The sequence below is a fragment of the Anomaloglossus baeobatrachus genome, chromosome 5 (genome assembly GCF_048569485.1).
Source record: "Anomaloglossus baeobatrachus isolate aAnoBae1 chromosome 5, aAnoBae1.hap1, whole genome shotgun sequence".
NCBI classification, from domain to species: domain Eukaryota; kingdom Metazoa; phylum Chordata; class Amphibia; order Anura; family Aromobatidae; genus Anomaloglossus; species Anomaloglossus baeobatrachus.
The window spans coordinates 133816475-133960653 of NC_134357.1; the positions used below are offsets into that span (position 1 = coordinate 133816475).

At 47.7% G+C, this 144179-nt stretch overlaps 1 protein-coding gene across 1 annotated transcript; it reads right to left on the bottom strand.

The window, feature by feature from the left end:
- Positions 1 to 7643: 7643 nt before the first annotated feature.
- Positions 7644 to 91925, bottom strand: HIF1AN (hypoxia inducible factor 1 subunit alpha inhibitor). Its single transcript, XM_075348916.1, has 8 exons — positions 91677 to 91925; positions 68298 to 68548; positions 60201 to 60349; positions 41376 to 41521; positions 30918 to 31024; positions 29282 to 29345; positions 25408 to 25518; positions 7644 to 10495 (listed from the first exon to the last, which is right to left on the bottom strand). Exons 1-8 carry the CDS (start codon positions 91860 to 91862, stop codon positions 10451 to 10453), a joined length of 1059 nt encoding a protein of 352 aa, XP_075205031.1. The 5' UTR covers positions 91863 to 91925; the 3' UTR covers positions 7644 to 10450.
- Between the last annotated feature and the right edge of the window lie 52254 nt (positions 91926 to 144179).

Consider the following 144179-nt stretch of genomic DNA (forward strand, 5'->3'; position numbering starts at 1 on the left):
TTCCAGGGTTGAACGCATATTCCCGGAAGTCATTGCGGCGTGCGCTGGTGACGTCACTTCCTGTGCTCCATCGCCAACACATGCTAGCAAGGAGGTGGTACCGGGAGCTCAAGGAAGCCCCCGGTGTGTCGGCCATGCTCCGCTTTACCTCATGTGAGGCGCAGTGAGAGCAGGTAGGTCCCGAATTCAGGGGAGACTGGAGAAGCGATGGAGGAGGGAAGCGGAAAGCTCCGACCTCAGCTGCCCGGTGGTAAGATCAATTGTTTTCCTTTCCTGCATTAGTCTAGTCACCAGCCACAGAGCACCACAGGTCCTCTCCGTGCCCCAGTACGGACCGGAAATAACACTGGAGATGGGAGGTGGGGGGGGGGGGTTTAACCTCTGTTTCCTGTCCCAATTAGGGTGTGGATTTAACTCCTGTGGTGCGGTCGTGGAGGGTGCCTAGAGAAAAAGACCTTTTATTATACTGACCCACAGGGCGGTCCATTCTGATGGGCGTCGCTGATCTTGATTTGATGCCTCCTCTCTGCTTGCAATCACCGTCCTCTTTACCTGCTTTGTGTGGATGAAGCATCATACATCATCCAGTGCCTCCATTGTGCTCCTGCACATGTGCACTTTTCTCTGCCTTGCAAAGAGAAATGCGCAGGTGCGGGGCAACGTCAAAGAGGGCCAGCGCATGCACATTACAATACTTTGCTCTGTAGGGGAGAAAAGTGCAAATGTGCATGAGCACAATGGAGAACTGTGTGTGCAACACGTAGAATGCATCATCCACACAAAGCAGGGAAGGAGGACAGTGATCGAAATCAGAGAGAAGGCCCCAGATCAAGATGAGCGATCCATAGGTCAGTATAATAAAAGGGTTACTGTGTGTTATACAGATTGGCTTAGGGAATTCCAGTTGAAACTAGACATTTACATACTTTATCTAAGAAATCTTTTTTCACTATCTGACATGAAATCAGAATAAACCTTTCCCATTTTAAGTCAATTAGGATTACCAAATTTATTTATATTTGCCAAATGCCAGAATGAGAGAGAGAAAGAGAATGTTTTAAGGCATTTTATTACTTTCTGCAAAATCAAAAGTTTACATACACTAAGTTCTATGCCTTTAAACAATATGGGACAGCCCATATGATGTCATGTCTTTGGAAGCTTCTGATAGGTTTATTGGCAACATCTGAGTTAGAGACACATCTGTGGATGTATTTTAATGCACACCTGAAACACATGGCTTCTTTGTGTGGCATCATGGGAAAGTCAAAAGAAATCAGCCAAGATCTCAGGAAAAGAATTGTGGACTTCCACAAGCCTGGTTCATCCTTGGGTGCAATTTCCAGATACCTGAAGGTGTCTCGCTCATGTGTACAAACCATTATATGCAAGTGCAAACAAGATGGTAATCCTAATTGACCTAAAATGGGAAAGGTTTATTCTGATTTCATGTCAGATAGTGAGAAAAAAAGTCAAAGTAAACTTCTGGTTTCAACTGTATATACAGTATTCTAGAAATAAAATATAAAAGGGCTTAAGGCCGCTTTACACTCTGCGATCTTGCTAGCGAGATCACTAGCGTGCGTACCCGTCCCCATCGGTTGTGCGTCACGGACATATCCCTGCCCGTGGCGCACAACATCACTCGGACCCGTCACACTACTTACCTGCCTAGAGACGTCGCTGTGACCGGCAAACAGCCTCCTTTCTAAGGGGGCGGTTCGTTCGGCGTCACAGCGACGTCACTAAGCGGCCACCCAATAGAAGCGGAGGGGCGGAGATGAGCGGGACGCAACATCCTGCTCACCTCCTTCCTTCCTCATTGCCAGCGGCTGCAGGTAAGGTGAGGTTCCTCATTCCTGTGGTGTCACACATAGCGATGTGTGCTGCCGCACGAACATCGTACCTGTAGCAGCAACGATATTTGGGAACTGGACAGCGTGTCAACGAGCAACGATAAGGTGAGTTTTTTTGCTAGTTAGCGGTCGCTCGTACGTGTCACACGCAACGACGTTGCTAACGACGCCGGATGTGCGTCACGAACTCCATTACCCCAACGACATCACGTTAGCGATGTCGTTACGTGTAAAGCGGCCTTTAGTGGTGATGGCTGCAGATTACATAGGAAAAACCTGGTGACAGGTTTCCTTTATCTAGCATGACCATATTATTGATCTGGTTGTTCTTGACACGGGAATACCAAATACGTATATTTATATAAAAACAAAAATACACATTTATTGATATATTTTTCCATATGTTTGTTCTATATTTTCAGATTTTTTTTATATATACTTTTACAGTGTTTTCCCTTTTTTTACTTAATCCTTATATGGGACATTACCGTTTATTACCCTGATCGCTGCAATACATTATACCTGTCAGTATTACACTCACAAATTGCATGTTAGACCACACTGTTGCCATGGTCTAAGAGGCCACCGTAGCTAGGTAACCCGGAGGTCGTCCTTTGAGCTCAGGCTACATTGGAAACAACTGGGGTTCCCTCTCCCTACATGCTATGATCACTATTAATCGCAGCATATAGGGGGCTAGATAGCCAGGGGCGGTGCAGGCATTGGCCCTAGTTGTGACAGCCAGGTCTCGGCTGTCATGTAAGCCAACCTCCCAGCAATGATCGTGCGGGCACAGCTTCTGTGCCTGCACAATCGCCAGGATGTACCAGTACTTACATTTGCAGGAATGCATCGCAAAATAGGATGTACCAGTTCGGCCTATAGGGTTAAAGAGGGCCTCATTTTATTTCTGCTGTTGCCCAGATTATTCCAAACTTTTCTTTGTAAATACAGTTCAAGATACGGGCCTTTTTATTTGAGAAATTTTTAATGTCGTTGCAATGGGGAGTGGCTCACATTAAAAATGAAGAGCAGCCTAGAGAGATGCCCCAGAGGATCCAGTGAGCCAAGACCCCTCAAAGTAAAGTCGCTGCCAGAGAAGGAGCCATGTGTTACTATATACAGTGGATTAAGGGTAGCTAGCTGTCAGATATCTAATGTATATACAGGGGTCTTAACTTCTAAACTGTGATATCCTTGTGCCCCTCTGTATCTCTAACTCTTGCTTACTCTATCCCCACCAATCCCATTCCTGTCTCCACAGTTTTCTCCTTAAAGGTATTACATCATACCCCTTCAAAGTTCTTCACTGTATTTACAAGACTTCAAAACAGTTGACCTTGTATACAAAGTCAAAGATCTCCTTTATCCCCAAATTTCAGTCATATTCATATATCAGCTACAGCACTATATTTTATCTTTACTTCCTATTCTTCCCACCTTTAGAGATACAGTGGAACCTTGGTTAACGAGAACAATCCGCTCTGGGACTGTGCTTGTTAACCAAGTTACTCATTCAGCAAAGCAAGAATTCCCATAGGAAATCATTGCAATGCAGACAATTCGTTCCACAACTTGTTAAATGTCCCATCCTGGTCCCCTATTGTGTCATTAGACACACAAACACGCACACAATCACGCACATATTATGCTCACCTTGCCTTCAATTCCATCGCTGGTCTCCTAGGACTTTCTGTTCGCTAGTACGGGCTGGGTATTGGGTTACCATCACGACGAGGGAGGAACTTCCGCACCCAGAGCGCTGATGTAAAAGGCAGGAGCCGCTTGCCTCTGATTGGTCAGCGCGTTGCCTTTGAATAGCGGTGACAGGAAGTTCCTGCTTCGTCGCGATGCCTGCCGATACACAGCCTATACCAGCGAACTACAGGACCCAGGAGGCCGGCGATGGAACCGAAGGTACACATATGCTCACCTTACCTTCCGTTCCATCACTGGCCTCCTGGATCTTTTAGTTCACCGCGAGGATTCCTCCCTCGTCGCGATATACCGGCGAACTACAAGAATGAGGCCGGCGATGGAACGGAAGGTAAGGTGAGCATAATACTGTATGTGTGGGCGTGTTTGTGTGTGTTTTGTGCGTGCTTGTGTGTGTTTGTGTGGACTGCAAGAGTGGGTTAGAGCGCAGTGGATGTATGGAACCGGAAGTGTGTGCGGTGAGTATTTTGCTCGTACAGCAAAGCTTTCTTGTAAACAGAGTTACAAATTTACAGAAAGCTTTGCTTGTTAAGCAAAATTCTCGTTAACTGGGTTACTCGTTAAGCGAGGTTCCACTGTATGTTATCTCTTGAAACTACTTAAAAGGGAGCCTGACAGTTGGGTCATGTTTCCCGAACTACAGGCAACATAAATCATACACTGGTTATATCTTATTGCAGCCGTGTATGTATTTAAAAAAAAAAACAAACAAATTTTGAAAAGTGTTTTGGGGGCCATACATCTCAAATGACTAGTCTGTGGCAGGTCCACAAAACACTGCATTGTTCCAGAGTGAAATATACCTGGCTGCAATAATAGCCTGTGTCTGATTTATGCCGCTAGCCTTTGCAGCAGGATCAATCTACTGTCAAGTCAGGGGTATTAACTTTCAATTTTAATTTTTTTTTTTTTTTTTTACCAATCTGTGATACTAGTGCTAAAAATAATAAAATTATTTGGTACTCACCCTCCCTGGGTCCAGTGTTGCAACTAATCTCCATGGCTCATGCTATGTACCACTGAGGCAAGCGATTGGCTGCAGCCTGTAAGTAATCACAGGAGCAGCATCGCAGACACGGCATTAGACCCAAGGAGGGTGAGTATCAACAAATATTTTTATCACAAACACAAATTAACACATTGGGGGTTTTTTTGTATAAAAAAAACAAAAAAAAAAAGTATTGAGAATAACGAAATCTTACATAGCAAACATTTTATTATAGGAGGTAGAAATGCAATCCAAACACATGTAGATATAAAAGGCAACAAAATGTTTCCCTCCAGTTACAAAGAGTCAGGGTGATCAGATAATTACTTAAAAATTAAAAATACATTAAAAAGATTCCAACATTGAGGGCTGAAAATTTAATTCTACAAAACATACATTAGATAAATGTGGACATTAAGCCAATGTGATTGGGAGCCCAATGTCACACGACAGAGCGACCGTGATTAGGGCAGCATAATATAGAGTAATTGTAAACAGTACATGATAACATTGACTGCAGCTTGTACTTATATAACATGATATCTGAAAAATAATGTCAAGGTCATATACCATAAGTATCGGGAAAAACAGATACCTGACTGCTGCCAGGAATCCGTGAAGCAGCAAGAGTAATTATAAAAATTGAGCTACTACCTCTCTTTTTAGGCCTGGGAAGTGGTGTAGCCCATTGCAAATAGATGATGTGACTTGTGTATTCCTTAGAAGACAATACTGCTCCATAACTGCCCAATTTCATTGTCTTGGCATCAATTGAGCTGAAGTCACATATTTTGAGTCACACAAATAGGCTTACAAGTCTCAGAGGCAGGTTCCTCTATGATTGGCCCGTACTGCAAGTCAAATTAAAAGCATTTTAAGGGGTTGGCCCATTGAAATGACTATATATCCCATTAAATTTCCACTATAAAGCCTACCATACACATTAAACGACTGTCAGCAAAGAGATGGTTTGGCCAGCAGCCATCTCAGCTGGCTCTGCCATACACAGGTGCCCTCGCTCAGCCGACCACTCGCTCTCCACAAGAAAGCATGTCTGAAGGCAGCTCATCTATGGGAGAACAAAGTGATTGTCAGTCCAAAATTGGACATGCCTGACTGTCATCTTCCTTGACATTGTCTGATTTAACCAACACAGTGGTCCATACATTGTCATCGTGATCGGCTGACTGTTTAATATGTATGGGGGCTTAAGGGCCAATGCAGAGCATCTCGCCTTTAAAACCTCTCCCCATCTGCTGTAATACATCTTCCCCTATAAAATGTTTGTTCTTTTCTAGAGAGAGAAAAAAAAAAAACAAAAAAAAAACAAAAACAGCCACTTGCCTAAAGATTCTTACACACAGACCTGCATTAGATAGATGATGATCAACGAAAGCCTTATAATAAGGCTAGGGCTACAAAGCCACACAGGTTGCGCGGTCAAAAGTAGTCAATGTCACAGCAATATTGCAGCATAACGCAAGTGAATAAGGTCACAGTTAACATCAGGGCACCGCTAAAAGCTGCAAAAACTACAAAATGGTTATGACTTTTTGAGACTTGCCGCTCACAGAGTCTTGTGGGGCATCCCCATTCACTTGCACTATTCCTGCAATGTACAGTGGGGGAAAAAAAAGTATTTAGTCAACCCCCAATTGTGTAAGTTCTCCCACTTAAAAAGATGGGAGAGGCCTGTAATTGACATCATAGGTAGCCCATAACTATGAGAGACGAAATGAGAAAACAAATCCAGAAAATCACCTTGTCTGATTTGGCAAGTTTTTTTTAAATTATGGTAGAAAGTATTTAGTCACCTAAAAACATGCAAGATTTCTGGCTCTCACAGACCTTTAACTTCTTCTTTAAGAGGCTCCTCTGTCCTCCACTCATTACCTGTAGCACCTGTTTGAACGTATCAGTATAAAAGACACCTGTACACAACCTCAAACAGTCACACTCCAAACTCCACTATGGTGAAGACCAAAGAGCGGTCGAAAGACACCAGAAACAAAATTGTAGCACTGCACCAGGTTGGGAAGACTGAATCTGCAAGAGGCAAGCAGCTTGGTGTGATGAAATCAACTGAGCAAGCAATAATAAGAAAATGGAAGACATGCAAGACCACTGATAATCTCCCTTGATCTGGGGCTCCACGCAAGATCTCACCCCGTGGAGTCAAAATGATCACAAGAATGGTGAGCACAAAATTGCAGAACCATATGGGGGGGACCTATTGAATGACCTGCATAGAGCTGGGATCACCGTAGCAAAGGCTAGCATCAGTAACACTCTACGCCGCCAAGGTCTCAGATCCTGCAGTGCCAGACATGTACTGGCTTAAGCAGGGGAACATGGGGAACAGGCTCGTCTGAAGTTTGCTAGAGAGCATTTGGATTACCCAGAAGAGTATTGGGAGAATGTCATATGGTCTGATGAAACCAAAGTAGAACTGTTTGGTAGAAACACAACTCATGTTTGGAAAAGACAGAATGCTGAGTTGCATCCAAAGAACATCATAACTACTGTGAAGCATGGGGGTGGAAACATCAAGCTTTGGGGCTGTTTCTCTGTAAAGGGACCAGGACGACTGATCCGTGTACATGAAAGAATGAATGGAGCTATGTATGGTGAGCTTTTGAGTGCAAACCTCCTTTCATCAGCAAGGGCAATGAAGATGAAATGTGGCTAGGTCTTTCAGCAGGATAATGAACCCAAGCACACCACCAGGGCAATGAAGGAGTGGCTTCGTAAGAAGTATATGAAGGTCCTGGAGTGGCTTAGCCAGTCTCCAGATCTCAACCCCATAGAAAACCTTTGGAGGGAGTTGAAAACAAACAAAACTGCTCTACAGGAGATCTGCATGGAGGAAAGGGCCAACATACCACCAACAGTGTGTGCCAACCTTATGAAGGCCTATAGAAAACATTTGACCTCCGTCATTGCCAACAAAGGATATAGAACAGAATATTGAGATGAACTTTTGTTATTGACTAAATACTTATTTTCCACCATAATTTTAAAAAAAAAAATCTTGCCAAATCAGACAAGGTGATTTTCTGGATTTGTTTTCTCATTTTGTCTCTCATAGTTATGGTCTACCTATGATGTCAATTACGGGCCTCTAATCTTTTTAAGTCGGAGAACTTGCACAATTGGTGGCTAGACTAAATACTTTTTTTTTTAGCACTGTAGCAGTGGCAAAGATTGATCCTTAACTGTAATACTTGTTTTGCCTATTCTTAAATTAAAGGGGTATTCTCAAGTGGTCTCTTCAGATACTCACAGCTCTGCAGACTCCTTACTTTATGGCTGCTTGAGGGGTGGACTACACTCCTTGAGTGACCATTCTAATCAGTTTCTGTTACCATCATTGTTCTGAAGTGTACATGGCATTTGAAAAGGCACACAGCTCAAAAACAAGAGAGCAGTGATTATTTGAACTGCTCTGAAAAGTGCTGATGCTCGGGGATTAGGATTATGCCGCACTGTTAAGTATAGCTCCGTCAAGAGCTGACTGGTATCTTAAGAGTTAACTCCCCACCTGGAATGTATCTACTGAGCACACAGGGCTAGGCTATGGTGGTCAGTTTCCTTGGAATCAAGCAGTACACTATGTAAAAGAAATGAATGACAGCAGATAGAAAAAGCAAGTTAATTACAAACTTGCTTATTTTCATGCTAACTAATGCAATTTAATAACATGAGAATACCCCTTGAACAGTCTCATATTTCACTTTTATGACTTTCTATAGACATGGTACATGACAAGAGCAGAGGACTGAGAAGTTTAGAGTGAAAGTTTTCTTTAACAGGATTCCCATCGATTTAATATAGTTATCACAAATAACTACTTGCACTACGGATTAAAAACTACTGACATATACATTGGCTGGGCTGCATGATTTGCAATGATAGCAGTTCTCACGGTAATAATTCTGGAGAGGATAATGAAGCTTTACTTATTAATGTCATTTTTGACTTTAGCATTGTCAACTAGATCATTAATTTAGGTTCCAATATCACCTCTGTATCTTTATGTGGCAGGAAACTTCAATTACAAAAAATATACATAGTGATGAACCAATGATTCATTAAGTAAGTCATTCACAACATAATTGATCAATCGCTATCAAATGGAGCAATCTACTTCTGCATCGGTGGCGGCTTTTCACACAATAGAGAATCACGCACGATCCTAACACGGTTGTAGCCAAAGTCCGTCAACATTAGACAAAAAGGAAATAAATTTGCACAGCAAACTAAAACCCCTGTTATTTCACAGTAAATGACTTAATACCATTCAATAATATGCACTGTACCCATAGAATGAAAACCTGTGATTTGCAGAGTACATAACATTAATGTATAGGAAGATAAGCACAAGGTGTGGCTTAGGGATTTAATAAGTACAAATTGGGTTTCTATAACTCCCCCACCCCATACTATCGTCATCAGCATCACAAAAGAATTATTTAGCTTTATCTAAATTTTCAGTAAAATCAGATTACTCCGAGGCTGCATTGGCATAATATGGCTGCTGCAAGGCTGTTTTTTCCCATTGAACAGTCCAGTTTTTAGGAGAACGCTGCCCAACAACTAAATGGACTTGTGAGACAGCAGAACCCCAGTATCCAATCTACCAGGTCTTCAACATATGGCTGAATTGGTCCTCAACTGAGGGCGCAGAAGAGGCAAGGGCGAGTTGGCAGGATACAATTACCTTTACTGGCAAATTAAACGGTTATATAAAATGAGATGGTGTGTTTCTTGACGAGGAACTGAAAACCAACCATTTTGTGGGTTGCATCAATAGTTATGGAAAAAAAATATTCCACCCACTCATCACCAGTGACATTGCAGAGGCACTTTACAACTAACGTCTACAGGCCTGGACAATCAATGAGATCAAAAGTTCCTAATTGAGGTTCCTACGAATATTTGCTCCCCCGATATGTCTTCCCTCGGGAATATGCAAAAGCCTGCAATGTTCTCATGCACATTGCCATCCCAATAGATGACTATTGCTTTGCCTAAAAAAAAAAAAAACACCACCTGCCCTCGAAGGTGTGATATTGAGCATACTTAACAGCAGCGTGTCTCATTAGCCGTTATAGGCACTGGGAAGGTCCTTAATTTATTTCCCTTCAATCATATTCTAACAAACACCCCAAAAGCAGCAATGAGGTCAGATTCTGTAAGCATTTACCAAGTGATTTGCAAGCAGATGAAAAGAATTCCAAAACTGATTCCAGTAAAGACTCAAAATAAAAGGTCCTAGGACTCAGTAGAGCAGCCGCTGCCATGAAACTTTATAGGTGTGCTCGCCAATGATGAAGGTATGAAGTTGTGTTGTAGTGAATAACAATTGCCTGAGTATTCGTCTTGCCTTCTTTATAATCGTTTACTTATTGTAATGTCCGTATGGCAGATTTCACTGTAAAAGCAGAGGCATGTTCATGATTTAAACTGGGAAGAGCACAGACAAAAAAAAAAGAAAAAAAAAGTCCACGGAGAATGCCTTGGTTAAATTAAAAACTCGATCTTTGGATACCGTACGTGACGCAGTGAACGGATGATGTAAACACTTCTTGCATGCAAACAGAGCGGGCGACGTGCCACGGCCCGGATATCCACTGTCTGTACAGAGTGCAAAGAACAACTGTAAGGGTTGCATTGTTTCCTTGATTATTTTCTTTCTCTTTGCAAAACAAAAAATATAAAAAATATATATATAAAACACAGTAGTGAGTGGTGTAAACCAATGTACAGGAGAACAGTTGGCCTATTAAGTGCTTCCATTCTGCAGTATTTCTTGTCAGTCGTCTCAGAAATGAATCAAGAAAGCGGCAGCAGTCTCATATACACAACGTCATAGCTCAGTAAGCCTGGGTTAGTTGTAGCGACCCTTTATCATTGTGTTTAACAAAGGACCAACCTAAAAAAAAAAAAAAAGTAGAAAAAACATGTTAAAAAAAAAAGGCTTAACAGACGCTCTCTTAATAGCTTTGCATTGGACTGCTCCTCTGTTACTCACTCTTAAAATGCATTAAATAAATTGACAAATGGGTGTTGACACACGCCAAAGAGGCGTATCCAGACACAGGCACCACTGATTGACAATGTGCCTGTAGGGACACACCCTCATCTGGTAACACCTACTTGGTTTGCCTTTTTAATTTCTAGGAGAAACAGATGAAACGCACAATCCAGAATTGGTATATTATGGGTAATACAAACATTATTAAACAGATAACTGTTAGGGAAAATGACAGACTGTACAGACAGTATTTGGGTAGGATCACATGCGTGTCTTTGGTCAGAGTGCCGTTCATAAAGAAACGGACTTCATACAGACAGCACTAGACTATTGTCCAAAAGGACTTTTCTAATCCGCTTTTTTCACAGTCTGAATCGCTAAGATTAACATACACTGACAAGCAAAAGGGTTACACTGTTTTGAACTTTTGATTTTAGGCTCCATATCTCACCATCCACTACAGCTTTAAGAGTGAGTCTACCTTCATTTTATAGACAATCATCTTGGCCATCTCATACATAAATTTGACTTGCAACTATTTAACATATGGTTAGTTATGCAGATTCCGGTCAGGTCACTGAATTGTCATTGTTTTTTTTAATTTTTTATAAAATTATTTTTTGGCTTTCATCATTGCCTGAACCATTTTGGTCAGGCTCTTGGTCTGATTAAACCATGTCTCGACCGAAATCTGATCCTGGGTCTTTTTTATACGTTCCCAATGTTGGTGCATACTGGTCACCTCACTTGGTTTACCCACAAGTGTTTGATTGGGTTGAGGTCTGGGGACCAATCCAGGACCTCTACTTCATGGTCATTGAACTATTTCTTTGCCAATCTTGACATATGCTTCGGGTCGTTGTCCTGCTGGAACACCATGTAATCCTTTTCATACCCATAGTACTCAAGTGTACAACTTTACGACATCTTGCAGATTACTCACATATACAGTTAGGTCCAGAAATATTTGGACAGTGACACAAGTTTTGTTATTTTAGCTGTTTACAAAAACATGTTCAGAAATACAATTATATATATAATATGGGCTGAAAGTGCACACTCCCAGCTGCAATATGAGAGTTTTCACATCCAAATCGGAGAAAGGGTTTAGGAATCATAGCTCTGTAATGCATAGCCTCCTCTATTTCAAGGGACCAAAAGTAATTGGACAAGGGACTCTAAGGGCTGCAATTAACTCTGAAGGCGTCTCCCTCGTTAACCTGTAATCAATGTAGTTAAAAGGTCTGGGGTTGATTACAGGTGTGTGGTTTTGCATTTGGAAGCTGTTGCTGTGACCAGACAACATGCGGTCTAAGGAACTCTCAATTGAGGTGAAGCAGAACATCCTGAGGCTGAAAAAAAAGAAAAAATCCATCAGAGAGATAGCAGACATGCTTGGAGTAGCAAAATCAACAGTCGGGTACATTCTGAGGAAAAAGGAATTGACTGGTGAGCTTGGGAACTCAAAAGGCCTGGGCGTCCACGGATGACAACAGTGGTGGATGATCGCCGCATACTTTCTTTGGTGAAGAAGAACCCGTTCACAACATCAACTGAAGTCCAGAACACTCTCAGTGAAGTAGGTGTATCTGTCTCTAAGTCAACAGTAAAGAGAAGACTCCATGAAAGTAAATACAAAGGGTTCACATCTAGATGCAAACCATTCATCAATTACAAAAATAGACAGGCCAGAGTTACATTTGCTGAAAAGAAGGGAATTTTGTTTACTTACCGTAAATTCCTTTTCTTCTAGCTCCTATTGGGAGACCCAGACAATTGGGGTGTATAGCTACTGCCTCCGGAGGCCACACAAAGTATTACACTTTAAAAAGTGTAACCCCTCCCCTCTGCCTATACACCCTCCCGTGCATCACGGGCCCATCAGTTTTGGTGCCAAAGCAGGAAGGAGGAACTTATAAATTGGTCTAAGGTAAATTCAATCCGAAGGATGTTCGGAGAACTGAAACCATGAACCAAAAGAACCCTTCAACATGATGTACACAAAAGAACAACAGCCCGAAGGGAACAGGGGCGGGTGCTGGGTCTCCCAATAGGAGCTAGAAGAAAAGGAATTTACGGTAAGTAAACAAAATTCCCTTCTTCTTTGTCGCTCCATTGGGAGACCCAGACAATTGGGATGTCCAAAAGCAGTCCCTGGGTGGGTAAAAGAATACCTCGATAAAAAGAGCCGAAAAAACGGCCCTCTCTTACAGGTGAGCCACCGCCTCCTGAAGGACTCGCCTACCTAGGCTGGCATCTGCCACAGCATAGGCATGAACCTGATAGTGTTTCGTGGAAGTGTGCAGACTCGACCAGGTAGTGCTGACACACCTGCTGAGCCGTAGCCTGGTGACGCAATGCCCAGGATGCCCCTGCGGCTCTGGTAGAATGGGCTTTCAGCTCTAAAGGAATCGGAAGCCCAGAAGAACAGTAGGCTTCAAGGATCAGTTCCTTGATTCACCAAGCCAAGGTTGACTTGGAAGCCTGCAACCCCTTACGCTGGCCAGTGACAAGGACAAAGAGCGCATCAGAACGGCGCGGGGGCACAGTGTGCGAGAAGAAGAGCCGGAGTGCTCTCCCGAGATCTAACAAGTGCAATCCTTTTCACAATTGTGAACTGGATGAGCCAAAAGAAGGTAAGGAGATATCCTGATTGAGAAGAAACGGGGGATACCACCTTAAGTAGACCTTCCGGGACCGGACGCAGAACCACCTCATCCTGGCGAAACACCAGGAAGGGGGCTTTGCATGACAGCGCTGCTAGCTCAGACACTCTCCGAAGTGATGTGCCTGCCACTAGGAAGACCACCTTCTGCGAAAGGCGTGATAGAGATATCTCTGAGAACGCTAAGAGCCAGGACTCAATGGCCACCCAGTCAGGTTGAAGACCGCAGAATTCAGATGGAAAATGGCCCTTGGGACAGCAAGTCTGGTCGGTCCGGGAGTGCCCACGGTCGACCCACCGTGAGGTACCCCAGATCCAGGTATCACGACCTTCTCGGGCAGTCTCGAGGATGGCGCGGCGGCAGTCGGAACCAATCTTGAGTAACACTCTGGGCAGCAGCACCAGAGGAGGAAATACATAAGGCAGTCGAAATTGCGACCAGTCCTGAACTGATGCGTCCGCCGCCAGCGCTCTGTGATGGTGGTTGATGTACGCGACCGCCGTGGCGTCGTCCGACTGTATCCGGATCCGCCTGCCGTCCCGCCACCGCTGGAACGACTTTAGGGCTAGCTACACTGCCCTTATGTCCAGAACATTGATCTGAAGGGAGGACTCTGTCAGAGTCCAGGTTCCCTGAGCCCTGTGGTGGAGGAAGACCGCTGTCCACCCTGACAGACTCTCGTCCGTCGTGACCATAGCCCAGGATGGGAGCAGGAAGGATTTTTCTTTTTACCAAGAAGTGGGAAGAAGCCACTCCTGAAGAGAGGCTTTGTCTGCCAGTGAAAGAGAGACGTTCCTGTCTAGGGACGTCGACCTCCTGTCCCATTTGCGGAGAATGTGCCCTTGGAGTGGACGCAGATGAAACTGCGCAAAGGGAACTGCCTCCATTGCTGCCACCATCTTCCCTAGGAAGCGCGTGAGGCGCCTCAAGGGGTGAGACTGGGCCCCAAGGAGAAAGTGCACCCCTGTCTGCAGCGAACGCTGTTTGCCCAGCGGTAGCTTCACTATCTCTGAGGGGGGAATGCAACTCCATCCCGAGGTAAGTCAGTGATTGGGTCGGTGTCAATTTTTACTTTGGGAAATTGATGATCCACCCGAACCTCTGGAGAGTCTCCAGAGCAATGTTCAGGCTGTGTTGACATGCCACCCGGGAGGGTGCCTTGACTTAGGAGATCGTCTAAGTAAGGGATCACCGAGTGTCCCTGAGAGTGTAGGCCCATCGCCACTGATGCCATGACCTTGGTGAAGACCCGTGGGACTGTCGCCAGGCCGAAAGGCAGAGTCACAAGCTGAAAGTGTTCGACCCGGAGGCGAAGCACCGGAAGCGTTGATGCTCTGGAGTAATCGGCACATGGAGATAAGCATCCCTGATGCCGATTGATGCTAGGCAGACTCCCTGGGACATCGAAGCGATGACTGAGCGGAGAGATTCCATCCGAGACCGTCTGGTTCTCACGTGTCTGTTGAGTAGAATGAGGCCCGGAACGGACCGGAATGATCCGTCCTTTTTTGGTACCCCGAACAAGTTGGAGTAAAGACCGCGACCACGTTCTTGAAGCGGAACGGGGATCACAACTCCATCTGCAGAAACGAGTCGGAGGACGAGAGCTGAGCTCTATCCTGTAACCGTGAGACGGAATGTCTCTCACCCATTGGTTTTTCATCCAATTGCTCGCCAAACAGACGGTCGCCAGAAAATGGCAAACCCGTTAAGAACTTTTTGGAAGCAGAGTCTGCCTTCCATTAGCGTAGCCACATGGTCCTGCGGACTGCCACCGATTTGGCGGATGCTACCGCTGTACGGCTCGCAGAGTCCAGGACGACGTTCATGGCGTAGGACGAAAAAGCCGACGCCTGAGAAGTCAAAGACACAACCTGCGGATCTAGCCGCCAGTCTGGAGACTGGAGGATCCACCTTGGGACACTGAGCCCAACCCTTAACTACGTCAGGGGGGAAAGGGTAACGTGTGTCATTAAGGCGCTTAGTAAAGCGCTTGTCCGGAAATGCTCTGTGCTTCTGGACAGCATCTCTGAAGTTAGAGTGATCGAAAAACGCACTCCGGGTACGTTTGGGAAACCTAAACTGGTGTTTCTCCTACTGTGAAGCCGACTCCTCTATAGGTGGAGTTGGGGGAAAAGGACTAGCACCTGGTAGATGGACGTTATAAGGTCATTTACTATGGCGTCCCCTTCAGGTGTATCCAGATTGAGAGCAACGTCGGGATCAGAGCCCTGAGCTGCGACCTCCGCTTCATCCTCCAGAGAGTCCTCATGCTGAGATCCCGAACCGCGTGATGAAGTCGGGGAAGGTTCCCAGCAAGCCCGCTTAGCCTGTCTGAGGCTGCGGTCCGTGTCGGAGTTCTCACCGTGGGATCTGGGTGCCACCCCAGGAGCCCTTTGCTGTACCGACCGAGAGGGGCCTGGGGGCGATGAACTCACAGTGCCCTGGCCCTGTGTTACCGGTCTGGACTGCTAAGCTTCTAGTATCTTAGCAGACCATCTGTCCATAGACTGAGCCATGGAATGTGAAAGTGACTCAGAGAGTTTCTCAGTCAAAATTGTAAACTCTGTCCCTTCCATCTGTGCAGTGGAAACCGGCGGTACCACCTGAGCCGAGGGTCCCACCAGTGCCGGAGGCTCCGGCTGAGTGAGTGCCACAGGGGCCGAGCATTGTCACAATGCGGGTAGGTGGAACCTGCAGGTAACATAGCCGCACAAGAGGTGCAGGTTGCAAAACAAGCCTGTGCCTTGGCCCCCTTGCTTTCTGCGGACGACATGCTGTTGTCGCCTCTTAGAGATATAGCCAAAAGCAAATAATGCTGCCGAATAAAGAAAATATATACAATATATATATATATATATATATATATATATATATATATATATATATATATATATATATATATATATATATATATATATATATATATATATATATATATATATATATATAACCTTCGGCACCCAAGGGGGGCCAGCACCTGACAACTGGTGTGGCTTACCAACCGCCCCAAGCGGTGGTGCGTCCACCAGATTCCCTGCCTGGGACTCCCAGAGCTGCAGAGCTCATTCTGAAATCCTCCGCCGGCAGAAGAGATTATAACAATGGCTGCCAGCGTTCTGAGGGGAGGGAGGAAGCCGTGGAAGCGCCTAATAAAGTGCGGGCACCTGGTGCCCCACAGTGCTCAGTGAGGGGGGAGGAGGATACCAAGTATGCTCCAGCCCTCACTGCCGACGTCCAGTCGGCCGTCCCGCCCTCACCCCTGACTGGCAGGCCCGGGGGCGGGAGTACATGGTCCTAGGCCGCAAAAGCCGGGAACTAAAGTTAAAAACGCGGCCGGCCAACAGGCGCGGTCGGCGCGGTAGTCCCGGTTCACCAACCACACAGCAGCCACTGCGGCGTCTGTAACACAGGCGCTGCATGCACCGTCCCTACGGGGACACAGAGTACCTTATGGATGCAGGGCCCTGTCCCTGATGATATCCAGGCTCCTGTCCGTCAGATTCCCCCAGGTGCTGCGGAGGGAGCCCGGTCCCAGTGAACGGCGACCGGTTAGGATCCCACTTCTCCCAGAACTGCGGAGCTCGTTCTGAAATCCCCCACCGGCAGAAGTGATTATAACCATGGCTGCCAGCGTTCTGAGGGGAGGAGGGAGCCGTGGAAGTGCCTAATAAAATGCGGGCACCTGGTGCCCCACAGTGCTCAGTGAGGGGGGAGGAGGATACCAAAGTATGCTCCAGCCCTCACTGCCGACGTCCAGTCGGCCGTCCCGCCCTCACCCCTGACTGGCAGGCCCGGGGGCGGGAGTACATGGTACTGGGCCGCAAAAGCCGGGGACTAAAGTTAAAAGCGCGGCCGGCCAACAGGCGCGGTCGGCGCGGTAGTCCCGGCTCACAAACCACACAGCAGCCGCTGCGGCGTCTGTGACACAGGCGCTGCATGCACCGTCCCTAAGGGGACACAGAGTACCTTATGGATGCAGGGCCCTGTCCCTGATGATATCCAGGCTCCTGTCCGTCAGATTCCCCCAGGGGCTGCGGATGGAGCTCGGTCCCAGTGAATGGTGACCGGTTAGGATCCCACTTCTCCCAGAGCCTCTAAGGGATGGGGAAGGAAAACGGCATGTGGGCTCCAGCCTCTGTACCCGCAATGGGTACCTCAACCTTAAAAACACCGCCGACTTAGTGGGGTGAGAAGGGAGCATGCCGGGAGCCCTGTTAGGGACCCTCTTTTCTTCCATCCGATATAATCAGCAGCTGCTGCTGACTAAAATGTGGAGCTTGTGTGCATGTGTGCCTCCTTCAACACAAAGCTAAAAACTGATGGGCCCGTGATGCACGGGAGGGTGTATAGGCAGAGGGGAGGGGTTACACTTTTTAAAGTGTAATACTTTGTGTGGCCTCCGGAGGCAGTAGCTATACATCCCAATTGTCTGGGTCTCCCAATGGAGCGACAAAGAAACACCTCATGAAGCCAGCTCAGTTCTGGAAAAGTATTCTATGGACAGATGAGACCAAGATCAACCTGTACCAGAATGATGGGAAGAAAAAAAAGTTTGGAGAAGAAAGGGAACGGCACATGATCCAAGGCACACCACATCCTCTGTAAAACATGGTGGAGGCAACGTGATGGCATGGGCATGCATGGCTTTCAATGGCACTGGGTCACTTGTGTTTATTGATGACATAACAGCAGACAAGAGTAGCCGGATGAATTCTGAAGTGTACCGGGATATATTTTTAGCCCAGATTCAGCCAAATGCCGCAAAGTTGATCGGACGGCGCTTCATAGTACAGATGGACAATGACCCCAAGCATACAGCCAAAGCTACCCAGGAGTTCATGAGTGCAAAAAAGTGGAACATTCTGCAATGGCCAAGTCAATCACCAGATCTTAACCCAATTGAGCATGCATTTCACTTGCTCAAATCCAGACTTAAGACGGAAAGACCCACAAACAAGCAAGATTTGAAGGAGGCGGGTGTAAAGGCCTGGCAAAGCATTAAGAAGGAGGAAACCCAGCGTTTGGTGATGTCCATGGGTTCCAGACTTAAGGCAGTGATTGCCTCCAAAGGATTCGCAACAAAATATTGAAAATAAAAATATTTTGTTTGGGTTTGGTTTATTTGGCCAATTACTTTTGACCTCCTAAAATGTTGAGTGTTTGTAAAGAAATGTGTACAATTCCTACAATTTCTATCAGATATTTTTGTTCAAACCTTCAAATTAAATGTTACAATCTGCACTTGAATTCTGTTGTAGAGGTTTCATTTCAAATCCAATGTGGTGGCATGCAGAGCCCAACTCGCGAAAATTGTGTCACTGTCCAAATATTTCTGGACCTAACTGTAGTTCAGCACTGAGACCACCATGAAACCTGGTCAAGTATCAAACACCTTTGGCTGTGAAACAATCCCATATCATCAGGCTTCCTCCACAAAACTTGACAGCTCCTTCAATTTATCAATCCGTTAGCCTTTTTCACTTGTTTCTACCAGAACCATTTGCACCCATCAAACTCTAGTCTAGTGACTCAACTCATTGCTCAAAATCCCCAAAATCACCCATTTCCAATCTTCTATTGTCCACTCTTTGTACTGTTTTGCAAACTCGAGCCAATGCTTCTAATGATGACATAGAAAAGGACATTTTTTGTGTACTCACCGTAAAATGTCTTTCTTGGAGCCTTTCATTGGGGGACACAGACAGTGGGTTATATGGTGTCTCCAGGGGAGGCGTGACACTAGGTTTGAAAAAAGTGTTAGCTCCTCCTCCCACAGCATATACCCTAGCTAGGAAGGAAACTAGCTCAGTTTGGTGTAAAAGCAGTAGGAAAAGGACAACCAAAACCACAAGGGTGGGACCTGTGTCCCCCAATGAAAGGCTCCAAGAAAGACATTTTACGGTGAGTACACAAAAATGTCCTTTCCTTTCTCGCCTTTTCATTGGGGGACACAGACAGTGGGACATCCCAAAGCAGTCCCTGGGTGGGAACTGAACTATTAACAGTGTAGAACATCAGCCTAAGAGCTGACTAACAACTGCAGTGAACACATAACAAACACTGTCAAAAAACCGAGCAGTGGCCACTTATAAATGGGCCACTGCCGCCTGAAGGACTTGTCTTCCAAGAGCAGCATCCGCGGAAGCATGCGTATGCACTCTGTAGAATTTTGTAAACGTGTGCACACTGGAGCAGGTAGCGGCCTTGCAAAGTTGGGCCGCCAAAGCCTGATGGCGGATAGCCCAGGAGGCACCCACTGCTCATGTAGAGTGGGACTGCACAGATTGAGGAGGAACAACACCTCGTGTTTTGTAAGTTTCACACATGGCAGTCTTGATCCATCGAGAAATCGTGGATTTGGAAACCCGGTCGCCCTTTTTGTGTCCTTCTGAGAGGACGAAAAAGGAATCGGACTTGCGCAACGGCGCTGTTCTGGAGATGTAGATCCGCAGAGCCCTGACAAGATCAAGAGTGTGAAGGGGTTTCTCAAAGGAGTGGACCGGGGCCGGGCAGAATGACGGCAACACAATGTCGTCGTTCAGGTGGAAAGAGGATACGACCTTCGGAAGGAAGGCGGGGGAAGGCCGAAGGACCACCTTATGATGGAATATCAGGTAAGGTGAGCGACAGGACAGAACTGCCAGTTCGGACACTCGCCTGATAGAGGTAATAGCGACTAAAAAGGCAACTTTCCAAGACAGCCGTTGAAGAGAGATTTCTCTCAAGGGTTTGAAAGGAGGAAGCTGAAGTGCTCCGAGAACCAAATTCAGATCCCAGGGATCTAAGGGGTGACGATAAGGGGGGACCAAATGCGCCACCCCTTGAAGAAAGGTACGGACCAGAGAGCGAGAAGCCAGCTGCTTCTGGAAAAAAATTGACAAGGCAGAAACTTGTCCTTTAAGGGTATTGAGAGCAAGACCCGAGTCCATACCGTCTTGCAAAAAGGCAAGAACATTAGGGATTGAAAGGTCAGGGGCGACCGATTATGACGGTCACACCAGTACAGATAGGTCTTCCAGGTCCTGTGATAAATGCTGGCGGAGGAAGGCTTGCGAGCATTAAGCATGGTATGAACTACCCTGGAAGAAGATGAGACTTGGCTAGAATCAAGGATTCAAGCGCCACGCCTTCAAATGCAGCTGTGCTGTATTCTGGTGGAATATTGGACCTTGCGACAGAAGATCCGGGCGGTCGGGAAGACGCCAGGGAGTGTCGCCGAGAAGGTGGAGGAGCTCTGGAAACCAGGCTCTTCTGTTCCAGTCCGGGGCCACGAGGATCACTGGGATTCCCTCCGCTTTGATTTTCTTGATTACTCTCGGAATGAGAGGGAACGGAAGAAAAACGTATGGCAGGCGAAACTGCGACCACGGGAGGACTAGAGCGTCGGAGCCGAGCGCTAGCGGGTCTCTCGACCGGGATACGAAGGGATGTACTTTGGCGTTTAGCCGAGACGCCATGAGGTCCACATCTGGGAGCCCCCAACGAAGAGTGATCTTATGGAACACCTCGTCGTGGAGGGACCATTCACCTGCCGCTAGACCTTGCCTGCTGAGAAAGTCTGCGGCCCAGTTGTCTGTCCCCGGAATATGGACAGCTGAAATAATGGGAATGTGCATCTCTACCCAAAGAAGAATCCTGGAGACTTCTTTCATCGCTGCCCTGCTTCCATGACTGCTACCATCTTGCCTAACACTCTCATCCCACTCCGGAGGAATGGGTAACGGCGGGAGCGGAGGGATTGGGCGGCCCGGATCAGGAAAGACCTCTTGTCTTCTGGAAGAAAAACCCCAGGCCTGAACCGTGTCTATCAGCATACCTAAAAAGGTGATGCGCTGATGAGGAATGGGGGATGACTTGTTGAAGTTGAGAAGCCACCCTAGCCTTGAGAGCGTGTCTGGGCAAATGTGCACGCTTTCTGAGCAAACTTGAGGAGAGCTCCCCTTGACAAGTAGGTCGTCCAAATAGGGAACGACCAGAACGCCTCTGGGGTGCAAAATGGACATGACAGCCGCCATGACCTTTGTGAAGACCCGAGACGCAGTAGCCAGTCCAAAGGGAAGGGCCCTGAATTGGAAATGACGGTATCCTACGGCAAAACGAAGGAACCGTTGATGCGATACACATATGGAAATGTGTAAATAAGCATCTTGAATGTCTATGGAAGCTAGGAATTCTCCCGGTTCCATAGCAGCTAGTACGGCTCGCAATGATTCCATTCGGAAGGTCCGAATCCGTACGGACCTGTTTAGCCTTTTGAGGTCCAGGATAGGACGGACAGAGCCACCTTTTTTTTTTTTTGGGGACAACAAAGAGGTTTGAATAGAAACCTTTGCCGCGCTGTTCCAGGGGCACTGGAATGATAACGTTTGCTTTCTGTAAAGAGGCTATGGCATGAAATAAGGCCTGGCTTTGCGTTGTGGACTTTGGAAGCCGAGAACGCAGAAACCTGTTGGCCAGTAGGGAATGGAAATCGATCTTGTAACCTGAGGTGACGATTTCTCGAACCCAAGCATCGTGAGTATGGTCTAGCCAGATATCTCGAAAAAGCAGAAGCTGCCCTCCAACAGGAGTCGGCTCTGAGGGGTACCCGGCGTCATGCTGAAGGGGCCTTCGCGGGGCGAGGTCCCTTGGGTTTAGATTGCCTGGAGTGGGAACACCAGGAAGAGTCCCTTAAGGGACCGGATCCCCGATCTGAGCGTTGTGACGACCCCTGTGATGGTTTTTGGGGGGGTGGGCCGAAAGGACTGCCTGTGCCAAGAAGACTTTAAAATTTTTGGATACAGACCGCTTTTGTGGTAGAATGGTACTTTTACCACCCGTCGTCTCAGATATAAGCTTGTCCAGGGATTCTCCAAACAGACGAAGACCCTGGAAGGGGAGTGTGGACAGGGACTTCTTGGAGGCACTGTCCGCGTTCCATATCTTTAGCCACAGGACTCTGCGGGCAAAAACAGCGTTGGCTGCCGTTAGGGCTGACAAAACTAGCTGCATCTAAGGAGCCGTGAAGCAAGTAATTAGAGGCTAGAGAGAACAAATCAAGGATCTCAAGAGCCTCTGAAGGAATATTGCAAGAGCGAAGCAACTTGCGCAAGTTCCTACTCCACACACTCATAGCTCTCGCCACCCATGTCAAGGCAAACAGGGGGCGCAGAGAGGAGCTGGAAGCCTGGAAAATAGATTTGACCGCAGCATCAATTGCGCGGTCAGACGAGTCCTTGAGAGACGCGGTGTCTGAGACAGACATAACCGTGTGTTTAGCCAGCCTGGATACTGGCGGATCCACAACGGGGGGTACTGACCAGACCTTAACCAGTTCCGATGGAAAGGGATAAGCGAATGAAGAGGACGATTTTTTATTAAACCTATCAGTGTGATCCCAACGTTTTAGATATGATTTGATGAAAAATCGGATCCTGGGCAAAGGACTTAGGAGGCTTCTTGGCCCGCTTGATTGCCGACTGAGAAGTCGGGTCCGAAGGCTGATCAGAAATCGACAGAGTGATTGACAGCCGAAATGAATGTGTCTTCCATATGTCTAGACTCAGAAGGGACATCTGAGACAGAGTCTTGGGAATCGTGACTACTAAAGGTCACGGAGCCCGAGTCAGACTGATCATCGTCCGAGTCGGACGAGACGTAACGGTCGCAATGGCGCCTTTTGGAGACAGCCTTTTTACGTACTGGGAACGAGACACCAGACGAAGGCGGGCTCCCCTGGGGGAGCTGAGCCGGGGGGAGGCTGTGAGATCCTGTGGAAGGCTGGGATATCTGAGCGGCCAGGTCATCTAACCTCTTAGACATTAGAAGAGCCCAGGCAGGAATAACGTCATCAGACTGGGGTACTGCCTGGATAGTGGCCGCAGCCAAATCCACAGACTGCACGACCTCCTGGTCCGGCAGCGGAGGCTGTTGTGACATGGTAGTAGGGGCATCGCAGCCCCGGCATAGTGGATAGCGTCGGCCATTACAAAAACGAGCGTCCACAGGTGGTACAAGCATAGTACAGGTCCATAGAGGATGCCTGGGAAGCTTCATCACCCTTGCGGTTACGCATGTCAGCAACAGTTCCACAATAAGTACAGTGAGCCTCTAGCAGTATTATAAAGGGACTGCTGTGGGTGAAGAGCTGCTAGCAGTATTATAAATGACTGCTATGCAGAGCCGGTATATACCGAGTAAAGTAGCACACCCTGTCAAACAGTCGGTATATACCTACAGGCACAGTTAGTATATACTGCTAAAAGCTGATATACACCGCCAGCCAGCAGACACACACCGCTAGAAAGACAGCGATATACCACTGAGCAGAGCGGTATATAGTGCTGCAGAATTGCAGAGCCAAGGAGGTGATCTCACTCGTGTCTGCTCCCCACATGTAATGGCGTCCAGTGTTCTCTGGCAGCATGGAGGGGAGAGACGGCCCACTAGAGGGAGCGGCTTCTGGAGCAGTGGAGGGGGCGTTGCTAGAATGCAGGCCGACGCCGGGAGCTAAATTTATGATGCTTCCCCGGGATCACGGCCTGCATCGCCCCACCAGCGCCTTTCCAGGCGGCGGTTTGGATGCAGGGGACGGGTACACGTCGTCTCCCTACATGCTCCTGGCTCCGTCGGAAGACGCGTCGGTCCTGGGATGCGGGGATCTCGGGGACGCATCTTCGGCTCAAGGCTAGCAGGTGCTCGGCTCTGCTTAGCCCTCTGGAGCTACCTCTGCGAGGTGCTTCCAGGGAGCCTGGAGGGGTACACAGACCCAACCACTTGGGCGCGAGGGAAGACTGACGGCTTGTGCACGCCAGGTTTCCTCTGCCCGTACACGGGGGGGAACGGGGGTGGCAAGGCACCCTGGTATTGCCCCTATCAAAAATAGAATGAATAAGAAAAGAAAAACAAAATAAAAAGTAAAAATAAGCTGGCCTGAGGCACCTCTGGTGGAGCTCAGTCCAGACATGTCAGCCTCCCTGCTGACCCTAGGAAAAAACTGAGCTAGTTTCCTGCCTAGCTAGGGTATATGCTGTGGGAGGAGGAGCTAACACTTTTTTCAAACCTAGTGTCACGCCTTCCCTGGAGACACCATATAACCCACTGTCTGTGTCCCCCAATGAAAAGGCGAGAAAGGAATTAACACTTCTTCACCTTTTCTCAGACCACCATTCCAGACTTCTGTAATGTGCCTTGTACAGGGATTGCATGGATATCTGATCTCACTATTACAAATACAAAACATATGATCCAACTCCACTGCAGTGTATGTCACCCCAAAACTGAGACTTTGTGATGAGCCAATCTGTTGACTCTGATATTTTGCCTGGATGTCCACCTCTTTGCTTCTGAATGGATGGACGGACTTCATTTTGTATTTTTCCAACTGTCATGACCTCACATGATGCAGTTTGGCAATTTCTTTTAGCCAAAAAAACTGAGATGAATGATGCAGTTTCGCTTTTCTTGGGAAATCGTCATGGCTGCTCCTTGATTCGACCCAGTGACCTTTCACTTGCAAATTAACCTAATAACACACTGAGCTATTAGGGAATGTGAGAACAGGTTGTAATTTGTAGTATGCAGAAAGAAAAAGATTTTGCACAATTGTAACAATGCAATTACATAACAAGAATCTAAAAAACTAATCATATGCTAAATAGTTGCAAGTCAAATTTATGTATGAGACAGCCCAGATGATAGCCAAGATGAGATACCCAAGCTGTAGTGGATTGAGAGATATAAAGCCTGAAGATAAAAAGTTGAAAACATTGTTACCCTTTTGTTCATCAGTGCAAATCGCAGCATGGACTTTAGTATGTTGGGGAGAGACTCGCCCATTATAGTCTATGGGTGCCCAGGATAAAACAGATCCCATCAACCGCTCACTCATAAAATATTTTTTTACAGATATATTGCAATTCTTAGAGGAAATTGGATTGGTCTTGTAATGTTAACTTGTCATAAAAAGTGATGGCATTCTGATTGCATCCACCATAAAAAATATTCAGATTTTTCTGAATGAAGCTTGGACAATATTTTATTTTGTGTGAACCTGGCCTTACTGTAATGCAACTTCTTTTAAAGTCAATGATGTATGAAAAGAGAACAGCAGGATTTTAGTTAACTAAAATGCCACAAAAATCCTTTTAGTAAGTCACTTGCCTCCTGTGGGCTTCCAAGAGCTTCTCCCAGCATCTTCTCAATGTTTCTCATTATCGCTACCTTTTGGTGAGCTTTGAGTGGGTATTCTATCCTTCTTGGAGTCGGTGCACCCTATTTAAATTGTAACCACAGTGAAAAAGGTTAAAAAAAGAAAACAAAAGACCAACAATTAAAAACATAAAAGAAAGGCCATATAATTGGACATTAACACTTTTTAGAATATTAAAGTAGCTATATAATGACAAGAAGCCAAATGGTCTTCTGCGCATTTGGTGATGTTGCACTTATCACACATTGATGAAGTATCTATTATATGACAATGTTCAGCGAGGAAACACTACTTTATCAGAGTTATCCGCCAAAGCAAATCAGCCAATAACAATGGTTCAGCTTCAGCCCCCTGGCAAAGCTAAGGGTAGGGTACGAGACAGATATCCATGTGCCCGCTACAGTCAATCACTGGCCTCAGTGTTAATGCTAGCATCTACAGTGTGAGACAGTTGAGGCCAATACCTGGCTGCAGCAGTCACATGTATGTATGAAATGTAATCACTCCAGGCAAAAATCAACAAGGCTAGCAGTGAAGTCCATAAATATAAAACTTCTGTTTTGTCCTAAAGAAGAGGTTTTAATGCTTCAAAATGCATAGACCTGGAAAGTCAAACTTAAACACACAGCGGGCTACAGTTTAAAACTTGGACAAAGTCATGGGCCAACCTAGTCGCAGACCCCACATACAGTCCTCCATACAGACTTATGGGTCCCACATAGTCCTCCATACAGAATAATGGCATCACAGGCCGAATAAAAAAAAAATAAATTATCAGCCTGTGGGCCAGAGTTTGATATACAAGCGCATCTCAATAAATTAGAATATCATCAAAAAGTTAATTTATTTCAGTAATTCAATACAAAAAGGGAAACATTATGTTATATAGAGTCATTACATACAGAGGGATCTATTTCAAGTGTTTATTTATGTTAATGTTGATGATTATGGCTTACAGCCAATGAAAATCCAGAAGTCGTTATCTCAGAAAATTAGATTATTAGATAAGACCAACTGAAAAGATTATTTTAAACTCAGAAATATTGGGCTACTGAAAAGTCTGTACAGTAAATGTACTCAATACTTGGTTGTGGCTCCTTTTGCATGAATTACTGTACTAATGCGGAGTGGCATGGAGGCGATCAGCCTGTGGCACTGCTGAGGTGTTATGGAAGTCCAGGTTGCTTTGATAGCAGCCATCAGCTCATCTGTATTGTTGGGTCTGGTATCTCTCATCTTCCTCTTGACAATAATCCATAGATTCTCTATGGGGTTTAGGTCAGGTGAGTTTGCTGGCCAATCAAGCACAGTGATACTGTGGTTATTAAACCAGGTATTGGTACTTTTGGCAGTGTGCACAGGTGCAAAGTCCAGCTGGAAAATGAAATTTTCATCTCCAAAAAGCTTGTTGGCAGAGGGAAGCATGAAGTGCTCTAACGTATCCTGGTAGACTGCTGCGCTGACTTTGGTCTTGATAAAACACAGTAGACCTACACCAGCAGATGACATGGCTCCGCAAACCATCACTAATTGTGGAAACTTCACACTAGACGTCAAGCAGCTTGGATTGTGGCCTCTCCACTCTTCCTCCAAACTCTGGGAGCTTGATTTGCAAATTAAATGCAAAATTTACTTTCATCTGAAAACAACACCTTGGACCTCTGAGCAACAGTCCATTTCTTTTTCTCCTTGGTCCAGGTAAGACACTTCTGGTGTCTATTGGTCATGAGTGGCTTGACAAAGAATGTGAGACTTGTAGCCCATGTCCTGGATATGTCTCTGTGTGGTGACTCTTGAAGCACTGACTCCTGCAGCAGTCCACTCCTTGTGAATCTCCCCCAAATTTTAGACTGGCCTTTTCTTAATCCTACTAAGGCTGTGGTTATCCCGGTTGCTTGTGCACCTTTTTCTACTACACTTTTTCCTTCCACTCAACCTTTCATTAATGTGCTGGGATACAGCACTTTGTCAACAGCCAGCTTCTTTTAGCAATGACCTTTTGTGGCTTACCCACCTTCTCGAGTATGTCAATGACTGCCTTCTGGACATTGTCAAGCCAGCAGTCTTCTCCATGATTGTGTAGCCTACAGAACCAGACTAAGGGACCATTTTAACGGCTTAGGAAGCCTTTTGCAGGTGTTTTGTGGTAATTATTCAAATTTTCTGAGAAACTCAATAACTTCAATGCAAGAGAGGAGAAACGGAGTTAATGCCGTGCTGTTGCAGAAATAGACTGTTGGTTTAATCAATTCTTCTTTAATTTACAGGTCTATGCATTTCAGAGGCCAGAGCCTCCTTCAGCAAGACAAAGGAAAAAATCAACAAATAGTTTTGATTTGTTCATTTTTCCTTTGTCCTCATGAAGGAGGCTCTGACCTCTGAAACGCGTAGACCTGTAAAATAAAGAAGAATTGATGAAATCAACAGTACATTACTTTGGAAGCAGCGCGGCATTAACCCCCTTTCTCCTCTCCAGCATTGAAGTTTAATCAATATGGGGCTGCGGCAGCCGCCATTATCTCAGGCTAGCATAGGGTTTGTGACATTCACAACCTCTTTAAGAGAGTGTCCCTTAATGTACATCTCCTTATAATATCTGGTAAGACCCTATTGGCGCTCTTTTTCCTTCAGCTTTTAATTTTCAAAGATAATGAATTTTGGGTTTTCATTGGCTGTAAGCCATAATCAACAACATTAACAGAAATAAACACTTGAAATAGATCTCTCTGTGTGTAATGACTATATAATATGTTTATTTCCCTTTTTGCATTGAATTACTTAAAGTAACTTTTTGATATTCTAATTTATTGAGATGCACATGTATGTGGCATAGACTAAAACTACTGAAACATATTAATCTTGGCCTCCTCAAAGTTGATTCTCCAGACTAGTCGGCCCTCTTTACGTGTAATGACGCCCATGTGGGCGAGATAACATGCTTAACAAAAGTGGCGTCTTTGCCAGTGCTATACAAAGCTGTGTATATGCTCTGCTTTGTTCTCCCCAGCATTGATTCTCTGATCCTAGGTATGTGCATCCAGGCTTCAGAGTGGCTCACTGTGCATGATGGAAAGTCACCTGCACTTCCGATCATGCACACTATGCTTCTCTGAAGCCGGGACGCATGCACCTGACTTCAGAGTAATGTGCAGGCTCAGAAGTACAGCAGACTTTTGATCCCTCGCAGTGAACCACTCTGACACCGGGACGCATACACCTAGCATCAGAAAAGCTCAATGCTGAGGGAAACAAAGCAGCACGCATACACTGCTTTGTAGAGTGCTAGCAAAGATGCCGCTTTTGTAAAGCATTATTATTTCGCCCACATGGGCGTGATAACATGGAAAGGGGGCCGACTAGTCGAGGGAATCAACGCCCCTGCTACTAGTCAAAGCCCTAATTAGCATGGAGGGGGGGGGGGGGGACAACTTCTAAATCATTTTTTTATACTTTTTTTGACAAAATTAGACAGGGATGGTTAGGCAGGGAATTTTGGCCCACACGTGTGCCTGCTGCTAGGTTAGAGGGCATAGAGGGCCTGACAGGTTCACTTTATGGTGATAAGAAAATGTTACCTTCTAATTAACAGCTGATACAGGTTAGAATAGCTGCAACATTACATGCTAAGTGAAAGGCAGGCAAGGGCAGTGACGGGCTATCAGACGGAGCTGACATAGAAGTCCATTCTAAAATATTGTTATGCCTATTATATCAGAGCAGATACCTGAAAACACATCAGACATTGTACACGAATGAGCTTTAATAAACCCTGCTTGACATTACGCATCAGTCATAATCAATGCATTGAGCATTTAGGAAACATACCTTGTACCAAAAATTGACTGTAATTGTTGTCCCTCCATCCATAAGTGACTCTATATGGTGCCACCTGCAAAAGTATAAAGTAATTCACCACACATAAATGCTTTGGATTTTATTTTACTTGATCGGCAAGTTAATTAGCATTAGTCTCTATTCTGTTGGGCTTACGTTGCTTTCTGACAAGAATAGAACATAACCAGATCCTAGTTTTTCAAGCATTAAACCCTTAACGACAGCGGGCAGTAAAATTACGTCCCAGCGGTAAGTGTTAATCCCACCTGGTTGCCGCGGGCAGTCGGGGGGATCCGGGCACATATCAGCTGATTTGTACAGCTGACATGTGTGCCTAGCACGCAGCGCAGATTCGCGAGCAGATCCTGTTAACTCCTTAAATGGCGCTGTCAAGATGTTCCAGTATCCTTATAAATCGCAGTTGTAGTTAAAGTTTACTCCCCACCCGACACCGAAAGTCACGTGACATGATCGCGTGGATCCGATGGTTGTCAAGGTTGCACAGGGTCATGTGATGACTTCTGTAGCTCACATGACTCACTTCCTATTTCACTTGGCCGAGAGATGTGCGAGACAGGAGATGAGCATATCTGGTGTTCTCAGTGTGTAGCTGTGATCAGCAGATATGGAAGAGCGATCAGACTGCTGATCCTAGGGGGACTATTAATATAAAAAAAAAAAGTTTTGAAAAATTTAAAAAAAAAAAAAAACCCTAAACGTTCAAATGGGTGATTTGAACTTTTAGGTTTTTTAATTTTTTTAAATTTTTCAAAACTTTTTTTTTATATTACTAGTCCCCCTAGGATCAGCCTTTCGCCCCATTGAAAATTAAAGGGTTAAAAATTTTTTTAAAAAATTTGGTATCGCCGCATTCAGAAACGCCCAATCTATGCAAATAGAAAATCAATTAATCTAATCAGTAAATGGCGTAGCGGCAAAAACATTCCAAAACGCCAAAATTATGTTTTTTGGTTACGGCAAATTTTGCACAAAATGAAATAACAGGTGATCAAAATGTTTCATCTGCGCAAAAATAGTACCATTAAAAACGTCAGCTCGAGACTCAAAAAAATAAGCCATCACTGAGCCCCAGATACCAAAAAATGAGAACGCTACGGATCACGGAAAATTATGCAAAATGTGCGCCCCTTTTTTTGGACAAATCTTTGATTAATATTTTTTAACCCCTTAAATAAAAGTAAACCTATACATGTTTGGAGTCAACGGTAGATCCATCACCAATCGCAATGAATTCCACCCAATTAGAGGGAAGGTATCATAATCGCAAAATAAAGGATTTTGTTTTTTACTCTTTTCTATTTTTTTTATGTGACTATATAAAAATTATCTTGAGATATTCCTGTTTTGCAATAGGTGCTGGAGCAATCACAGTAGGCTCGTACTGTGTATTCTACAGCTCACTTTTTAGCATCGCTGTGCATACTGTGACAATGCGTAGAGTCATCTTACTATTCGATGGAAGGCAAATTCATTAAGCTTTTTTATAATGTAGGAGACCAACATAAAAAAAAACAGGTCTGATGCATCACTCCAAAATAAATAGCTCAACAATTATGAAAAGGAAGTACATTATTTCTCAACTAATCTCATCTAACCAATTGCTTACCAATACATTGGAATATACAGAACATCACCAGGCCCCACAACTGTCTCGTAGCCATGCACATTTCTGAAGTTAGGAAACCGCTCTAGATCAGGGTTCTCAAAGTCCACCTAATATATATAAAGAAATAAATGTACATGTTACATAGTAAAAGAAGGCACCCCCATCACCCCAATAGCCACGAAGAGCGCCAGAAGCATGGCAAAGGCATTGCTATACGAATGCTCAAATGAGGCACAGGCAGTTTATATAGGTGGGGGAAGGGCTATTCTTTTTGTTTATCTTTAAAAGGGAACCGGTCATATGCAAAGACACCATTTACCTGCAGATATAAGGTTAATTTGCAAGGTAAATAGCACTAAAATCTTGCCTAATTGCCTTATCGGAGAAGTGGCTACAGGGAGAAAATAAACTTTGTGCCTCCCTGCAGTCACTTGTTTCCAATCATCAGGGCAGTGCAGAGAGCGATTACAATCACCCCTCTCTACACAGTGAGCAGGGACACCATCCCTGGACCACAGCATTTCTGCAGAGCAGGCAGTAATAGTGTCAAGGAGTGATGACTGTAACCACTGAGTGTACCGCCCTTAAGACTTAGAGTCTCCCTGTGGCTACTAACAGGGTTTTAATGTTATTTACATGCAGATTAACCCTATGTCTGCAGGTGACCAATGTTTTTGGCCATGACAAATTCCCTTTAAAATCACAGTAATCTTGCTGAAGAATAATGCCGTGACTTTAAAGGGAACCTGTCAGGTCCCATATGCGTTCTAACCTAGTAGCAGTGTGATGTGTGGCCTAGTAACCCCTTCCTACCCATCCCTGTGTTGTAATATTGTGTAATGTGTATGTATAAAAATATGTTTTATTACTTATGTGTACCCTATGTAAAAGAGCAGGGGCTCTAGCCCCATGGGCATCGCATCGCGCTGTGGGCGTGATACCGTGGATTTACATGAGTGACGTCCCATGGCTCCTGGAGATCCCACGTGTGAGCTCTTACCATTCCCGCAGCCTTGTTATCTGGGTGCTTGCTTCTAGTCTTCAGACGCGCTCTGTGCATGCTCAGAAGACTCCTGCAGTTCGAATCATGCGCAGAGCGCATCTGAAGACAAAAAGCAAGCACCGGCGGACAAACAAGGCTGCGGGAATGGTAAGTGCGTACTTGCAGGATCTCAAGGAGCGACGAGACGTCGCTCATGTAAATCCATGGTATCACGCCCACAGGGCGATGCGACGCCCATGGGGCTAGAGACCCTGATCATTTACATAGGATACACATAAGTAATAAAACATTTTTATACATTCACATTACACACCATTACAACACAAGGATGGGTAGGAAGGGGTTACTAGGCCACAAATCACCCTACTACTAGGTTAGAACACAAAATTGCCTGACAGGTTCCCTTTAAGGCAACAGCTTTACTTCACTGACCACTAAAAGGGAAAATCTGGATGATAAAAGCCCCCAGACACATTAAAATTAGCCGAACCCACTGCCAGATGAAGGCAAGGGAGAGGAGGATTGGTCAGTTTAAACTTTAAAAGGTTATTCCCATCTCCAAGATCCTATCCCAATATGTAGTAGGTGTAATAAGATTATTAGCAAATAGCTCCACTTAGAAATGTAGTATAGCTCTTCTGATTCACTATATCACTTACCTCATGTGCAGAGCACTGCAGGGCCTTATGTATCCATGGTTACAGCCATGCATTATAGTCCCAGCTAGTTGCTCATGGTCATAACCATGGATGCCCAAGGTCCAGCAATGCCCTGCACATGAGGTAAGAGACATAGTGAATCAGAAGAGCTATACTACATTTCTAACTGAAGGGATTTGCTAAAATTCTTATTATTACACCTACTACATATTGGGATAGAATCTTGGACATGGGATTACCCCTTTAAACAACTGTCCCTTTTGTTATTCAGGAGAGAAGACGCTGCCAGAACTGTGCACGAGCTGCTTTCTCAACACTGCCTATTCAAAACACATGAACGTTCAACCGAACATTGATGTCTCTTGCCTTATTCCCCCATAAGGCAAGAGAGCTGTCAGCAACAATGGTTTGAAATGCGTGGGCACCTTAAGGTGGGTTTACATGGCCTCATTTCATGGGCCGCATAAAGGTTCACAATATCCAAGCCAACCGCTGCTCTCCTGGCCTGATCGAGCAGCACCAAAGGCATTATATAAGCTTCTTAGTCTGAGTCAGGAGACCCGTGGCAGACTGGCACTGTTGGCGCTGTAACTAACCAGTTCCTAAACTTTCAGAAGAACAACAATAGTTGATTGAAGGCCACATAAGTACTTAGAAACCCCACCACATCTCTACTGGCTGTGCTGTGTAGGGACTGGGTAGTCACTTTTAATTCTGGCATCTATACAATGCCAGTGAGCAGTAAGCAGGGCTGTGGAGTAGGGGTCTATTTTGGTGGAGTCAGAGTCGGTATAAAATGGACTGTCTCCTAATATATATAATAAATGGAGTACAGTAGGTCAATGCAATATGTGATGAATATTTTTCATAAGAATTTGGGAAAGTTCAGAAATGTCCTATAAATGTCTGCTCTATTTCTGATCAAAGAATCTAGGCTTTTGGTTGATTATTGCACCATAATAATGATTATAAGCCTGATGTTACCATACTTCTACGGTATATTTATCACAAACATGAGTCATGTATGAGGGAGTCGTGGAGTTCGAGTTGGAATCGGGGAAATTGAGGCGTCGGAGTGGAAGGTTTGGTTACTGGCCGCACAGCCCTGGCAGTAAGAACAGTAAACATCGCTGCCATCTCTGTGCTCCTTGTTAAAGTGCAGGTGAAGCTCCGACAAGTCAATTGGGATACAAGAACATGTGACATAAGGCAGTCACTGACTTATAGGAAAACATACTATCAACCACGATATAAATCAGTGCTCATATGTTAGGTGACAATAGTACAGCATTTCCCAATGTCAGTCATTTCTTCTACCCACTTACTGGTGGGAGGAATTCGATAATTGGAGTTTTATGGAAATTAAATTCCTCCCAGCTATCAACTGTACATGTAATTCCAGATCATACAAGCCTGAGGTTACCTTTGACTTACCAACATTGAAAAAGTACTTTGAGAAACTAAGTTTTACAAGCCCAGCACTTAGCTTTGTGCTCCATTTAATGGAGTCGGATATGAGTGGCAACTCCCCAGTCAATTGCAGGCTCCTGTCACATTAGTACAAATATGCTGGACAGCTGCTGTATACCCTTCACTCCTGTCACAATGACACAGGAGGATACATGCCACAGGCATTCATTGTCAATTTCACGATTCTGCCGCATTAAAAGGGTCAAGTGGTGAAGACGCGGAAGACCGTGCAGGTACAGAATTGCCTGCCTCGTCAAGCCACACTTGTCCACTCCAATAGTCCAACAAGAGAGACAGAGCAAAGAGGACACATACGTAGTATGAGGTACTAGTGTACATCACAATCTCCATCGCTTTTACAAGGTAGCAGCTGGAAATGAGCTTCTTTACAGTCAGGAATCTATGAAACCATGTTAGCACAGGATGTAAACTGTGGAAAACATCTGCAACAGAATCCACTCTAGTTAGGCCACGTGCACACTGAGTATTTGTTGAATTTTTTACCTCAGTATTTTAAAAGCCATTTGTCAGCAGGTTTTTGCAACCTCACCTGTGAGCAGCATGATGTAGCCAAAGAGGCTCTGACTTCAACGATAAATCACTTAGATTCAGGTGTGTAGCCGTTTTGATACAAGCTAAGATTTTAGATTTTACATGTAGCAGTGCTGGGAAAGCTGCCCCTGCCCACACCAGGCTCTCAGTGTACATTTTCATAGTAAGGGTACCGTCACACTAAGCAACTTACCAGCGATCCCAACAACGATAGGGATCGCTGGTAAGTTGCTAGGAGGTTGCTGGTGAGCTGTCACACTGCGACGCTCCAGCGATCCCACCAGCAACCTGACCTGGCAGGGATCGCTGGAGCATGGCTACACGAGTTGCTGGTGAGCTCACCAGCAACCAGTGACCAGCCCCCAGCGCCGCATGGAAGATGCTGCGCTTGGTAACTAAGGTAAATATCGGTAACCAACCCGATATTTACCTTGGTTACCACTGCACGGAGCTACACGTGCAGAGAGCAGGGAGCAGCGCACACTGAGCGCTGGCTCCCTGCTCTCCTAGTACAGCACACATCGGGTTAATTACCTGATGTATGCTGCAGCTACATGTGCACAGAGCAGGGAGCAGCGCACAATGCTTAGCGCTGGCTCCCTGCTCTCCTAGTTACAGCACACATCGGGTTAATTACCTGATGTGTGCTGCAGCTAAATGTGCACAGAGCAGGGAGCAGCGCACATTGCTTAGCGCTGGCTCCTTGCTCTCCTAGCTGCAGGACACATCAGGTTAATTAACCCGATGTGTCCTGCAGCTAGCTACATGTGCACAGAGCAGGAGCCGGCAGCACAGGCAGTGAGAGAGGCTGGTATCGAAGGTAAATATCGGGTAACCAAGGACAGGGCTTCTTGGTTACCCGATGTTTACATTGGTTACCAGTCTCTGCAGAAGCCGGCTCCTGCTGCCTGCACATTTAGTTGTTGCTGTCTCGCTGTCACACACAGCGATCTGTGCTTCACAGCAGGACAGCAACAACTAAAAAATGGCCCAGGACATTCAGCAACAACCAACGACCTCACAGCAGGGGCCAGGTTGTTGCTGGATGTCACACACAGCAACATCGCTAGCAACGTCACAAAAGTTGTTCGTTAGCAGCGATGTTGCTAGCGATGTTGCTTAGTGTGACGGGGCCTTAAGAAGCTCTTAATCACAGAAGGGGGTGGAGTCAGCACTACAACTCACACACTGCTGAGATGCACTACTGATAAAGATAAGAGGCTTAAACTAACATTGAAGGTAAACAAAAGTAGACTATGACATAAGACAGTCAGGGCTGAATTCTCTGTTTTAAAGAGGACCAACCACCAGGATTTTCATATATAAACTAAAGCCAGTGTTATGCTGGCATTATGCTGATTCTAAACATACCTTTAGTTGTGAGATCAGATGTATACTTTCTGAAATATAAGTAAAGTTTGTGAAAAGCACTGTTAATTGATGAGAGGTGCAACGGGGTATCTAAGGCCCCTTTTCACATTGCGCTTTTGCTTACTTTCAGTGGTCCCGTAGGGGCATCCGAGCCGAAATGCCCCTCTCCCCCACACCGCAAAACGTGTTTCGGACGCATGCGCCGATAGGGCCATTGACTATAATGGAGCAGACTCGGTTAGCATGTGCTCTGTCTTGCACCATTTTCGGGCATATACGTTTTCTGCAGATGGACACCAAAACATAGTAGAGAAATACCCCAAAGGATTGACAGCAGTAATTGTAGCGAAAGGTGGTCCTACAAATATTCTCAGGGCACTGAATACAAATCACAATTTTCAGATTTATATTTTTTAAATATTTAGTAACCAATTGTATAATTTTTTCTACACTTCACAAATACTTGCTACTAAGTGTTAATATATCACAAAATCCCAATTTGTGGTGCAATAGTATAAAAAAAAAATACATACTTTTTGAAGACACTAGATATCTATATCATATCCAAAGTATAAGTGCAATATTTTAAAAAAAAAAAAAACAAAAAAAAACCCAAACACCTAAGAACTACCCCATCGCTCAATTCTTCAGTCTCCCCGCTGCTTGTTACCTGCTGTCTGGAACACTCTTGCCCAGTACCACGCCTCATGTCTAGTCTCTTCACTGTAGGTTAGGATACCTGCCTATGTCAAGACTTGCACTGCGATCTTATGAAGCATAGTCGCCTCTGAGGTCTGCACACAGCTGTAAGTCATGGCCTAAATAGAAGAGGCTGCACATGTCCCCTGCAATGGTGGAAAGACGACGACAGGGCACAAGGCAGCCGTAAAAGTCAGGGATAAGTTGAGCATTAGTTTATAGGGTTTTTTATTGCCAGGGTTATAAAAATCTGTAGAGGACGCACTACTATGGGGGAGATGTGATGATGACGGATTGTTATGGGGAGGGGGGGGGGGAAGAATCTAAAGATGACGCACTGTTACGGGGTCGGGATCTGAGGATGACGCACTGTTATGGGAGGGGATCTGAGGATGACGCACTGTTATGGGGGGGGATCTGAGGATGACGCACTGTTATGGCGGCGGGATCTGAGGATGACGCACTGTTAGGCTAGGTTCACACACTGCGTTTTTTATACGCTGCGTTTGTGCGTTTTTTGCGGCAAAAACCGCACCCACGGCAAAAAACGCACGCGTTTTGCCGCGATTTGGTGCGTTTTTTTGCTGCGTTTTTGCTCACTGCGACTTTATGCGTTTTTTATCAGTGAACAAAAAAAAAAGGTCTGATGTCATTTCCTTCTTCAATGTGTTCTTCACTCTCCACTAGTGTATGCAGAAGAGCAGACAGCTGCAGAACTACAAGGCTCAGCATGCTTAATCCAGGACTGTATGTGTCGCGGGCGGGGAGGAGGGTGTCAGCACACCGCGCTCACCCCTTCTGCTCGGGTCCGGCAGCTGCTCCTGGTGGCTCGAGCTGTGGGCCGGATCCCGGGGTGTCTCGAGCGACACTCCTCGCCCGTGAGTGAAAAGGGGGTGTTTGTTGGGGTTATAGTTCGTGACGCCACCCACGGTTGTGGTGATTGCACCACCGCTGCTCAGTGTGGGGGTCCCGGGGATGGTGATGCGGAGCAGCCAGGTGTTGTGTTGCCCCTCCGTGGGTAGGGGTTGGTGATCCCGGGGCCCGGTGATGAGATGTGAAGTGTAGGGCCTGGAGGGCGCAGGGGCGCGGGGGCAGCGCTGTGCCTTGCGGCACTATGGTACTCACTCAGCCTGACACACGGACACAGTTTGTGCGGTAAACCAACGGCTGGTAGGACGGTCCCACAGACGGCTGCACCTGCACTCCCGGTAGGTGACGGTGACGTTACTCTTCCTTGCACCTTTGTTGTCTGATGGTAGCGGTGGATTCCCTCCGGTTACCCGCTCCCCGGCTGCAATCTGGGCCGGAGGAGCCCTACACTTTGCCCGCAGGCGCTGGCCCTGGGGAAACTGGTGCCTTGGCGGTGGCGGTGTCTCCCCGGTAATGGTCGGGCTGTTGCCGTCAATCGGGACTTGGTTGCTGGGGGATCTGCGTCCCCGTCACTGACGGATTTGGCAAATTCGGCGACTCCTAGCCTTGCCGGGGTCCGAGAGGCCCCTGCCCTGGTGCTGACTGTCCTTCGGAACACTGCTCCAGACCACCGGGCACACAGCCAACGGGGTCCTTCCAGGAACTTCCGAACTGTCCCCCTCCAAACAGTCACCGCCGTCGCTGACCTTGCTGTTCTAGCCCTACACACAGCTGGGCTCTCAGGCTGTCTTCCTTCGCTGCCACTTTACTTGCTTTCCGTCTTTTCTACTTTCCTCCCTTAACTCCTCCACTTTAGCTCCTCACACTTGCCCTGCCTGGGCTTCACTTCACTCCTTCCATGTCCCTCACTGGACTCTAACTGCCTGGTTACTTCCTGCCTCCAGTGTTGTGAGCTCCTTGTTGGGCGGAGCCAACCGCCTGGCCCACCCCCTGGTGTGCATCATCAACCTCTGGAGGAAGGCAACAAGGATTTCTGGTTAGCAGGTGTGCCTACCTGGAGTGTGGGGTGTAGTGGTGTTGTTATCTGTGTCCCCTGGCTTGCCCAGGGCGACACATATGCTTGAGGGAGAGTCAGGGGGAGCAGACCTACAAGGCTCACAATCCTCCATCCAATAGTGTATGCAGGAGAGCAGACAGCAGCTGTCGAACTACAAGGCTCAGCATCCTCCTTCCAGGACTGTATGCAGGATTTCTTTGCACCCCCCAAACAAAAAAAAATGACGTGGGCTTCGCCATATTTTTGTATGCTAGCCGGGTACAGCAGGCAGGTACGGGCTGCCCCCAACCCCCAGCTGCCTATTTGTACCCGGCTGGGAACCAAAAATATAGGGAAGCCCTTTTTTTTTTTAATTATTTCATGAATTTCATGAAATAATTTTAAAAAAAAATGACGTGAGCTTCGCCCAATTTTTGAGTCCAGCCGGGTACAACTAGGCAGCTGGGGATTGGAATCCACAGTGCAGGGTGCCCATGCTTTCTGGGCACCCCCGCTGTGAATAGCAGTCCCGCAGCCACCCCAGAAAATGGCGCTTTCATAGAAGCGCCATCTTCTGGCGCTGTATCCAACTCTTCCAGCTGCCCTGATGCCGGGTGCCTCGCTGGGTAATAATGGGGTTAGGGCTAGCTGTATAGCTGGCCCTAAGCCCGAAATTCATGGTGTCAATATTAGACATGGCCACCATGAATTTCTAGTAAAGATAAAAAAAAAAACAACACAGAAAAATATTTTTATTCGAAATAAAACACAATTAGTGACTCCATCTTTATTGAAATAAAGAACCCCCCTCCGCAGTAATCCTGGGTCAAGGGTCCCGCGCCGTCCAATCCGGATCCAATATCATCTGATCGGTTTGCTGGAAGGCAAAGCGATCAGATGATGTGTCAGGTTCTAGGGGCTGAATCCCATCACACATCAGCTGATTGTATAAAAGCCGATTATACAATCAGCAGATGCATCGGTGCAAAAAAAAAAAACAAAACTCACTTATGTGCTAATTACCGGCAGCTCCTGGAGCGATGTGGCGGGAGTCTGATCCTGTCTGATCGCTGCAGCAGCTGCCGGTAATCAGGGATGAAGTCTCCTGACGCATCCGCTGATAACCGGCTGGGCGCCGGCGTCAGCCCGAGACTTACGATCAGCTGATGCGTCAGGTGACTGCATCAGGTGATCCATCGCCAGGTCCTGCATCCGTCGGAGGTTTCCCGGCCGTCTGCACACAGCCGGAGCGGGGGTGGCGATACCGTGAGAGGATCTGGGAGCGGGCATGGCACCGGGAGTCTGCAGACAGGTGAGTATAACTTATTTTTTTTTTTTTTTACCGTTCACTTTTGTTTTCGCAGCCGCTTCCACCTCCCGCCCAGACATGGCACCACACGGCAGCATACATGCACAGGACGGGAGGTGGAAGCGGTGGTGACGGTACCGGGAGGATTCACGCTTCTGTGTTTACTGACAGAAGGAATCCTCTTCCTGTACACGTCACTTTACTATCCACCTCCTGCGTTTATAGCTGCATTTTTGGTCTTAGAAACGCACCAAAACGCAGCTATTTGCGTTTCTCATTGCGTCTTTCAACATCCCATTGCACTCAATGGATGAAAAGCGCAGTGAAAAACGCGGGAATAATTGACATGCTGCGTTTTTGTGGCACCACAAAAACGCAGCTGAAAAAAAACGCTGTGTGCAGACAGCAAAAATGAAAACTCATAGACTTTGCTGGGGAAGCAAAGTCATGCAGTTTTCTGAGCAAAAACGCACCCGAAAACTGCGCAAAAACGCCGCGAAAAACGCACTGTGTGAACTTACCCTTATGGCGGCGGGATCTGAGGATGACGCACTGTTATGGCGGCGGGATCTGAGGATGACGCACTGTTATGGCGGCGGGATCTGAGGATGACGCACTGTTATGGCGGCGGGATCTGAGGATGACGCACTGTTATGGCGGCGGGATCTGAGGATGACGCACTGTTATGGCGGCGGGATCTGAGGATGACGCACTGTTATGGCGGCGGGATCTGAGGATGACGCACTGTTATGGCGGCGGGATCTGAGGATGACGCACTGTTATGGGGGGATCTGAGGATGACGCACTGTTATGGGGGGGATCTGAGGATAACGCACTGTTATGGGGGGGGATCTGAGGATGACGCACTGTTATGGGGGGATCTGAGGATGACGCACTGTTATGGGGGGGGATCTGAGGATAACGCACTGTTATGGGGGGGGATCTGAGGATAACGCACTGTTATTGGGGATCTCTACATTAACAAGCAATATCCTAGAAAAGGAATGGAGTGGAGGTGCACATTCTCAGCCCATGCTTATTTTCATGGGGGCTCCTCAGGGCATTATTCTAGAAATGGTGGAGAACCGTTGGGACAGGTCCACAACAATATAAAAAAAAAAAAAAAATGATCCCCTATCCAATCAGTAGGTGATAACTTAGTAACTTGGAACAATCTCTAGATCCATCCAAAGTAACATGTGAGCACCTGTGCTTCATGAGAAATACTTGGTAGACATAAAAAAAACCCAAAACAGATATTTAGCCCTTTTTCTCCACCTGGACATCATTAGGCTTTTTAAAGCAAAACACCATTTAAAAACAGCAAATATTTAAAAAATAAAACATCATAGAAAAGTTATTACATGAATATTTTAATGACTGACTTGAAAATATCTGCTGATGGTTCCCAGAACATATGATATGTACATCAGGCAGCTGCAATGAGAGGAGAATGGTATGCTGGCAGCATGGCCGAAATGTGTCTCACCTGGCTCTGTCTGTCACAGGGATGGTGCACAGGGTAAGGGTAGAGGCATTCAAACTGTTCGGGTGGAAACAGGATACAGCGTTTGTATCCTTTAATCTGGGCAAAGAAGTTTTGCTGCTCGTCATAGTGCGCCGGAGTGACATTCCCTGCACAGAAACAGCAACATGAGTTTAGACACGTACACAGACGAGGAAGGCATCCCAATACTGTCACCAATGCGGAAAATGGCCTCACCTCGTGTGCCTGACACATTCATGCAAACACATCACTCGCTATATGTTCTAATACAGTTTATAAAAGCATAAATACTGTATATAATTAATGTATGACTTTTCGATACGATAAACTACATTTGCAAAAGTCTGGTTATTATAGCTGCTGCATTACTTACAGACCCCCCAAGAATATACGACCAGCAATGTAATATATAGTCCATACATCCAAGTGTGTTTTTGTAATAACTAATGAATGGGAAATCATGTAGAAGTGTCACCTAAGCATCAGCGTCCGGTGTACTCTAAGCTCTTCCTTATCAAGCCCACGATTAAAGATCTCAATACACAGATTAAACTCTCCAGATTCACCAATATCCACAGATCAACCATCCACTTATGGGGCTCATCACCATTTTTAAATATCAATATTTCTATAACCCAAACATAATCAGAGGCGACATGTACATCCAATATCAGACATTACAGTGTAAAGCAAAATTCATTAACTCAAACAAGAGTAGTTAAAGTCCTGATCACAAGAGCTTACAATCTATGAGGAAGTAGAGGTGACCCAAAAAGTGTTTGTATTGCATGGTCCAGCCATCACTATAATAAATGAGTATGGAAGTAAAGGTGTATGAACCCTGTCACCAGCCAAAATCTGTAAATGTCCAGATACAAAGAACTACTTAGTGCATGAATGGTGGGAGACAGATGAAAACAATGACCAGAATATGAGGAAAGTGTAGGAAGGGAGGAAAATATGGTTAGTGAAATGGTGTTATACACACCGTATTTTTTGCTTTATAAGACGCACCGGATTGTAAGACGCTCCGCAAATTTAGACATACAAAAAGGTAATAAAATAAAAATGGGGTCCGTCTTATACTCCGGTGTTCTCTTACCGGAGGGGGGCAGCAGTGGTGGTGAAGCGGGGGTCACAGGAGGAAGAGGTTGTGCTGGCAGGCGCCGCGGCGTCCGTGGAGTTGGCAGCAGCCGCGGCGTCCGTGGTGGCAGATGGAGCTCTCATCCAAGGGCTCCTTCTGCGCACGCGCTGACTCCCGGAGCGGTGCATGCGCAGATGGAGCTCTCATCCAAGAGCTCTCCCGGCGCCATCATTTGAAACTGGGACAGCGGCCAAACTGGGTAACCTGCTGCACAGCCGCCCGCCACACGCACAGTGGCAACCACCACACCTGTGCTTGTGTGCAAGTGGCAGCCGGGTACCTGTGGCTGCGTGTGGGCGGCAGTCGGGTGCCTGTGTGAGGGCGGCAGCCGGGTGTCTGTCGGTGCCAGCTGCCTCCCGCACACAGGCACCCGGCTGACGGTCGCACGCAGGCACAGGTACCCGGCTGACGCCCGCACGCAGGCACAGGTACCCGGCCGCTTGCACGCAGCCACAGGCAACCGGCTGCCCGATCGCCGCACAGACAGGATCCCCAGGTAAAGCTATATTCGGATTTTAAGACGCACTCCCATTTTCCTCCCAAATTTTTGGGAGGAAAAGTGTGTCTTATAATCCGAAAAATACGGTACTTGCATTAAAAGATAGTTTTTAGGGCTTGCCTAAATCTATGGGCACTGGAAATTACCGGGATTATCTGGGTACTACATTCAGGATAGCTAGGGAGAGAGAAATATCTGGTAGCTTAAAACACCAAACTCCCAATCTTCTCATATCCCCAGCACAGTCTCTCTCTTCTCTCACTATTGATAACCCAACGGTGGGTGCCCGGGTGTAGGACGTCAGAAGAAATAGTGGTCACAGAAACAAACCCTTTTAGCCATCTACTATGTAAGTTATGTTGCACCTCAAAGGGTAGTTATTTGTACTGAAGTGTCTGCTTCCTGATCATCACGAAAGAAGGGAATTTTGTTACTTACCGTAAATTCCTTTTCTTCTAGCTCCAATTGGGAGACCCAGACGATTGGGTGTATAGCTACTGCCTCCGGAGGCCACACAAAGCATTACACTAAAAAGTGTAAGGCCCCTCCCCTTCTGGCTATACACCCCCCGTGGGATCACGGGCTGCTCAGTTTTAGTGCTAAAGCAAGAAGGAGGAAAGCCAATAACTGGTTTAAACAAATTCAATCCGAAGTAACATCGGAGAACTGAAACCGTTTAACATGAACAACATGTGTACCCGAAAAAAACAAAAATCCCGAAGGAAACAGGGCGGGTGCTGGGTCTCCCAATTGGAGCTAGAAGAAAAGGAATTTACGGTAAGTAACAAAATTCCCTTCTTCTTCGGCGCTCCATTGGGAGACCCAGACGATTGGGACGTCCAAAAGCAGTCCCTGGGTGGGTAAATTAATACCTCAAGTTAGAGCTGCAAAACAGCCCTCCCCTACGAGGAGGCAACCGCCGCCTGCAGGACTCTTCTACCTAGGCTGGCGTCCGCCGAAGCGTAGGTATGCACCTGATAATGTTTGGTGAAAGTGTGCAGACTCGACCAGGTAGCTGCCTGGCACACCTGTTGAGCCGTAGCCTGGTGTCGTAATGCCCAGGACGCACCCACGGCTCTGGTAGAATGGGCCTTCAGCCCTGATGGAACCGGAAGCCCAGCAGAACGGTAGGCTTCAAGAATTGGTTCCTTGATCCATCGAGCCAGGGTGGATTTGGAAGCCTGCGATCCTTTGCGCTTACCAGCGACAAGGACAAAGAGTGCATCCGAGCGGCGCAGGGGCGCCGTGCGGGAAATGTAGATTCTGAGTGCTCTCACGAGATCCAACAAATGCAAATCCTTTTCATACCGATGAACTGGATGAGGACAAAAGGAAGGTAAGGAGATATCCTGATTGAGATGAAAAGAGGATACCACCTTAGGGAGAAACTCCTGAATCGGACGCAGCACTACCTTGTCCTGGTGAAAAACTAGGAAGGGAGCTTTGGATGACAGCGCTGCCAGCTCGGATACCCTCCGAAGAGACGTGACCGCTACCAGAAAGGCCACTTTCTGTGAGAGTCGAGAAAGTGAAACATCCCTCAGAGGCTCGAAGGGCGGCTTCTGGAGAGCAACTAGTACCCTGTTCAGATCCCATGGATCTAACGGCCGTTTGTACGGAGGGACGATGTGACAAACCCCCTGCAGGAACGTGCGTACCTGAGGAAGTCGTGCTAGACGCTTTTGAAAAAATACCGATAGCGCTGAGACTTGCCCTTTAAGGGAGCCGAGCGATAAGCCTTTTTCCAAACCAGATTGCAGGAAGGAAAGAAAAGTAGGCAATGCAAATGGCCAGGGGGACACTCCCTGTGCCGAGCACCAGGATAAGAAAATCTTCCACGTTCTGTGGTAGATCTTAGCAGACGTGGGCTTCCTAGCCTGTCTCATGGTGGCCACGACCCCTTGAGATAATCCTGAAGATGCTAGTATCCAGGACTCAATGGCCACACAGTCAGGTTCAGGGCCGTAGAATTCAGATGGAAAAACGGCCCTTGTGACAGTAAGTCTGGCCGGTCTGGTAGCGCCCACGGTTGGCCGACCGTGAGATGCCACAAATCCGGATACCACGACCTCCTCGGCCAGTCTGGGGCGACGAGCAGGACGCGGCGGCAATCGGACCTGATCTTGCGTAGCACTCTGGGCAAGAGTGCCAGAGGGGGAAACACATAGGGCAGCTGGAACTGCGACCAATCTTGCACTAAGGCGTCTGCCGCCAGAGCTCTGTGATCGCGAGACCGTGCCATGAAAGTTGGGACCTTGTTGTTGTGCCGGGACGCCATTAGGTCGACGTCCGGCCTTCCCCAGCGGCGACAGATTTCCTGAAACACGTCCGGGTGAAGGGACCATTCCCCTGCGTCCATACCCTGGCGACTGAGGAAGTCCGCTTCCCAGTTTTCTACGCCGGGGATGTGAACTGCGGATATGGTGGAGGCCGTGGCTTCCACCCACATCAGAATCCGCCGGACTTCCTGGAAGGCTTGCCGACTGCGTGTCCCGCCTTGGTGGTTGATGTATGCCACCGCTGTGGAGTTGTCCGACTGAATTCGGATCTGCTTTCCTTCCAGCCACTGCTGGAAGGCTTGTAGGGCAAGATACACTGCCCTGATTTCCAGAACATTGATCTGAAGGGTGGACTCCTGCTGAGTCCACGTACCCTGAGCCCTGTGGTGGAGAAAAACTGCCCCCCACCCTGACAGACTCGCGTCTGTCGTGACCACCGCCCAGGATGGGGGTAGGAAGGACCTTCCTTGTGATAATGAGGTGGGAAGAAGCCACCATTGAAGAGAGTCCTTGGCCGTCTGGGAAAGGGAGACTTTCCTGTCTAAGGACGTCGACTTCCCGTCCCATTGGCGGAGAATGTCCCATTGAAGTGGGCGCAGATGAAACTGCGCAAACGGGACTGCCTCCATTGCTGCCACCATCTTCCCCAGGAAGTGCATGAGGCGTCTTAAGGGGTGCGACTGGCCTTGAAGGAGAGAGTGCACCCCTGTCTGTAGTGAACGCTGCTTGTCCATCGGAAGCTTCACTATCGCTGAGAGAGTATGAAACTCCATGCCAAGATATGTTAGTGATTGGGTCGGTGACAGATTTGACTTTGAAAAGTTGATGATCCACCCGAAAGTCTGGAGAGTCTCCAGCGCAACGTTCAGGCTGTGTTGGCATGCCTCTTGAGAGGGTGCCTTGACAAGTAGATCGTCCAAGTAAGGGATCACCGAGTGTCCCTGAGAGTGCAAGACTGCTACCACTGCTGCCATGACCTTGGTGAAAACCCGTGGGGCTGTCGCCAGACCAAATGGCAGGGCTACGAACTGAAGGTGTTCGTCTCCTATAACGAAGCGTAGAAAACGCTGGTGCTCTGGAGCAATCGGCACGTGGAGATAAGCATCCTTGATGTCTATTGATGCTAGGAAATCTCCTTGAGACATTGAGGCAATGACGGAGCGGAGAGATTCCATCCGGAACCGCCTGGTTTTCACGTGCTTGTTGAGCAGTTTTAGGTCCAGAACAGGACGGAAAGAGCCGTCCTTTTTTGGCACCACAAACAGATTGGAGTAAAAACCTTGACCTCGTTCCTGAAGAGGAACAGGGATCACCACTCCTTCTGCCCTTAGAGAGCACACCGCCTGCAGAAGAGCATCGGCTCGGTCGGGATGTGGGGAAGTTCTGAAGAACCGAGGCGGAGGACGAGAACTGAACTCTATCCGGTACCCGTGAGACAAAATGTCTGTTACCCACCGGTCTTTGACCTGTGGCAGCCAAATGCCGCAAAAACGGGAGAGCCTGCCACCGACCGAGGATGCGGAGAGAGGAGGCCAAAAGTCATGAGGCAGCCGGCTTGGAAGCGGTTCCTCCGGCTGCTTTCTTTGGGCGTGAGTGAGTCCGCCAGGAATCTGAGCTCCTCTGCTCCTTCTGAGTCCTTTTGGACGAGGAGAATTGGGCCCTGCCCGAACCTCGAAAGGACCGAAACCTCGACTGTCCCCTCCACTGTTGAGGTTTGCTTGATCTGGGCTGGGGTAAGGAAGAGTCCTTACCCTTGGACTGTTTAATGATTTCAGCCAATTGCTCACCAAACAGTCTGTCTTGAGATAATGGCAAACTGGTTAAGCATTTTTTGGAAGCAGAATCTGCTTTCCATTCCTTTAACCATAAGGCTCTGCGTAAAACCACAGAGTTGGCGGACGCCATTGACGTACGGCTGGTAGAGTCCAAGACCGCATTGATAGCGTAAGTCGCAAACGCAGACATTTGCGAGGTCAAGGACGCCACTTGCGGCACTGATGGACGTATGACAGAGTCCACCTGCGCCAGACCAGCTGAAATAGCTTGGAGTGCCCACACGGCTGCGAATGCTGGAGCAAACGACGCGCCGATAGCTTCATAGACAGATTTCAACCAAAGGTCCATCTGTCTGTCATTGGCATCTTTAAGTGAAGCCCCATCTTCCACTGCAACTATGGATCTAGCCGCAAGCCTGGAGATTGGGGGGTCCACCTTTGGACACTGGGTCCAGCGTTTGACCACGTCAGGGGGAAAGGGATAACGTGTATCCTTAAGACGTTTGGAGAAACGCTTATCTGGATAAGCATGGTGTTTTTGGACTGCTTCTCTGAAGTCAGCGTGGTCCAGAAAAGTACTCAATTTACGTTTGGGATACCTGAAATGGAATTTCTCCTGCTGTGCTGCTGCCTCCTCCGCTGGAGGAGAAATATCCAGCAGTCTATTGATGGCCGCTATAAGATCATTCACCATGGCGTCACCATCAGGGGTCTACAGGTTGAGAGCAGTCTCAGGATTAGACTCCTGATCACCTAGCTCTGTCTCATCATACAGAGAATCCTCTCGCTAAGACCCTGACCAGCGTGATGACGCCGAGGGTCTCTCCCAGCGAGCTCGCTTAGGCTGCCTGGGACTGTCGTCCGAGTCAGAGCCTTCAGCCTGTGATGCCTGGGACCCCCTTGGAGCACGGATTAGTTCCAACTGAGGGGGACCGGGGAACATTGAATCAGCAGTGCCCATGGTCTGAGTGACCGGCCTGGACTGCAAAGTTTCTAGAATTTTTGTCATAGTCACAGACATCTTATCAGCAAAAACTGCAAACTCTGTCCTCGTCACCGGGGCAGGTTTCACAGGCGTCTCTGCCTGGGCCACTACTAGCATAGACTCCGGCTGACGAAGTGGCACAGGGACCGAACATTGCACACAATGGGGGTCAGTGGAACCTGCCGGTAGATCAGCCCCACATGCGGTACAGGCAGCATATAAAGCCTGTGCCTTGGCACCCTTGCTTTTTGCGGATGACATGCTGTTGTCTCCTCAGAGCAATATAGGGGTATAAGCCAAGAAGCGACCGTACAGTGCAATATATAGGTACAGACAAAAGTACACAAAACAACACTGTGGCACTAGTGGGGTCAGCACCTAGGTGCTGCTTACCGCCCGCTTAACAGCGGGTGTGTGGTCGCCAGAATCCCCTGTCTGGGTCTCCCAGGGCTATGTCCGTTCTCCAGCTCAGACTGCGTGCAGGAATGGCTGCCGGCGTCCTGTGAAGAGGGGCGGGCCGTGGGCGTGCTGCAGACAAAGAGCGGGAAACTGGCGTCCCACTGTGCCCAGTGAGAGGGCTGGAGTATGTAAATAAGACTCCAGCCCTCGGCGCTGACTATTGTACAGCGTCTCTCCCCTTCCCTGACTGACAGGGCTGGGGGCGGGAACGAAACGTAACTAGGCCGCAGAAGCCGGGGACTAGATTTATAAGCGCTGCCGTCGTAAAAGCACGGTCGGCGCGAAGTCCCCGGCGCACCACAAGTCTCAGCCGCGCCGCAGTCTCCGGGGGCGGCCGGCGCGGTAGTTCCCCACACATAAACTCACTCAGCTAAGCTGCAGTGAGTATAACCCAAGCGCGCAGCGCTACTGTCCCCGGCGCACTAGAACACCCAGCAACGCTGGAGTGTGTCTGTGCCTGTCTGTACGGGGACACAGAGTACCTGAATGTTGCAGGGCCTTGTCCCTGACGGTACCCAGCTCCGTATCCAGCAGGATCTCCGGGTCTGTGGATGGAGCCCGGCCTCAGAGCCTGGAGGCCGGTAAGATCCCACTTCACCAGAGCCCTCAGGGGGATGGGGAAGGAAAACAGCATGTGGGCTCCAGCCTCCGTACCCGCAATGGGTACCTCAACCTTAACAAACACCGCCAACAAGAGTGGGGTGAGAAGGGAGCATGCTGGGGGCCCTTTAGCATGGGCCCTCTTTTCTTCCATCCGATATAGTCAGCAGCTACTGCTGACTAAACAGTGGAGCTATGCGTGGATGTCTGACCTCCTTCGCACAAAGCTTGAAAACTGAGCAGCCCGTGATCCCACGGGGGGTGTATAGCCAGAAGGGGAGGGGCCTTACACTTTTTAGTGTAATGCTTTGTGTGGCCTCCGGAGGCAGTAGCTATACACCCAATCGTCTGGGTCTCCCAATGGAGCGCCGAAGAAATCCCATATATGTTACAGGAGTATTTCCCATCTCAAACATTTAGAACATCAATGTGGTATGCCATAAATAACTTAAGGCCGGGGCCACACGGGGACTAATGCTATCCTTGCATGACACTCTGCTTACGCTGGCAGCACAGTGGGAGCGACTGATGTCCGATCATGCGATTGGACCACAGCTGCGGGGGGCGGGCTGGCACTGAGGAGGGGAGGGAGGGATTTATCTCCCTCTCTCCTCAGTAGTCGGCAATTGCCATTCTCGCCCCTGCACCCCGCGGTACACCGATGTACTGCAAGAGCAATGTGATGTTTCTCTCACCCCATAGACTTGAATGGGTGCGAGAGAAATAGGATCGCATTGCACCCGCAGCATGCTGGTACTGTTTTCTCGGTCCCATTAGGGCTGAGAAAATAATCGCTCATGGGTGCTGGCACACAGGCTAATATTGGTCTGAGTGGAATGCAATGTTTTATCACAATCCACTCGCTCGGATTTTCATGCCGTGTGGCTTAGGCCTTACAGTGCAGGTGACAGATGGGATCCACAGTTATCTCTGGAACAGGCCCTCCTTCATTGCACCACTTTACATGGAGATGTGACCACGCTATAGGAGTTGTTTCTTTATAGAAGGGTTCTTTTTTAAATTTTTAAATTGTAGGGACTAATATATTTATAACACACTATATCACAATAGTGAGTACACCCCTTCCATTTTTGTAAATATTTTATTATATCTTTTCATGGTAAAACACTGAAGATCTGACACTTTGATACAGTGTAAAGTAGTCAGTATACAGCTTGTATAACTGTAAATTTGGTGCGTTCTCTAAACTCAGCATACAGCCATTAATGCCTAAACCGCTGGCAAACAGAAGTGAGTACACCCCAATGTAAAAATGGCCAGATTGTGCCCAAAGTGTCAATATTTTGGGTGGCCACCATTATTTTCAAGCACTGCCTGACCTCTTTTGAGCATGGAGTTCCCTAGAGCTTCACAGGAGCCACTGCATCCTCTTCCATCCTCCATGGTGACATCATGAAGTTGGATGACGTTAGAGACCTTGCGCTTCTCCATTTTGCTTTAGAGGATGCCTCACAGATACTCAATATGACGTGTTTTGCCAGTCCAGCACCTTTTCCCTTAGTTTATTTAGCAAACCTGTTGTTGTCTCCGCAGTGTTTGGGGGCATGATTATGTTGGAATACTGCCCTGCGGCCCAGTTTCTGAAGGTAAGGGGATCATGCTCTGCTTCAGTATGTCACAGTACATGTTGGCATTCATGGTTCCCTCAGTGAACTGTAGATCCCACAGCCAGCAGCACTTATGCAGCCCCAAACCAGGACACTCCCACCACCATGCTTGACTGTAGGCTACACATTTGTCTTGGTAATCCCTCACCTACCTTAAGCTGGTGTCACACACAGCGACAAAGACAACGACGTCGCTGTTACGTCACCATTTTCTGTGACGTTGCAGCGACGTCTCGTCGCTGTCGCTATGTGTGACATCCAGCAACGACCTGGCCCCTGCTGTGAGGTCGCAGGTCGTTGCTGAATGTCCAGCTTCATTTTTTGGTCGTCACTCTCCCGCTGTGACACACACATCGCTGTGTGTGACAGCGAGAAAGCAACGAAATGAAGCGAGCAGAGGGAGCAGGAGCCGGCGTCTGGCAGCTGCAGTAAGCTGTAACCAGCGTAAACATCGGGTAACCAAGGGAAGACCTTTCCCTGGTTACCCGATATTTACCTTAGTTACCAGCCTCCGCTCTTGCTGCCAGCGCCGGCTCCTGCACTGTGACATGTGGCTGCAGTATGCATCGGGTAATTAACCCGATGTATACTGTAGCAAGGAGAGCAGGAAGCCAGCGCTAAGCAGTGCGCGCGGCTCCCTGCTCTCTGCACTGTGACATGTAGCTGCAGCACACATCGGGTTAATTAACCCGATGTGTACTGTACCTAGGAGAGCAAGGAGCCAGCGCTAAGCGCGGCTCCCTGCTCTCTGCACATGTAGCACAGCGACGTTATGATCGCTGCTTCTGCTGTGTTTGACAGCTAAGCAGCGATCATAACAGCGACTTACAAGGTCGCTGTTACGTCACCGAAAATGGTGACGTAACAGCGACGTCGTTGTCGCTGTCGCTTAGTGTGACACCAGCTTTACTGCCACACACTCTTGACACCATCTAAACCAAATAAGTTAATCTTGGTCTCACCAGACCATAGGGCATAGTTCCAATAATCCATGTCCTTAGTCTGCTTACTTTCAGCAAATTGTTTGTGGGCTTTCTTGTGCATCATCTTTAGAAGGGACTTCCTTCTGGGACGACAGCCATGCAGACCAATTTGATGCAGTGTGTGGCATATGGTCTGAGCACTGACAGGCCGACCCCTCACCCCCACCCACTTACCACTGCAGCAATGCTAGCAGCACTCATAAGTCTATTTTGAAAAGACAACCTCTGGATAGGACACTAAGCACGTGCACTCAATATTGAAATATTTACAAAAATTGTGAGGGGTATATTCACTTTCGTGATGTACCGTACATTGTATATTGGACTTTGGTTTATCAATTATACTTCTGTTGCCTGTAGGTATACATTCATGCTGCATTTGGGTGAGACAGATCGCAGCGCATACATCAAACTTAACCAGACGCCCCCATTCACCCACCAGAGAGCACAAAAAAATAAACAATTTTGGCCTGTGAGGAGCTGGTACTTTGTTTTTGTACTACCCTGAACGACGCAGACAGATCTGCTATTCCATCCAGACGCATTACACAAAAAAGATGTTTATTTATTGTAACGAGCGTTTATGGGAAATGACTACAACTGTATAATACGATATGAATTTATAAGGTGAATAAACACAAGGAATTACATAATTATTTATCTACCCTAGTTTTAAAATCCAGTGGCTTTCATTTTCCTGAGAGAAAAGTTAAACAAAAAAAAACATTACCACCTGAGCAGAGCCAAAAATTACACTTTTTTTTTTCTTATAGTTATGCACAGAGTTTCTGGAGTCCTCTGGGTAAGTGTCTATGTACTAGGGGCTTTCTCTCCACATTAGACAGCATGCATGTACCATTTCAGGTAAAAGAAATACATGTAGTATCCCTGAAAAGTAAACTAGGCCTCTAGAAGTTATTAAATGCAAAAAAAAAAAAAAAAAAAAATGTATTTATGTATACTATTAATTATATTAATATATATATATATATTGTGAGGTAGCGTGGTCGGCTGCGCAGCAGAAGACACGGGATCCAGGCATTAAGGGTCACAGCACACGGTTTAATGTCCAAACAAAAGTCCACAACAATATACATGTGCCTCTCCAGCAGAGAACTCAGGGAGTTGTGTTCACTCCCTCACACCCGGCACACCTGCCCTTGTTCCTGTTTCCATTTAACCCTTCCTTCAGCCTGTAGGGAAACAGCATTAACCCTAGAGTGGATTTACTTTCTATCATGGAGTGAGCACAACCGGGGCGAGACATACCGGCCGTCATAGATAACCCCGGTCACAGTCTCACATACCCCCCCCCCTCAGTTCAAGCGTGCGGGGTTGAACTCCCGCCATCAAACACGGGCCGCGGGACAAGGCATCGGCGTTTCCCTGCAACCTACCGGCCCGGTGTTCAACCGTAAACCGGAAGTTCTGCAGAGAAAGGAACCACCGGGTAACCCGGGCATTCCGTTCCTTGGCGGACCTCATCCAGACCAGTGGAGAGTGATCCGTCACCAAGCGAAACTGCCGTCCCAGCAGGTAATAGCGTAGGGACTCCAAGGCCCACTTGATCGCCAGGCACTCCTTCTCCACTACGCTATAATTCCACTCGGGAGGGGTGAGCTTCCTACTTAAGAAGGTGACGGGGTGTTCCTCCCCCTGAACCACCTGAGACAGCACTGCCCCCAGGCCAACCTCCGAGGCGTCAGTCTGTACTATGAACTCCTTCCGGAAATCAGGGTGTACAAGAACGGGCTGTCCGCACAGGACCCCCTTCAGGGCCCGGAAGGAGTCCTCGGCCTGCGGAGTCCAGCGCACCATGACGGACTTCTTGCCTTTGAGAAGGTCCGTCAAGGGGGCTGATAGTCCCGCAAAATCCTTTACAAACCTCATGTAGTACCCCACAATACCCAGGAAGGCCCTAACCTGCTTCGTGGTCAGGGGTCTAGGCCACTTATGGATCGCCTCAACCTTGTTAATTTGGGGCTTAATCACTCCTTGGCCTATCACGTAGCCCAAGTAGCGGGCTTCCGTGAGTCCCAACGCACATTTCTTGGGATTGGCTGTCAATCCGGCTGTTCGAAGCGCGTCCACCACCGCTTGTACCTGTTCCAAGTGGGTCTGCCATTCGGAGCTGTAAATAATGATGTCATCAAGGTACGCTGATGCATACGCCTGGTGGGGTTCCAGCACTAAGTCCATCAACCTCTGGAATGTGGCCGGAGCGCAATGTAACCCAAAAGGCAAGACAACATAGTGGAAGAGACCCTCCGGCGTAACAAAAGCGGTTTTCTCCTTGGCGGACTCCGTCAGTGGCACCTGCCAGTACCCCTTGGTCAGGTCGAGCGTGGTAAAATATCGCGCCTGTCCCAGCCTATCAATCAGCTCATCCACCCGGGGCATGGGGTAGAGATCGAACTTGGATATTTCGTTCAATCTCCTAAAGTCATTGCAGAACCTTAAGGAGCCATCGGGTTTTGGTATTAGGACAATCGGACTAGCCCATTCACTCCGGTATTTTTCGATGACCCCCAGGCGTAACATTGTCTTTACTTCCTCCGATATGGCTTGTCGTCGAGCCTCCGGTACCCGGTATGACTTCAGGCGTACCTTCAGGTGGGGCTCGGTGACAATATCATGTCGTATCAGACTGGTCCTACCGGGCAGCTCGGAGAAGACATCGGGGTTCTGCTGAACCAACCGTCTGGCCTCTCGCCTCTGAGTCTTGGTGAGGGCTTCTCCAATCCTTACTTCCGGTTCGTCCTCTCCGGAGGTCGCTGGAGCCGGATGTGAACGACCCGAAGAGGAGGGAGATGGGGAAAAAACAGCCATCAGGTTTTCCCGTTCCTGCCAAGGTTTTAATAGGTTGACATGGTATATTTGTTCAGGTTTCCGCCTACCGGGCTGCAATACTTTATAGTTAACCACCCCGACTCTTTCCTTTATCTCGTAGGGGCCTTGCCACTGAGCCAGGAATTTACTGTCCGCCGTGGGGATTAATACCAACACCAGATCCCCGGGTTTAAAGGTCCGCACGGTGGCTTGTCTATTGTAGCGGCCGCTTTGCGCGGCCTGAGCCTCCTGTAAATGCTCCTTCACAATTGGCATGACCGCGCTTATGCGGTTCTGCATACCCAATATGTGTTCAATCACACTTTTATGGGGGGTGGGCTCTTGCTCCCATGTTTCCTTTGCCAGGTCCAACAATCCCCGGGGATGTCGCCCGTATAACAATTCAAAAGGCGAAAACCCCGTGGATGCCTGTGGCACCTCACGGATGGCAAACATCAAATAGGGAAGCATCATATCCCAGTCTTTCCCGTCTTTTGAAATCACCCTTTTTAGCATGGTTTTCAGGGTTTTATTGAAACGCTCGACTAAACCGTCCGTTTGAGGATGATACACAGACGTACGCAACTGCTTGATCTGGAGTAGCCGGCATAGCTCTTTGGTCACTTTAGACATGAATGGGGTCCCCTGATCCGTAAGGATCTCCTTGGGCAACCCCACCCGGCAGAACACAGCAAACAACTCCCGAGCTATAAGCTTTGCTGCAGTATGTCTGAGAGGTATCGCCTCGGGATACCGGGTGGCATAGTCAACGATCACTAGGATGTGTTGGTGCCCTTGAGCGGACTTTACGAGGGGCCCCACCAGATCCATCCCTATCCGTTCAAAAGGGACTTCTATAATGGGTAACGGTACCAACGGACTGCGAAAATGGGTCAGGGGTGCGGTAAGCTGACACTCCGGGCAGGTTTCGCAGAACCGTTTTACCTCCCCAAAGACCCCGGGCCAATAGAACCTTTGCAATATTCGCTCCTGCGTTTTCTTGACCCCTAGGTGGCCACTCATCAGGTGTTTATGAGCCAAGTCGAGGACCCGCCGGCGATACGGCTGGGGCACCACCAACTGCTCTACCCCCACGCCCCGTATTTCATCTATCCGGTAGAGCAAATCCTGCTTAAGAGCGAAATGGGGGTACCTTACCTGGGCACCGGGCAGCTGAGCCACCCCGTCAACTACTGTCACCCGACTCCGGGCATGTATTAACGTAGGGTCCTGGAGTTGGGCTGTCCCAAACGCATCCGGGGACGCCTCCAACTCCGGGATGGGCTCGACCATTTCAGCCTCTCCTGCCAATACCTCTAGGGGTGACCTATCGGGTTCACACTCTGTCCCTATCATGGTGACCCCTACGGCAGGCGTCCCGGATTCAGGATTGTAGGGCTCAGGTCCCGGACTGACCAATATCTGAGGGGACTTAGGGGGTCCCCTCCATAAAGTCCAAAAATAGGGCAGATCCCTTCCTAGGATCACGTCATAAGGAAGAGTGTTCAGAAGTCCCACCTCATGTTGCACCTGACCGCAAGGTGCTGTGATGGTGACAATCCCCGTGGGATAGTCTCGGCGGTCCCCATGTATGCAAACCACCCCCACGGTACGTCCTGTGGCCTTTACTTTAGCCCTCAAGGTGGATCGCACAAGGGTCACTAAGCTTCCGGAATCCAACAATCCTGTAACCGGACATCCATTCACCTGTATTTGGCACAAGTGGGGCTCCGTCTCTGGGGAGACCAGGTCAGCGGTACACACCACCTGAGCATACATTGAACCCCGCCGGGTAACCCCACAATCCATGGGCTCCGTGGTGAATGGACACTGGGCTTCCATATGTCCCATCCGCTGGCACCGCCAACATCTAATGGGGAAGGAAACCCCCTTGACGGGTTGTCGTTTAGGGTACAGAACCTTCCGGACCTCAGGAACGGCGGGCGCGGCCTCAGACGGGACGGTAGGGGACTCCTGCACCGTTGTCAGCGGTGGGTCCTTGGCCCTAGGCTTGGGGGGGCCGGACCGACGGGCGGTACGCAAAGTCTCAGTGTCCCGTATCAAGTCCTGCGTAGCCACATGCCGTTCTACCAGGGACACTAATTGGTCCAGGGTACTCGGGTCACCCTGTCCTACCCACCGTTGAACGGTGACGGGTAAAGTGCGCACAAAACGATCAACTACTACCCTTTCCACCATTTGCGCCGGGCTCAGAGTGTCAGGCTGCAACCACTTTTTTACAAGATGCAACAAGTCATAGGCCTGGGAGCGTACGGGTTTGGCTTCCTCATAGAACCACTGATTTACCCGCTGAGCCCGTACATAGGTATTCGCCCCCAACCGAGCCAGTATTTCGGCTTTCAGGGTCACATAGTCAATGGCGTCCTCGGTACAGAGGTCCAGGTACGCTTTTTGGGGCTCCCCCGTCAGATAGGGCGACAATACCTCAGCCCACTGGGGGGTCGGCAGCTTTTCCCGCTCGGCCACCCGCTCAAACACCGCCAGGAACGCTTCCACATCATCCCCCGGGGTCATCTTTTGCAACGCTTGTCTCACCGCTTTCCGGACGCTGCCGTCGTCACCCGGTCCCGGGGTTGTTGCTGCCGGTCCGGCACGGATCGCCTTGGCCAGGAGAACCATCTGTTCTTGGTGCCTTTTTTCCTGCACTTGCAAGGATTGCTGCTGACATTCCAACGCCCGGAGCAGGTGTGCATTGGTCTCTTGTTGCTGTGCATTAGCCTGAGCCAGCTGCTTTAGTATGTCCTCCATGGCGTCACCGGGTTTGGGCTGTAGTATAGCCGCTCGAATCCAGGACATGTGCTACCGGGTCACCAGGGATGGATGCTACACCTCACCGGGCTGGCATGCCCGCCGATTCTCCACCATATGTGAGGTAGCGTGGTCGGCTGCGCAGCAGAAGACACGGGATCCAGGCATTAAGGTTCACAGCACACGGTTTAATGTCCAAACAAAAGTCCACAACAATATACATGTGCCTCTCCAGCAGAGAACTCAGGGAGTTCTGTTCACTCCCTCACACCCGGCACACCTGCCCTTGTTCCTGTTTCCATTTAACCCTTCCTTCAGCCTGTAGGGAAACAGCATTAACCCTAGAGTGGATTTACTTTCTATCATGGAGTGAGCACAACCGGGGCGAGACATACCGGCCGTCATAGATAACCCCGGTCACAGTCTCACAATATATATATATATATATATATATATATATATATATATATATATATATATATATATATATATATATATATATATATATATATATATATATATATATATATATATATATATATATATATATATATATATATATATATATTTCCTACATATACAACTTCTATGGCACTGAAAGCGGTGTGCGGATGGGCCCCTTCTAGAAGTATAGAAATAGTTGTGGGTCTCATATCTGCAATCTGCACTGATCAGATACAAGTGCATCTCATTAAATTAGAATATCACCTTCAACTACTAAGCAACAGTCCAGTTCTTTTTCTTCTTGGCACAATTAAGACGCTTCTGGTGTTGTCTATTGGTCATGAGTGGCTTGACACAAGGAATACAACAGTTGTAGCCCATGTCCTGGATACGTCTGTGTGTGGTGGCTCTTGAAGCACGGACTCCAGCAGCAGTCCACTTCTTGTGAATCTCCCCAAACTTTTTGAATGGCCTTTTCGTAACAATCCTATCAAAGCTGTGGTTATCCCGATTTCTTGTGCACCTTTTTCTACCACACTTTTTCCTTACACTGAACCTTCCACAGATATGCTTGGATACAACACTCTGAACAGCCAGCTTCTTTAGCAATGACCATTTGTGGCTTACTCTCCTTGTGGAGTGTGTCAATGACTACCTCCTGGACATCGGGTCAAGTCAGCAGTCTTCCCCATGATTGTGTAGCCTACTGAACCAGACTAAGGGACCATTTTAAACACTTAGATTACCACAAAACACCTGCAAAGGCTTCCTAATTTTCCGAGATAACGACTTTTGGGTTTTCATTGGGTGTAAGCCATAATCATCAACATTATCAGAAATAAACACTTGAAATAGATCACTCTGTGTGTAATGACTATATATGCGTTTCCCTTTTTGTATTGAATTATTGAAATAAATTAATTTTTTGATGATATTCTAATTTATTGAGAAGCGCTTATATTTAAGGCATAGCATAAGGATGTTCAAAAAGTCTAAGATAGCAATAGACCACACAGTGCTTTTTTCCTGTCAAAAGATGCAGAAATGTCTGCAACCAAATACTCAGCGTATGAACACTGCCTGAACATACAGCATAGCTTTGATAATAGGTAGGCTATATGCGCACTAGGCCGTTTTACCCGCGGATTTGCTGCGGAAATTTCTTGAGAAATGTCTGCAATCTTTGTGCAGACATTTCCCAGCAAATCCTATGAGGAAAAAAAATAGCTGTGCGCACACTGCGGATTTTTCTCAAGAAATTTCCTTGAGAAGATTTTCTTGAGAAAATTTCTTGAGAAAATGAGCATGTCAATTCTTTTACGCAGGTACCTGCGGATTTCTGCAGTACAGCCTGCAAAATCTGCAGGGGACAACCTGCGGGAAAATCGCGGCAAATCCGCAGGCGGATTTACCGCGGATTTTTTCCGGAGGTCCGGAAATCTTCCACTCCCAGAAGTTTCTCAAGAAATTTTCTTGAGGAACTTCACATTTCTAGTGCGCACAAAGCCTTAACAAACACACACATTTGTTTGCCAACCAATTTTTTCCTCCATCTTTAGAAATAAAATACCTTTTAAGGTGCCATGTACCTTGTATAGCTGTTGCCTGAAGGGGATTGTTTAGCTAACTGCTATTCCCCCCCCCCCACCCCCCCGCTCTTCCGAATCGCTACAAATGGCCAAATAGGGACCCGTGGCTGTTACATGTGTTCACTCGTTTTGAGAAGAGAAAGTTGGCGATGTGGATACACAAGGATTGGTAGATTGGTATGAAACAGAAATTCCTCTGCCTTTCTATTAGGGCCGTTTCACATCTCTGGTTTTTTACCGGAAGCCGGATCCGGCAGAAATGCAGTATAGTTACATTCATTTACAATGGAAGGGCGACACCATGCGGACACATGCTTCATACACAACTGCATGTGTCCATATGGTGTCGCGCTTCCATTGTAAATGAATGTAACTGTACTGCATTTGTGCCAGATCCGGCTTCCGGCAAAATATCGGAGATGTGAAATGGCCCTTACCTATTGGTTGACAGTGGGAGCCTCCATACACAATAGATGGTTGGACGCCCCTGTGGATATCACAGAATTCACACAACTGTAATTCACTAATCTGAACAAATTAAGAGGGATCGTCCAGGCACTGCCTTACCCTGCCCAATGTTGGTTCATGTCTTTGCACAGGTCAGATGGATGTTTCTCATGCAGCAGTGTCCTGCATCGGTTACAATGCAGATACAATGTCTGTAAACAAAGACGTGGAAGAGCCCCATCCTCCGGCGCGCACTACGTGACTGCTTTTCCAGCTGACAATTCATACATTGCTCTAGACAATAAATAACTTGCGGACGCACCCAGACACATTCCACATTGTATACATATCTAGTGCTATCCCAGGACAGTCTTTACCTTCCATGCCAATCAGCAGAAGGTTGGAGGTTAACTGGCCCCAGCCGTGTTTCGCCTGCTGTTTGTTAATCCAATTCCAGTTAAAACCCAAGAAATCCACCACAATTTTACGACCTACGGAGTCATTGAGCGTCTGCTGCAGATACAACCTGCATGGAGGAAACAGAAATGTATACTGAAAGTCAGCTATTCAAAATACACACCAGTAACCTGCCTCTCTACCCAAATATCAAGGCTTAATATACAGGAGATGAAAGTTGGCTGAACGCACTGACTGCAGCAGACTAGTTAATGTGTATGGGGTCTCCCCACTTGATCGGGCAGTGGGAATTTCAATGAGCGATCCTTCTGTTTTCAGGGGACATAAGCCGCCATCAGAGAAGTCCGGCCGCAGCCTCGTCAGATCTCCTCTTCTGCACACATGAATGGGTGAGATAGTCGTTACTGCTCTTCTTACAAGGCAGGTTTAGTACTCCAGAGTTATTCAGGAGTCCTTCTGTTATTCCTCCTGGACCCGTATGAAGAGACCGACCATAAGAATCTAACACTCTAAGGCTAAGGACACACATCCGGCTTTTCTCCCGTTTGTCGGATCCGGGCCGCTCCCGTACAGTGTATACAGTACAGTAGCTGCGCTGCAACTTCTGGGTCACATGCTCTGGTCACATGACAGCATGTGACCGGAGCTTGTCGCGCAGCCACTGTACTATATACAATGTACGGGAGCGCGCCGGATCCGACAAACGGGAGAAGAGCCGAATGTGTGTCCTTAGCCTTAGTACTGAATGGACAATATTAGACAGAGGACACTCCTTGTAGACAATGATATCCAGATGCCTATTTATTCATACTAAAATAAATGGGGAGCAGCCAATCCTCTGAAGAACATCTGAAAAACTGATTCTAGATTTTGACAAATAACTTTAGAAATGGTTTTGCAGCAAGTGATAATCAGTCTCCGATTTAGTTTATTTTCAAACAAAATCACAGATCTAACAATAGTTGATTGATAGTCAGATTCAGTCTGAGAACTGCTGTTACCTGCACAGCCCTGCACTCAGGGGCAGAAGATCTGAGATTGTTCTAACTGCTAATTCAAACTGCCGAAAAATATGGTACAATTAAAAACCATGTAGGCAAGATCGGAGGACTGGATGGCTTAGAAGTAAAAATTCAACTTAAAAGGGAATCTGTCACCAGGTTTTTGCCACCTAATCTGAATGCAGCATAATGTAGGGGCAGAGATCCTGATTCCAGCGATGTATCACTTACTGGGCTGCTTAGTGCAGTTTCGATAAAAATCAATATTTCATCAGTAATGACCATTACAGGACTACTTGACCTACTGCCAGGTAGTTCAGCATATTCATGAGCTCTGTATAACTGCTAGAGATGCAGCGGAGAATATGTTAATTTTATCAAAATGACAGCAAACAGCTCAGTAAGTGACATATTGCTGGAATCAGGGTCTATGCTTCTACATTATGCTGCTCTCAGATGAGGGAGCAAAAACCTGGTAACAGATTCCCTTTAAAGGGAATTTGTCACCACATTTGATCTATCTAAACTGTTAATATGGGCATACAGGTTATAGACTGCTGAGAAAAGTTATACCTGTCTACCTCATATCAGGCGCCTTGTTATGCATAAAGCATCTTTTATCACTATGTAAAATGACGTCTTCCAGGCTATGGGGCAGATGTTGTCTGGAAGAGAAGTACGTATATTAAATATAAGAGGGAGTTAGTGTGATGTGTGATGTCCGCTCTCTGCTCCCCGATCTCACTGCAGAGCTGTGTGTGATTAGAACTGACATCTGCAGGTTCCTCTCAGCTTCTATCTCACAGACAGCCAGATCAGTCATTTTTATTGTGATCAGATTCTCATGCGAGAATTGAATGAAAAGATGTGGAGAAGATGAAGAGCTTAAGGCTATGTCCGCACGCTGCGTTCTTGATTTGAGAAAAAAACAAATGCACCCTCTGGCAGACTTGACAACTAAACACTGCATTTCACAAAACAAAAAAAAAAAAAAAACCAGTGGTGAAAACACATGCGTTTTCGATGCGTTTTTTAAAGCAGAAATAAAATATAGGATAGGATAATTGATGGATAGCTAGAATAGATGGATAGAAAAAAATAGAAAGAACATATAGAATAGATGAGAAAAAACAGGTAGAATCGATAGAAAGAAATAACAGAATAGCTCTATAGAGGGGATAGCTAGCTTGGACAGCTGTTTTTTTGGGGGTTTTTTTTTGGTAAAAAATGACGTAGGGTCCCCCCCATTTTTCATATCCAGCACAGGAACAGCAGCAGCTGCAACCCTCAGTTGTCTGCTGTACCTTGGCTTGTTATGAAAAATAGAGAGGATTCCACACTTATTTTGTAACTATTTGATTTATTTAAAAGAAACTAAAAAAAAACAAAAAAAAAAAAACAAAACGTGGGATCCCCCATTTTTCTAAAACCAGCGAAGGTGCAGCAGACAACTGGGGGCTAATATTATTAGGGTGGGAAGGCCCATTGTTATTTGGCCATTTCCAGCCTAACAATAGCAGCCCACAGCCGCCACAGAAGTGGCGCATCTATAACATGCGCCAATTCTAGCGCTGGACCTGGCTCTTCCTGTTGCGGTGGGAATCGGGGTAATAAGGAGTTAATGGCAGCCCACAGCAGCCACTACATCCTGGATTAGTGATGGGGCAGGGTCTCAGACTACTGCAATCACTAATCTGTAAGTGAAAGAAAATAAACACATGCAACCCCAAAATCCTTTATTTGGAAAAAAATACAAAAAAACACTTTTTCACCACTTTATTAACCCCTAAACACCCCTGGAGATCCGAAGTAATCCACACAAGCTCCCACGGTGATTCAGCTCTGCTACATACCTGTCCTGTCACTGACAGAGGAGCGCAATGAGAATGAACTCTGGTGAACCTCTGATGTCAGTGCCGCGACACAGGCAGTAGTGTTGGGCCCGCAGCTGTGACATCAGAGGTTTACCAGAGTTCATTCTCATCGTGCGGCTCTGTCTGTGTCACGGCCTGATTTGCAGTCACAGGTGAAGGACTCCAGCTGTGACTGGAAATCACCTGAGTGACGGCACCGCAGACCACGTGACTCACTTCAGTTGCTGCGTGGAGCTCACAGCTGGCAGTCTTGTTCTATGGCGCTCACTGTGAGTGTCAGATGTAGTAGTGCTGGAAGCATTGTGGGACTTCGTGTGGATTACGTCGAACCTGTTGGGGTGTTTGGGGAGTTAATAAAGTGGCTTTTTAGTCTTTTATTTCAAATAAAGGATTTTTCGGTGTTAGTGTTTATTTACTTTCACTTATAGATTAGTGATGAGGAGGTGTCTCAGACACCTGCTATCACTAATCTAGGACTTAGGGGCTGCTGTGGGCTGCCATTAAATCCTTATTACCCCAATTGCCACCCCATCAGGGCAATCGAAATGAGCTGGGTAAAATCTCGGGACTTTCACATCTAATGGATGCGACAATTCCGGGCGGCTGCTGGCTGATATTTTAGGCTGGGGGGCTCCTAATAACATGGGTCTTCCCAGTCTGAAAATACCAGCAGTCAGCTGTGAGGGTTTATCTTGACTGGGCATCAAAATTCAAGAGGACTGCACGCCATTTTTTATTTTTAAATTAAATTTATTTATTGTACTGTACGATATAGACCCGCCCACCAGCGGCTGTGATTGGTTGCAGTCAGACGGTTGTCACTCAGCATGGGGGCGTGTCTGACTGCAACCAATCATAGGCGCAGGTGGCGGGGGAAGCAGTGAATATGAAATGAGCCTAATGAGCGACCGTCACTTTCAGAAGCAAGAGACGCCGTGACAACCGGAGATCAGTGAGTATGAAACAGAGAGACAAGTTGGTGAGCTGCGTTTTTGTTGACAAAAATGCATCCAAAACGCAACCAAAAGGCAATGGAAACGCACAACTAAACATTTTGTTTGCATTTTGACACACCTCATTCATTTCAATGGGTGGAAAATGTTCACAAAGCACCATGAAGTGGCATGCAGCTTTTCTATAGACAACGATTTTGACAAATATTTGTCAAACAAAACGCTGCTGAAAAAAAAAAAGCAACGTGCGCATGGAATTTCTGATTTATCATAGACTTTGCTGGGGAAGCAAAATGCATGCATATTGTCAATGACACGGTGCAGTTTAAAATGCAACCAAAATGCAAGAAAAAAATGCAGTGTGCGCAAAAGGCCTAATGGGAACCTATCAAGTGCAATGTGCACCTAGAACCATGAGAAGTTCTGAGTGCATATTTCTAATCCCTGCACCTAGTAGCACAGATAGAGATCTTTAGAAAAAGTATTTCTGAACCACATTAGTGATATGCTAATGAGCGGAGGGACTAGTCGCAAGGGAGTTAGTTCCTGCACTTATTCTGCCTAACATGTTCGCATTCCCACAGGGGTGTGCTAACACGCAATTCAATGTAGAGTCATCAGCGGTGAAGCGCATACATACCTGTGTACACTGTCACCACTGATCCAAAGTCCCTGCACTTCTGATCATGAGCACTAGACCTCTCTGAAGCCGGGATACATACACCCAGCTTCATAGTGCACATGACTGGAAGTGTTGGGCATTCGGATCAGCGGTCACAGCGTACACAGGTACACACGTCACCGCTGGTTATGCTGCATAGCATGAATAGCATGTTAGTATGCTCCTGTGGGCGTGCTACCATGCTACGAGGGTTGAATGAGCACAGGAACTAACACCCTTGTGACTAATGGTGGTGTCACACACAGCGACGACGACATCGCTGCTAAGTCGCCATTTTCTGTGACGTAGCAACGACCTCAACAGCGACATCGCTGTGACACATAACAACGATCAGACCCCTGCTGCGAGATCACTGCTCGCACTTGAATATTCCAGGTCATTTTTTGATCGCTGCTATCCCGCTGCGCCACATGCATCCTTGTGTTTGACACCGCAGCAGCGACGGTCGCGACGACGCTGAAGGCAGTGACGTAGGACTGAAGGCAGGACAAGGGCGTGTTTTTGTGGTGTATTTTACAACGCCCCCACGACTCCGATTGGTGGTCATAACAGGGTTCCGAATGGGTAACTTGCCTAAGGCGTTTCAGTGATTTCATTCTTTAAGTTCCATTCTTTGTTCCACGTAGTAGAGTGTCTGGTGTCGCTAGTGTGTCGTTCTTTTTTGTGTCTTCCTTTGTTTGGCACGGTCACCCAATCAGGCGCCGCTGTAGTGATCACCAATCGGAACAGAGGGGCGTGAAAAAGGCAACGCAAAGGTGCTGTAGCGATCACCAATCGGAACAGAGGGGCGTGAAAAAGGCAACGCAAAGGCGCTGTAGCGATCACCAATCGGAGCAGAGGGGCGTGAAAAGAGGCAACGCAAAACATGTCTAGGGGTAAACACCACGCCTCTATCAAGGTCTGAGTCGTCGCACAGCGACGCGTGTGACATGTCCCAACGACCGTCGAGGTCGCTATGATCGCTGCTTCGTCGCGGCTTAACCCCTTCACGACCAGCCGATTTTTCGCTTTCCGGTTTTTTTTTTCGCCATTCTTTTTCTGAGACACGTAACTTTTTTATTTTTCAGTCATTATGGTCATGTGAGGGCTCATTTTTTGCGGAACGAGCTGTACTTTTAAATTAAACCATCAGTTTTACCATATAGTGTACTGGAAAACGGCAAAAAAATTCCAAATGCAGAAAAATTGCAAAAAAAGTGCGATAGCACTATGGTTTTTGAGATATTTTATTCACTGTGTTCACTATATGGTAAAACTGATGTGTGGGTGTGATGCCTCAGGTCAGTGCGAGTTCGTAGACACCAAACATGTATAGGTTTACTTTTATATAAGGGGTTAAAAAAAAAAATCGGAAGTTTGTCCGAAAAAAGTGGCGCATGTTTTACGCCATATTCCGTGACCCGTAGCGTTTTCATTTTTCGGGAATGGCTCAGTGACGGCTTATTTTTTGTGTCTCGAGCTGACGTTTTTAACGGTACCATTTTTGCGCAAATGCTACGTTTTGATCGCCTCTTATTGCATTTTGCGCAAAAGTTGTGGCGACAAAAAAACGTCGTTTTGGCGTTTGGAATTTTTTTGCCGCTACGCCGTATACTGATCAGATTAATTGATTTTATATTTTGATAGATCGGCCGTTTCTGAACGCGGCGATACTAAATGTGTGTATATATTTTTTTTTTTTTAACCCTTTAATTTTCAATGGGGCGAATGGGGGGTGATTTGAACTTTTATGGTTTTTTTTAATTTTTTAAAACTTTTTTTTAACTTTTTTTTATTTTACTAGTCCCCCCTAGGGGGCTATTGCGATCAGCAATCCGATCGCTCTGCAGTATCTGCTGATCACAGCTACAAGGCTGTAAACAGCAGATACGCTCTCTGTCTCTTTTGCTGTGCCGCTGGCACAGCGAAAGTGAAAGCAAGTCAGGTGTAGTACAGGAGTCATCACATGACCCTGTGCTACCATGACAACTATCGGAAGTCACGTGATCGCGTCACGTGACTTCCGGTATCGGGCGGTAAGTAAAACTTTACCGCGATCGCGCTTATAATGGCGCTGTCACATATTGACAGCGCCATATAAGGGGTTAAACGGCACGAGCAGATAACGATTCTGCTCGTGCCTAGCAGGCACACATCTCAGCTGTGAAAATCAGCTGAGATGTGTGCCGATCGCAGCATGATGCTGCCGGCAGACCGCGGGCAGTAACGTTATGACCGCAAGGACGTAATTCCGCGGTCGTTAAGGGGTTAAAATTACATGTGACAGCTAACTAGTGATCACGTAAGGCTGCTGTTACGTCACAGGAAATGGTGACGTAACAGCGACGTCGTTGTCGCTGTCGTTGTGTGTGAACCCAGCTTAATTCCTCTGCTCATTAGCATATGATAAAGGATCTTTAGAAATACTTTTTCTACAGATCTCTTTATCTATGCTACTAGATACAGGGACAGTTAGGCAGCGAATAGAAATATGCACCCAGAACTGCTCGTGGTTGTGAGTGCATATTGTACCTGACAGGTTCCCATTAATTACTCTATTGCCTGTCTCTGTGTATATTATACGGCATCAGGTGACATCGGAGTGCAGTCTGATGTTTTGCATCCCTCCAGACTTGTCTAGGTGCGCGATACCTGAAATACGCTGCCAATTGCAGCATGCAGACATTTTTTATTTCGCCAAATCAGCACGAGTAAAAAAGCGCTGGTCGGTACTGCACCATAGAATAACACTGGAGCGAGTGCTATCTAATAAAACATAGGATAGCACTCAACTGATATATACACGTGCTATACGCTAGTCTGTGCGCAGTCCTAAACACATTTTGGGCTAAAATATTCTTTGTGCTCTTTTCATGGTGCTGAAGGGTCTTAGGGGAGTGTATTATTCCCCGTCTTCATTCTGTATTACAGGCAGCAAAATATTCCCAAGGAGCCATATGTTTTGTGCACGCTCACAGTCTTAGAAAAATATTAGCATCTGTGTCACAGCCAAATTATAGTAGTGATCTGTGTGTGATAAGACCCTGGCGCTCCATCTGAATAGAAGCAAACACAGGAAGTTGCCAAAAATCTCCATACAAATTAGGCTAAAGTCAACAGAACCCGCCGACCATCTTATGTGTATAGGGGTTTCCTGACTTTTCTCTGACCATGGAAGAAACATCCACCCACTAGACCAGTTCAGATCTTTCAGTTTTTGGTTTTATTGAATAAGGCTCCATTCATATCTACAGCACATTCTTCGAGGCAGATTTTTTTAAGAAAATTAGCACTACTATATATCCATCAAAACAATGCACACAGTGGTAGAACTTGACCAAAAATATGATTTATTACTCAATGGGGGCCAACCAAGTGCCATTAGTATCTATTGTGTGAAATCCACAGTTAATCCGCCCCTTATGTATGTGGCTTTAGAGAAGAAAAAGAAAAGAAAACTGCAAAAAACACAATTATGACCTCAAACCAGAAATTAATATTGGTTGTTTCTTTCAAAATAAATATTTGGAGGGTCACTTCTGAAATTCAGGTTAGAGTGTCCGCTTACCTTTCATTGCTACCTCTTTGCTCTATGTCTCTCAGCTGGGCTACAAATTCGGAAAACTTCATCTCTTCCCTTATGGACTTGGGCTTGAACGTCGCAACGTTTATCATTTTCTTCTCATCGTAATATAGAAATTTGTGGCTGTTGGCACTGTACACAGAAAAGTCCCCATTTCCAATATTATCTTTTAGATAATCCAAGTCCCATTTTAGTGCTGGGTGCACAAGATTCGTGTCTGTCAGAACCACCGGCTCCTGGTCCAAAAATGAAGGGAAAAAAAAGATGTTATGAGACATCATCAACTAGCTGCCCAATAATTGATTGTTGGTATAAGCACTGTACTCTAATTACGGTATTAACGTTGGTCTTTGCAGCACCAGTTCCAGCTCATGCCCAACTAAGAAAAGCATTTCCTGTGATGTGGTATCACTAGTGTTGAGCGAGGATTCTCGACACTGTTTGGTACTCAATTGAGCATCGGGGTGCTCGGGTACTCGCACTGGTCAGCGAAGGATCGCGGGTGCTCAAATGTATAGTCTGTGAAACAACAACCACAAAGCACAGGTTTGCTTCACTGCCTGATGTGTGAAGGCAGCCCATGGAGAGCCAGTCGCAGCCCATGGAGAGCCAGTCGCAGCCTTTGAATGGCTCTCACTGGGGTTGAAACAAGGTTTTCGGATGTAGTATCAAAGGAAAAAAGAAACAATCCCGCCCTTCCTTCCCCAAAAAGTGCTCTGTTTATGGCCAAGTGAGCCGAACTGCCCAATCATTGACTTCCATTCTACACGTTATTCGAGTTGAGCCCTTTCAGAGCATCTGACCTGCTCAACTCAACTACCAAGCATCCGAGCACTTTAGTACTCGCCCATCTCTAGATATCACCAGTGGTGTATGTGAAGGGGGCTGGCCAACTGACTCTTAGATAGCTAAGCCAACTCCTGTCTGTCACAGTTGAGGCACAGACAGAGCAGGGAGCAGGTTTTTCTATAAAGGCAAAAAAAGAAATTTATGTGAATCCAGCCAGCTTTCTTGATCCATACACATCCATTTTAATCCCTTAAAGGGAACCTGTCAGCAGAATTTTTGCTTTAAACCTAAAAGTTTCCCCTTCTGCAGCTCCTGGGCTGCATTCTAGCAAGGTTCCTATAGTTTGTGCCCCCTTTTAGACCAAATTAAATACTTTATAAAGTTGTACCTTTTGATATTCAAATCTTCTAAATTATCCATGGGGGCGGGCTTGTTTGGTGTCAGTTACAGTCCCTCCTGCCGATTTACGCCGTCCCCAAACGCTCGCTTTCATACTTCAGGACGCCGCCCAGTGCGCCCGTGGTCCCGCGCAAGTGACCGCTGGTGACGTGTTGCGCAGGCACGAGATTATGGGCGCTGCCCGCCCATAATCGTGTGCCCGCGCTTTCCCCTCTGCCTCCAGCATTCTGCGCAAGCGCTGGCCAGATGACTCGACGTCACCTCTTTCCCATCTTGCCCTGGAGCAGGAAATAGATGGGAGGAGCGCAGCAGGACACCACCGGTTACGAGAGGTGACGTCGGGTCATCTGGCCAGTGCTTGCACAGAACGCTGGATGCAGAGGGGAAAGGGCGGGCACGAGATTATGGGCGGGCACTTGCTGATGACAATCACAGCGCCACCCATAATCTCGTGCCTGCGCAACACGTCACCAGCGGTCACACTGTGCACACAGTGCACAGTCCCGGTACAGTGGCACGGCGCATGCGCGGGACCACGGGCGCACTGGGCGGCGTCCTAAAGTATGAAATGGAGCGTTGGGGGACGGCGTAAATCGGCAGGAGGCACAGTAACGGACACCAGACAGCCCGCCCCCATGGATAATTTAGAAGATTTGCATACCAAAAGGTACAACTTTATAAAGTATTTAATTTGGTCTAAAAGGGGGCACAAACTATAGGAACCTTGCTAGAATGCAGCCCAGGAGCTGCAGAAGGGGAAACTTTTAGGTTTAAAGCAAAATTTCTGCTGACAGGTTCCCTTTAATGAATGGCAATAGATAAAATCCCTTGCTGTAAGAAGTCTTGTTTTCTTGTGGGACAAGTTGTGGTTTTGAATGACACCATTCATTGTACCGTATAATGTAGTGAAAAAGCGTGGAAAAAAGTGGGGGAAAAAATGCAATTCCGCTATTGTTTTGGGGGGTTTTGTTTTTACAATGTTTATTGTATGGTAAAAATTACCTGGAGAAATGATTCACAAGGCAAGTACAATTGCAGCGACACCAAACTTACACATTTGGTCATTTTATGCAGAGTAAAAATATAAACAAAAACAAAAGACTTGTTTTTCGGAGAACTGTAACGTTTTTATTCTTCCATAGAAGGCGCTGTATGACTGTTTGTATTTTTGGGACTTGATCTGATTGATACAAACTTAGGGTACATATGATGTTTTTTATCATTTATTATAGCGGCTGTTTTTTAGGGAGCTCTGATGACCAAAAAAATAAAGTCTGGTTTATAGGTTATTTAGCTTTTTTTTCCTTTTTTTTTTTTTTTTTTTAACTTTACCGTATGTGTTCATTAGTTTTCTAGCCTTGTCAGACCATTCTTTTACGGACACAAACTAAATGTGTTAATGTTCTTAACTGCTATATTTTTAATGGGGGAAAACAGTGATTCATATATTTAAAATTTTCATAAATACATGTTTAAAAACAAAACAAACAAAAAAATAAAACCTATTGTTTAATCTCTTCAGGGAACTTTAACGTGTAGTTAGTTGTATTATTGCTAAAGGCCGCTTTACACGCTGCGATTTCATTACCGATATCGCTAGCGTGCGTACCCGCCCCCATAGTTTGTGCGGCACGGGCAAATCGTTGCCCGTGGCGCACAAAATCGCGCGGACCCGTCAAACTACTTACCTGCATAGCGACGTCGCTGTGACTGGCGATCCGCCTCCTTTTTAAGGGGGCGGTTTGTTCGCCGTCACAGCGACGTCACACAGCGGCCAATAGAAGCGGAGGGGCGGAGATGAGCAGGACGTAACATCCCGCCCACCTCCTTCCTTCCTCATTGCTGGCGGCCGCAGGTAAGGTGAGGTTCCTTGTTCCTGCGGTGTCACACGTAGCGATGTGTGCTGCAGCAGCAACGATAATTGAGATTAGGGGGGCATGTCACCGATTTTGAACGTTTTTGCAACGATTCAAAATCGCTAATAGGGGTCACACGCAACGACATCGCTAACGCGGCCGGATGTGCGTCACAAAATCCGTGATCCCAACGAGATCGCTTTAGCAATGTCGTAGCGTGTAAAGCGGCCTTTATTCTGTATACTGCAATTCCACAGTGTCACAGGCAGACCTATACAGCCGGCACCCTGTTGCCATGGCAATCACACTATAGGGGAGGTTGGAAATGACAACTACTCCAAATAAATGGTAATTAGCAGTGATAGGAGCGAGGCCGCCATCTACCATGTGTGCTCTGCTGTGCAATAAAGATGAATGCTAGATTTTCAATATGTGACTTTATTCTACGCGTTTCGGAGTAACCTCCTTCACCAGGATCATTACTTCACAAATGTGATTATCCGGATGATGGCGGTTGCTCCGAAACGTGTAGACTAAATTCACATATTGAAGATCCAGCATTCATCTTTAATGCACAGCAGTGGGCCAATTACCCCTTTCCATTCCTACTTCCTATCACAAAGTATCCTTGATACTGGGGCACCAGCAATTGTCTTTCCAAGATTTTCCCAAGTGGTTGTGTCTGACACAAATCCCCTAGGTTAGCATAACCTTAATCACAGGTTCACTGTATCTCACAGATACAACCCTCCCTATCTTGTGCTGTTTTCTTCTATCTACCAATGTGTGGAGAGCGCTTAGTTCCTGATCCATCTTAACACATGAAAACCCCTGCAGTGACGTACATGTATGTGATCCAGTGCCCCTTAGCAGATCCGTGTGTCCAGTCCATGAGACTCTGAGCATACCCTAGTCTCATCTGCTTTTCTGCTTTGCGGACCAAACACGGCCAATAAAGTCTATGGAGATACATTAAAAATAACACGTTTTCCATTTTTAATCAATTTTTTAACGGATCCATTGTTGAGAGACAAAGACAAGTTCAGCAATCTGCCACCTTCAGTACTTAAATAATATGCAACATGGAATTGGGGGGGGGGGGATGAAGAAAACAGTCTGTTTTAAGATTGATGGAAAAATAGATACATGTGTGAATGTGGCCTTACAGGCTCTTGAATTTTGCCCACCACCATCCATAAGGATTGTATGATCGAGTCATTAGGATATCTCCTGATTCTGCTGTTCCGGCATTCACCCGCTCTTACTATAATGAACCTCTACATGTGGCGGTTTCTTTACATCAGTAAAGTATTATTATATTAAGTGCCACATCTTTAAACTCACCTGGATAGAGGACGTCAAAGGTGACATTTCCAACCTCGGACAGAACGCAGTTTCCTCTGATCTACTTCAGGCGATGTGGTATACGCACTTCACATATGTACAGATTTGTTTTGTACATACAGGACCACAATAAGCCAAACCACAGCCGACACTCCATTCCTTACTGATGAGGAAGTGTTGGTGTAACTTCAGAAGTACGTGACAGAGAACATGGTGTGTAGTCACGTTCTGGCCTCAGACTACATCCTTTAGATACCCCAGTTTCCTGACTACACATGGCTACACAGCTCAGCTCTGCAGCGTCTATGTACAGTGATGTCCACATGCAGAAAAGGCTGTGCTGGGCTGTACTAGGGAAGTGAGCATGGTGTGTGTCCGTGCCATTATAGAATTCCATTAGAGCCTTTTTATGCCTTCAGAACCAAAAACATTTATCATCAAACCAAACCAGCCTTTGTGAAGAAACAGACAAAAAAAAAAAAAAAAAATGAAGGATGGCTTCCATGTGCAGTCTTTTCTTTATGTATATAATTCACAGAGCTTTAAGGTCCAGTCACACTAAGCAACTTACCAGCGATCCCAACAACAATAGGGATCGCTGGTAAGTTGCTAGGAGGTTGCTGGTGAGATGTCACACTGCGACGCTCCAGCGATCCCACCAGCAACCTGACCTGGCAGGGATCGCTGGAGCGTGGCTACACAAGTTGCTGGTGAGCTCACCAGCAACCAGTGACCAGCCCCCAGCGCTGCGTGGAAGATGCTGCGCTTGGTAACTAAGGTAAATATCGGGTAACCAACCCGATATTTACCTTGGTTACCACTGCACGGAGCTACACGTGCAGAGAGCAGGGAGCAGCGCACACTGAGCGCTGGCTCCCTGCTCTCGTAGTTACAGCACACATCAGGTTAATTACACGATGTGTGCTGCAGCTAAATGTGCACAGAGCAGGGAGCAGCGCACACTGCTTAGCGCTGGCTCCTTGCTCTCCTAGTTACAGCACACATGGGGTTAATTTCCCGATGTGTGCTGCAGCTAAATGTGCACAGAGCAGGGAGCAGCGCACACTGCTTAGCGCTGGCTCCTTGCTCTCCTAGTTACAGCACACATCGGGTTAATTAACCCAATGTGTCCTGCAGCTACATGTGCACACAGCAGGAGCCGGCAGCACAGGCAGTGAGAGCGGCGGAGGCTGGTATCAAAGGTAAAATATCGGGTAACCAAGGACAGGGCTTCTTGGTTACCCGATGTTTACATTGGTTACCAGCCTCCACAGAAGCCGGCTCCTGCTGCCTGCACATTTAGTTGTTGCTGTCTCGCTGTCACACACAGCGATCTGTGCTTCACAGCGGGACAGCAACAACTAAAAAATGGCCCAGGACATTCAGCAACAACCAACGACCTCACAGCAGGGGCCAGGTTGTTGCTGGATGTCACACACAGCAACATCGCTAGCAACGTCACAAAAGTTGTTCGTTAGCAGCGATGTTGCTAGCGATGTTGCTTAGTGTGACGGGGCCATTACACATTGCCTGGCCATCTCTAATCCCCAAGAACGGAGCAGATAAGAATAGTTTAATGGAGCAGATACATGAAAGTGTTCAATAAACGGATGTGTGAATAGTTCCATTAAACTTTTATGGGTCTGTATATACAGTCATATGAATAAGTTTGGGCACCCCTATTAATGTTAACCTTTTTTCTTTATAACAATTTGGGTTTTTGCAACAGCTATTTCTGTTTCATATATGTAATAACTGATGGGACTCAGTAATATTTCTGGATTGAAAGGAGGTTTATTGTACTAACAGGAAATGTGCAATCCGCATTTAAACAAAATTTGACCGGTGCAAAAGTATGGGCACCCTTATCAATTTCTTGATTTGAACACTCCTAACTACTTTTTACTGACTTTCCAAAGCACTAAATTGGTTTTGTAACCTCATTGAGCTTTGGACTTCATAGGTAGGTGCATCCAATCATGAGAAAAGGTATTTAAGGTGGCCACTTACAAGTTGTTCTCCTATTTGAATCTCCTATGAAGAGTGGCATCATGGGCTCCTCAAAACAACTCTCAAATGATCTAAAAACAAAGATTATTCAACATAGTTGTTCAGGGGAAGGATACAAAAAGTTGTCTCAGAGATTTAAACTGTCAGTTTCCACTGTGAGGAACATAGTAAGGAAATGGAAGAACACAGGTACAGTTCTTGTTATGCCCAGAAGTGGCAGGCCAAGAAAAGCACTTGCTACCCACAGTAAAATTTGGTAGAGGTTCCATCATGCTTTGGGGCTGTGTGGCCAATGCCGGCACCAGGAATCTTGTTAAAGTTGATGGTCGCATGGATTCAACTCAGTATCAGCAGATTCTTGACAATAATGTGCAAGAATCAGTGACGAAGTTAAAGTTACGCAGGGGATGGATATTTCAGCAAGACAATGATCCAAAACACCGCTTCAAATCTACTCAGGCATTCATGCAGAGGAACAATTACAATGTTCTGGAATGGCCATCCCATTCCCCAGACCTGAATATCATTGAAAATCTGTGGGATGATTTGAAGCAGGCTGTCCATGCTCGGCGACCCTCAAACTTAACTGAACTGGAATTGTTTTGTAAACAGGAATGGTCAAATATACCTTCATCCAGGATCCAGGAACTCATTAAAAGCTACAGGAAGCGACTAGAGGCTGTTATTTTTGAAAAAGAAGGATCTACAAAATATTAATGTCACTTTTATGTTGAGGTGCCCATACCTTTGCACCGGTCAAATTTTGTTTATATGCGGATTGCACATTTTCTGTTAGTACAATAAACCTCATTTCAATCCAGAAATATTACTCAGTTCATCAGTTATTAGATATATGAAACTGAAATAGCTGTTGCAAAACCCAAATTGTTATAAAGAAAAAAGGTTAACATTAATAGGGGTGCCCAAACTTTTTCATATGACTGTATTGTCCAGGTTCCCTACCACCTACAGATAGTGTCAGCTAGAACTTGGTTGTTGCTGCCTGTTTATTATTTTTGCTAGTCCTTTCCAGTTAAGAAGAGCAAAAGGATCTGTAAGTAAAAAAAAGATTCCTAAAGTTTGATTAGATGTGATGGATGTTTTCCATCCAATGACCATATGAGTAACAGCTCATTCAGACGTCTGTTTTTGACATACAATTGCAATGTGCATTTCACAGATAGCAGCCGTACCTGTAATAGTGAAAATAATCACAGACATAGGTATGGTACTGGTCCGAGTAGCAGATCAAAACCAGCATTGCAAGTTTATGGGTCCATGAAAAAAGTATGGTAAGATATTCATGGACTGTTGGGTAAAGGAAGGTGGAGATACTTGTGCAAAAAAAAAAAAAAAAAAAAAGGTACAAGCCTACATCCTTAGGGGATCTGCGGTTAGGTCTCCAAGAAATTTGGAGGAAACTCTTGCAAAGTTCCTCTGTGTCCAAGTGTATCTGGAAGAATCTATGCTTTCATGCGGTTCTGAGGACAAAGGCCGATCTCACCAAATATTAATATGGATTTAGATTTCTCTTTTGTCATTTGCTTTGCATGTTAAGAGATAAAAATTAACAATTAACATATATCTTTTAAAGCATTCCTGCTCTACAGCATTTTGTTCCACCCCTGCCTGAGGCTGTGTGTTTGCTGAGTTTTTGACGCTGATTAATTTCTGCACCTTAGTTTATGTGTATTTTTTCTATTACGTTTATGTGTGTATGTCAACTTGGGTCTAAGGGGAAAACCTCTCTCTTTGCGGAGACTGACAAACCAACCTGGCTGTTAGTGGTGAGGAGTCTTCTACCTGCAATGCTCCTCTGGATAATATTCAAATTGTCTCTCCAGGGAGGAAGGAGACAAACTCTAGCGCCACCTATTGGAAGTAGCAATCCTAAAAGTCAAAAGTGGCCCTTTAATGAGCCTTGTCATATGACTTGAAATGCCAGATGAAAACCTCAATTTGCAGACACGGTGTTTCGAAATGATTGTCCCTCGTCAGTGCAAAGTATGAGATCTGATCTGACTGTATGAGACGCTATACTGCGGTCTAACGGGAAACCTTTCTCCTTGCAGAGACTGACACAACAATCTGGCTGTCAGTGGGTGAGGAGTCTTTTCAACTTGTGCTTTTATTGCGTTTTGAGGCCATGCTTTAAAAAAAGCAATTTTATAGTTGACACTTTTGGTATTGACATTCTTAGGTGCGGATTACATGCGTTTTTAATGCATTCCGCAGTAAAAGCGCACAAAACTTTTTCACAGGCCGATTTTTTGTATCACGTTCAGAAAATTGGGTACAGAAAACTCAGTGTACCCGCAAGAGAAGCCGACATTATGTGAATTGGAAAAAACGTTCCGCAGGTGAGTTTACACAGTAAAAAAGCAGCGTGGACATGAGATTTCTATCAATCCCTTCCACTGTGCTTGATCTGTAAGGCCCTGTGCGCACGCTGCACTTTTTGCCGCGGTTTTGCTGCAGAACATGTTCATAACCTTTCTGCAGCCCTTCTTCAGTAAAACCTATGGTTAAAAAAAATAAATAAAAAAAAAAATAAAAAAAAAGGTGTGCGCACACTGCGGTTTTTTTCCCCCTACAGGTTTTGCTGCAGAATTTCTGCAGCAAAAAGAATGAGCATGTCACTTTTCCACATGTACCTGCGGTTTTTGCCATACAGAATGGTAAAAAAACCGCAGGGACCAACCCGCGGGTGCGGTTTTACCGCGTGTTTTGCCGCGGGTGCGGTATTCTGCCAGAGGGAGCAGATTTTTTCTTAAGAAACGTCCATTTTCTAGTGTGCACATAGCTTAAAAGACTTAATTTAAAAATTTAAACAAAAACTTTTACACAGTTCTGTAGATGTTGAAAGAAAAGTAGAACAGATGACCGTCTATGCTGCAGTAAATGAGGGGGATCTAATAATGATGACAAAACCAACAGCTTATTTACAAGTGTGGTCATCAGAAATGTGGCACGTAAGCACCAAACCTGTGTGCTGTGAATGATAATGGAAACACGAATGCCGCTGTCTGGGATCAGGTAACACATCACATCCACATTATCCTGGGAGCCGGGCTAAACAAATGAAACAGTAGTGGTTCATTAACCAGGATCCAAGAATGCACCTTATCTGATAAATGTGCCCTCCGGAGACTAGACTCGTGACTGCACTCAGTGCCTGACTGCTGGGAGTGCCGCTGCTCTGTCATACATTTACCACGGAGCATCATACTATACATATATGAAGGATCACAGACCAGATCACACTGTAATGTTGTGGTCTTCCTACAGGAAGTGCTCTGTGTTATGTCACGGCTATAAAGCAGACAAGACATTATTACTGAATATTGCTTTTCAGCAGCTATTCCGAGTGGTGGGAGGGGGAAACGTGACGGCACAATATTTATCCATTGTGGCGACTTGCTTATCTCAAAGCGGTAACTTTTGCTACCTTAAAAGGGATTGTGTAGCAATTATTATTTAATTATGTAATCATTTATTTTAATAACAATATATAAGATCTTTTAACATTTTTTCTGCAGCTGCTAGAGGCGGACATTTTTATTTGCTGGTGTGTGTCTGAGCATGACACTTGCACGCTGCAAATAAGGCAGCTCCTGGGCACAAGAAATGGTTTGTGTCTGACTATCTGCTACACTGACTGCTTCAGCTCTGAACTGGGCAGGACCCCTTGGCGGCAGGACCCCTTGGCGGCAGGACCCCTTGGCGGCAGGACCCCTTGGCGGCAGGACCCCTTGGCGGCAGGACCCCTTGGCGGCAGGACCCCTTGGCGGCAGGACCCCTTGGCGGCAGGACCCCTTGGCGGCAGGACCCCTTGGCGGCAGGACCCCTTGGCGGCAGGACCCCTTGGCGGCAGGACCCCTTGGCGGCAGGACCCCTTGGCGGCAGGACCCCTTGGCGGCAGGACCCCTTGGCGGCAGGACCCCTTGGCTGTCTGGTTCCCAGCTCTGGTGGGAGCCAGGTGCCATTTTACTGTAACCCAAAGCTACGTAATTCTAGTCAGCGCTCACAGTATTCAATGGAGGTGACAGGAGGTTCGGGGCAGCGATGGTGAGCACAAGTCTGCAGTCTGGGATAGTACTATTAGTCCCAGGCTACTCAGCTGTTCTCACCGCTGGAATAAGTCACCACAGCTGCAAGCTTTGCTCTCACCAGTCACAACATGGCTGCAGAGGGAACGTCTTCCAGTTGTGAGAAAGTTTGGTACCCTGGAAATAGTAGTAAATTGTCAGGCTGACCGACCTATGCTCAAAACCATTGTAACCGCAGTGTTCACGAATATAAGCCTACCATTTGTGATAAAGTCATCGTCCACTCAACCACGTATTTAATGCTATCAATTGTGATACAGTCTGCTGAGTATATATATATATATATATATACACACACACAGTGTGTCCACCCATATTCTGTCCACCACCATTAACTTGAGAACAGGGGTAGCTATAGGCATAGAAGTGGTGTCTAGGTATAGTAAAGTAGCCATGCACTACACAATGAAACCACCTATAGCGCCACCTGGTGGAAAACAACGGAGTTAGCATTTTTGTTTCGCTAAACGGAACGAGATAGAGAGAAAAAAAAAAAAAAAGGTGAATTACAAAGTTGTAGGGCATCATCAATTCAATACAAATCGACACCTTGCATACAGAAATGCTATGATTAGAACATGTAAAACTCACAATGCTGCGGACGTGAAGCGATACCTCATGGAGACCTTCCTACAAGTCATTGGGTATGGTGGCTGCGTGGAGTGGCCTCCACACTCACCTGACCCCATTGGACTTCTTTCTGTAAGGTCACATCAAACAGCAGGTGTATGCGACCCCTCCACCAACATTGCAGGACCTACGACGATGTATCACAGAAACGTGTCACCTACCATATTGCACAATGTGTGCAGCAAGATACAGTATGCTGTCCAGAGGTGCATTGCAGCTGACGGTGGCCACTTGGCGCATCAAAGTTAAATGAGCACCATATGCGTGACCAGCATTCAATGTTTTGGGGGGGGGGGGGGGGTCATGGGTTTCATATCATAGCATTTCTGTATGCAAGGTGTCGATTCGTATTGAATTGATGATGCCCTACAACTTTGTAATTTACTTTTTTTCCCTCTATCTCATCCCATTTTCGAGATAAAAATGCTAACTCCGTTGTTTTCCACCAGGTGGCGCTATAGGTGGTTTCATTACGTAGGGCAGTCCTACTTTACTATACCTAGACACCACTTCTATGCCTATAGCTGCCGCCGTTCTCAAGTTAATGGCGGTGGACACACTGTACAATATATATATGGTCAAAATATATAAATAATAGTGCAGTGGTGCTGATTAAATTGGTACCTGCATTGAAGGAATTTCATCTGTGGTTGAAGAATTGTCCCCTAAAGTTTTCATTGAATGATGTCTTTTGTGCACCAGGGTTGGAGTTGGGGGTAGGGTCTTCTGCTTCTCTGCCCCCCCCCGCCGCCTCCTCTGTTTCTTTTACAGGTAACTGATTATTCAGTGACCTACCTCCTATTTTAAATTCCATGCCATCGCCAGTATTGCGATGGATGGTGCTTCCACAGTGTGATTCTGTGGCCCGGACCACAGGTGCTCAATAAAATGGAGCTACAGGCAGCTTGAGACTATGGCTTAATGATCTCTTTGTTAAACAAAAATTTGATATGAAAATGTGATGCCTCTGTTGCCATTTTAGTGAAGACCATGCATAGTGTGAATCTACAGCCATCTTCAATAAAAGGGCGCCAGAGGTGGAACACACGGAGATCGAGAGTTCAGCTTAATGAAGAGATCATTTAGCTGAAATCTCGTTATGCACATGCACCAACTCTGGTGCTGTTTTATTAAAGATCTACATACCCACCGCAGAATCACACTGCGAACGCGCCACCCACCGCAATTATGGTGGCGGTGTGGCACTGTAAAAAGGAGGCAGATCTCTGAATTATCCATGACCTGTAAAAGAAAGCGGAGGCAGGAGGAGACGCCTGTGTTTATGAGTGAAAATATCAGACTTTTATCCCCAAAAAAATTTTGGGGATAATTGGAAATTTTCAAACTTTCAATTTTTAGATCCTTAATCCAGTAAGCCATGGCGTACAAAATAAATTTCCCATAGGTCTACTTTATATCTGCATTATTTTTCAAACGTTCTTTTATGCTATTAGGATATTAGAAGGGTTAAAATTTTGACAGCAATATTTCAATTTTTCAAGAAATTTACAAAACCTGTTTCTTTAGGGACTTATTCCAGTTTAAAATGGACCTTGAGAGTCTCTATAGAATGGAAACTGCATTCCTTAAGTACTTCAAAATTGCTGTCAGAAATGTTTTAACCCTCCAGATTCTACACAGAAATTAATGCAAAATGAAGTGAACCAAAAATTAAATTATACCTCTAAAATGTTGCTTTAGCCCCAATTTTTTCCCTTCTAGGACCTATAGCACGATAACTAGGACCCTAAAATTTGTTACCCAGTATCTTCTAGGGGCACCAATATCCCACATATCATCAACATCTGTTTGGACAAATGGCCGGGCTCGGATAGGATGGAGCACCATTTCAATTTTGGAAAGCAAATTCGGCTAAAATAGATTATAGGAACCATGTTGCATTTGCAGGGTACCCACACAGCAGAAACACCCCACAACTGACCCCCATTTTGGAAACTACACCCTACAAGAAATTTAATCGAGTGGAATAGGGAACAGGTACTGCACAGACTTTGATATCATTAGGTCGTCATACTGAAAATTTTCATTTTTTCACAAAATGTTGCTTTAGCCCCAAATGTTTTCACTTTTGCAAAACATAACGTGAAAAAGTGAGCCATACAGTTTGTTACCCACTTTCTCATGAGCGTAGCAATAGCCCACTTTTAGTGGACAAATGGCTGGGCTCGGAACGAAGGAAACGACATTTCGAATGGAAACTTCGCTGGAACAGATTGCAGATACTATATATCTCATTTCCAAAGCCCCTGATGCACCAAAACAGCAAAACCCCCATAAATGACCCTATTTTGGAAACTAGACCAATCAGGGAATTCATCTAGAGGTGTGTTGAAACCATACATGCTTCACAGCTCTTTTAAATGTGGTTGTGTACACGAAAAATTATCGTTTTTTCCAGCTAAATTGTTGTTTAAGCCCGAAATCTGTAATTTTCACAGATCCGATAATTTGTTACACAATTCATCTTGAACAGCATAATACGATAATGGCCGGGCTTAGAAATGATCTCTGGAACGTAAACTTGTATTGAATAGATTGTGGATCCCATGTTGCATTTGCAGACCCCTGTCATTCCATACCAGTACAAGCCCCTTACAAGTGAATCAATTTTGGAAACTAGACCCCTCAAGGAATTCATCTAGGGGTGTGCTGAGATTTTGTAACCTACAGGCAATTCACAAAACTTGATAACACTTAGATGTGAAAACAAAAAAAAAAAATTACATTTTTTTTCCCACTAAAATAATAGGAGAAAATGGACAGGGCAATTTGTTATGCAGTTCTTGTCGAACGTGGCAGTATCTATATGTGCTTGTACACTACTGTTTGAGTACACGGCACTAATGGGATGGGAAGGGTCGCTTCTTGGCATTTAGAACACAGATTCCGGGTCGATCGTGGGCTCCATTAGGCGAACCCCTGATCCGTAGAAACACAAAGTGACCACATATTGCAAACTTGACTGCTTAAGTTACTCATCTAGGGGTGTAGTGAGTATCTTGAACAGAGGTGTCACACAGAATTTTAGAACGTTGGGATGTGGTAATACAACATTTTAGTGGTAAAAATGTGTTATTAGCTGAAAATTTGTCAGTTACACAAGGTTTTAAAGGTGAAATTCGCCCCCACAATTTATTGTGGAATTTCTCCCAAACGCGGTGTTGCCCTTGATGTTCTAAAGGTACCGTCACACTAAGCAACATCGCTGCTGATGCACAACTTGCTAGTGATGTCGCTGTGTGTGACATCCAGCAACAACCTGGCCCCTGCTGTGAGGTCGCCGGTTGTTGCTGAATGTCCTGGACCATTTTTTAGTTGTTGCTCTCCCGCTGTGAAGCACAGATCGCTGTGTGTGACAGCGACAGAGCAACAACTGAATGTGCAGGCAGCAGGGAGCCGTCTTCTGAGGGTAACCACGGTAAACAGAGGGTAACCAAGAAGCCCTTACCTTGGTTACCCGATATTTACCTTCGTTACCAGCGTCCGCCGCTCTCACTGTCAGTGCTGGCTCCTGCTCTGTGCACACGTAGCTGCAGTACACATCGGGTAATTAACCCTATGTGTACTGTAGCTAGGAGAGCAGGGAGCCAGCGCTAAGCAGTGTGCGCGGCTCCCTGCTCTCTGCACATGTAGCTGCAGCACACATCGGGTAATCAACCCCATGTGTACTGTGACTTGGTGTGCAGGGAGCCAGCGCTAAGCGGTGTGCCCTGGTAACCAAGGTAAATATCGGGTTGGTTACCCTATATTCACCTTAGTTACCAAGCGCAGCATTGCTTCCACGACGCTCCAGCGATCCCTGCCAGGTCAGGTTGCTGGTGGGATCGCTGGAGCGTCGTTTAGTGTGACATCTCACCAGCGATCCCTATCAGCTTGTATCGTTGTTGGGATCGCTGGTAAGCTGTTTAGTGTGACTGGGCCTTAAGGCTATGTGCGCACGTTGCGTAATTGCATGCAGTTACGCTGCGATCTGCACCGCAGCGTAACTGCATGCGTCCTGCGCCCCCAGCATAATCTATGGAGATTGTGCAGGAGACGTGCGCACGTGGCGTATTAGAGCGCAGCGCTTTGGCTGCTGCCAAAGCGCTGCATTTTAAGAAGTGACATGTGACTTCTTTCCTGCGCTCTGCATGCAGCCCCCGCTCTGTCTACGGCAGGGGCTGGGAGGGGCTACATGCTGAGCGCATGAAATCGGCTTTTGTTTCTGCAGCGATTTGAAGCGCACGTGCACGTGTACGCAACATGCGCACATAGCCTAAGAAACTATTTGGCCACACGGCAGAGCTGAGCAGGATGGAGAGCTATTTGGTTTCTGCAGCACAGATTTTGCTAGAATAGTTTGTGGGTGACGTTTGCAGAGCCTCTAAAGCCCCAAACAGCAAAAAAAAAAAAAAGTGACCACATTATAGAAGTCACACCTCAAATAATTTATATACAGCTGTAGTGCCTATGTTGTAATATCCACAATGTGATTTTTTTTCTGGAGAATTATAAACATGCCCGCCTTGTGCCAGCACATTATGCCCAGCTTGTGCTTCTGGTGACACGCACCCCGTAAATTGTTAACTGCCCATTCCCCACTACAATAAAGCCACAGGCATGGTCGCTTACTGAGGTTTAGGCACAGGCGGGCATTTGGATTTGGGAGCGCAGACGTCATTGGATTTTTTCGGGTGGGAGCCATGTTCTACCAGTAACGTGGGACCCCACTATATTTCCGATGACAGACCTGAGAGGGTACTGTGTTTGTGCGGGATAAGTTAGGGTTTTTAGTGCTAATATATTAGGGTACATAACAGTTTTTGTTCGCTTTCAGTCTAAGGCTGGGATCACATTCTTATGTTCTGCGCTCAGCACTAAAGTCGAGGTTTCCATGTAAATCTCACAAAAATATGATTCAGAGTAAACCCCAGACAGAACCACTTACTATAATGAGGCGCTGAAGACACTTTGTGGTTAATGTCTGTTCTGGTGGTATCCATCCTTTTAGGTGTTCACAGAACTGTGGTCATCCACATTTGTGCTCTAAAAAGACGCCTAAAATGATGAGACACCGATGGAAAAGAGAAAAGACCAAGTCCATCGGGGTTTTGTCTGAATCGCGTTTCTTGGGATCTACATGGAAACCCCGATGTGAGCGCTCAGAGGAGTGCAGAGTATAATGGTGGGGATAGATTTGGGAGGGGTTTGAGCCGAACAGAGTGTATCACACATGGAGCTGTAATGAATATACAGCCAGTCACCTGACCACGACGGGGATAGAGGATGCCACTTTTGATTCAATGAGTTCCACGCAAAAGAGGTCACGAGCACTCTGTAGAAATAACCGAGATGGCGGAAGTGGCACAAAGAAAAAAAAAAGCCATTTCTGCCATCAGAGACCAGGATTTTAATGGAGCACCTAACAGAAAACTAAGGCCGGATACACATATCCAGCTTTTCGCCGTTTTGACTGATGCGGCGCACGCCAGTACAATGTATACAATACACTGGCAGCGCAACAAGCGCCTGTCACATGCTGTCATGTGACCGGAGCATGTGACATGGAAGTTGTGGCGCTGCCACTGTACTGTATCATACTGTACTTGCGTGCGCCACATCCGTCAACACGGCAAAAAGCTGGATAAGTGTATCCGGCCTAAACCTGTTCAGTGTATCAGACCTTGAGGGTCATGATTAGAGCATTGATAAGTGGAATCCTATAGAAACCGAAGTAGAAAATAAACCCCTAAACCTGCGCTCCATCACCTTGGGCTTTGTGTGTGGAACCCACTTACATTCCAGGTGCTTCTTCCTGCCGTTGCTTCCGGAGCGGGTTGATCTAACACTTAGTTTGTATCAGCCGGACACATTATGCGTTCCACGCCTTCATTTGTTTATATCACTTGTGGCGATTGCTCAAGTGACCTCTCTCCTGGACTCCTTGATATGGTGGCTATTACTGGGCGACTCCACATGTATCATGCTCCCACAATGTGGACACTACTTGGATGTTGCATTGCAGGCTCCTGCCTCTATTGGAGTAGTCCCCTGATGAACCCCAAAAGACTTGGGGAGGGAAGCGCGTCAGGACTTGGGATCGTTGATATTTAGCGTTTTGATAGTCTTCTCAAGCTAAGTATGGCTTTGAAGTGTTTGCATGTCCTTGAATTTGATTACTGGGACTTGGGATCACGGAGATTGAACTAAGGGTGCCTTCACACTTTAGCGATGAAGCAGCGATCCGACCAGCAATCTGACCTGGTCACGATCGCTGCTGCATCGCTACATGGTCGCTGGTGAGCTGTCAAACAGGCAGATCTCACCAGCGACCAGTGACCAGCCCCCAGCCAGCAGCGACGTGCAAGCGACGCTGCGCTTGCACGGAGCCGGCGTCTGGAAGCTGCGGACACTGGTAACTAAGGTAAACATCGGCTATGGTTTCCCGATGTTTACCTTGGTTACAGCTTACCGCAGGCTGTCAGACGCCGGCTCCTGCTCCCTGCACATTCAGGATTGTTGCTCTCTCGCTGTCACACACAGCGATGTGTGCTTATCAGCGGGAGAGCAACAATAAAAAAACGAACCAGGGCTGTGTGTAACTAGCAGCAATCTCACAGCAGGGGCCAGATCGCTGCTCAGTGTCACACACAGCGAGATCGCTAATGAGGTCACAAAAAACGTGACTCAGCAGCGATCTCGCTGTGTGTGAAGTACTCCTAAGGAGTCTTTATTACAAGTTGAATTTTGTGCTTTAGGCTATGTGCGCACTAGGCGTTTTTGCCGCGTTTTTAGCGGCGTTTTTTACCGCGTTTTTGTGCAGAAAACGCAGTGACATTGCTTCCCCAGCAATGTCAATGGGTTTTCATAAGTGCTGTCCGCACACAGCGTTATTGCTATTTTTTGCCCCGGGATTTGGTTATTCATTATTGTACTTATTGTCTAATCTACTTATCCTAGGTACCGAGGGCGTTTCACTACTTGAGCTGCATTTTTTGCCTAGAGTAAGTGCAAACTAGGGTATTTAGGGTTGTTCATCGTTGAGCGGGGAGTGATCACGTATATTTAGGGTGCACAGTGTAGGGATTACTAGGGGCAGCTAGTCTTTTCCCTATTGTCCTACTCTTTGGACTTATGTGGCCTTGTTAATCCCACAAGAATAGACATCTCACTTTTTAGCAATTTGACTGTCTTGTTTTGTTTAGTGTTCTAATGGAATGTAATAAACATGACTTTTTAGGGGTTTATTTACTACTTTAGTTTCTACATAATTGGACCCCAGAAGAATTATATTCTTTTCTGGTTGCTCATTCTAAAGGCCCAGTGACACTAAACAACTTACCAGCAATCCCAACAACCATACAACCTGATAGGGATCGCTGGTAAGTTGCTACGAGGTCGCTGGTGAGAGGTTACACTAAGCGACGCTCCAGCGATCCCACCAGCAACCTGACCTGGCAGGGATCGCTGGAGCGTCGCTACATGTGGAAGCATGCTGCGCTTGATAACTAAGGTAAATATCGGGTAACCAACCCGATATTTACCTTGGTTACCAGTGCACACCGCTTAGCGCTGGCTCCCTGCACACCTAGCCACAGTACACATGGGGTTAATTACCCGAAGTGTAGTCTGGCTATGTGTGCAGGGAGCAGGGAGCCGGCACTGACAGCTGAGAGCGGCGGACGTTGGTAACGAAGGTAAATATCGGGTAACCAAGGAAAGGGCTTCTTGGTTACCTGATATTTACATTGGTTACCAGCGTCCTCAGAAGACGGCTCCCTGCTGCCTGCACATTCAGTTGTTGCTCTGTCGCTGTCAAACACAGCGATCTGCGCTTCACAGCGGGAGAGCAACAACTAAAAAATGGTCCAGGACATTCAGCAACAACCAACGACCTCACAGCAGGGGCCAGGTTGTTGCTGGATGTCACACACAGCAACATCGCTAGCAAGTTGTGCATCAGCAGCGATGTTGCTAGCGATGTTGCTTAGTGAGACGGTACCTTAAGTGGAACCATAGCCTTCAGTCAGGTTGATATTTAATTTCCCCCCAAGTGGCCTTTTATCTGGGCACTTATCCATACGACATCTTGCTTTTTGCAGGATGAGTTTAGTTTTGACACTACTCACTTTAACAAATTCTTTACTGAACAATGAGTAAAAAAAAATCCCAAGAAGAAATTGTAACAAAAAAAAAACAAAAAAAAAAAAAACACTGGTAGTCCACAACCTTTTTTTTTTTATATTGTTGTTTTTTTGGGGGGGTGGGATGTTGTTTTTTGTTCTTTTGCAGTGTTCATTTAACAGTAAATACTACACCTGTCCTTATTACCCAGGACAATACTATCACGGCAGTACCAAGCAAGGGGCTTCATATATATATTTATACATACTTTATAGCACGAAATTAAGTACACCCCTCACATGTTTGTAAATATATTATATCTTTTCATGGGACAATATAATATGATACAATGTACAGTGTCAGTGTGCAGCTTGTATAACAGTATAAATTTGGCGTGCCCTCTAAATGACAAAAGTGCTATTAGTGTCTAAACCACTGGTAACAAAAGTGAGTACACCCCTAAGTGAAAATGGCCATAGTAATCCCAATTAGCCATTTTCTCTCTGCGGTGTAAAGTGATTCATTAGTTATACAAGGTCTCAGGAGTGAATGGGGAGCAGGTGTACTAAATTTGGTGTTATCTCTCCCATACTCTCTCATACTGATCACTGTAAGGCCCCACTCACACTTGCGCTATTTTGGCGCAAACGGAATCCATCAGTAATGTAGTACAGTTCATTTACTTACAGTGGAAGCGCGTTAATATGCCGCGTGAGTGTGTCATGCAGTACCCGCTTCTGTCCACATGGTGTCGCGCTTCCACTGTAAATAAATGAACTGTACTACATTACTGACGGATTCCGTTTGCGTCAAAATAGCGCAAGTGTGAGTGGGGCCTAAGTTCAACACGGCTCCTCATGGCAAAGAATTCTTTGAGGATCTGAAAAGAAAAAAAAAAAAAAATGTTGCTCTACATAAAGATGGCCTAGGGTATAAAAAGATTGCCAACATCCTGAAACTGAGCTGCAGCACAGTGGACAAGACCATACAGTGGTTTAACGAGACAGGATCCACTCTGAACGGGCCTCACCATGGTGGACCAAAGACGTTGAGAGCACATGCTCAGCATCATATCCAGAGAGTAATCAGACCATATCACGCACACTGCTCAAATTGGTCTTCATGGCTATCGTCCCAAAAGGACGCCTCTTCTAAAGATTATATACAAACAAGCCCACAGATTGCTGAAGATAAGCAGACTAATGCGGGCATCACACGAAACGATATATCAGGCGATATGTCGTCGGGGTCACGTCGTAAGTGACGCACATCCGGCATCGTTAGAGATATCGTAGCGTGTGACAGCTACGAGCGACAGTAAAAGAGCAAAAATACTCACCTTATCGTTGCTCGTTGACACGTCGATCATTTTCAAAAAGTCGTTTCTTCTTCTCTGCGCCGGTTGTTCATCGTACCCATGGCTGCAATCGTCGCTCCGTGTGAAACCCCGGGAACGCTGAACACAGCTTACCTGCGGTCTCCGGCTATTCGGAAGGAAGGAGGTGGGCGGGATGTTACGTCCCGCTCATCTCCGCTTCTATTGGGCGGCCGCTGTGTGACGTCGCTGTGACGCCGAACGTCCCGCCCCCTTCAGGAAGAGGATGTTCGCCGCCCACAGCGAAGTCGTTAGGGAGGTAAGTCCATGTGACAAAGGGTTAACGACTTTGTGCGCCACGAGCAACTAATTGCCCATGACGCACAAATGACGGGGGCGGGTGCGATCGCACGATAGATCGTCTTGTGTGACGCCCAGATAAGGATATGGATTACTGGAACCATGTCCTGTGGTCTGATGAGAACAAGATAAACCTATTTGGTTCAGATGGTGTCAAGCGTGTGTGGCAACAAGCAGATAAGGACTACAAAGACAAGTGTGTCTTGCCTACTTTCAAGCATGGTGGTGGGAGTGTCATGGTTTACATCTGCATGAGTGTTGCTGGCTATGGAGAGCTACAGTTCACTATGGAAACCATGAATGCCAAAATGTACTGCGACATACTGAAGCAGAGCGTGACCCCGGGGCAGTATTCCAACATAACTGCAAACACACCTCCAAGATGACCACTGCCTTGCTAAAGAAACTGAGGGTAAAGGAACTGGACTGGCCAAGCATCTCCAGACCTAAACCTTATTGAGCATCTGTGGAGCAATCCCCAATCAGAAGTTGAGGGAGCACAAGGTCTTTAACATCCATGAACTTCGATATGTCTTCATGGAGGATGGAAGAGGGTTCCAATGTCTCCTGTGAAGGTTTAGTGAACTCCATGCCCAAGAGTGTTAAGACAGTGCTTGAAAATAATTGCGGCCACACAAAATATTGAAACTTTATGCACAATTTGGCCATTATCACTTAGGGTGTACTGACTTTTGTTGTGGTTTAGACATTAATTAATGGCTGTGTGTTGAGTTATTTAGTTACACTGTTATACAAGCTGTATACTGACTACTTTACATTGTATCAAAGTGTCAGATCTTCAATGTTGCCTCATGAAAAGATATATTTACAAAAATGTGTTATATGGGGGAGAAACTTGTATACTTGCCTCAGAACTACAACATTGGAAGAACTGTGACGATTCCATTCTTTTCTCCTTTCTGGTGTTTATGGTAGAGTTTAAATAATTTCTCCGTTTGACAGATCGGACTTTGACACAATGAGATCAATTATGTTTTCATTTTCTCTGTCTTTTCAGTGAGGGGTGAGGAACTGTAAAGCCCCAACCCCTTATGTAAGCCCTGGTGTTAAATAAAAGTGGGGCAGTTCTACAGATTAATCTGGGCGCCCTGCAGGATTTCTATCAGACTGATAGATCAGGAAATGCTTCTGGGGCTGAAAAACATTATGACCCAGCACCTCAACCAAAGAAAGGGTTGTAGGGGCAACTCGGCTGTGCAGCCACCAAGAAAGTGACCGGACATGGCTGTACGTCCACAGCAGTGACTGACAAGGAACTGTATTGTCCCCGGGAGATCCAGCACATCACACACCGGGGTACTCTGACAGCATTACCCAGCATTACACACACCTGCCTCACTCCGTCCCAGGGGAGGCACACACCTGCCGGACCCCGCGGGGGGAGGCGCACACCTGCCGGACCCCGCGGGGGGAGGCGCACACCTGCCGGACCCCGCGGGGGGAGGCGCACACCTGCCGGACCCCGCGGGGGGAGGCGCACACCTGCCGGACCCCGCGGGGGGAGGCGCACACCTGCCGGACCCCGCGGGGGGAGGCGCACACCTGCCGGACCCCGCGGGGGGAGGCGCACACCTGCCGGACCCCGCGGGGGGGAGGCGCACACCTGCCGGACCCCGCGGGGGGAGGCGCACACCTGCCGGACCCCGCGGGGGGAGGCGCACACCTGCCGGACCCCGCGGGGGGAGGCGCACACCTGCCGGACCCCGCGGGGGGAGGCGCACACCTGCCGGACCCCGCGGGGGGAGGCGCACACCTGCCGGACCCCGCGGGGGGAGGCGCACACCTGCCGGACCCCGCGGGGGGAGGCGCACACCTGCCGGACCCCGCGGGGGGAGGCGCACACCTGCCGGACCCCGCGGGGGGAGGCGCACACCTGCCGGACCCCGCGGGGGGAGGCGCACACCTGCCGGACCCCGCGGGGGGAGGCGCACACCTGCCGGACCCCGCGGGGGGAGGCGCACACCTGCCGGACCCCGCGGGGGGAGGCGCACACCTGCCGGACCCCGCGGGGGGAGGCGCACACCTGCCGGACCCCGCGGGGGGAGGCGCACACCTGCCGGACCCCGCGGGGGGAGGCGCACACCTGCCGGACCCCGCGGGGGGAGGCGCACACCTGCCGGACCCCGCGGGGGGAGGCGCACACCTGCCGGACCCCGCGGGGGGAGGCGCACACCTGCCGGACCCCGCGGGGGGAGGCGCACACCTGCCGGACCCCGCGGGGGGAGGCGCACACCTGCCGGACCCCGCGGGGGGAGGCGCACACCTGCCGGACCCCGCGGGGGGAGGCGCACACCTGCCGGACCCCGCGGGGGGAGGCGCACACCTGCTGGACACGGTCATCCTTCTGTCATTCCATCAATGGGCAGCCACTACAGACGCCTTAGTGACCGGCACAGCCACAGCTCACCTCGTTATCGATGAGCTCTTCCGCCCGGGGGTCTGAATGGTGCAGCCGAGGGATCTGACGGGTTAGGAACTGATATGAACGTAACTGGGACTCGCACCAGCCGGGGCTCTGGAGCTCGGCCTCCTCGGCGTCCGCCTTCCGTGCTTCTGCCACCACTTCAGCAGCCGCTACCTCGGCCTCCGCCATCCCCGGCGGCGTAACACAAACACTGAGCTAAACAACAGCCCGGCCGGACCGGAGCACAGAGGTGCGCGCTGCCAGGCTAGAGCGGCGATGTACTCGCACATAGAACAGGGACACCTAGTGGTGGCCGGAGACACTGCGCGTACTGACACCTGTCAGTGAGAACCCCGTACAGGCGGCGATAGTAGACACAAGGTAATGTCAGCAGAGCGTGGAAGAGACCAAGAGAGGCTGCAGAGGGGGAGCGCAGGAGGGCTCTGGGGTAGTCTGCTCTTATTAACTAGGAAATATATTTATAATATTCTTATTTTATTACAAAATATGAACATTAAAATCAGGGGCGTAAATAGGAATCATGGGGCCGATAGCAGAAGTTCCAATTCCCCCCCTCAGAAAAAGTATATAAATAAATGTAATATATAATAAATTATTAAAAAGCACATTAATAGTTGTCTGGGTCACATAAGGACATAGCTCACAACTTTTCAGCCCTTACAAAGTAATTCTCAAATAGAAGCCCCTAGATTCCTCTTTGATTGCAACCATAAAGTATGATAGCAACAAAAGTGCTCCACAAACACTGTATGATCCCCCACAGTGATTTACTCCCCAGTGTCCTTCACAGGCACAGTATGATGACCCTACTGTGCCCCCCCTTAACTACCCCGGCAAAGTATGGTGACCCCAACACTGTATAATACCCATCTGTGACCCCCACACTGCCCTCCACGCAGTATAATGGGCCTACATGGAGTATAATGCCCCCACACTTCTTCACACTATAAAATGGCCCCCCAAACAGCCCTCAAATAGCCCTCTTTAAAGTTGCTCCCTCATAGCCCTTCAAATATTATCATGGCCTCAATATAGCCTTTTATATGCATAGTTGGCCCCATATAGTCCTGTATAGTATAATAGGCCCCACATAGTCCTCCATATATGATAGTCCACCTCCATAGTCCTCAATATATTATAATGCACCCCCATATTCTCCAAATAGTATAATGCACCCCCATAGTCCTCCATATACTATAAAACACCCCCATAGACCTCAATACATTATAATGCACCCCTTTAGTCTCCAAATAGTATAATGGACCCCCATAGTTCTCCATATATTATATAACACCCCCATAGTCCTCAATATATTTAATGCACCCCCATAGTCCTTCACAGGGGCGTAACTACCGCGGTCGCAGAGGTCGCGACTGCGTCCGGGCCCGGCAGCTTAGGGGCCTGCAGCCACCCGGCAGATCAGCAGCCAGCTCCTTTCTGTGAGAGGAGCTGCGCCGATCTAGGGCAGACCACGCGGCCGCTATATGACCCGGTGTCGTCGCTGCTGAAATCGGGCCCCCCCTGCCCACTGTTATCGGTGTCGGCGGCACCGGGCCCCCCTCCCCAGTCATCGCGCACAGGAACAATGAAGCGTGGAGCGGCCAGTACATTGCCACGCTCCATCATTCTACCCCTGTGCCTGCGCGGTGACGTCACTCCTGTGCGTCGGCTGTGCTCAGAGCACAGAGCGCAGGACGGGAGGACACCGACGGCAGCAGCAGGGGAACGGAGGAGAGCTGGGAACGGAGGAGAGCTGGGAACGGAGGAGAGCTGAGGACGGAGCAGCGCTGGAACGAGGAAAGAGGTAAGAAGAACTTGTTTGTTTGTTTTTTTAATTTTTTTTTTATTAAATCAGTGTTTATATGGTGGCCAGAGGCCATGGGGGACTGCATTTTACATGGAGCATGGGGGGGCAGCCTGCATTATACATGGATCATGGGGGCAGCCTGCATTATACATGGAGCATGGGGGAAGGCTGCATTATACATGGAGCATGGGGGCAGCCTGCATTATACATGGAGCATGGGGGCAGCCTGCATTATACATGGATCATGGGGGCAGCCTGCATTATACATGGATCATGGGGGCAGCCTGCATTATACATGGAGCATGGGGGCAGCCTGCATTATACATGGAGCATGGGGGCAGCTTACATTATACATGGAGCATGGGGGCAGCTTGCATAATACATGGAGCATGGAGGGCTGCATTATACATGGAGCATTGGGGGAAGCCTGCATTATACATGGAGCATGAGGGCTGCCTGTATAATACATGGAGCATGGGGGGCTGCCTGTATAATACATGGAGCATGGGGGCAGCTTGCATTATACATGGAGCATGGGGGGGAAGCCTGCATTATACATGGAGCATGGGGGGCTGCCTGTATTATACATGGAGCATGGAGGGCTGCATTATACATGGAGCATGGGGGAAGCTTGCATTATACATGGAGCATGGGGGCAGCTTGCATTATACATGGAGCATGGAGGGCTGCATTATACATGGAGCATGGGGGTCAGCCTGCATTATACATGGAGCATGGGGGCACCTTGCATTATACATGGAGCATGGGGGCAGACTACATTATACATGGAGCATGAGGGCAGCTTGCATTATGCATGGAGCATGGGGGGCAGCCTGCATTATACATGGAGCATGGGGGCAGCTTGCAATATACATGGAGCATTGGGGGCAGCCTACATTATACATGGAGCATGGGGGGCTGCCTGTATAATACATGGAGCATGGGGGGCTGCCTGTATAATACATGGAGCATTGGGGCAGCTTGCATTATACATGGAGCATGGGGGGGGAAGCCTTCATTATACATGGAGCATGGGGGGCTGCCTGTATTATACATGGAGCATGGAGGGCTGCATTATACATGGAGCATGGGGGAAGCTTGCATTATACATGGAGCATGGGGGCAGCTTGCATTATACATGGAGCATGGGGGCAGCTTGCATTATACATGGAGCATGGGGGCAGCTTGCATTATACATGGAGCATGGGGGGCTGCATTATACATGGAGCATGGGAGGCAGCCTGCATTATACATGGAGCATGGGGGGCTGCCTGTATTATACATGGAGCATGGGGGCAGCTTGTATTATACATGGAGCATGGGGGCAGCTTGCATTATACATGGAGCATGGGGGGGCAGCCTGCATTATACATGGAGCATGGAGGGCTGCATTATACATGGAGCATGGGGGGGCAGGCTGCATTATACATGGAGCATGGGGGGCTGCCTGCATTATACATGGAGCATGGGGGGCTGGCTGCATTATACATGGAGCATGGGGGGTGGCCTGCATTATACATGAAGGTCTATGGGGCTGCATTATACAACATGATGCACACCTTATATATGGACTATATGGGTGCAATATACATGGAGGAGTATGGGGCTGCATAACACAATATGAAGGTATTATGGGGCTGCATTATAATACATATAGGACTATGGAGGCTACATTATAATATATGGAGGACTATGAAGGCTACCTTATACATGGACTACGGGGGTGCATTATAAAACATGGAGGACTATGTGGTGCAGTATAATATATGAAGTACTATGGGGTGCATTCTAATATATGGAGAACTATGGAGTGAATTATAATATATGGAGAACTATGGGGTGAATTCTAATACATGAAGAACTTTGGTAAATTCATTATAATAATTGGAGGGCTTTGCGGGTTACTTATACATGGAGAACTATGGGGTGAATTATAATATATGGAGAACTATGGGGTGAATTATAATATATGGAGAACTATGGGAAATGCATTATAATACATGGAGGAGGACTATGTAGCTGCATTCTAATATATGAAGGGTTATGTGGGACCCTTTATACTATGTGGAAGGCTATGCAGGGGCCATTATTGTATTTGGAGAACCATATACAAGGCGAACAAAGATACAAGTGTACCGCCCCGGGCTCGACTGCGACCGAGCCACTTGTGTCCGGGCTCGCTGGTGGGTGGCTTGAGCGTCTCCGGACCCGGGGGCCCCGTGGTCACTTCGATCTGAAAAGGGCTGGCGGTTTAGGGGACGTAGGTGTACGGCCGGTGCCGTATTTGAGTTTGTGAACCATAAAGATTCTGGGTGCACAGCTAATGTTGCAAGTAATCAACAACAGGGATGCTGCGTCCTGCATGAATAAACAGACAACAACTGGGGAGAAGAAAGCTCATGCATAATGGACGCGCAAACCGCAAAGTGAGACCATAATGCTGGAATTGTAAGTAGAAAAATATGAAATTTATTGAACAAACCCAACACACACAATGTACTAAAATCACTTAAAACCATGAAACATCAAAATCCCACATCTCGAATGCTGGTAATAGGGGGTACCGCCCTGTACAACCATTCAGTGTGCAATATGTAAGCAGATTTTAATCAGAAAGTACATTATGCGCATAAGGTAATCCCTATACATACATGAAAACTCATAGAATCTGAGTGACCGGGAGCAGACCTAATAGGCAGTCCCCAATGTTAGGCTGAATAAACCACTGTGTGGAACCCCCAATGTCGTAAAAGGAGGATACCTGCATGTGACACAAGACAAAGATGGAGGGGTGTAGGGGGTAACCAATAACCACAACATATGGTATATTATTCAAAATTGAAAGGCATGAAACATAGCTCTATATAAAATAAGAGAAGGTATACAGGGCAACCAATGACTACACATATGATATATCATTCAGATGAAGCATAAAGAAAAATATATTCTGTATATATATATATATATAGTATGCAGTTCCATTGGAGATAACCACAACACATTATATGCCATAGAGAATTGGTGTCCAAAAATCCCCCATGGTGTACATGCAGATACCTAACACAGGACTGACAGGTTCACGGTCTGAGAGGGAGCTGAGCGCACGGCAGAGCCCAGCAAGGAGAGAGAGATGTGGGGAGAAGCCCTGTGGGGCCCCGTGGTCACTTCGATCTGAAAAGGGCTGGCGGTTTAGGGGACGTAGGTGTACGGCCGGTGCCGTATTTGAGTTTGTGACGCCACCCACGGGTTGTGGTGAAGGTGGACACCACCGATGCTATTGCGGGACACCGGGGGGAGATGTTATGCAGCAAGTTGTTAACCCCTCCGTGGGCAGGGATGGTGGCTCCGGGACCCGTTGGGAGTTGTAGTTTGGTTGGGCGGTGCAGGCAGGTGCGTGACCGGAGGGCACTGTTGTACTCACGATTAGAAACACACACAAGTCTCTGGTAAACCAAGTTGATGGTGGTCGGTGCCCGCAGCCGGCTGCGTCTGGTCCCCCACCTGGTTGGTGGTCTCTGCCTTTCTCCTCCACCGTGTAGTGTAGCTGTGGACTGCCTGTGCTTCAGCGACGGGAGTCCGCTCCCCGGCTTTGTGAATGTCGGGAGAGCCCTTTTGCCCGCAGACGCTGGCCCGTGGGATCTCTCTGCCTGTGCGGTGGCTTTCTACCCCCCTCGTTGGGCTGTTGTCTTCAGTCGGGACTTTGGGTGGGAAAGGACCTATAGTCCAGACCGCAATCAGTTAATTAACTCGGTCCAGTGGCTTCTGGACCTCATTTCAGGGTCTGAATACCCCCCTTTTGTGCTCCGGTTTCCGATTTGGTTCCCCGGGTCGATACCGGCGGGCCACTACCCTGTCCCGGTCCACCACGGTTCCACTGAGCTGTCTTCCCAGCTCCTGCAGGCTGAGGCCACCGCTTGCCTCCTAGCCAGAGGTACCAGGGCTCCTACCCTAGCACCTGTCAGTCTGTCACAGGCCTGTCCTACCTCCACTCGACACTCAAACTGAACTGTCAGACTAAACTGAACTGTTTTTCCTGCCTCAGGCTCTCTGAACTCCTCGGTGGGCGTAACAACTGCCTGGCTCCGCCCCCCAATGTGTCCATCAAGCACTGAGGGAGGTGACTAGGGTTTAATGTGGTTGGCTGATGTTACCTTATTAGGGGACAGGTGTTGTGCGGGGCGCTATCTGTGACTACCTGGCTAGTCCAGGGCGTCACACAAGCATGGGATGGGAACGTTTTGTGGTGAGGGAAAAAGGCTCTTTCCCTCAGCAGCCGGCTTTCCCATGCTCTGCTATACATCTTCTCTCAGCACCCAGCTTTCTCATGCTCTGATATAGGAAATCTGGATGCTGAGGGAAAGATGTATAGTAGAGCATGGGGAAGCTGGGTGCCGAGGACAAGATGGGTATCAGAACATAGGAAATCTGGGTGCTGATAGAGGAATTTCAGATCATGGGAAATCTGTATGCTGAGGGTAAGAGCCAAGTGCCATCGTCATTATCCCATACCCTAAGTGTCGGTTTACGTGGAGGGGGGCCAAGGTCTGAACTTTGCACCAGGGCCCATCAAACTCTAGTTATGCTACTGGTCCTCCATATATTATATAACACCCCCATAGTCCTCAATATATTGTAATGCATCCCTAAAGTCCTCCATATATTATAATGCACCCCCATAGTCCTCCATATATTATATAACACCCCCATACGCCTCACTAAATAATGCACCTCTATAGTCCTTCATATATCATAATGCACCCCCCATAGTCCTCAATATATTATAATGCACCCCAATAATCCTCCATATATTATAATGCACCCGACATAGTCCTCAATATATCATAATGCACCCGAATAATCCTCCATATATTATAATACACCACCATAGTCCTGCAAATAGTATACTGCACACTCCATTGTCCTCCACCAGTGTACTCACTGATTTATGAAAAATAAATAAATACCTCTCCTCGGTTCCCCTGCTGCTCCAGGCTCTGCAGGGTGTTTGTTCTGAGATGTCAGAGCACAGACAGAGCAGGAGAATGATGAAGGAGGCAGCGTCAGTGGAGTGCTCCGTCTTTCATCATTGCTTTCAACTGTATCAGCATTCACAATGTCTATACATCGGCATCGGTGCCGCCCCCACCCCCCCCCCCGACTCACGAGCCCCATAGCAACTGCATGGTCTGCCACCACAGGCAGTATACTACTTATTAAACTATTTAAAAAAAAACAAAACTACAAATGGTTGTGCTCTACTTGGAATAGAACCCAGGCTGAAAACAAGATGCTTTTGGCAGAGGCAGACCTAGGTTTTCCAGGATGCGGGGCAAACATTCAATTTGACTGCCTTGCTTCTCAAGAAGCTGAATCCTGACAGTGAGTATATTACACACTGTTAAGATTGGGCATGCTATAGTGCCTAATTTTATAATTAAAGTACTTCTCCAAGTTTGTGATGAAAGTCTGCAGTCTGTCTAGGTGACAGCAGACTACTAATTTCTTACACATGCGCACTGTACACTTTCTAGATTCTCTATTGCCGGTGGAAAGAGGAAACAGTCATATGAGCGCAAATATGCAATTTGTATACTTCAAGTTACATTCCGACTATACGTGTCTGGCCTCGCTCAATTCACTTGTATTGTGGAAGGCCTCACATATCTAGACTGCAGATGACTGCATGTATATAAATCACATACTTGCGGTTTCGTGACTTCCCAGTTTCACAGCCAGCACCAGTAAATCCCTGCAATGTGCAAGGCGCGCTCTGTGAGAATTCAGAAGTTCGCAGTTACATAGAGTGACTGCAGACCTTCATCATAAACTTTGACAACCATTTTAATGCTCCTAACATAACAACATAGTAACCCTTTACTTATCAGATAGCACAATACTTTATTAACATAGCCATGTAACATGTCATTGTTAAATGTGTATAGGAACAGAATTATTAACAGCATAACAATATATCACCAAAACCACCAGTAGTACAGAAATACATCACTACAACCCCCATCAGTACAGAAAAACATCACCAGAAATACAAAACCACTAGGAGTTCAGAACTTCATTACCAGAAGCACAATCAGTACATAAATACATCACTAGAACCACCAGCATTTCAGAAATACATCACTACAACCCCCATCAGTACAGAAACACAGCACCACTACTCTCATCAGTACAGAACTACATCACCAGAATCATCAGCAGTGCAGGAATACATCACCAAAATCACCATCTGTACAAGAACAAAGCACCTGAACCACCATCAGTACATGAATACATAACTAGGACTACCATCAGTACATGGTACCTCAATTGCATTGTCAGGTCAGACCCATATACATTTGTATCACATGAACCTACAACTCCCAGTATGTCCTTAAAAATGGTAAGGAGATACTGGGAGCTGTTGTTATCAGTCATCATCAGACTGCTAACCATACATGAACCACAGTACTGATGAGAATTAGTATCACAAATAATTATTTACATCCAACAACCTTATAGATGATGCTACCTCTGATCAGACTCATTCATTTTCTTTTTTTCATCTTACTCAGATGCCCTGATGACGTCTCACAACCACAGCTTATCTCTGCAGACTTCCATCTTCTAAAAGACTCAAAACATCAATTTGGATTGATAGAATTTGAGAGAGCAGTGCTTCACAGTTTGTCTGTAGAAAATCAACTGCACTCACATGAATACTCAGGAAATTTTTATAATGCTGAAATATTATTTGTTCAAATAGTAAAATAGCATGATTTTGAGTATAAGAACAGAAGCCATACCCGTTGCTTATGTGATCATACTCAACATGACCCTAGTTTGTTGTTTCCATGGACAAAAAGTTCAGCATTATAAAACTTACCTTAGTATTCATGTGAGTGTGGTTAATTTTATTCTTACTATGACTATTAAAGGGAATGTCAGCAGGTTTTTGCTACCTCATCTGAGAGCAGCATGATATAGGCAAAGAGATCCTGAGTTCAATGATGTATCACTTAAATTAGTTCCTGCAGCCATTCTGACACAGTGAAAGATTTTAGATTTTGCATGTAGCAGTGCTGGGAGAGCTGTCATCGCCCACACTCAGCTTTCAGTGTACATTTCCATAGATGGAAGCTGCTAATCACAGAGGGGGGCAGAGTCAGACTAGAGCTCACAGGCTGCTGAAACCCACTAATGATAAAGATGAGAGTCTTATACAGTGTGAGACTCATGTGGGATTAGTGGATGAGGGCAGGTATATCTCACCCCGGTATCGGTCCTATGTGACTTAGCCTGGCCAGGATCACCTGGCTACTAATGGATTAATGGGAGGTGAAGGACGGAGGTAAAAGGAATCTGGGAAGTTGGGGGAGGGTCTCCATCTGGGAACACAGTAAGCCTGTCTGTGTAGGAGACACTTGTGAGGAGCAGTGCCTGATGTTTGTATGGTTTAGCTGGAAGGGAGAAGCCCTCCAGTTGGTAGTTAGGATAACACCGTGTATAGTTAGTGCCGGACAGGCAAGGATTTATTTTGTTGGTGTTTTTTTTCTTTTTGTTTATGCTTCACTGCAATAAACCTGACCAAGCGTCAGTTACACCTTGAATTCGGCTGTCTGCCTGAGGTGAATACGTGCCCTTTGAACCCAGCAAAGGCGATCCTGGAGCGTGTTATCACATTGTGGTGGAGAATGCGGGCAGCACGTTACAGCGCATCATAATGGATGACGTGGTGAAAGCGCTGGTACAATCCGCAGCTGTGCAGCAGGAGGCTAATCGCTTGATGTCGGCACAGTTGAAGGAACTGGTGGAATCGACGGTTAAAGACCGCCAACTTTTGCAGCAGGTGGCGCAGCGTCTGGCGACCGTACCGGAGAGTAATGCGGAGGCTGACCAGAGGGTGATTCATGTGAGTCGGTGCTGGCAGAAATTAACCACAGAGGACGATGTGGAAGCTTACCTGACCACGTTTGAACGGACGGCGGAGCGGGAAAAGTGGCCAAAGGAGCGATGGGCCGACTTGCTTGCACCGTTTCTGGCAGGTGAGGCCCAAAAAAGCCTACTTTGATCTTGAGCCTGAAGCAGCGCATGACTTTGATAAACTAAAAGCCGAGATCCTTGCCCGGCTGGGAGTGACGACAGCCGTGCGAGCACAGAGAGTTCATCAATGGACTTATCAGCCCGATAAACCACCGCGGTCACAGATGTTTGACCTCATTCACTTGACCAAGAAATGGCTACAGCCCAAGGTTTTGACGGCGCCAGAGATGGTACAAAGAATCGTTCTTGATAAATACCTAAGAGCTCTACCGCCATCTCTGAAGAGGTGGGTAAGCCATGGAAACCCCACGACAGCGGATCAGCTAGTGGATCTAGTGGAGCGTTATTCCTTGGCAGAAGGACTTATGGACGATGCTACACATCCTCGCTCTTCCCCTTCTCGACGAGGATCTGGTAAGACTGTTCCAAGGTCATGGGGAGGAGGAAAATATCCTAAGGCAGTGGAGGAGGAAAACAGGACTGCTGGCCCTGTGAGGGCTAAGGTGCCAAACTATGGTCTTAGCAAGGGGCCCGTGAGGTGTTTCCGCTGCCAGGAGGTGGGCCACATTGCTGCAAACTGTCCAGTAACTGCAGAACCGATGCAGTGTGATGTCACGGACTTTGAAAAACGCAGGGCTATGGTTGCACGGGTAGTGTGTGTTGCTGCATGTCAAGGCGATATGAAAAAACACCTGTGTGAAGTGTCCATTGATGGCAATACTGTTGTTTCACTATTAGACTCGGGAAGTGTGGTGACTCTGGTAAAGGCCAGTCTCGTAGCAGTCCCGATGGGACCGTCAGATAAATTTTCTGTGACATGTGTGCATAGAGACACCTGCTCGTACCTCACAACGGTCTCCTGCATTACTACGCCCTATGGGTCTGTGCATCATAAGGTGGGACTAGTACCAGCACTATTGCATGATATCATTTTGGGCAGGGATTTTCCCCACTTCTGGCAGTTGTGGGAGAACCAATTAGTACCCCAGGGTAGCTGCACGGATGATCCTTCTCCCACACCTTGTGTGAGCCCGGAGCCACTAGAGGATGCCCCACAAGAGGGTTCAGAGGAGGAATCCGCTGAAAACAACCCCCAGTTCCCCTTTTCAGTTCTGGCGGGTGATTCCGATGAACCCGGGGCAGAGGCGGACACGGGTGGCTGTCCCCCTTCCTCTTGGCTGAATTTGGAAGTCCAGAAAGATGACTTCCAAAGTGAGCAAATGAGAGATCCTACCCTTTCTCAGGCTATAAAAAATGTTAAAATGATAAACGGGGTGCAAGTGGATGCAGGTACTAGGCTGTCTTACCCCTACATGGCACTGGAGAATGACTTTCTCTGTCAGATAGAGAAGAAGGGGGATGACACAGTACAACGATTGGTTGTGCCGAGAGCCTACAGGCGGAGAGTGCTGGACCTGGCACACGGACACATGATGGGGGGACACCTGGGGGTCCAGAAAACTACCGAAAGGATATTACACTGTTTTGTTTGGCCCGGCATGCATCACGATATTCGCACCTATTGCGAGTCTTGTCCCGACTGCCAAATCTCTGCGCCTAGGCCCCGTTTCTGTAGCCCCTTAGTACCTCTGCCTATCATCGAGATCCCATTTGAGAGAATTGGGATGGATTTAGTTGGACCCCTCCCCAAGTCTGCACGAGGACACCAGCACATCCTTGTCATCTTGGATTATGCCACTCGTTACCCCGAGGCCATCCCTTTGCGTAACACGGCCACCAAGACCATTGCCAAGGAGCTGGTCCATGTGTTTAGTCGGGTTGGTGTCCCAAAACAAATACTCACAGACCAAGGAACCCCCTTTATGTCTAAAGTAATGAAAGAACTCTGCAGGCTGTTACAAATAGCACAGTTACGCACCTCCGTGTATCACCCTCAAACGGACGGACTGGTCGAACGGTTTAACAAAACTTTGAAACAGATGCTCCGTAAGGCGATAGACAAGGACAGGAAGAACTGGGACTACTTACTCCCGTATTTGCTTTTTGCCATCCGGGAGGTGCCTCAGTCTTCCACCGGGTTCTCTCCTTTCGAGCTTCTGTACGCCCGACGTCCCCGTGGACTGTTAGATGTCGCTAAAGAAACCTGGGAGGGACAGGTCACCCCGTTCAAAAGCGTAATAGACCATGTAACCCAAATGCAGGACCGTATTGCGGCGGTGATGCCCATCGTTAAAGAGCATATGATACAGGCTCAAGGAGCACAGAAAAGGATTTATGATAGGGGGGCCAAGATCCGTACTTTTGCACCCGGAGATAGGGTGTTGATCCTGGTCCCCACGGCAGAAAGCAAATTTCTGGCAAAGTGGCAAGGCCCCTTTGAAATTAAGGAACGGGTGGGTGAGGTAAACTACAAAGTGTACCAGGCTGGTAAAAGGAAGCCTGAACAGATTTATCACGTGAATCTGATAAAACCCTGGAAGGACCGTCCAGCTCTGTCAGCAGGTCTGGCCCTTCCGGTCTGCAAGCAGACCATACCGGATGTCGGGACGGCGGAGACTCTGTCGGAGCGGCAAAAGACCAACGTCAAGCAGTTTGTAATCAACAATCACGAGTTTTTCTCGGAAAAGCCCGGGCAGACCACTCTCATTAAACATGACATCATAACAGAGCCTGGGGTAACAGTTCAGGTAAAGCCCTACCGAATACCGGAGGCTCGGCGGGAAGCTGTCTCCCGAGAAGTGAAGACCATGTTAGAGTTAGGTGTAATCGAGGAATCGCATAGCGCCTGGTCGAGTCCGATTGTGTTAATACCGAAACCAGACGGCTCCATTAGATTCTGCAATGACTTCAGGAGATTAAATGCGGTCTCCAAATTTGATGCATACCCTATGCCACGGGTCGATGAATTAATAGATCGGCTTGGAAAAGCCCGGTATATCACGACCCTAGACTTAACGAAGGGCTATTGGCAGATCCCGCTAACAGAGGCCGCTAAAGAGAAAACCGCGTTTTCTACACCGGAAGGTTTATACCAGTATGTGTATATGCCGTTTGGACTACACGGGGCACCGGCAACCTTTCAAAGGTTGATGGACCGAGTCCTGAGGCCCCATAGGCAGTATGCTTCTGCGTATTTGGATGACATAGTCATTTACAGCCTGGACTGGGAGACGCACCTCCAGAAACTAGAGGCTGTGATTGAGGACCTGCGGGAGGCGGGTCTAACAGCAAACCCCAAGAAATGTCATATCGGGCTGGAAGAAGCCCGGTATTTGGGATACGTAATTGGGAGGGGAATTGTTAAACCCCAGATTGACAAGATACAAGCCATTCAGAAATGGCCGCAACCAGTCAACAAGAAGCAGGTGAGAGCATTTTTGGGAATAGCCGGCTACTACCGACGGTTCATTCCCAATTTTGCGGCTACCGCTGTTCCCCTGACGGACCTTACCAAAGGGAAAGACTCTGTCATGATCAAATGGACCATGGCAGCCGAAGAAGCCTTCCATAACTTAAAACTAGCTCTTTGCTCTCAACCTGTGCTAATGACTCCTGACTTCCGCAGCGAGTTCGTGGTCCAAACGGACGCTTCTGATGCCGGTATAGGGGCTGTATTGTCACAACTGAAGGACGGAGAGGAACATCCGGTCCTTTATCTTAGTCGGAAACTTAATAAGCATGAACGCAACTATGCCATAGTGGAAAAAGAATGCTTAGCCATTAAGTGGGCTCTAGAGTCCCTTAAATATTACTTGATTGGAAGGAAGTTCCGGCTGATCACTGACCATGCCCCTCTCAAGTGGATGCACTTGAATAGGGAACGGAATGGCCGAGTGACCCGGTGGTTCCTTGCACTTCAGGCCTACCGTTTTACAGTGGAGCACCGCCCGGGGGTGCGGATGGGGAATGCTGATGCCCTGTCTCGTGTGCACTGTTTTGTGGGTGCTGTTGCTCAGCTGCAGTGGTCTGAGCAGAGGGGGGGATATGTGAGACTCATGTGGGATTAGTGGATGAGGGCAGGTATATCTCACCCCGGTATCGGTCCTATGTGACTTAGCCTGGCCAGGATCACCTGGCTACTAATGGATTAATGGGAGGTGAAGGACGGAGGTAAAAGGAATCTGGGAAGTTGGGGGAGGGTCTCCATCTGGGAACACAGTAAGCCTGTCTGTGTAGGAGACACTTGTGAGGAGCAGTGCCTGATGTTTGTATGGTTTAGCTGGAAGGGAGAAGCCCTCCAGTTGGTAGTTAGGATAACACCGTGTATAGTTAGTGCCGGACAGGCAAGGATTTATTTTGTTGGTGTTTTTTTTCTTTTTGTTTATGCTTCACTGCAATAAACCTGACCAAGCGTCAGTTACACCTTGAATTCGGCTGTCTGCCTGAGGTGAATACGTGCCCTTTGAACCCAGCAAAGGCGATCCCGGAGCGTGTTATCACAACAGTCATATGAAAAAGTTTGGGCACCCCTATTAATGTTAACCTTTTTTCTTTATAACAATTTGGGTTTTTGAAGAATGGTAAGAACAGTCAAGGACAATCCACAGACCACCTCCAAAGACCTGCAGCATCATCTTGCTGCAGATAGTGTCAATGTGCATCGGTCAACAATACAGCGCACTTTGCACAAGGAGAAGCTGTATGGGAGAGTGATGCGAAAGAAGCCGTTTCTGCAAGCATGCCACAAACAGAGTTGCCTGAGGTATGCAAAAGCACATTTGGACAAGCCAGTTACATTTTGGAAGAAGGTCCTGTGGACTGATGAAACAAAGATTGAGCTGTTTGGTCATACAAAAAGGCGTTATGCATGGAGGCAAAAAAACATGGCATTCCAAGAAAAGCACTTGCTACCCACAGTAAAATTTGGTGGAGGTTCCATCATGCTGTGGGGCTGTGTGGCCAATGCCGCCACCGGGAATCTTGTTGAAGTTGAGGGTCGCATGGATTCAACTCAGTATCAGTAGATTCTTGACAACAATGTGCAAGAATCAGTGGCTAAGTTGAAGTTACGCAGGGGATGGATATTTCAGCAAGACAATGATCCAAAACACTGCTCTAAATCTACTCAGGCATTCATGCAGAGGAACAATTACAATGTTCTGGAATGGCCATCCCAGTCCCCAGACCTGAATATCATTGAACATCTGTGGGATGATTTGAAGCGTGCTGTCCATGCTGTCACGCTCCCCGGCTCCTCGGCCATGCTTCCCGGCTCCCCTGCCATGCTCCCCAGCTCCCCTGCCATGCTCACCGGCTCCCCTGCCACGCGTCCCCCGCTCCACAGCCTCCATGCCCCATCACCTGCGGTCCCCAGGCAGCCCGGTCCCCGCTCCCGGAGCCCGTCGGGAACTCTGATCCAGCCCGGCACTCCTGCCTCCTGTGCACCGCTCCCTGCTCTGGCTTCTGGCACCCGGGCCTCGCGCATGCGCATTAGGGCGCGCACGCGGTCAGTGACCCTCTCTTAAAGGGCCAGTGTCCTCCAACAGGATATTGAAGTATCAGGTACAGGGTATATAGGGGGATCCTTTCCAAGTGGGCGGGGCCTGTTCTTCGTGTTTGCTAAGGTAGGAGTCAGGTCTCCTTGTGTCTTGTGCCATACTTACCTATCTCTCTCGTAGAGTCGCTCCTGCCACGCCAACCGGTCCTGACGATACCCGAACCACGAACGGTGACTGTCTGCCATCCCGTCAGTTCCTACCATCTCCGATCCCTGTGGTGACCCACCATCTCGCTCCGTTGGTTCCGGATTCTGCCTGACGTCTTCTCGGCCTCCGAACCTGAGCTCCGTCACCCGGACTACCTTCAGAGACCCCGTGGTCCCAGGGACTTCTTCACTCCGCTCCTCTGCACGGACTGTCCTGCTACCCGTAGTGCTCTGGCTACCGGGCACCTTGCCCTCGGTGAGGTGTTCAGCCCAGTGGATCCACCTCCTGGGTCTACCTGTCCACCTGGTCCTAACAGTAAGAACAGGCCATGGATCCCGCCGAAGCACTAGCGGCCCAGCTGGGCACCTTGCAGCAAGAACTCGTACGACAGCGCGAGACCCAGTCCCGCATGCTGGCCTTCATGTCCTCGGTGGATACCCGCCTGAACACGCTGCAAGCAACTGCCACGTCCCTGGCATCTCAGGCCTCTACTGCACAGTCCACGGCCACGGTTCCCGTGGTGGCTACCTCGGAAGCTTCTAAACTCCGCTTGGCCTCTCCACCCCGTTATGCCGGAGATCCCAAGACCTGCAGAGGATTCTTAAATCAGTGCTCTCTCCACTTTAAGCTGCTTCCGCACCTGTTTGCCTCCGACCAAGCCAAGGTGGCGTTTGTGATGTCCCATCTAGAGGGTGAGGCACTGGCCTGGATGAACCCCTTGTGGGAACAGGAGGACCCTGTAACCGCTAACATCCAGGACTTCCTGCAGGCGTTCAGAACCACCTTTGACGAACCCGGGCGTGCCGCCGCATCCGCCTCATCACTCCTCAGGCTACGTCAGGGGACCATGACGGTGGGGCAGTATGCCATCCGCTTCCGCACCTTGGCCTCAGAATTGGGGTGGAACAATGAAGCCCTCACCGCCGCCTTCTGGGAAGGACTCTCCGGTCGTATTAAGGACAAGCTGGCGGGCCGCGATGTTCCTTCCACACTGGATGGCCTAATTGCACTAGCCACCCGCGTGGACCTCAGATTCCAGGAACGATCCAAAGAGGTGTCCCGTGAGAGACGTCCAATACGGCATTCCTCTCCTCCGCAGAAGCCCGTCGTACCTCAGTCGGCATCGTCTGGCGTCTCTGTCCACGAGCCCATGCAGATTGATCGTCTGAGGCAGTCCGACCAACGCAGAGCAGAACGGCTCGCTAAGGGTCTCTGCTTTTACTGCGGAGAGGGCACACACCTGCTACATTCCTGTCCAGAGAGGCCGGGAAACTCCAAAGCCTAGGGTTGGTAGGAGAGGCCACCCTAGGTGCTGGGACTCTCTCAGACCCGGTTACCTGGACTGTGCAAGTGACAACGGGAGAGACGCGGTTCACGGCCGAGGCGTACCTCGATTCCGGGGCAGCAGGCAATTTCATCCAGCAGGCCACGGTGGACAAGTACCAGGTGCCTGTTACTCCACTCGACAAACCCCTCGTGATTGCCTCTGTGGATGGGAGACCCCTCTCTGACACCATCTCGTGGATCACCAAGTCGGTAGAACTACGTATCGGTGCCCTGCACACCGAGAACATCACTCTCTTCGTCCTCCCACACATGTCTCATCAAATCCTGCTGGGACTCCCCTGGTTACGGACACACGAACCGTCGGTCAGCTGGCGTACTGGTGAAATTACCCGATGGGGCTCCTCTTGCCACGAGAACTGCCTGAAGACCATACAGCCCATCCGACGACCTCCGGTTGCGGAGTCCCTCCCAGGACTGCCCTCGGCCTATTGGTCCTTCACGGACGTCTTTGATAAAAAGGAGTCAGAGGTACTGCCGCCACATCGTCCTTACGACTGTGCCATCGACCTACTCCCGGGAACTACACCACCTCGAGGACGGATATATCCTTTGTCCCCTGCTGAAACAAGGGCCATGTCTGCCTACATCACTGAGAACCTGGCAAGGGGATTCATCCGGAGATCCTCCTCTCCTGCTGGAGCAGGCTTCTTCTTCGTTAAGAAGAAAGAGGGCGACCTGCGCCCATGCATTGACTACCGGGGATTGAACCAAATCACCGTGAAAAATAAATACCCCCTGTTGCTCATCCCCGAATTGTTTGATCGGCTTAGAGGAGCTCGTGTGTTTACCAAGTTGGATCTTCGGGGTGCCTACAACCTGGTCCGCATCCGCTCTGGGGACGAATGGAAGACCGCATTCAATACTCGCGATGGGCACTATGAATACTGTGTGATGCCCTTCGGCCTGTGTAACGCACTAGCAGTCTTCCAAGAATTGGTGAACGACGTGTTCCGGGACCTTCTCTACGTCTGTGTGGTGGTATATCTGGATAACATCCTGGTCTTCTCTCCGGACCTCCAGACCCACAGAGAGAACGTGCAGCTGGTACTACAAAGACTGAGAGAGAATCGTCTGTACGCCAAGTACGAGAAGTGTGTCTTCGAGCAGTCTTCTCTTCCCTTCCTGGGTTACGTAATCTCCGATACCGGTCTGCAGATGGACCCAGAGAAGGTATCTTCCGTTCTCAACTGGCCCCCTCCTTCCGGACTGAAGGCAATCCAACGGTTTCTTGGATTTGCAAACTATTACTTTCAGTTTATCCCTCACTTCTCTGCCCTGACTGCGCCTCTCTCCGCCTTGACCAAGAAGGGGGCTAATCCGAAGGACTGGTCACCTGCTGCAGACGCCGCGTTTGGCTCCCTGAAACAGGCATTTGCTTCCTCTCCTGTGCTCCACCGTCCTGAGTTAAACCGACAGTTCACCTTGGAGGTGGATGCCTCCTCCTCGGGAGCCGGAGCAGTGCTCATGCAGAAGTCTTCCTCCGGGAAGATGGTTACTTGCGGTTTCTACTCCAAGAGCTTCTCAGCGCCTGAATGCAACTACACCATCGGTGACCGAGAGCTATTAGCAGTCAAACTGGCTCTGGAGGAGTGGCGCTACCTTCTGGAGGGAGCAGTGTACCCCGTGATCATTTACACGGACCACAAGAACCTGGAATACCTGCGGTCCGCTCAGCGACTGAACCCACGGCAAGCCAGGTGGTCCTTGTTCTTTGCCAGGTTCGATTTTCAGCTCCATTTTCGGCCCGCGGACAAGAATGTGCGAGCAAATGCCTTGTCCAGGTCATTCATGCCCATGGAACAGGAGGAGGAGACGTCTCAGCCCATCATCTGCCCAAGTAAAATCATTCCGGTAGCCACTGTCACCCTCACCCAGATACCGCCCGGGAAGACCTATGTCTCTGAGACTGACAGACAAAAAGTGTTGCACTGGGGCCATGCCTCGAAAATAGCCGGCCATGCTGGTCAGAAGAGAACATGGAGTACAATTGTACGTCACTACTGGTGGCCATCCCTTCGCACGGACGTCGCGTCTTTTGTCTCAGCCTGCTCCTCTTGTGCCAGGAACAAGACGCCCAAACACCTACCATATGGTCGCCTTCTACCTCTGCCTATTCCCTCCGTTCCGTGGCAACACATTGCAATGGACTTTATTACTGACTTGCCCTTGTCCGCCGGACACACAGTCATATGGGTCGTGGTGGATCGGTTCTCCAAAATGGCTCATTTCATCCCTATGGCTGGACTGCCCTCTGCCCAGGAACTCGCTGACGCCTACATCCAGCACATCTTCCGGTTGCATGGCTTTCCATCACACATTGTGTCCGACAGAGGAACTCAGTTTACCTCCCGCTTCTGGAGGGCTCTCTGCAAACATCTGGGAGTGGCTCTGGACTTTTCTTCAGCCTACCATCCTCAGTCGAATGGCCAAGTGGAACGAGTCAATCAGATCCTGACCTCCTTCTTACGTCACTACGTTAATGCCCATCACGATGACTGGTCTACGCTTCTTCCTTGGGCTGAATTTTCCCATAACCACCACGTCAGTGAGTCCTCCTCCAGCTCTCCCTTCCATGACGTTTACGGACTTCAGCCTTCTGTCCCATTACCTGTATCCTCTTCCTCGGATGTCCCTGCTGCTGATGCTGTAGTCCGTGACTTTACAACAATTTGGGACTCTGTCAAGACGTCCCTTGGATGTGCTTCCCTGCGGATGAAGAGACACGCAGACAAGAGGCGTCTGGATCCTCCGTGTTTCTCTCCAGGAGATCTGGTCTGGCTTGCTTCCAAGTACGTCCGATTGAAGCTACCATCATACAAGCTGGGCCCTCGCTACATCGGGCCGTTTAAGGTCATCAGCAAGATTAATGAGGTCTCCTACAAGCTGCAGCTCCCGGCCACGATGAGAATCCCCAACTCCTTCCACGTCTCCCTGCTCAAGCCGGTTGTCCTTGGTCCCTTCTCCGCTGCTGCCAGTTCTGCTCCTCCTCCTATTGCTGATGATGACATCTATGCGGTAAGGGATATCGTGGCCATGAAAACCATGCGGGGCCGACAGTTCTTCCTGGTGGACTGGGCTGGGTATGGTCCTGAGGATAGGTCCTGGGAACCCCGGGAGAATGTGGGCACTCCCCTGATACGTGCCTTCCTGTCCCGGCTGCGGGGAGGGGGGCGTAGGGGAGGGGGTACTGTCACGCTCCCCGGCTCCTCGGCCATGCTTCCCGGCTCCCCTGCCATGCTCCCCGGCTCCCCTGCCTTGCTCACCGGCTCCCCTGCCACGCGTCCCCCGCTCCACAGCCTCCATGCCCCATCACCTGCGGTCCCCAGGCAGCCCGGTCCCCGCTCCCGGAGCCCGTCGGCAACTCTGATCCAGCCTGGCACTCCTGCCTCCTGTGCACCGCTCCCTGCTCTGGCTTCTGGCACCCGGGCCTCGCGCATGCGCATTAGGGCGCGCGCGCGGTCATTGACCCTCTCTTAAAGGGCCAGTGTCCTCCAACAGGATATTGAAGTATCAGGTACAGGGTATATAGGGGGATCCTTTCCAAGTGGGCGGGGCCTGTTCTTCGTGTTTGCTAAGCTAGGAGTCAGGTCTCCTTGTGTCTTGTGCTATACTTACCTATCTCTCTCGTAGAGTCGCTCCTGCCACGCCAACCGGTCCTGACGATACCCGAACCACGAACGGTGGCTGTCTGCCATCCCGTCAGTTCCTACCATCTCCGATCCCTGTGGTGACCCACCATCTCCCTGCGTTGGTTCCGGATTCTGCCTGACATCATCTCGGCCTCCGAACCTGAGCTCCGTCACCCGGACTACCTTCAGAGACCCCGTGGTCCCAGGGACTTCTTCACTCCACTCCTCTGCACGGACTGTCCTGCTACCCGTAGTGCTCCGGCTACCGGGCACCTTGCCCTCGGTGAGGTGTTCAGCCCAGTGGATCCACCTCCTGGGTCTGCCCGTCCACCTGGTCCTAACACATGCTCGGCGACCATCAAACTTAACTGAACTGGAATTATTTTGTAAAAAGGAATGGTCAAATATACCTTCATCCAGGATTCAGAAACTCATTGAAACCTACAGGAAGCGACTAGAGGCTGTGATTTTTGGAAAAGGAGGATCTACAAAATATTAATGTCACTTTTATGTTGAGGTGCCCATACTTTTGCACCGGTCAAATTTTGTTTAAATGCGGATTGCACATTTTCTGTTAGTACAATAAACCTCATTTCAATCAAGAAATATTCCTCAGTCCATCAGTTATTAAATATATGAAACTGAAATAGCTGTTGCAAAAACCCAAATTGTTATAAAGAAAAAAGGTTAACATTAATAGGGGTGCCCAAACTTTTTCATATGACTGTACAAACATTGCAGGTAAACAAAAAAAGACTGAGACAACAGACGCAGGATTGAATTGTCTGTCTTAACTCTATCAGCATGCTGTCTTCAGGTTGCATTGCAGAAACCTGCTGACAGAATCCCTTTAGATTATATTCCCACATTGATCTTTTATTGAGTTTTTGACAATGGGTGTTTTTGCTGAGTCAAATACGCAGCGTCTTACAGTTCCAGCATAGTGGATGGGATTTATTGAAATCTCCTGCCCACTGTGCTTCTTTTTTACACAGCATAAACTGACCTGCGGTGCAGTTTTCAAATCCACAGGATGTGAGTTTCTCTTCGGTAAGTTTTATGTTCAGAGTTTCCTCATTGACTTGCATTAGATACAGAAAATCTGAAGGTAAAAAACTCACATGCGTGAGTTTTGTGCATTTCCATGGTACGTAATCTGCACCTAAGAATGTCAATAAAGTTTTGACATAGACAAACACAAGGATGGATCAAAAACAAAGCAGCTTTCTTTAACCCCATAACGACGGCATAATGTCTCAAGACCTCGGAAAACAGGGTACTTGTTCTGTACCGACGCTTTGAGATGTCATGCCAAAAAAAGCCTGTAGCGCCCCCCAGCGACGGAAAATCTCTGGGGTAGCTGAGACCCTGGAGATCATGATTCAGGCCGTTTTTTTCCGGGCCCCACTCACGTGATCACCGGTATACACCGTATATCGATGATCACGTTACAGTAAATGACAGCGCCAGTAAAAAATAATTTATCTGCCACCTGGCATGATCAAACATGTCAGCTGGGAGATAAATCTCCTCCACGGTCCCCTCCAGTCCCTCGGTGTTGCCAAAGTGCTCCCCCCGACCCCCAACTCCTCCTCCATAATCCAAGATGGCGGCGCGCACACCAGCACGCATTCACCCTCTTTCTCTGATTTCTGTCGCATGTGTCATGACACATGTGACAAAAAACTCCTCCCCAGGTCCTGCAAAGATCAACTCCCATAACCCCACCCCCCCCCCGGTGTTCCCCAGTGTTCCCCGTGCCTTTTACAGCATTGATCCCCCACGATCCCTCCTCCTTCACACCTTCACAACGCACGCTAATCACATGTGCAGCAGAGCAGCTGACAGCTCAGCTTCCTGCTTTCAGAAACGCTGGCTGCTCGCACACTGCTACTGTGGACCCGGGGAGAGTGGGTGCAACGATACTGCACCCACTTTCCTCAAATGGAGGGTCTGCACTCCTAGAAAATGGTTTATACGTTCCCTGAACGTGCCTTCCATATTCTAGAAGGTCCACAATCGTCGTGGGACCTCCAAAATGGATTACAGCGGACCCGATTTTTTTTTTCTTTTCAATAAATTGGTGAAAGAGGGAGTGTTTTGGGGAGAGTTTTTTTCAATTTTTTTTTTTTGTCATTTTTTTTTTTATTACTGTCAATTAGTTATGCCGGGTATCAAATAAACACCGTGCCATCAATAACTGCTGGGCTTGATGCCAGGTGACATTACAGCTTTTATCAACCCCATTTATTACCCCGTTTGCCACCACGCCATGGCAACGGGATGAGTTGGGGCGAAGCACCAGTATTGGCGCATCTAATAGATACGCCACTTCTGGGGCGGCTGCAGCCCACTATTTTTAGGCTGGGAAGAGTCCAATAACCATGGCTCTTCCTGCCCTGAGAATACCAGACCCCAGCTGTCAGCTTCACCTTGGCTGTTGATCTAATTTGGGGGGGACCCCACGTTTGTTTGTTTTTTTTAAATTATTTATTTATAAATAATTAAAAAAAAAAAACAGCCTGGGGAGCCCTCCAAATTGATCACCAGCCAAGCTGAAGCTGTCAGCTGTGGTTTGCAGGCTACAGCTGTCTGCTTTACCCTAGCTGGCTATCAAAAATAGGGGGGACCCCACATCATTTATTTTAATTATTATTTTTTGTGGGGGCTAAATACAAGGTTAGGTACCTTTTAGTGCCACATGAAAGTCCCTAAAGGGCGCCAGCTTAGAATATGCAGGGGGGTGGGACGTTATATATATCTTTGACATCTATCCATTCATCCATTGTAGCATTTTAGGCTATGTGCCCACAATCAGGGTTTGCAGCGTTTTGGGCTCAGAGTGTTTTCCCTGCTTCCATAACGCTGCGTTGTTCAGTAGAAGCACAGTAGAAGGATTTTTAGAACTCTCCCGCCCACTGTGCTTCTTTTCTCCGCAGCATAAACTGCCCTGTGGTGCAGCTTCCCAAGCCTCAGCATGTTAATTTATGCTGCGGAGACAAGAGTGTTATCAGCAGGTAGAATAGAACTCAAGTCCACAGCAGCTTGAACCCAAATCGTGGGCATAACCAGCTACGTTTCCCCGTGGATAACATTCACATCTCTGCAGGAAGGCTGACACTGTGTACTAGACGCCGTGTCGCTGGATCATGGCCACATAACCTAAAAGTGAGAAATTTGTTGCTACAGCAACATTTTTGTGAAGTACCTGTGGATTCAAAATGCTTACTATACTCCTGAATAAAATCCTTGAGGGGTCCAGTTTACAAAATGAGATCACTTGTGGGTTTTTTTTGCTGTATAGATATCCAAGGGGCCCTGCAAATGTGACATGGTGCCCGCAATTTATTTCAACTTTTCCAAAATTCAAATGGTGCTCCTTCCATTCCAAGCCCTCCCATTTATCCAAACAGAGGGTTTTGGCCATATAAGAAATTGGATAACTACCTCTGGGGTCCACTTTTTGTTGTTGCCTCTTGAAAAAGTGAGAAATTTGATGGTATAGCAACATTTTTGTGAAAAAAATGAAACTTTTCAATATGGCGATCTAGGCTTATCAAATTTTGTGAAGTACTCGTGGATTTAAAATGCTCACTATACACCTAAATAAAAGCCTTGAGGTGTCTTGTTTCCAGAATGAAGTCACTTGTGGGGGACCTCTACTGTTTAGGCACTTTAGGGACTTTCCAAATGTGACATAGCGTCCGCTAATGATTCCAGCAAATTTTGCAGTCATATAGCACTCCTTCCCTTCCGAGCCCTGCCGTGCACCCAAGCAGTTGATTTCCACCACACATAAGGTATCAGTATACTCAGGAGAAATTGCACAATAAATTTTATGCTGAATTTTTTCTTTTACTCTTGTAAAATAAAAATCTATCTGGTTGAAGTAACAATTTTGTGGTAAATTTTTTTTTTTTTTTTTTTTTTTATTTTCATGTCTCAACGTTATAAACCTCTGTGAAGCACCTGGGGGTTCAGGGTACTCACCAAACATCTAGATAAATTCCTTGAGGGGCCTAGTTTAAAAAAGGGGGTCCCTTGTGGGGGGTTTCTGCTGTTTACGTACCTTAGGGGCCCTCCAGATTGCGACATGATGCCCGCAATCTTTTTCAGCCAAATTTGCTTTCCAAAATTCAACTATTGCTCCTTCTGTGCCAAGCCCTCCCATTTATCCAAACAGAGGTTTCTGACCACACGTGGGGTATCGGCGTGTTCATAAGAAAGTATGTAACAAGTTTTGGGGTCCATCTTGTTGTGTTATTTCTTCTAAAAGTGAATACATTTGGGGTAGAGCAACATTTTTAGGTAAAATTTTATTTTTTGCTTTTTTTCATTCCACATTGCTTTAGTTCCTGTGAAGCACCTGAAGGTTTAATAAACTTCTTGAATGAAGTTTTGAGTACTTTGGGGGGTGCAGTTTTTAGAATGGTGTCACTTTTGGGTACTTTCTGTCATCTAGGCCTCTCAAAGTAACTTCAAATGTGATGTGGTCCCTAAAAAAATGTTTTTTTAAATTTTGATGTAAAAATGAGAAATCGCTGACAAACTTTGAACTCTTCTAACTTCCTAACAAAAAAAAAGTTTGCTTCCAAAATTGTGCTTATGTAAAGTAGATATGTGGGAAATGTTATTTATTAACTTTTTTGTGTCACAGAACTCTCTGGTTTAATGGTATAAAAATTAAAAAGTTGAAAATGGCTAAATTTTCAAACTTTTTGCCAAAATTCAATTTTTTTCATAAATAAATGCAAAACATATTGTCCATTGGTTACATGTTATTCGTACTAACATGAAGTCTAATATGTAACGAAAAAACAATCTCAGAATCACCGAGATCCGTTGAAGCGTTCCAGAGTTATAACCTCATAAAGTGACACTGGTCAGAATTGCAAAATTTGGTCTAGTCATTAAGGTGAAAATTAGCTCCGTCACTAAGGGGTTAAACCATGGCATACCAGCAAGAGACAAAAACTGCAGATTGCCGTATCAACCATATTTTTTAATGTCTATTGATTTTAAGATGTCCTGTATAGCTACTTATACAGTGTTATACACACTACTCACAAAAAGTTAGGGATATTTGGCTTTTGGGTGAAATTTCTGGATGATCCTAAAACACTCTTTACCTTTACAGGTGAACTTAATGTGACCTTCTCTAAACTTCTGAATGCACATGTCCAATCTTTCAGTACTTTTTTCATAACTTGCTGTTCTCTAACAAGGAACTTTTATGCAAACTTTACAACATGTGTTTGATCCATGAATCGTCCAATAAATTTCAGGGTTCAATTAGAAATGGTATGCAAACAGTCCTCCAGGACGACACTTAATAATTAATCAACAATACCTCGCCATTGCGAGACTTCAAGCAGGATGTTCTCAGACGGAAGTGACCACTGCGCTTAGAGTATCACAGAGTGTCATCAGCAGGTTGCAACGGAGATATAGAGAGATTAGTAGAGTCAGAGAAAGGCAAAGAAATAGACATCCTTTGGCCACATTTCACAATGATGACCGCTCCATTGTGAACAGTGCCCTTTGGAACCAGATAATGAATGCCACATAACTCCAGGCATATTTAAGGAAAGTGAGAGGCACCCAAGTATCATGTCTACGTGCTAGATGACCTGCAAGGGTACCTGACCAAACCACCAGGCTGTATGAGGAGCTGTGTCCCTCAGTGCTGTTCAGTGATAAAAGTTGATTCACACTGAGCAGAAATGATGGTCGCCAACAATGTTGGAGACATCAAAGAGATCACTATGCATCAGCCATTATTGTCAATAGACGAGCCTTTGGTGGTGGGGGTGTTTCAGTGTGGGCAAGTTTGTCTAGTCAATACAGAACAGACATACACTTTGTGAATGGTACAGTGACAAGCCTCTACTACTTGAATAACATCATTAATCCGGTCACTGTGCCTCTGAATGAACAACACAGGACTAATTTCATCTTTTTGGACGACAATGATAATATATGGAGGACTATGGGGTGCATTATAATGGAGGATTATGGGGTGCATTATAATATACGGAGAACTATGGGGTGCAGTATAATATATGGAGGGCTATGGGGTGCAGTATAATATATGGAGGACGATGGAGTGTATTATAATATATGGAGGACTATGGGGGTGCATTATAATAATTGCAAAACTATGAGGGCTATCTTATTGTCACGCTTCCCGGGTCCCCTGCGCTGCCCTCCGGCTCACCTGTCACGCTCCCCGGCTCCCCTGCCTCGCTTCCCGGTTCCTCGGTCCGGTCACCGCCGCTCCCCTCTCTCCAGCATCCATTGCCGGCGCGTCCCCGGCGTCCTGGTCCCCGCTCCCGGCGCCCGTCGGCTTCTCAGCCCCAGCCCGGCCCTGCTGCTTCCTCCTCGCAGCTTCCTGCTCTGGCTTCTGGCACTCGGGCCGCGCGCATGCGCATTAGGGCGCGCGCGCGGTCATTGACCCTTTCTTAAAGGGCCAGCGTCCATTACCAGGAAATGATGCAAACAGGTACTGGGTATAAAGGGGGTTAATGTCCAAGGGGGCGGGGCCTGATCTTCGTGTTTCTTAAGCTAGGAGTCAGGTCTCCTGGTGTCTCTGTGATATACTCACCTATCTCTCTTGTAGAGCCGTGCCTGCCTCGCCATCCGGTCCTGCCGAATCCCGAACCCCGAACACTGTCCATCTGCCATCCTGACAGTCCGTACCATCTCGGATCCCTGCGGTGACCCGTCATCTCGCTCCAAAGGTTCCGGACCCCGCCTGACATCTTCTCGGCTTCCGAACCTGAGCTGCGTCACCCGGACTACCATCAGTGATTCCGTGGTCCCACGGACTTCTCCGTTATACTCGTGTGCACGGACTGTTCTGCTGCCTATAGTGCTCCAGCTACCGGACCCCTTACCACCATCTAGGAGTTCGGCCCAGTGGATCCACCTCCTGGGTCTGCCCGTCCACCTGGCCCTGACAGTAAGATCAGGCCATGGATCCTGCTGCAGCACTAGCAGCCGTACAGGAGGAACTCCAACGCCAGCGTGAGACTCAGACCCGCATGCTGCAATTCATGTCTTCTGTGGACGCCCGCCTGAACACGCTACAAGCGGCAGTTACGTCTTCAACATCCCGGGCTTCCACTAGTCAATCCACGGCTCCAGCGCCCGTGGCGACTTCTTCAGATACTTCCAGACTTCGTTTGGCCTCACCACCCCGGTACGCCGGAGACCCCAAGACCTGCAGGGGATTCTTAAACCAATGCTCCCTCCATTTCACGCAGTTGCCGCATTTGTTTGCCTCCGACCAAGCCAAGGTCGCCTTCATCATGTCCCATCTAGAGGGTGAGGCACTGGCGTGGATGAACCCCTTGTGGGAGAAGGGGGATCCTGTGACCACGAACATCCAGGAGTTCCTGCAGGCATTCCGTGGCACCTTTGATGAGCCTGGACGCGCCTCCGCGTCTGCTTCGTCTCTTCTCCGGTTACGTCAGGGGACTCTGACGGTGGGTCAATACGCAATCCGGTTTCGCACCTTGGCTTCGGAACTCGGGTGGAACAACGAGGCCCTAACCGCCGCCTTCTGGGAAGGACTCTCGGGGCGAATTAAAGATGAGCTGGCGGGTCGTGACGTACCGACCACCCTGGATGCCCTGATTGCCCTAGCGACTCGAGTGGACATTCGCTTTCAGGAGCGATCCAAGGAAGTGTCCCGTGAGAGATGTCCGGTACGGCATTCCTCTCCTCCGCAGAAGCCCTCCGTACTTCAGTCATCGACAGCTGGGGCCCCCGTCCACGAGCCCATGCAGATCGACCGAGTGCGGCAGTCTGAACAACGTCGAGCAGAGCGGCTCGCCAAGGGTCTCTGCTTTTACTGCGGAGAGGGCACACACCTGCTACGCTCCTGTCCAGAGAGGCCGGGAAACTCCAAAGCCTAGGGTTGGTAGGAGAGGCCACCCTAGGTGCTGGGACTCTCTCAGACCCGGTTACCTGGACTGTGCAAGTGACAACGGGAGAGACGCGGTTCACGGCTGAGGCATACCTCGATTCCGGGGCAGCAGGCAATTTCATCCAGCAGGCCACGGTGGACAAGTACCAGGTGCCTGTTACTCCACTCGACAAGCCCCTAGTGATTGCCTCTGTGGATGGGAGACCCCTCTCTGACACCATCTCCTGGATTACCAGGCCGGTCGAACTGCGTATCGGTGCCCTGCACACCGAGAACATCGCTCTCTACGTCCTCCCACACATGTCCCATCAAATCCTGCTGGGACTTCCCTGGTTGCGGACACACGAACCATCAGTCAGCTGGGGCACTGGCGAAATCACCCGATGGGGCTCTTCGTGCCATGAGAAGTGTCTGAAGACCATACAACCCATCCGACGACCTCCGGTTCCAGAGAACCTACCGGGACTGCCCTCGGCCTATAGGTCCTTCGCAGACGTCTTTGATAAAAAGGAATCTGAGGTACTTCCGCCACATCGTCCTTACGATTGTGCCATCGACCTGCTCCCAGGAACAACACCACCTCGAGGACGGATATATCCATTGTCTCCAGCCGAAACAAGGGCCATGTCTACTTACATCACAGAGAGCCTGGCAAGGGGATTCATTCGGAGATCCTCCTCTCCTGCTGGAGCAGGCTTCTTCTTCGTCAAGAAGAAAGAGGGCGACTTACGCCCATGCATAGACTACCGGGGATTGAATCAAATCACCGTAAAAAACAAGTACCCTCTGCCGCTCATCCCCGAATTGTTTGACCGGCTTAGAGGAGCTCGTGTGTTCACCAAGCTGGATCTTCGGGGTGCTTACAATCTGGTACGCATCCGCTCTGGGGACGAATGGAAGACCGCGTTCAATACTCGCGATGGGCACTATGAATACTGCGTGATGCCCTTCGGCCTGTGTAATGCCCCAGCCGTCTTTCAAGAACTGGTGAACGACGTTTTCCGGGACCTTCTCTACGTCTGTGTGGTAGTGTATCTGGATGACATCCTTGTCTTCTCTCCGGACCTCCAGACCCACAGAGAGAACGTACAGCTGGTTCTACAAAGACTGAGAGAGAATCGTCTGTACGCCAAGTACGAGAAGTGTGTCTTTGAGCAGTCTTCTCTCCCCTTCCTGGGGTACATCATCTCTGATACCGGACTGCAGATGGATCCAAAGAAGGTCTCCTCCATTCTCAACTGGCCTCCTCCTTCTGGACTGAAGGCAATCCAACACTTCCTGGGATTCGCCAACTACTACCGCCAGTTCATCCCTCACTTCTCTGCTCTGACTGCTCCTCTCTCCGCTTTGACCAAGAAGGAGGCTAATCCAAAGGACTGGTCACCTGCGGCCGACGCCGCGTTTGGCTCTCTGAAGTGGGCATTTGCCTCCTCTCCTGTACTCCACCGTCCGGAGTTAAACCGTCAGTTCACCTTGGAGGTGGATGCCTCCTCCTCGGGAGCCGGAGCAGTGCTCATGCAGAAGTCCTCCTCCGGGAAGATGGTGACTTGCGGATTCTTCTCCAAGAGCTTCTCAGCGCCTGAACGCAACTACACCATCGGTGACCGAGAGCTATTGGCAGTCTAACTGGCTCTGGAGGAATGGCGCTACCTTCTGGAAGGAGCAGTGTACCCCGTGATTATTTACACGGACCACAAGAACCTGGAATACCTGCGGTCCGCTCAGCGACTGAACCCACGGCAAGCCAGGTGGTCCTTATTCTTTGCCAGGTTTGATTTCCAGCTCCATTTCCGACCCGCGGACAAGAATGTACGCGCTGATGCCTTGTCCAGGTCTTTCATGCCCATGGAGCAGGAGGAGGAGACTACCCAACCCATCATCTGTCCTAGCAAAATCATTCCGGTGGCCCCTGTCACCCTGGCCCAGATACCGCCCGGGAAGACCTATGTCTCTGAGACTGACAGGCAAAAAGTGTTACACTGGGGCCATGCCTCGAAAACAGCCGGTCATGCTGGTCAGAAGAGAACATGGGGTGCGATTGTACGTCATTACTGGTGGCCATCCCTTCGCACGGACGTCGCTGCTTTTGTCTCTGCCTGCTCCTCTTGTGCCAGGAACAAGACGCCCAAACACCTGCCATATGGCCGTCTTCTGCCTCTGCCGATACCCTCAGTTCCGTGGCAACACATAGCGATGGACTTTATTACGGACTTGCCATTGTCCTCCGGACACACAGTCATATGGGTCGTGGTGGATCGGTTCTCTAAAATGGCTCATTTCGTCCCTATGGCTGGACTGCCCTCTGCTCAGGAACTCGCGGACGCCTATATACATCACATCTTCCGCTTGCATGGCTTTCCATCACACATCGTATCCGACAGAGGAACTCAGTTCACCTCCTGCTTCTGGAGGGCTCTATGCAAACATCTGGGAGTGACTCTGGACTTTTCTTCTGCCTACCATCCTCAGTCTAATGGCCAAGTGGAGAGGGTCAATCAAATCTTGACCTCCTTCTTACGTCACTATGTCAACGCCCATCACGACGACTGGTCCACGCTTCTTCCTTGGGCTGAATTCTCCCATAACCACCACATCAGTGAGTCGTCCTCCAGCTCTCCCTTCCATGTCGTTTACGGACTTCAGCCCTCCGTCCCATTGCCTGTATCCCCTTCTTCGGATGTCCCTGCTGCTGATACTGTAGCCCGTGACTTTGCAACCATTTGGGACTCTGTCAAGGCGTCCCTTGGGCGTGCTTCCCTGCGGATGAAGAGACACGCAGACAAGAGACGTCTGGACCCTCCGTGTTTCTCTCCTGGAGATCTAGTCTGGCTTGCTTCCAAGTACGTCCGATTGAAGATACCATCCTACAAGCTGGGTCCTCGCTACATCGGGCCGTTTAAAGTCCTCAACAAGATCAATGAGGTCTCCTACAAGCTACAGCTCCCGGCCACGATGAGGATACCCAACTCATTCCACGTCTCCCTGCTCAAGCCGGTTGTCCTTGGTCCCTTCTCCGCTGCTGCCAGTTCGTCTCCTCCTCCTATTGCCGATGACGACATCTATGCGGTAAGGGATATCGTGGCCATGAAGACCGTACGGGGTCGACAGTTCTTCCTGGTGGACTGGGCAGGGTATGGTCCTGAGGATAGGTCCTGGGAGCCCCGGGAGAATGTGGGTACTCCGCTGATCCGTGCCTTCCTGTCCCGGTTGCGGGGAGGGGGGCGTGGGGGGGGGTACTGTCACGCTCCCCGGGTCCCCTGCGCTGCCCTCCGGCTCACCTGTCACGCTCCCCGGCTCCCCTGCCTCGCTTCCCGGTTCCTCGGTCCGGTCACCGCCGCTCCCCGCTCTCCAGCATCCATTTCCGGCGCGTCCCCGGCGTCCTGGTCCCCGCTCCCGGCGCCCGTCGGCTTCTCAGCCCCAGCCCGGCCCTGCTGCTTTCTCCTCGCAGCTTCCTGCTCTGGCTTCTGGCACTCGGGCCGCGCGCATGCGCATTAGGGCGCGCGCGCGGTCATTGACCCTTTCTTAAAGGGCCAGCGTCCATTAACAGGAAATGATGCAAACAGGTACTGTGTATAAAGGGGGTTAATGTCCAAGGGGGCGGGGCCTGATCTTCGTGTTTCTTAAGCTAGGAGTCAGGTCTCCTGGTGTCTGTGATATACTCACCTATCTCTCTTGTAGAGCCGTGCCTGCCTCGCCATCCGGTCCTGCCGAATCCCGAACCCCGAACGCTGTCCATCTGCCATCCTGACAGTCCGTACCATCTCGGATCCTTGCGGTGACCCGTCATCTCGCTCCAAAGGTTCCGGACCCCGCCTGACATCTTCTCGGCTTCCGAACCTGAGCTGCGTCACCCGGACTACCATCAGTGACTCCGTGGTCCCAGGGACTTCTCCGTTATACTCGTGTGCACGGACTGTTCTGCTGCCTATAGTGCTCCAGCTACCGGACCCCTTACCACCATCTAGGAGTTCGGCCCAGTGGATCCACCTCCTGGGTCTGCCCGTCCACCTGGCCCTGACACTTATACATGGAGGACTATGGGGGGTGAATTCTAATATATGAAGGGTTATGTGGCAGGGCCGGCCTTAGCCTGAATGGTGCCCTGTGCAAAACTGCCCTTAGGTGCCCCCCCCTACTGATTTTTTTTACCCAGTTTCCCAGGAAACAAACGAGGACCAGAGGCCATTTTTTTTTATATCCTAATACAATTGATCTCTTCAAATGTACAATAAACTCCAAATTTGTGCTGGAGAATCTGCACCTCAAATCCACCACGTTTGATCTCATTCATTTAGAGGTCTTCCGATTTAAATCATTTATGCTGTGTCCCTGAATATTACATCATGGATGGTACATTTGGATCTCACCTATGGGGAGCACATGTATCTGGAGAAAGAGGCGCTGCCGTTCTTCATAGAAAGATTATAGAAATTCCTATACACTTAGAGCGGCGCAGGTCGTGGCCCCATTGGTGGGATCAGCATCTACTATACAAATCCTGAGGATAAACGTTCAGCATGATGCCAGATAATGCACGATGGAGCCAGCGGCCGTTGCTGCGTGTACTCTAGACTAAAAGGTCCAAAATACAAATGTTAAAGGGGAATGTACGATATTAGAAAAAAATCTCTGCTTTCTATGTAATAAAGAGTCCTAGGTTATATGTGTCACTGCGTCACTGCTTCTCAGCTCCAATGACCTGAACAAACTGAGGTGCAGTACCACATACACACCATGGGGCCATGAGGATGGGGGGCACTGTGTATGTGTCACTGCCTCTCAGCTCCACTGACTTGAACAGACTGAGGTGCAGAACCACATACACACCATAAGGGAGGGGCCCTGTGTATGTAAGAACTATGGCATATATACTGTAATCCCTTTATTAACCAGTTTGGGCTCACACCTGCTGGCAATGCTGCAAATAATTTTGTTGGAAAATTTGTAAGATAAATCCACGCCGAATCATGTGATATTCTCCAGAATTTCATAATACACACCTCAGCTGCTGCAGAACCTCATTATACACATTTCAGCTGCTGCAGAATCTCATAATACATCTCAACTGCTGCAGAACCCCATAATACCCACCTCAGCTGCTGCAGAACCCAATAATACACATCTCAGCTGCTGCAGATCCTCATAATACACCTCAGCTGCTGCAGAACCCCATAATACACACCTCAGCTGCTGCAGATCCTCATAATACACCTCAGCTGCTGCAGAACCCCATAATACACATCTCAGCTGCTGCAGATCCTCATAATACACCTCAGCTGCTAGCGATGCATTACATTGACAGAATGGCCTTCATACCTACACTAAACCATTACATGTGATGTGCAGACGGCTTTGACGCCATGTCACGTATGAGACTCCAATGTTATTTTGCTACAAGTTAAGTTCTCTGACAGCTGATTCCTCTTGCATGACTCCCGGGTGGAAGGAATCAGACACTGGCTCCATTATTGCAATCGTGTATATTTTACTCTGATGCTGTCACGTTTCAGATAAAACACATTTAATATCTGGCCGGGGACGATGCCACCAGGATGACGAGCCCAAGAGACCGGTCCGCAGCGGCTTCTCCCTGCTCTGCTGCCCTGGACTGACCAGTGTCTCCCCTGTGTGACATTCTGCACATTAGCCGCATCCCCAAAGTATATAATATACGGCTAGGATTTCACTTGCCAACCTGAGTGGTCATGTGATCGCTCACCCGTGATTTGCGGACTGGGGATCATCTGCTGAATGACGTCTCCTCCTGCTTCTCTCATTGTTATAAGTTTCAATTTGAGAGAAGCAGGAGGAGACGTCATTCAGCAGATGACCCCACATTGCAAATCACATGTGAGAGATCAGATGACAACTACTCGAATCAGCAAGTGAAATCCTAACAGAGCACATATTACATGTCGCGGGCGGGGAGGGACGCTGCTGCGCTGCGCTCGCTAACGCTCGGGTCCGGCGCTGCTGCGATGGCTGCTCGGTGGCTCAAGCGGTGGGCCGGATCCAGGGACTCGAGCGGCGCTCCTCGCCCGTGAATGAAAGGGGGGTTAGTGTGGTTTGGGGGATTTGGTTCGTGACGCCACCCACGGTTTGTGGTGAGGTTGGGGCACCACCGCTGCTGTTGACGGGGATCCCGGGAGCGATGGCAGGGAGCAGCTGGGATGTTTCTCTCCCCTCCGTGGGTAGGGGGTTGGTGGTCCCGGGGCCCGGTGAGGTGACGGGGAGGCAGGGTTGGCAAGGTGCAGGGTCGCTTGGCTGCGCAGCTCTGTGCCGGACGGCACGGTAGTACTCACTCAGCCACAAATAGATGCAAAGTCTCTGGTAAAACAAACGGCTGGATGGACGGGTCCCACAGCCGGCTGTTGTGGTTTCTCCCGGACGGTTGGTGGTGGCTGCCTTTCCCTGCACCTTTTGTGTATCTTCGGTCCCGATGGCTTCCCACTGGTAACCCGCTCCCCAGCGTGTATATGGGCTGGAGGAGCCCTTTTGCCCACAGGCTCTGGCCCTGGGAACTCTAGATGTGGCGGTAGCTGTATTTCCCTTCTGCTGGTTGGACGGTTGCCTTCAATCGGGTCTTGGCTGTTTGGAAACCCCTGGGGTTCCGGTCACTAACGGATTTGACTTGTTTAATGGCGACTCCAAGCCTGGTCGGGGTCCGCAGGCCCTGCCGGTTTGTGCTGGCTTCACTTCGCTCCCTGGTTCAGTACCGGCGGGCCACCACCCATCCCCGGTCCTACGGTTCCGCGTTGATCTGCCTCTCCTGCAAACGGCCACCACCGTCTGCCAACCTTGCTCTCGGTGCCCGGGCCACATACCCGGACACAGTCAGTTTGCTCCTTTACTGCCACTTCCCTACTGCTCTCGAGCTCTGCCCGAGCCGAACTTCACTAACTTCCCTTCCCTCTTCCAGGACTGTGAACTCCCCAGTGGGTGGGGCCAACCGCCTGGCCCCACCCCACCCGGCGCGGACACCAGCCCCTGGAGGGGGGCAACAAGGACCTGCGTCCGACCGATGCGCCTATCCCGAGGCGGGGGTGCCGTGTCGCAGCCCCCGCGATGACCCGGTCATTACACACCTTTAGGATATGGCAGGTCAATATTCAGAATTACATTACATTACACGTGACAGATACAGGGCATATGTAGGGTGTATATATATATATATATATATATATATATATATATATATGTATATGTATGTATGTGTGTATTACCAGCTACATATGCTCTGCACCCACTCAGGCCGCAGCTGTAGGGCCCACTGGCATCACGTCACAGGCTCCCCCTGATGTCATTATACCTAACCGGGGCCCACAGCTGCACACCAAGGATGAAACAGGGAGCCAGTGGCCATCTGATCCTCAATGGTATTCAACCATGCATCCGATGAAATAGCAATGGCCCCCCATCACTCACAGGCCCAGTCATTTTGCCACTGCATAAATTACATCATATACATGACACACATACAGTAGATACTATATAAAAGATAGATGGATGCAGGGTCGGACTGGGGTGTCTGGGGTCCACAGGAGTTATATCTAAGGGTCACACTACAACTATATAAAAATACCTGCAGGAGCCCCCACACAGCCTCCTACGTGCAGCAGGAGCCCCCACACAGCCTCCTACGCGCAGCAGGAGCCCCCACACAGCTTTTTTACATGCAGCAGGAGCCAACCACACAGCCTCCTATGCGCAGCAGGAACCCACACACAGCCTCCTACGCACAGCAGGAGCCCCCACACAGCCTCCTACGCGCAGCAGGATCCCCAACACAGCCTCCTACGTGCAGCAGGAGCCCCCACACAGCCTCCTACATGCATCAGGATCCCCCACACAGCCTCCTACGCGCAGCAGGATCCCCAACACAGCCTCCTACCCGCAGCAGGAGCCCCCACACAGCCTCCTACGCACAGCAGGAGCCCCCACACAGCCTCCTACGCACAGCAGGAGCCCCCACACAGCATCGTGCGCACAGCAGGAGCCCCCACACAGCCTCGTGCACGCAGCAGGAGCCCCCCACACAGCCTTTTACGCGCAGCAGGAGCCCCCCACACAGCCTTTTACGCGCAGCAGGAGCCCCCACACAGCCTCCTACATGCAGCAGGAGCCCCCACACAGCTGTAAAAACAGTACAAATGCAGTGCTGGGACTGGAGGAGACAGGAAATTTACGACTTCTTACCTCTCTGTGGCGCCCCCCCTGAAGCATGGCCGTCGGCGCCCTGTGCGACCGCACAAGTCGCAAATTCCTAAAGCCGTCATGTGTGGGACCCATTATACTATATGGAAGGCTATGTGGGGCCATTATAGTATTTGGAGAGCTATGAAGGAGCCTTTATACTTTATGGTGGGCCATTATACGGTTTGCAAGCAATTAGGCCTAAAACACACTTCCGCAAAAAAAACGTATGTGTCTCACGGTCAGTTTTTCGGGTCCGTGTTCCGTTTTTTAGGGGCGTTTCTCCGGTACGTATGGCATCCGTGTGATGGCGTATGCGAGCCGTGTGTGCGTGTGTAATGTCCGTATTGACATAAAATACGTACGTGTGCTGTCCGTGTGCTGTCCGTTTATAAAGGCCTGCATTCTTACCCAATTAACGTTGTTAATCATTCATCATGAGATCCTGGTGTTTTTGTTTGCCATCAATTGACCTGATAGATTGGAAACAAGTGTTTCAGATTTTGTGATTAAAAACGGACACAGACGATACGTGCTGAACACGGACATACTCCGTGTGCGGTCCGTGCAGGCACGGACCCATAGACTAAAGCGGATCCGTGCCTGCGTGCTGCCGGCCAAAAACGGACATGTCGTCCGTGTAGAAAAGCGCACACACGTACTTACCACACGGACACACGTTCCGTGTGATTTTACATGTGTGTGCGCCATCTACCATTGAATAACATGGGTCTCCGTGTGTACGTGTCTCCGGTACGTGCAAATACGTACCGCACACGTACAAAAAAAACGGATGTGTGTTGCGGGTCTAATGCAGTGTGAAGGTTTGGAAAGATGGAAAGATGTATAGCAGAGCATGGGAAAGTTGTGTGCTGAGGACAAGATGGATATCAGAACATAGGAAGGGTGCTGATAAAAAGAGCAATTTCACATCATGGGAAACCTGGGTGCTAAGGGAAAGAACCAAGTGTCAGCGTCACTATCCCATACCCCGAATGTCAGCGTCATTATCCCATGCCCTGAGTGTTGGTGTATGTTGGGGGGGAAGATCCAAACTTTGCACTGGAGCATATTAAACTCTAGTTACGCCACTGCTTCTCATAGTCACTTCAAAAGGGATGTGATCCCACTAGATCTCGCTGAAGCCAGGATGCGTACACCCGGCTTAATACTGCACATGACTGGAAGTGCCAAGCATTCTGATCAGCGGGTACAGCGGACACAGGTATGCACGTCACCTCTGATGATGCTGCATTTAATAGCATTTTAGCATGCCCCTGTGGGTGTACTACCATCAGGGCCTGCTCCAGGTTTTTGTGGGCCCTGGGCGAAAGAGTCCAGTGGGCCCCGTGCACAAGCAGACATGCACATACATAGATATGTACACATACAGGCATATGTATTGTACATATACATATTTAAAGAGAAATTCAGAAAAGCGTATATAAACAGACAAATCCATACACAGTCATATACAATGACATACATAGATACACATCATACATGCACACACACAGACACATTAGAGATATTATTAATATGGGGAATCCGGCAGCAGCCTCACTTACCTCCCCTTGCTTGTCTCCCGTCCAGCTCCTTCAGGGCATGTGGCTGTGTTGCGCTGATTGGTGGCCGTCAGTAACAGACATGGCCGAATACAGAGTAGAGTTGAGCGCGGTTCGCGGTTCGAGGTTCTCCAGTTCGCGGCTTGAGTGATTTTGGGGGCTGTTCTAGATCGAACTAGAACTCGAGCTTTTTGCTAAAGCTCGATAGTTCTAGATATGTTAGAGAACGGTTCTAGCAGCAAAAAGCAGGGCTTTTTACAGCTACAGTGTGCAGGAGCCATCGCTGGCAGCCTGCCAGAAGCTGGTAACCAAGATAAACATCGGGTATCCAAGCAAAGCGCTTTGGTTAGTAACCCGATGTTTATCCTAGTTACGTGCAGGAAGCCCACACTTCCCCACTCAGCTCACTCCGCCCCCTCCTGCACGCGGCATGTACACACACACACACACACACTCACACTCACCTGTCCCCAGCCAAGCAGTCCACGACACTGACGTCCTCAGCGCCACCCACTTCGCACTCCGCCGCCAGCGCACATGGCTCCGCCCACCTGCACTCTGCACACATGGTCCCGCTCGGCTTAACTGCGGTGATGAAGTCCCAACCTCAGCGCTGTCACTGTCCTCCATGGCCACCGCTTGTCACATCACCTTCTCTCGCTTCCGACCCGAGACTGACTAGCGGTGACATCACGGGCCGCTCGCGATACTTGGCTGTGAAGGCGGCGGTCATTGAACTCAGTGACAGGTGCTGTCAGCAGTGTAGGAGATCAGCGCAGGTACTATACCTCGCTGACAGCAGCACTTGTAATCCCCTGCAGTGACCTGGGCTGACCCATTGATGTTAGCTCAGGTCACTGCACTGCTCTCCCAGCCAATGGGGAACATCCTGCTCTTGATTGACTGGGACAGTGTGGATCGTCATGGCAACCCCTTTGATTACACCAGACCTGGATTTGTTTTTCTTTCTAATAAATTGGTTAAAGAGGGAATGTATTGGGGAGTGTTTTTTCAAATAAAAATGTGTTTGTCGTCTATTTTTTTTTATTACTGACTGGGTTGGTGATGTCGGGTATCTGATAGACGCCTGACCTCACCAATCCCAGGGCTTGATGCCAGGTGACATTACACATCTGGTATTAACGCCATATATTACCCCGTTTGCCACCGCATCAGGGCACGGGATGAGCTGGGGCGAAGCACCAGGATTGGCACATCTAATGGATGCGCCACTTCTGGGGCGGCTGCGGCCTGCTATTTTTAGGCTGGGGAGAGTCCAATAACCATGGACCTCCCTAGTCTGAGAATATCAGACCCCAGCTGTCTGCTTTACCTTGGCTGGTGATCCAATTTTGGGGGGACCCCTACGTGTTTTTTTTTTTAAATTATTTATTTAATTTAAAATAACAGCGTGGGGTGCCCTCAGTTTTGGAATACCAGCCAAGGTGAGGCTGCCAGCTGTGGTCTGCAGGCTGCAGCCGTCTGCTTTACCCTAGCTGGCTACAAAAATAGGGGGAACCCTACGTCATTTTTTTTTTCATTTTTTTGGCTAAATACAAAGCTAAGCACCCCTTAGTGCCACATGAAAGGCACCAAAGGGTGCAAAATTACAAAATGCAGGAGAGTGGGACATTATGTGTCTTTCTGCCATTATAATGACAGAAAAGACTGATATGAAGTGCACAAGCACAAGAAAATCACCAGAGCGCTCTACGCTGTGAAAAGCAGTAGAAAATGGCACTGGAGTGAACATGTGACCGCCTCATGTAGGATGAAGCTATGGATCCTGGGTACATTTATGTATTTTCCCTCCTTCAGTTTTTTTGCAGTACACAAAAAAAAACGGAAGGCACACGGATGACAAACAGATGACATATGGACCGTCTACGGAACGGAAATGGATGCCACACGGATGCACCCGTGAAAAAAAACGGACTGTTTTTTGCAGACCGAAAAAATGGATCGGTCGTGTTAATGTGTTAAGGTGAACTCTTAATCAGAGATCACTAGTTGCCTACTGCCTGGTCTAAATGGTGTGGATCGAGTGCATGCTTGAAAAATGAGATCATACACAGTCGGATATTCATCTTTCCTCGACAGAAGTCAGCCCATGCTCTGCCTTTATTACAACTGAGCTTGCTCTGATATAACCTTGCAAAGGGGTATGTCCGGATGTGTTCATTGGTCAGTGGGTCGAACAATGTGTTAGTCCATGAGCTGATTGGTGGGCGTCATTGTAGGCGGGTCTATGACATCATTGGATGGATCCATGGTGATGGTGATGGGAGGGACGTCATCTGGTGGATCCATGCTGATGGTTTGGTCTGTGATGTCATCTGATCTTTGGGTTGGTCTTCTAGCTTGACCAGGGGTCTTCCCTTACATGGTATCTTCTTACACCTGGACATTCCTTGCATTCCAGGCAAGGTGTGGAGAAACCGGCAATGGCAGCCATCTTTATATCTGTGTCATGTATATGATCTGAAACCTGAATTATTTAAGGCAAATCGACATATTTCCCACAATCCCTTGTCAAGAAGTTAATTAAGTATTTCATCTTATGGCTCTCCTCAACAGTCCCCCCTAAATACTTTATTAACCTTCTGACCCTACTGTGGTCCTCTAACACATGAGCTCTAATGCTTTAACTGCAACCTTTTTTCGTTTTGCTATCCGCTATACAAGCAATACTAAGCCTTTGCCCCCACTGATACAGACTGCTGATCAGAGAGTTGATCACATCCCGCACACACAGTTCACAGAGGCACAGGTAACTAGAACAGATTTATTTAATGCTGAAGAGCTTACTCAGAATTTGAAATTAATTGATTAGAAAGAGTAAGGCAATTGTAAGAATAAGCTTCTTACTGTTATGCTGCAGCTTTTAGCATTACTGTTTCTGAAAGGCTGATTCTCAGTCAATATCCGAGTGCTGTCCGCGTTTTGAGACTTTTCTACCCGAATACACCTGATTGTATCACAACACTAATGGATCTCTTCTTGTCTCGGGTCTATAATCTACCACCAGGAGAGCTTTAACAAGATTTCCCTTACACATGGATCTGATTACTTTCAGTAAAGGTACCGTCACACTAAGCAACTTACCAGCGATCCCAACAACGATAGGGATCGCTGGTAAGTTGCTAGGAGGTTGCTGGTGAGCTGTCACACTGCGACGCTTCAGCGATCCCACCAGCAACCTGACCTGGCAGGGATCGCTGGAGCGTGGCTACACGAGTTGCTGGTGAGCTCACCAGCAACCAGTGACCAGCTACACGTGCAGAGAGCAGGGAGCAGCGCACACTGAGCGCTGGCTCCTTGCTCTCCTAGCTACAGCACACATGGGGTTAATTACCTGATGTGTGCTGCAGCTAAATGTGCACAGAGCAGGGAGCAGTGCACACTGCTTAGCGCTGGCTCCCTGCTCTCCTACTTACAGCACACATCAGGTTAATTAACCCGATGTGTCCTGCAGCTAGCTACATGTGCACAGAGCAGGAGCCGGCACTGACAGTGAGAGCGGGGGAGGCTGGTATCAAAGGTAAATATCGGGTAACCAAGGACAGGGCTTCTTGGTTACCCGATGTTTACATTGGTTACCAGCCTCCGCAGAAGCCGGCTCCTGCTGCCTGCACATTTAGTTGTTGCTGTCTCGCTGTCACACACAGCGATCTGTGCTTCACAGCAGGACAGCAACAACTAAAAAATGGCCCAGGACATTCAGCAACAACCAACGACCTCACAGCAGGGGCCAGGTTGTTGCTGGATGTCACACACAGCAACATCGCTAGCAACGTCACAAAAGTTGTTCGTTAGCAGCGATGTTGCTAGCGATGTTGCTTAGTGTGACGGGGCCTTAACACAGAGTAGCACTTTTACGGCTTCAAATACCAACAAATAAAACAATACCAGTTACCTACAAGTGTATGTTATCCTTAAGTCACTTAAACCCTTAAAATAATTGATTGGTTCAGGTCAGATAATGTTTTTCCCACCATGAGCCCTTATTTGTGTAATGTTCCTGTACCCATTGTTCCCTTATGGTTATTTCCCATGTATCATCCCCAATCTAGAAATTCTCCATAAGGTTCTATGTGAGATAATCCAGCACTATGTGTGTTGTGACCCTCATTCTGCTGGTATGATGGACTCTTTACAGTGGTTGTTGTCTCCAGATGGGTTTTCCCTCAAGCTTCATGGAAGTTGCTGTGGTTGGGATAAGCTGGATCGGTCCACCTGATTCTGACTCAGGGATCATTCTGACTTGTCTTTTTAGGATCACCCAGTCTCCAGGCTGGAGACCACGTGCTCCTGACACTGATTTAGGATCTGGAATTGGAGGATACACATGTTTAACACACTATACAGGCAGTTGTATATGGCTCGTACATCACTGGTCAGGATATCACACTGTATCTGCAGTATCTGTGAGAAATATAATCCCGTTCTAGGTACTAAACCAAAAATACCTTATGTAAAGATCGAATTATTAAGGAAAACGAACATTTGTTACATGATTTGCCAGCGTCCACCATTATCTTGTGGATCGTTACATGTTTATGTTATAATCATTAAAATTCCAAACAACATACACCCATGTGAGTATAGACACAATTAGATATTCCAATAAAGGAGGGGGCAGGGATTGGGGCAATAGCCCTAAACTCTCCCTACCACGCAGCGGAGGTCGGCACCCTATAAGGCGAATTGGCGCCCCCGCTCACCGACGGCTCACCCTCTCTATCCCTACACTGCTAAGCTAATACGTGCTGCTAATGTCAGTGAGGAAATATAGAAACCATGAGATACCGGGGATAAAGAGGCATCAATATGCAATTATATATATCCAATTCATTCCCAAAGATTAAATATTCACACTCTGTATTTTACATAGCTGTTTGGTAGCTTAAATCAATATGATACAGCAAAATTGAAGGACCAAACCCTAAAATAAATTAAATATCTCACATGTATAACATGTACCCACTGTATCAATATAATAATAAGGCCAGGTAAAGTCATGAGGAAATCTTGTCCGATCACAGGCCCTCCACTGTACAATTCACACTCAGGCTAATAAAATAAACGCATATTTGTCAGACATTTAGCTTGAAAGAAGCCCAACGCGTTTCTCCCTTCTTCACAATGGCAGATGGGTTCATCAGGTACTGATCTCTATAGTGACCTCTGCTATAGAATATGTTCTTTTACCGCTTTTTAGGAACTCCATCTTTACATACCACCAGCACCATGAGTTTTTCAGCAGTAACGTTTTCCACACTGGATATGTTTCAGAGCAGGCCTGAAAGAAATTCACTCAACACGCACAAAACTCATATAAACCTACTCATGGTAGATGTATATGACTAATCTGCAATCACCGGAGCAGTAGAGCGGATGAGGGGGGTGTTTCTACGAGGTCTTTACAGTTTTTTCTACCTTATTAGGCACACGTCTTACAAGACTGGATGTGTCTGGCCACCTGGGTACTGAAGCAGTGGTGCCGCCCATATCTTGTCCATCCCAACACCTTTGTCACATGGGTTACCTGGGCCATTATTTAGTAGAACGCTCATGGCAGAGAAAGCTTACCGCCCTTTATCCACAGACCTTCCTCAGTCAGCTGGCTCCCTGCGTCTCACACTCCGTTCCTTGCTGAATCGCTTGTTCCTGTAAGGATTTAAGAACACAAGGAGTGACCAATGTCACGGACGACGTGACAGGAGCCACCGAGGTACTGGTCTGCATTGGTAAAGGACTTTTAACTCTAGACCAATTCACTGCTTCTTTGTTGTGCACCTGTGCGAGCATCTCCTCCGGCTGCTGCCTATATCCACATTTTGACTATCTTACCCCTTTCCGCTCTACAAACCACAGTGATCGCAAATCTTCAACTCGTTCTCCTATTCCGATGAGAGAGGAGGGAATGGTTTGATTTTTATTACCTCATGTTGCGTAACCTCGGGCATATCCAGTGCAGAATCAACCAGCATCTTGGTATCTGGATCCATCTACGGAAAAACTCAAAATCTGCATTAGCAATGGGCTCAGCTGAGACATGTTCAAAACCTGACAATTCTTGTTACATCAGAGCAATCATGAGATATATGTATGTCTGCTGTATCCTCCTTACAGATAAAAATATAAAGAACACTTAATAGAAAAACCCAATCGATGAACAAATTAAAAACTTAACAATAGGTGTGACTTTCCACATCATCTCCCCCCCCTTTTTGAATCTATTATCCAAAGCATAATTAGATTCAAAAAATGTGTGGCCCCAGAGCTCTACATTTAGGAATAAAAGTCACATTGTGTAGATTGTACCTAACCGGGAACACCATAAATATGTTATGTATCATTTCATAATGGAAATCCATTTCAATGGCTTTTCAACCTTCGCTTGAACCACAGAAATTTGCATAAGGGTACACTCACACGAGCGTGAAAATCGGACGAGTGCAATGCGAGAAATTCTCGCATTGCACTCTGACCAATGTTAGGCAATGAGGTTGAGCTGTTGGTCAGCTTTTCTCACATCCAGATTCTGGATGCGAGAAAAGCGGCAGCATGCTGCGTTTTGCTGCTACCGCCGTATCTCTCGCACCCATTCAAATGAATGGATGCGAGAGATACATCGGACTGCACTCGGATGTTATCCCAGTGCAGTGCGATATACGCACAGGCTGACAGTGGAGGAGATGGGAGGATTAACCCCTCCCTCTCCTCCGCAGCGCCCGTACTCAGCTTCACAGCTGTGACCCGATCGCAAGATCGGGTTACAGTTGCATGACACTCGGCTCACGCTTGCAGCAGAGCCTGAGCCGGGGGACATTAGCATATCGCATCCGATGCTCTCGCATCGGATGCCATACGCTCGTGTGAGTCCAGCCTTACAATCTTTCTTAATATAAAAAGAAAACAGATGATTCAATACATTATATATAAAACACAGAATGCCATAAATCATCCACATACCTTAAACCAAATTATTGTAATTATTAATATATTATTAATAAAGATTATTATTATTATTATTATTAACAACAATTATAATCTTAATGATAACACAACCTGTGGATATAGAGGCGTTCATATTTGCAAAATTGAGGAAATTATCAGGAAATTTTCAGCATCTCTGTGATAATTCTGTCCATGAATACTATTACTTTTTTTAAATTGCTGCTTTACCATAGAAATCCATCTGATTAAACAGCTTCCTTCCTATGCTCTTGTATCTACCAATAAATCTAAACATTTCCTCAATTAAGTTTTATTCCTTTAGGATAAAATTAGTAACATAAAAAAACTATTGTCAATGACCTTTTTTCCAATATAATTTGCAATGAATTAAATGTGGAAACCCTTTTTTTTTTTCTCTTTTTTTTTTCCTTCCCTTTTTTTGCCTTTTTATGACAAAACAATAGATAGGACTAACCCCCCTTATAACTTGAAACTCTAGTGGTAAACCTGTATTTTTCCTCCTCCCCCTGTAGCCAAAAACAGGTTTTGTTTCTTTTTTTTTTTTCTTCTGCAAGACAACTCAACATTGCGACCTCTCTTCGCATGGATATATTTATCTTTTTATATATTTATTTATTTTTAAAACATACAACTCTCAGGATCAATCTATCAGAATGGAATATTTATTTATTTTCATCAGATCTGTTTTAAGGTACGTTTATTTTAAGGTTTTTCTCTTTTCTTTTATTGCTTACTAATTAATAAGATATTGCTCCTTGTGACTGTCCTGACTTAATCCAACCTACACACTGGATCTATATTTAGTGTTTTCCACAACTACCCAATCATTCAATGTTCCATCTTTTAGTGCTATAAACATTTACTAACACTTCATGTTATTCAGTGGCTGCAGTTTTGTCAGCTCCACTGAGGCCTGTAGAAAATGGCCCACAGCACGTGATTTCCTTCTCTTTGTTGGGATTGCAGCATCATGTGGGGGGAGGGGAAGGTAAACTTTTTTTTTTCCTCAACTATTTCCCCCTACATTCTATAGTCTGGATTTTATACATACACACCACACATACATTTATATATATCATATACACACATTCAGATATCTACAGCCCTGATCCAACTAGTTAAAAACACTCATGTTTCTGTCTAAGTATATAGTACTCCATCCTATCCATTGCACATCCCCCTACTCACTCTCTGTCTTTGTCTCAGTCATGCCTCAGCCATGTGCTTCATCCACCATTTTAAAATCTGTAGGAACATATGGCAGAGAAAAGGGAAAACTGACCTCACATCTGCTCAAACTCTGTCTCCCCATTTTCTATAGTCTGTACTTATACATATATATTTATACACACACACACACACACACACACACACACACACACACACACACATATGTCCCAGATCTAAGTCTAATTATAGATAAAAACACTTATTTTTCTGTCTAAGTATATAGTACGCCATCCAATCCTTTGTTCAAACATTTACAGAGCACATGGTCTTCTTCACACATCCCCTGACTCACTTCCTTTTCTTTGTCTCAATCATGCCTCAGCCATGTGCTTCGTCCACCATTTTAAAATCTGACCTAAAATGGCTGCTACCAAAAATAGCACATGGTTTATCACAGGATTGTGGCCTAGAGTCCCCACATCCCAACAAAGTCCACTTTCATCCGGATTTTTCCGGCACAACTAGACACAACATCAATTTCTCAATTTTTCTTTCAAGATAAACAACACCAACAAAACCAACAAACAAACACAGGAGTAGATGACTCACAACTGACACACAACTTGAACACTAAGTAAAGTTTGTTAAGTCTGCAGCAGGCGCCTCGTCACGGTGTCCCTGCCCAGTTTCTACATGGTCCGTAATTCATAAAGACACCAATGGTGTCACCCTGGCTACAAGGTGCCCGTACCAGCCGATTCACGTCCAGCGCTCTTTCTAGACCCCAAGACACCTCATACCAATTATATTACCAAAGCTTGCGCTAAGCCCCGATGGTATCCGTACCAGCCATTTCACGTCCAGCGTTAGGCCCCAAGACTACCACGTACCAACCACAATGCGCAACTTAAACGCTATGCCCCAATGGTATCCGTACCAGCCATTCCACGCTACACTGCGCTAGGCCCCAAGATTACCACTTACCAGCAGTCCCACGTATTTCCTCACAGAGCCATAAACTGTACCACAGGCAACAACCGTATACTATACCACAGACAATATCCTTCACCATATCAACAAATTTGAGAGCCCGTGAATAACACGTGCCTAACCTGACCAATTAAAACCTGCGCTTTATCTCTAGGCCTCTTGCCGAGTCATTCACTCTAGGCCTCGAGCCACAACTCTATTTAAATCTCCACCAGAACCGCAAAACATATGACAGGCAACAACCAAAAACCGTACCACATGGAGCGTCCTCCACGTTTCCAAACACTGCTCAAAAACCCACTTGCTATCCTAACTACCAGTCAATCTCCCCTCAAGACAAATACACACAACAGGCAACTGAATATGTGACTGTTCTTCCGCAATTAAATATGGCCAGCAGCGGAGAAACTCTTCTGCCGTCACAGAGATCGCAAAAACCGGACACGGTCAGGCAATCAGTGCCACACACCCTGAGACACACAAGTAAGACTTCAGATTATAAAAATCAGCAGACTTACCATGTGTTCTCGTATAAGAGTTGATCAGACTCTTGGCTCAGGGTATCCAGCACGTCCTGCCATTCCAATCGCCGGTCCTCAAGATTGTAGAGTTTCTCCTATACTGGCCCCACGTTGGGCACCATTAATGTTAAGGTGAACTCTTAATCAGAGATCACTAGTTGCCTACTGCCTGGTCTAAATGGTGTGGATCGAGTGCATGCTTAAAAAATGAGATCAGACACAGTCGGATATTCATCTTTCCTCGACAGAAGTCAGCCCATGCTCTGCCTTTATTACAACTGAGCTTGCTCTGATATAACCTTGCAAAGGGGCATGTCCGGATGTGTTCATTGGTCAGTGGGTCGATCAATGTGTTAGTCCATGAGCTGATTGGTGGGCGTCATTGTAGGCGGGTCTATGACATCATTGGATGGATCCATGATGATGGTGATGGGAGGGACGTCATCTGGTGGATCCATGCTGATGGTTTGGTCTGTGATGTCATCTGATCTTTGGGTTGGTCTTCTAGCTTGACCAGGGGTCTTCCCTTACATGGTATCTTCTTACACCTGGACATTCCTTGCATTCCAGGCAAGGTGTGGAGAAACAGGCAATATTCAAAGCAAGAAGGCCTGCGGAGACACCATCACATGTTTCTCAACGCTGGCAAGAAACTAGCCAGGTCTTTCACCGGGAAGGAACAACCACGGGAAGGGCAGTCTCCAGTCAAGGAGACCACCTATGCCAAACATGGTATCCATCCACAGACAGCCGTTTCGGGGTATTTGCCCCTCATCAGTGTGGAGTAGGAATCTGGCTAGTGGGACATTGCCTAGTAAAAGACTATGTGAGCAAGGATGGTTGACCTTAGGGAGATCAACATCCACCACTGCGGAGACACCATCACGTGTTTCTCAACGCAGTGATTCTAGAGCAATGCCCCCTGGGAAATATTCAAAGCAAGAAGGCCTGCGGAGACACCATCACATGTTTCTCAACGCTGGCAAGAAACTAGCCAGGTCTTTCACCGGGAAGGAACAACCACGGGAAGGGCAGTCTCCAGTCAAGGAGACCACCTATGCCAAACATGGTATCCATCCACAGACAGCCGTTTCGGGGTATTTGCCCCTCATCAGTGTGGAGTAGGAATCTGGCTAGTGGGACATTGCCTAGTAAAAGACTATGTGAGCAAGGATGGTTGACCTTAGGGAGATCAACATCAACCACTGCGGAGACACCATCACGTGTTTCTCAACGCAGTGATTCTAGAGCAATGCCCCCTGGGAAATATTCAAAGCAAGAAGGCCTGCGGAGACACCATCACATGTTTCTCAACGCTGGCAAGAAACTAGCCAGGTCTTTCACTGGGAAGGAACAACCACGGGAAGGGCAGTCTCCAGTCAAGGAGACCACCTATGCCAAACATGGTATCCATCCACAGACAGCCGTTTCGGGGTATTTGTCCCTCATCAGTGTGGAGTAGGAATCTGGCTAGTGGGACATTGCCTAGTAAAAGACTATGTGAGCAAGGATGGTTGACCTTAGGGAGATCAACATCCACCACTGCGGAGACACCATCACGTGTTTCTCAACGCAGTGATTCTAGAGCAATGCCCCCTGGGAAATATTCAAAGCAAGAAGGCCTGCGGAGACACCATCACATGTTTCTCAACGCTGGCAAGAAACTAGCCAGGTCTTTCACCGGGAAGGAACAACCACGGGAAGGGCAGTCTCCAGTCAAGGAGACCACCTATGCCAAACATGGTATCCATCCACAGACAGCCGTTTTGGGGTATTTGCCCCTCATCAGTGTGGAGTAGGAATCTGGCTAGTGGGACATTGCCTAGTAAAAGACTATGTGAGCAAGGATGGTTGACCTTAGGGAGATCAACATCCACCACTGCGGAGACACCATCACGTGTTTCTCAACGCAGTGATTCTAGAGCAATGCCCCCTGGGAAATATTCAAAGCAAGAAGGCCTGCGGAGACACCATCACATGTTTCTCAACGCTGGCAAGAAACTAGCCAGGTCTTTCACCGGGAAGGAACAACCACGGGAAGGGCAGTCTCCAGTCAAGGAGACCACCTATGCCAAACATGGTATCCATCCACAGACAGCCGTTTCGGGGTATTTGCCCCTCATCAGTGTGGAGTAGGAATCTGGCTAGTGATGGTGTCTCCGCAGTGGTGGATGTTGATCTCCCTAAGGTCAACCATCCTTGCTCACAGAGAAACAGGCAATGGCAGCCATCTTTATATCTGTGTCATGTATATTATCTGAAACCTGAATTATGTAAGGCAAATCGACATATTTCCCACAATCCCTTATCAAGAAGTTAATTAAGTATTTCATCTTATGGCTCTCCTCAACAAATGTAGCCTTATTCTGATCTGCCGTTTATAAACAGCAGGGAGAAATAAGTGAATAACGCCCCCCAGCATCAGAAAATCTCCGGGGTTTCAGGGCTAGCTGAGACCCTGAAGATCATGATTCAGGACGTTTTTTCCAGTCCCCGCTCACGTGATCACAGGTATACACCGTACACCGATGATCGCGTTACAGTAAATGACAGCGCCGGTAAAAAATTATTTATCTCCCATCTGGCATGAACAAACATGATAAATCTCCTCCCCGGTCCCCCGGTGTCGCCAAAGTGCCCCCCCTGATGCCCTCCCAGAAATCCAAGATGGCCGCGCGCACAGCAGCGCGCCGGCCGCATTCACCCTACTCCTCTGATTTCTGTCGCATGTGCCATGACACATGCAACAGAAAACTCCTCCCCAGGCCCTGCCAGGTCACCCCCTTTAACCCCATCGGTGTTCCCCGGTGTCCCACGGTACCTGTGCAGCGTTGATCCCCCCATGGCCCTCTCCTTCACAATAGACGCTGCCGCATGCACAGAGCGGCTGTCAGCTCAGCTTCCTGTGTTCAGACACAGTGAGTGGTGGTTATGCATCTGTAAGCTAAATGGGCGGCACGGTGGCTCAGTGGTTAGCACTGCAGTCTTGCAGCGCTGAGGTCCTGGGTTCAATTCCCACCAAGGACACCATCTGCAAGGAGTTTGTATGTTCTCCCCGTGTTTGCGTGGGTTTCCTCCGGGTACTCCGGTTTCCTCCCACACTCCAAAGACATACAGCGCTATGGAATTAATAACGCTATATAAATGAATAAATTATTATTATTACTGCAATGCCCTGCTCATGAGGTAAGGAACATAATTGATCAGGAGAGCTATATACTACATTTCCAAATGGAGGGATTTGCTTTTATAGTTTCCCTGCTGAACGACTACCAAACATGAGAGTCCGTTATACGCCACAAGAAAACACATCTAAATAGCGAGCTCTGTTGTTAAGTATTCATTCAGCTGGATAACTGGACTTAAAGGGGTATTCCATCTCCAAGATCCTATCCCCAATATATAGTAGGTGGAATAGCAATAATATCAGCAAATACCAATATTTGGAAATGTAGAATAGTTCTCCTGATTAGGCATGCCCTTACCTCATGAGCAGGGCATTGCAGCTTTGGTAGCAACCATTACGACATGGACTCTGCTGCTGTGGACCCGGGGAGAGTGAGTGCAGATTCATTGCACCCACACTCCTCACATGAAAGGTCTGCACTCCTAGAAAATGGGGGATACGTTCCCTGAGTGTCTCCCCCCCATATTCTAGACGGTCCAGAGTCGTCGTGGAACCCCTTTATTTTTTTTCTTACAATAAATTGGTGAAAGAGGAAATGTTTTGGGGACTGTTTTTTCAAATAAATATCTTTTGTCGATTTTTTTTTTGTTAGTACTGACAGTTTATGATGTTGGGTATCTAATAGACGCCATGACATCACAAACTGCTGGGCTTGATCTCAGGTGACTTTACAGCTAGTATCCACCCGATTTATTACCCCGTTTGCCACTGCACCAGGGCACGGGATGAGCTGGGGTGAAGCGCCAGGATTGGTGCATCTAGTGGATGCGCCACGTCTGGGGTGCCTGCGGCCTGCTATTTTTAGGCTGTGAAGGCCCAATAACTATGGACCTTCCCACCCTGAGAATACCAGACCACAGCTGTCCGCTTTACCTTGGCTGGTGATCCAATTTGGGGGGGACCCTACTTTTTTTGTGTAATTGTTAATATTTATAAAATAATTATAAAAAAGAGCCTGGGGGGACCTCCACATTGGATCCCCAACCACGGTAAAGCTGCCAGCTGTGGTTTTCAGGCTACAGCCGTCTGCTTTACCCTAGCTGGCTATCAAAAATGGGGGGACCCAACGTCATTTTTTTTTAACTATTTTTTAAATAGAAAAAATTAATGGGCTTCCCTGTATTTTGATTGCCAACCAAGGTAACGGCAGGCAGATGGGGGTGGCAACCCATAGCTGTCTGCTTTATCTGCGCTGAGAATCAAAAATACCGCGGAGCGCTACGTCATTTTTTTTAAAGATTTATTTTTACAGCACTGTGATGTCCAGCAATCAAACTACAGGGAAGCCCATTTTGTTTTTAGTTATTTAAATAAATAATTAAAAAAAATATATATGGGCTCCCGCTGCATTTTTTGTATTGCTAGCTAAGGGTAATCCAAGCAGCTACTGGCTGCTAACCCACACTGCTTGATGTTACCTTCACTGGCAATGGAAAATCCAGGGAAGCATTTTTTATTTTTTTTGCCAAAAAACTACAAAAAAAGGACGTGAGGTTCGCCATATTTTTGTATGCTAGCC

What these genes read in the sequence shown, in the direction of transcription:
- HIF1AN (XM_075348916.1), bottom strand. Translation starts at nt 91,862, where the DNA reads ATGGCGGAGGCCGAGGTAGCGGCTGCTGAAGTGGTGGCAGAAGCACGG. An exon ending in CAAAGAGGTAGCAATGAAAG is followed by an intron (nt 60,350 to 68,297) that starts GTAAGCGGACAC and finishes TCCTCCATGCAG; the next exon opens with GTTGTATCTGCAGCAGACGC. An exon ending in CTCTTGGAAGCCCACAGGAG is followed by an intron (nt 10,496 to 25,407) that starts GCAAGTGACTTA and finishes TTTTTTTTTTAG; the next exon opens with GTTGGTCCTTTGTTAAACAC.